Raw genomic sequence first — 144,179 nt, 5'->3', positions numbered from 1 at the left:
TAGGGACGAAAAATGTTCTCCTTTGCGCCAACACCCTCCCTGGCTGCCACCATGTGTTTTGTGAAACCTTACATGTCCTGACAGTCCCATTCCATTACTGGCCATACTTGCATTTTATCTCTAAAGCCCTCGTCGTACTGCAGCCATGCATCGCCCTTATACTGTTGCTGTGCCTCATGCACCTTCTGTTCATATAAGAAGAGTGCTGCCGCGCTTTGTGGGTATTTTTCAATGAACACGCATGCTAGTATTCTAAAAGCCTTCAGCCAGTTCTCTATTGATCTTTCCACCCTAGGTTTTCGGGGGGCCCTTCTGTCATCATCCTTCTTGTCCTGTGCTGTCAGATCTAGCCCTGCTTGGTGCACCTCCAATAATGAAAAGATGTCTATGAACTCTTTTCTCCAAATTCTGTCCTTCACTGTAAGTGGGATGAGGTTGGCCAGCCCTATCATTTTTGTTGTTGTTGGCGGGTTGCTCGGGGAGGGGTGCAGGTACTTGCTGACTGGTTTTCCGTTACTGTCTTGCCCTTCTCCAGCCTTGCTTGTATTCGGGCAAGCCCCCTATGGGCCCCTGTACTTCCTTGCAGGGTTGCCTCAGTTCCTGTTTATCCTTGCTGCACCTGGCTTGCTGCACATGTTTCCTTGCTTGGTGCCCCCCCCTGCATGGCCTCCCTTGTCCGCCCTCGTTTCGGGTGCCGGGCTACTCCCTTGCCCCACTGCATCCCATGTGGTGTTCCCAGAAAATGGAGCCCCCATCCCTGGCCATTGCCACCATAGCATCCAGTATGGTGGCTGCGTTGCCCCCCTGGTTCAGGCTTCTACCTGGAATTTTGGTTGCCCATGGCCGAACCCTGTTTGCCATGGGCTTTGCATGGGCCATGCTCCTTGCCTTGCTACGTTATTTACCCCTAGCTGGGTGCCTATGTTAACATTTTGCCCCAGGCGGCCTCGCGCTCTCTGCACGCTCCCGTGCCCTCACTCACTGCTGAGTGCACCGTGCTTACCATTCTCCCTGCTGCCGCCGTTCTCTGACCTCGCCTGTCTCTCCAGAGGGGCCGCCGTGCTGGCTTCAGACCCCTCCTCCTCACTGCTCTCCTCTGATTCCGAGCTGGTCACCAGCTCGGGGGTTGCAGCACTCTTGCCTCTGGCTAGTGGGGTGCTCTTTCCTTTGCCACCTGCTCCATTGTTGCCTTTCTTAGGGACTGCCGTTTTGGCTGCATCTGCCTTTTTCAAAGCCCCCTTGGGGGGCGGCCGTGTTGGGGATGCCTGCTGCTGCCTCTTCCCCTTTCCCTGAGCACCCTCTTTGATCTGCTGGTCCATCCAGCTCCGTCCTTTGAGGGCAACAAGGGCCCTGGCTTGCTCCAGCATGGCCTGTAAATCATCATCCAGGTGTTGTCCTGCTCGCTCGCTGCGTCTCTTCTGGCCTTTCTTTGGGGCTGCTGGCATCTCTTGGTGCTCCCTGAAACAGGCCGGGGGCTGTGTTTTTCTCCCTGCTGCTCTTTGTTTGCTGGCCATCCTTGCTTTTTCTTTGTTGTGGCAGTAGTCCCCCCCCAAAAGTATTGCACCGGCCTGGTTTTCATTTTCTCTCTCTGCCCTGTGTAGGTCTGTGCCCTTTGTATTGCTTTTCTGAGCCTCTATTGTTCCCAGCTCTCAGTACAGACAAAAACTGCTCCTTCGAAATTACCAAATCATTCCTTTTAGCTTATTCTTTTGTTACAAAACACCAACTGCGCTCCTGTCGGTGTGTGAGATTCCCCAAATGTTCTTTTTTGTCATGATGCAACCAACCCTCTCCTGCCGGTGTGTGGCCCTTTAAACCTCTGCTCCACCTCAGTTGGTGATCGGCTGGGTGGAGTGGAGGCTCGAGTGCCGCGTTGCTCCGGCCACAACAATGCCAGGGGAGCACAGCGGCCTGTAAGCTGCCTGCCGCTCTTTCCGGTGCTCTCCCCAGGTGGCGGGGGTGGAGGCTCTGCCCAGCACTGCTCCCGCTGATCCCGGTAGAAGAAAAACAAGGGAGGGGGGCCCGAACAACAGTTCGACAGTGACCTACCGCTCCACCCTCTGCTCTCTGTCTTTTCCGGCAGTGGTGGAGGCTCCGCAACACGCTGCTCCCACCGGCCGCACTGTGGATCAACCGGGCTGGGAAAGGGGGGGGCACGCCAAGCCCAACCACTAACTGCACTCTACCTCGTTGGTTTTTCGGTGCTGGTTGCCTCAGCATGGGGGGGGGGCTCGCTCCCGCTGCTCCCGCCGCCAAGACTGGAATGCTGCCGCCCTCCCATTCAGCGTGGTCCGATGATCTGCTCCGGTTCACCAAGGAGGGGGTGGAGGCTCGGCTCCCGCTGCTCCCGCCACCGTACAAAGGTGAATTTTGGCACGAAACCAGCCTGGATGCACTCCGTTGCCACTTGAAAACTTTTGAAAAGGGGGCAGTCCTTCGGCGAGCAGTCATCCAACGGGTGTCCAGCAGCAGGTAAGTCTTCCTTTCTTCTTCCTGCACTGGGAATGTGGGGATGGAATGTGCTTGTTTCGGGCCGTTTGCTCCTTCTTATCCCCCCTCACGCTACCTTACTTGCCCCCTGATTGGGAGGGGGCTCTCTTTGTTGACTAGGCCAATCCTGGCCCCGCCGGTATGGCCGGCATGCTAATAGGGTGTGGGTGGAGTGCTCCCGCCTCCGGAGGGCGATCTTCCCGGGCTCCCATCTGGTCCGGCTTCACCTTCCTGGCCCGGGTCCTGACTACGTGTTTGCTAAGAGCTCATCCAGCTTGTCTTGGACGATGTGGGGTTGAACGGTTTTGTACCCTTTTGTCATTGCCAGGATGACTGGTGTTTTGTCAGTGGACATTGCTCTGAATTAATGTGGTGTTGGATACTCCTCACACTGCTAGAAGGACAACCACTGTGTGTGCATGGAATTGCTACATTGTAGTTGTAGTTACATTGTAGTTAGTGAGTAAGTCATATCCTAAAGGAAATCCTGTAGACTTAGGTCCAGATCTTCATTTGACGCTTGTGCGCAGCCACAGAATGAATTCATTACACTTCCATCTTTCTATTGGCAAAGCTGCTGAATGCATCTAGGAGGTGTTCAATGTGCAGTGCAGTGATGCTGCACATTGACGCCGCGTGCATCTGAACGCCGGACGCTGAAATGCGCTGTCATCTCGCTCTGTTGCTGGTTGCTAGAGTAAGTTGCTGGAAGAGAACATGTATCCCGGGCCCTGGCTCTCAGCTCTGCAGCCACCGATCCCTGGTCGGACCGAGGCCTTTTGTTTTGCAGCTCGACTGGACCAGCAGAGCAGAGCATTGAGCGGAGCGACAGAGCAGTGCAGCACAAAGCAGTGTGCCATCCAGCTTGTGGGGACCGCAGTGGCCACACCCAGGGCTTTAAGTGGGATGAAAAAACTGGAGGGTCTCTCAAAGGGGCGTGGCCAATGTGATTAAGGGCATGGCTTAAAAACACATACGCTAAAAATCTGTGTATTGCATAGTGTGCCACCCAACTTGTATTTTGCTGTTTCTGTCATTGCATCCATATATATGACACAACAAGTAACATCATACCTATAATAAGTCAGGACTATTGGCTTTGTCAGTGGTTGTTAGATGCATAAGAGAAATAAGCAGCAACTATGGCTTGTATATAATATTGAAAAAGCTTCCACTTAAAGCCCTGGTGACATCACAACGATTTTGCTGCTTCTAAGTTTCAAAAAGAGAAGGTAAATCCAGAGAGAAAATGGCTCTCTTTAAAGGATTTCCCTTCTCCTACAAAGCCCACCTGGCTTGACGTCATGCTGTAACTTCTCCACTGGTGAGAAGTGAGCAGTGTGAGCAGGCGCACATCGATATGCCTGCTGTCTCGAAACGAGTCTCTATCGGGCTCTGTTTTGGGCCCTGGCACTTTTTTTACAGACTGCAGAAACAGCAGACTGCTGTCACTGCAGTCCAGAAAAAAAGGACACAAAACAGAGCCCGATAGAGATCCGTTTCGAGGCCCCATTTAAAAAAACTGCTGGTGCTCAGACCCAGTGAGACCCAGCTCACTCAAAGCCCTGGCCACACCACAACACCAGTCTGTTTTTAAACACGCTCAGTAACAGGCAACCAGAACATAAGCAGCCTTCTTTTCTTGAAACGCTATGCCAGGCAGTCCACAGTAAGCAGTAGCCGTAAGTGAGCCCATAGCTCTCATGCTTGAACTCACTTCCAAACCATCTACATTCACCTGACAAGATATTTCAACCCACCAAGATAGTGTACTCGTGTCCCTCCCCGGCACCCAGTTGAAGACTATGACTCATGGGAGGTTAGGTGACGCTAATAGATGTGCACCTATCCCTGGAGGAGCCCTCCTGTGTCCAGACAGGAAACCATGAGGTCGGGAAGGATGAGGCAGGAGCCCCTAACTGCCCCAAGGTGCAGGAAGAACAAATCAGGCTGCGTGGGGATCCTCCTGCAAATGGGGAGCTTATCCCTTCAGTCCTGGAGCCCAGTCAACAGCGCTCTCTACCCCTCACGCCTCCCCTGGCTTCAGCATTGGACCCCGCTCCAATGAACCTCTCATATCCTGAATCAGTGACGGTGTCTGATCACATTCCAATTGTTTCATCTGACTCCAGCTGAAGGGTTGGCCCCTCTGGCCCATGAGCAAAAACTCTCTTGTATTTCATTATGCCATTGTAGATAGTTCTGGTGCCCCTACAGGAAGCAGGAGAGAGCCTTCCACCCACACTAGTTCAGGGTAGATGAGGAACGGGCCCAGTCGGAGCCAACACTGGAGGCAAGCGGAGACTGCCCCTTCAGCTCACCAGTGGCCCAATAGACCCTGGCACCAGCTGGCAACATGATACTACTCTCAGCTACGAAACCACGCTATTCGAATGGCTGAGAAAACTCATATCATAGACCTGGCAGTATGGAATGAAATGATATATCCCCCTGGAACTGCTGTTTTTCTTCACAGAAGCCACCCGCAGCCCTGGCCCGCAAGATAAACCCGCTTCAGATACGGCCACTGCTCTCCCCAGTACAATCTGGCCACAACTTCTTCGGACACTTTAAACCATTGTTTCTGCCCTTAATTACCACTTTCATAAACTGGACCTTAAAGTTGACCTCCTGAGTTCACTAGCTGTCTTCAGGGTAGGGACTGACAGCAAGCACGACAAGTTAAACAAAATTAGTCTCTTAGCATAATCCACTGCTAACCTTGTGCAGCCTGTCTGCTGCTACTCCCCCATCATAGTCAGCCTTTCCCCACTTCCATCCTTTCCTCAAAACTGTCCTGTCTGCAATCAAGGGGCTCACTGGTGGTCCCGGATAAGGCCAACAAACTGCAAGTGCAACCCCTCTACAAGCCCTTGAATCCCACAACATCCAAACATAAGATGCACATATTGTGTCCATCAGCTCCAGCCCAGAACTTGTAGGCTGTCGGCTGGTGACCAGTCCTTCAGTAACCACTAAAGTTACTGGCATCTGGGCCTGTGAAGGCCTTGACTGCCCTCTAATGAATGTACACACTCAGCCAACAAGCTCAAGCCCTGGGCAGGCAGGTGTACTTTCTCTGCCTCCCTTGGAAGTGACCTCCAACACAGCGATCAGTCAGCCTCTGGAAACACTGCATCAGATGGACTCCAGCCATCACTTTCCCTTAGCAAAAGGGAAAGGAAGCAACTGCAGAAGCAGCAAAACAAGATGAGTAGTAACTTCACCTCTTCTACGTGCAACCTGTTCCCGCAGTTCTTAAGTAAGAGAATAAGGCCCACTCTGTCCAATGGCAAAGAAAGAGGCTCTCATCACACATTGCATGTCTCATTTCCGATCCAAACTAAAATTCTAGCACCCACTGATTCCAACTTGCTACCAGGTCCACCTGGCAATGTCAAACCACCTCAACAATCCGGTGCATGTTTAGAAGCTGCAACGCCAAGGACCCCCGATGTGGCCAGAGTGTACACAAGTTCATGACAAATCAAGGTTGCCCTGTTGACCAACCCGGGCTTCTTCCAATTCCGGTCAACAGTGATCCAAACAAGGTCAGTAAAGACACTCTTCGAGTGACAATCACAAGGACTCTGAGGCCCTCGAGCCATCAGTTGGAGTTAACACATACTATTGAGCCATGTCTGCCCAGCCTGCAGGAGGTGAACCTCCGGGGAACCTCATTGGTGCAGTCCCTCGCCCTGGCAGCCCAGGACCAACCCAGGACACAAGGGGCTCCAAAGCAAGTAACCTTACAACTTTTTAATGCTAAACTGCTAATTATTCCGAAATAGCACTCACAAGGCCCCCATGACATTCCAAATAGGGGAAACATTCTAAGGTTACTGAAGTCCGTCCCCGAGCTGAGTGGCCTGGTGACACACAATTTTACATCAATTGAATTCTTCCCCCCCAGGGGTTTCTAAACCTCATCAGTCACACTGGCAACTTTTGCTTCGCCAGCTTTTGCAAATTCAATCCTATCCAGGACTGATGAATTTAATGCATGGGGCATTAAGATCAGTCCCTTTTAAAGTAACCAGCTATTTAGTGGTCCTGACGAAACCCTAGGCTCCTTCAGAGACACCCACGAAGGAGTCTTATTCAATTTATAAACATCAACAGCCTCTCGCAGAAATTACAGTCCCTCCAATTAAGGCTTCGACATCATAGCCTTGCATGAAACATGGGCTGAGCTACTCTGTCAGATAACAGGCTTCATTGAGCACAGGAAGCCAGCCCTCAGAGAGCACAGGTACAGCAGATCAAAGGATGACCTGTCCTCGTATACCTCAGTAAAATGCAAGGGAACATTGACCCAATAACATTTCAAGAGAGCTGGCTGCGAGGAATAAAAATCAGCAATTGGAGATTGCAATGCTCACTCTTGTTGATTAACATCTATGTCAACCAGAGTGCAAGGGAGAAAAGTCATAACTCAACAGTTTAATATTGGTCCTATGCGACCTAGCTAGGGATCATTCCCTAGCAGACTGTATGATAACAGGGGACTTCAATATGAACCTCTTCCAAGATCATCATGAGGATTCCAACAAGATTCCCCTAGGGAGGCCCCAGACCATCGCTGAACAATCCAGGCTGAGGGGCTGCCCATGAAATCTTTTATGAGGACTCCTGGTCTGGCAACTCAACAGTGTGAGCCTCAAAGTAGTGAACAACCAGCTTTCTCAAGACATACCACCAAACTGGTCAAGAACCAATGGAAAAACCTGCTCCTACCCTAACTACACCATATACAAAGCCCAGCGGCCTCCCCAGGTCCTTTTTAAACAAGACATTCCTTTCTGGGCAGGAAGGCTTTCTTCACTCTTTGACAACTGCCTGAGGAGAGCGACAATACCCAGACCATGGCGATGGGTCATAATTCACCCCATCGACAAAGGCAGCTCTAGATCAGACCAGAGTAATTATAGATTAATTGGGCTTCTTCATAATGAATGTCAGAATAAGAGGGAGAAGGAGGTTCAGGATAGGTTTGTCCTCCTATATTATTAAAGTACACTCAATTGATCCATAGATAATGGATCATGAGAAACTAGCCTAAGTCAACAGACAGTGGGTACACCAAATTGGAGAGCCTCAACAATTTAGAAAAGAAAAATGCTTTTCTAGAGTCCCCTCACTCACCCAGGGTTGCCCCTGGGTGACATGCTTCATCATTGGGGCCATGCCAAACATCTACTTCTTGGGGCGTGCTACGACTTGCGAGATTTATGTAGGAGCACTTTTTTGTGTGAAACTATGTGTTGTGCAGTGTTGGGGGAGTGGTGTTTGTGTTAGTTAAAAATACCTAACTAGTGAGTTAACAATTTATTCCTACTCCTAGCTGGTAAGATAAAAAGGGGTTAATAACAGGAAAAATATAACAGTTATGTGGTTATATTGCCTATTATTTTGTCAACATGTTTCGGGGTATCCCCTAACCTCTTCTTCAGGACAGCATGGGATCCAGCCCCACGTGTACCACTCCATGCAGAAACCTAAATTAAGGTGAAAAAATAGACTAATAACATGCACCTATTGAGCGCACTTGGTTATATACATACGGTTATTGATGAACACGTAGTATCTGTATTAGAATAAAAGAAATTCAGGTTAGAAAAATACATCCTGCCTCAATGGGCAGGTGCTGGTATTCGTGTTTTAGCACACTCATCTTGTCAGTGCCTTTCAAAATAAAATAAGAAAGTGATCTAATGTTATTAAAAAGGAACAGTTAGTAGTGCTTGTTTTCGTGTTGTTATCACACAAATCTCCAGTCTAGAGAAAACGGAACTGGTTACAAAACACCACCTTTTAAAAACCACCACCTTTTAAAAAACACTCATCTTCCTGGACAAGCTTCGTGACAGTAAACACACACTCAACATGTAACGTTGTACAAACATATAGACATATCAACATACTTATATGGTAGCACTAATATGCCCTATGGTCTGTCTGGGTGGAGGGGCCTGTAGGACCCTAAAAATGGGGAGAGAAAAGTGGAAGAGACACCAATCACGTTAGGATTAGAGTATTTTCTCTCTGCTGGATCTGTTTTAAATAACCACCAAATCGGGTTCCTGTTAGGAGAGAAAACGAGGTAAATCTTACTGTTCTCGGCATCCGTCTTTTCTAAATTGTTGAGGCTCACCAATTTGGTGAACCCACTTTCTGTTGACTTAGGCTAGTTTCTCATGATCCATTATCTCTGGATCAAATGAGTGTACTTCTTCATAATGAAGCCAGATTCTACGCTAACCTGCTCTTGGAGGACCTACAGCTGTGTGTGGAGTTGAAGGGGCATATTACAAAAAAGAAACAAACAGGCTTTATGGCAAAATCCAGGACACTATCAAACCTAGCAATATCAATTCCGGTGAATAAAGTCACTTCCTCGCACTTCCTGCTGCACTGCTGTTTTGTTGACTTCAAAGCGGAGTTGGAACGTATACCAAGGGGAGCACTCTGGTTCAAACTAACGAAACAGAGAATCCCCCCAAAGCTTCTGGAACCCACAGTTCAGCAGCACTCCAACACCTGGATCCGCATCAAACTAGGTGAGGCTACCTGCATGTCTAGAAAAATCTCCACCATGCTGGGTGTAAAGGAGGGGTGAGTGTTAGCCCCCTACTCTTTAATTTGTTTATTACCAATCTGCCACAATCCCTCGACTCCATCAACAGTCAATCCCCAAGATAAGTGGTGAATGGATCAGTAACCTGTTAAATGCCAACAACCTTGCTTTATTTGGTTTCACGTGAGCAGGGCTGCAGCGTTAGCTAAACTAGCTGAACTCCTACACAATCACCAATAACCTGGAGGTCAATTTGAAGAAAACCAAAGTAGTAACATTCAGCAGGAAATGTAACAGGGAGGTGGCTGGTTTTATAATGCAACAGGATCATGATAGACCATTCATAGAAGTACTTGTGGGTACACATTAATGCAAGAGGCTCTTTTGTAAGGCAACGGAAGGAAGTTGAAGCAAAGGCCCTTGTCCTCCAGGTGACTTTATCCAAATGAGCAAATTCACTGCTAGGGCCAAGCCTTTCCCCCTCCTGGAAGTCTAGAGGGCTAAAATATCACCTTCTTTGTCCTACAGCTGTGAAATATTATTGGGCAAAGACAGTAGTTTACTGAACAAACTCATATTACTAAGGTATAGAAATGGTTTCTCCGCTTGCCATGGTCTTCATCTGCTGCACAGATCAGGCTGGAATTGGGCATCCCTGCCAAGCGGGCAGTCAATGCTGGTGCCTATCTCAACCTGAGCCACAAACTATAGTTAGGCAGGGGTGGTTGCTTAGAGACGCTGATATGGACCGAAATCAAAACAGGTGGCCCAAGTCAATTGCATTATCAGTTCCTTGAGGACTGTCAGCGCTCCCTGGATGTGAATGGTCTTTGGGCTACCAACCTGAGCCAACCTGCCCTTAAACTGATTATCAAAAAATGTGCATGCCTCTGGTCATACCACTCCTACAGGGTCACACTAGCCAAGCGTAAGCTAGCCTGAGCAGTGTTCAATACTTACCAGCCAGCATCCTCCTCTCCTAATTTCGCCTGCACCTACCCCAGCCATCTGAAGGCAAGATTTATGACCCTTAGACTCGGAGAGTGGTCGTTCTTGAAACCCCTTGCCATCTGGTGTCGACTCATAGAAGGAACAACCTGCAGTGACTGTGGCCAGTGTGAGGAATCACTTGAACACATTATTTACCTCTGCTCAGCTCTATTGGATGAGCATAAAACTAGACTAAGGCGAGAGTGGAACAATCTGGGAGTCTGTTCATGTCTGCAGGCTATCATTGCTGCCCTTAACCCAGTAACACCTCCTTAAACATCTTGCTGACCACATTTTTCCCCTCGACAATCAACAGGCTCAGGCACCCAAGAGTGCCACTAGGGGGTTCTGCTTCCCCCTCTGGCATTCCCTCATCAGGCTTGGCCCAGCCAGGAGGGCCCCCTGGAACGTAAAGCCACTTGTACGCACTTTCTTGTTTGGAGCTAGCGTGTCCAAAAACATGAACCCTGCTCCCTTTCCCAGTGGTCGCTGTAAGACTGCATCTCTCGCCAGATGAGCACTAATCATTTTAGTTTGCGAGACAGTTTATCTTACTTGATGATCAGTTCCTATTTACTGATCTCTGAGCGCTCTCAAAATGTGTCAAATTAACCTTGTGTTTTGGAAAACTTGCTTGATTGCACTTTTTATCCAACAAATTGATCCCTGAACTTTTTGCCTTCCTCCTGTATTGTTTCTGACCTGTTTTTGTTGGTTTTAGGTCTCTGGGCACTATACTCCTGCTGATCAGTGCTAAAGTGCATATGCTCTCTGTGTAAATTGTTATTTTAATTGGTTGTCCATGATTGGTATATTTGTCCTACTAGTAAAGTCCCGAGTAAAGTGCACTATGTGTGCCAGGGCTAGCAATGCAAATGCTACTAGTGGGCCTGCAGCTCTAATTGTGCCACCCACATAAGTAGCCCTAAAAAAAGATCTCAGGCCTGCCACTGCAGTGCCTGCGTGCAGTTTATCTGCCTTGTTGTCCTGACATGTGCACCCACTTGCCAGGCCTTACCCTTCCCTTTTTGTATGCACATCAGACACCCCTATTGTCGGCCCAAGGTACCCCCCTGTGCAGGGTGCAGTGTACGTGAAAGGTAGTACATGTACTGAGGTGTGTACCATGTCCTGACAGTGAAATTCTGCCAATTTCATTTTTTACTGTTGCAAGGCCATCTTGCCCATAGGACAGAATGGGGAATGCTGTGTAACATGTTTTCAGCATATCTTCCCATCAGCATAAGATAGAGAGATGGAGTTTAGAGTGCCTGGACTCATAATGTACCAACACATCTTTTTGTGAAGCTGCTTTTTAAATTGTGTGTTTAGAAACCACACTTTTAGAAGTGGCTGGTTTCTTGTCCTAACCATCCTGTGTGCCTCTGCCTGGTTGTGTATTGACTGTCTGGGTTTGGATGTGACAGGGTCTGGGGAGTTGTCCTAACACCAGGGAGGAGTAGGTAAGACAGCAACAGGCTGGCCTGTATTTGGTGTGGTGGGAGGAGTAGCCCCCATAATGTGAAGAGGGCTGCGCTGTCTGCCACAAAAGGATGGCTCCACCTCCTGCAGAGCGTCTGAGGCCCAGACCATCACTATCAAAGGAAGAGGGTGTGCACTGGCAAGAAGATACCCAGAACTGATTTGGACCGGGCTCAGAGCCCCCTGAACACAAAGACTTCAAAGGCATTTAGGGGTATAAATGTGAGAGCTGAAACCCCTGATCTCAAGACTGAACTCAAGAATGAAAAAGGATTAAAACTACTTTGTGATCAAGAGGAACCTCTGCCAAAGAAGAACAGCTGAAGAGACTGAAGAGAAGGACTGCCCTTGCTGTGTGTTCTGGGGCTGGCCTGCAGTTTGCTGATTTGACTAAGGAGAGGACAAGGGACTTTCTTGTGTGCTGTGTCCCCCTGCTTGAAAGGACTTTGCTGTGTGCTGTGTCCTGAATTAACTTGTCTCCAAGGGCCCTAGGAGAGCTGGTCCTCTGTTATGGAATATCAAAGTTTCCAACCGTGTCTCAGCGAAGCTTGGTGCGTGTACTTTTGCATGCCTGAGACTGCCGTGTGCTCTGTGGTGCTATTTTACGAGGTGCCCCGTGACCGCATTGCCCTCGCAGCGTGAAACATCGTCCACGCTGCTGCATTGCTGTTTGTGGCCCGAGCAGTCATTGTAACTGAGGCTGTGAGTAAGGATCGCCAGCCCGATCCGCAAGGTGCTAAAGGATTTCTTGAAGCTATGGAAGCTGTAAGGCATAGGTCTTCAAACTTTTTGATGCCGAGACCCACTTGCCAAACCTTTTTAGGTGTAAGGACCCCCTTCTGACAAACTTTTCTAGAAACTGATACTCCTCATCATCAACAGCTATCGACAACCATAAATGCCCATTAGACATGGCATCTTTTGGCATGTTTGCCCTGTTTTGTTCCTTTCTGAGCTCCTAGTTTTTTTTCTGGTTTAGAGTCTCTGCGCACTAACTCACTGCTGTTCAGTGTTAAAGTGCAAGTGCTCCTAATGTAAATAGTATTATGGGTTGGTGTTTCCATAATTGGCATGTTTGACTTACTAGTAAGTCCCTAGTAAAGTGCACTGAGGGTGCCAGTGCCTGTAAATCAAATGCTGCTGGCGGGCCTCCAGTACTGAATGTGCAAATCACCCAAGCAGCCCTGAAAAGGGTTATCAGACCTGCCACTGCAGTGTCTGTGTGCAGTTTTTAACTGCCATGTCAACCTGGCAAGTGCACCCACTTGCCAGGCCCTAATCCTTTCTTACATGTAAGTCACCTCTAAGGTAGGCCCAAGGTACCCCTGTGGGCAGGACATGTCCTCGTTGTGAATTACAGTGTGTTTAATTTTTCACTATGGAAAGGCTATTTGTCCCATAGGATAGCATGGAAGTTGACTTATAACTTCCTTTAAGTATATCTTCCCATTGGGACAAGATAGAGAAATGTGGTTTAGTATGCCTGAACTCAGAATATAAAAATGCATCTTTTCGTAGAAATGATTTTTATGGTCTGTGTTTGAAAATACCACTTTTAGAAAGTGGGATATTTTCCTGCTTAGCCATCCTGTGTGCCTCTGCTGGTTTTGTGGATTGACTGTCTGACTTTGGAGTGACAGGGGCTGGGGATGTGTATTCTCATCGGACAGCCTCTGGGGGGTCGAGGTGTGCCCTGCCTTTCCTGGATGAGTCAGGAATGAGCTGAATAGACCTGGGCTGCATTTAGAGTAGTGGGAGAAGATTTCCTTGCGCCTGAATCGACTGGACAATGCTGTCTCCATCTCCTGCCAGGAAGCTGGGCCAGAGAGGATGGAACTGGTTTGGGCTGGGTACAGGCACTCTCTGCCCAAAACACAAAGAGAAACTGAGTCTAAATATTGGGGCCCAAACCCCAGAACATTAGAACTTGGTGGAATCAAGGAACCTGCAAGGAAGAAGAGCTGGAAGAACTGCCAAGAGGAGTGCTGCCCCTTTGCTGTGTTGTTGCTTTGTTGGGTTGGCCTGCAGTTGCTGCTTCTGCCTTGGGCAGTGAAAGGACTAGACTGAACTTTCGTTACTTGTGCTGAGTATCTTCAAGGGCTTGAAGTAGAGCTTGCCTCATGTTCTGAAGTCTCAGGGACCGCAAAGACGTCACCTACATCTGGTACCGCCTCTGGAACCGTGGTTTCAGTTGCCACAGAGGGGAGAAAGCAACCAACTACGACTGAGTCGCTGGCTCCCTGTCCTGAAGGCACCGCAGAGGGCATCGCTGCATCTCCCACTGCAACCCTGGTCTCACTGACGACTACCGCCGCCGCCGCCGAGCTGCTGCTTGCACCGTGACCTGTGGGCACCGCACTCCACACCGCCTCGCTTCACCTCCCCACCCTGGTCTCACCGACACCGTAGCTGACTCCGACAACGTGACCGCACCATGGCTTGGGGGCACTGCTCGTAAGTCTTGCGACACACTGCCCCGTCCCACACCGCAGTCCGGACTGACCGATGCCAGATCCCCGCAACCGGCACTGTCACCTGCACCGTGATCAGTCAGCACCGCAAAGAGCATTGCCTTCACTCCGCACCGCAGCCCTGGTCTCACCGATGCTGGATGACCATCACTGAGGGCACTGCACGCCGCAACGCTCCGCTTCACACCACAACCTTGACGGTGGCCACGAATGGCTCAAACCAACGTAATCGACCGCAACAAAAAGGTACTGTTTACAAGTCAGTTGACACCCCGACCGACGCGGTCAGGCGGAACTGTTGGATTCTGTTGTTCTCAGCATCACAGTAGCACCGCAAGGAGCTACCAACTTCAAGAAACTGCATTCTTAACTTCATTCTTGCATAATGCATATTTTTAAGTACTGTATGTTGGATTTTTATCGTCGTGGTCTTGTTTTGAATAGATAAAGTGTTGGATATTTTTCTAAACTGATGTGGTGTCCTTTTGTAGTGTTTTCAATGTATTACTGTTGGTTATGTGCAAATCCTTTACACACTGCCTCTGAAATAAGCCTGACTGCTCGTGCCAAGCTCTCAAAGGGGTGAGCAGGGGATATTTCAGTAGTGTATCCCTCTTACCCTCACTAGAAGGAAGGGTCCCTACTTGGACAAAGGTGCAAACCATTGCCAACTAGAGACCTCCATTTCTAACAGCTCTCAATTACCACAGCAAATAATTTTTATGGTGGGCAAATGATATTAAACAGTGTTTAGCAAACCAAAGGTCATTGAGCGTAGAGGTGTAGCCAAAGATGTAGCTAAAAGCTAAGGGCCTCATTTATGAGGAATTGGCATAGGGCAGCGCCGCAAGTCTTCTGCAAGGGCAGGAATGCACTGTATTTATGAAATATGGTGCATTCCAGTCCTTTTCCCTTGCGTTGGCACACAAATTGCTGCCTGGCACCAACATAGGCAGGATTGTTTTGTACGGGAAGATACACCTTCCTCCACTAACATGGAAAGAGGAAAAAACGAGGAGAAATGAAAACATTTCTCCCCCGTTACACCTCCACTGGGGAGGCATCCGTTTTTGGAGCTGCCCCAGGTTTACGTGATTTTGTAAATATGAGGCAGCATCAAAATCCATGGGCTTTGCATGGGAACCCCACGCAAAGCCCATGGAACACTTCCTTGACGCAGAGTAAGGCAGAGCAGGGACTTGGGCTGCTATGTCTTACTCCATATCTATGAGGCCATGCAAAGCCATGCAGGGTGATTTTGCGTCACCTCATAGTATGGTTGAGACGCTTGCACAGCCGGAGCATCAAAAAAATGTGATGCTCTGGTAGCGCAAAAAGAAATATTGATGGACAGAATGCAGAACAATGTCATACATTCACCCCAGTACAGAGATCTGGGCCTAAATCCATAATTTTTTTGCTCACCATGCCATTCCAGTTTGGACCCAGCCACATGCTAATCAGTCTTGACCCTGCGCCCAATGGGAACAGTCCAGCCCGAACTGCCAGGCCAGGTCCTCCCTGGACTGCAAATAAGAATCCTAGGACCGGTTTCGGGGTTTCACCCCTGTTCAGCCAGGATAGCTTGATTACAGTGGCATGGAGAGCACCGGACTCACGTCTGAGCATACGTGAGCCCAGGCTGCTCACTGTGCCACTGGAATCAAGCTATCCTGTCTGAAGAGGGGTGAAACCCCGAAACCGGTCCTAGGATGCTTGCTTCCGGTCCAGGGAGGACCTGGCTTGGCAGTTCGGGCTGGACTGTTCCGAAGAGGCACAGGGTCAAGACTAATTTGCATATGGCCAGGTCTAAACTGGGGTGGCATGGTGAGCAAAAGAATGATGGATTTAACCCAGATCTCTTGACTGGGGGTGAATGTTTTGATTTGTTCTGCATTCCGTCCATCAATTGTGTGTCTTTTGCTCTGGCGGCGCAAGCCCAAAATGTTCTATACGTTTTTAGGTCTTTCACCATCAGGTATCTACATATAAAATAATGGGCAGCGTAAATGAAAAATAAATTTAAAAAGTTATTGCTCAGTGACAAATACACTGTAGTACATTATGAAACCTCTATTAGTTAATGCACTGCAGAGGTCTATGTGTAACCAGACAAACATAGAATTAAATCTTGATTGGTGCAGTGTTGAATAGTGATGTGTATTTTTAGTGCTACGAAGTCACAGACTGTGACAGAAAGCACTGCGAATATGTAAGTCAATTTTTTATACTTGCATTACACACAGGGTAAAATAGAATGCTGCAAAATGTGCAAATAGTTTTACCATAAAATGGTGCTTTAAAAATATTCATTTGAATAATACCAGAGCGTATGTAATGCTATTTCTTTTTACATAACTGTCCCTTCAACACCTCTTTAGGGGCACAAAGGGCTGTGGAAATATCGTTAAAATTAAAAGCAAGAACTTTCCAGCCCAGTTGTTAACTCTTTGCACTTCCACTCAAAAAAACAAATCTTTGTCATAACAAAGAGCCAGAACTGCTCCCACGCATTTTTTACACATGCAGATTAACTGAAAGGCACATTTGCCTTTCATTCAGGCAAGCAGCTGATAACGATCTAAATTAGCTGTCCCAGGACGGCTGTCTTTTTGCATGGACAAGTGAAGCTGGGGAATCTGTGACCCCCTTCCCAGGACTCCACGACCCCCCTGGGGGTCGTGCCCCACAGATTGAAGACCTCTGCTGTAAGGTGAAAGGGATTGTGATCGTTGTTCGCCAAGAGGAATCTGCCCAAGATCGTCAACAAAGGAGAAGGCAGCGCCGTAACCCGTCCGGCTACAGCGTCACCTAGCAATGGAGCTAAAACGTCATCGGGACTGCCCAGCAGGACGTCTGACGAGCGGGGAGAGAGAGAGAGCGAGGCAGCGCACCCCCCAGGTAAGACTTGGACTCCGGTCGGGAGCCACAAGCATGTGTGGCCTGGGGAGGCGTGCAGGAGGAGTACAGGAGTGCTCCGATCTCTCTCCCGCTGCACCGCATTAGACGTGCTGAGTCCAAAGCGGACCGTACCTGCCCAGCAGTACCGGGGCCGCCCCTTTAAGTTTACGACCGTTGTCTCTGTTGTTGGGGCCTAGTGGTGCCTGAGCTGACCGCGCAGATTGGCATATAGCATTATTTCTCGCATTACAAACTGCCTTGTGCTTGCATTAAGAACTGCCTTATTCTTGCATTACGAACTGCATTATTCCTGCATTACGAACTGCATTAGTACTTGCGTTAAGGACTGTCTCATTTCTACATTACGAACTGCATAGCATTGCATTAGGACTGCATTAGATCATCGTGAACTGCTCATTAATACCGCAAGAACCTACAAGTGATTGTTGGCCTAATAACCGGCAAAGTGGAATATTATGAATACGCATATGTTGGATTTCTATCGTTTGGTTTCATCATATTTCTTTTGATAAAGATACCGCTATTTTTATAAAATCAGTGTGGTGTCCATTTGTGGTGTTATCACTGTGTTACTGGGAGTGTGTTTGCAAATACTTTACACATTGCCTTGGAGATAAGCCTGGCTGCTCGTGCCAAGCTACTGGAGGGTGAGCAGGGGTTATCTAAAAGTGTGTCCCTCCTTTTCCTGACTAGAAGCAAGGGTCCCTATTTGGGCTAAGGAACCTACCTCAGCCAACTAGAGACACCCGGTTGTAACAGATGCCCTTCCTGATCTTGCACTAGCACACCAAGTTGTCTTCTTGTCATTGTCATCCCCCAATCAGGAGGTCATCCTATTTGCCTAGTACCTTCATCTGAACAGCTCTGTTTGATTGTGACATTGCTGCTCATTTGGTACTTGCACTAACACTTTGATCCATCACTTTAACTTGACATGGTACCAACACGGTTGCCGGTGCTTATTGTGACGCTGCAATCTGTGTGTGTTTTTCTCTAGGACTAGAGACACTTTTTATCTTGTATGTGTTTTCCAAATAATTATAATGGTTTTAATTAACTACATACAATAAATATTATTATATATGCATCCAGGAGACCACGGTTCTAAGCTCAGCTTTTTAACTTGACCACCAGGGCCGGACTGGCCGTAGCGGGCACAGGGCGTTTTCCCGGTGGGACGCTAGGGTGGGGGCCGGTTTTCGGCCCCTGTCGGGCCGTTTTTGTTACTGGAGGTCGGCAATATCGGCCCACTGTAACAAACTCAGCAAAAACCGGCCTTGGAAAATGGTTCGGCCGCTCCCCCCTTCCCTCCAGGGGGGACGGCCGAGCAGTTCGCCAGGACCGGTTTGGGTACCAACTGGGTAAATTGCTTCATCTTCCTTTGTGCCTCTGTTCGCATGTCTGTCATAATGAGGAATGATTACCGATTGGCCAATGCAGCACAAAAAAGTACTAAACCTCTGCAGGAGGCCTCACCTTTTTATAATCACACTGCACTGATTTCCATAAATGAGACTGACTGGCGGCTCACACATACTCTTTTTCTATCGAAGTCCATTAGGGCACATCTGGCAAAGAATTAGGCTTGTGCCATTCGAGGAAGATCCAGTCAGATGCGGTACCTGGGCAGTGCCATACTTCCTGCTGCCATTAATAATGCAATTGGGCAGGTGAAGTTGATGATATGAAAAGTTTGTGTCTATAAACCTTGTGTATGTGGTGACAGTTTGATGGACTGCACATTCGTCTGGAATGCAGGTGCCTTTTGATTTAGAATGATAGAAAATTATTAATGGCTGATCGGTCTGTGAAATGTGAATGACTCATCCTGGGCTCCGCCTGAGTATATTTCCAAACGAAATAAGATGAACAGAGAGAAAATGATGAATACAATTTGAGGCGCTAAGCGTCTATTATTTTATGATTGATGAATCACCTTGTACATGATAGCAGAGAGAATTTTTATTCTAAGCATGGGACTTAGTTTTATAAATGTTAAATTCCCAGCCCAGTGCTTATTCAGAAGCTTCTGTATTTTCTACTCACTTTAAATGTCACACATTGCGGTGCAGCTCGCTACGCCCACTCCTGTGCTCTATGGTCAAGTGGGAATCAATGCAAGCAACCCAAGTCATTAGGACGTGTCAAAATGCACTGCGGTTGATTAAGTATGTCTTGTGAATAATGTTGTGCTGGTATGTAGGCTCCATATAGGTTAGAGATGACTCTTATAAACCTTTCCAAGAGAAATGGAATGTTAGAGCAGGGAAGCAGAAGAGAAGCAGAAGGGGTGGAATACAACCTTTGTTCTAATAACAACACCTGTACTCCCACTGCTACTGCCACTGCAGCTGATAACAACAGCAACCACCACCACCATCATCATCACCATCACTTCCTACGGTCTAGACTAGACATATGGAAACGTTTTAAATAAGTAAAGCTAGAAGACTCCTCCTATCCACATATGAATCACACCATTCAGATTCAAGAGACAAATATGCGCCCTGCTTTGGTGGATGTACTGAGGATGTCTTTGAACTTGCAGGAGTGAAAGTATGTTAGACAATCGTTTACTGGTTGAATGTGAAATGATTATTGGGATGGCTGCTTCAGCTGGCACATTTGTTAGGAAATCCTAGGGTCCTAGCCAGCCCTGGTGCCGCCACAGCACTAGCTGTGTGCTCTAATGTATGGTGATTTTATAATGATAATTGACCTGCCAAGCAAGCAGCATTCTTTGGGTTGGTTTGCAGGGATGGATTCTGACTGTGAGTTTCTATCCAATTAGGTTTTGAAAGCTGTGCTTTATTCACTTGTCTGGAATAATTGGGACTTGGCACATTCCTTCACTTAGCTATTGCGTACTAAATGAATATGTAAGTTTTACTGAGAAAGGTCAGTTGAAGGGTCTCTCATGTTGCTGCAATAAAGTTTACACTCATGGAGGTGTTCTTGGAGACCAGGTCAGGCTCCTCCTCACCCTCACCAGCCTTGCTTAGAAGGGCTAAATATGGCCTGTCAAAGGAGAGAGCAGTAAGGAAAAGCTGTGGGGCATAAGTACAAGAAACTGGCGGAGCATGGTGTTACACTAAAATTAGTAACGCTGTGCTCCATCAGTTTCAAAACGCATGGATGAGCCGTATTTACAAAAATATGGTGCTCCCCTGCGTTTCCCCTAGTGTTGGCGCTACAAAAGCTGCCTAGCACCAGTGCAGGCAGCCTAGCGCCATGTTGCAAGGGTGCCTGCGCTGCAAGGGCAATTGTTTATGTGCAGGAAGGAACACCTTCCTGCACGTAATCAATCTTTACAGGCGATTTCCTGTTTCTATGTGTGCTGCATAATGCAGCACATGTGGAAAGAGAAAAATAAGAGGAGAAATAAAATAATTCTCCTCGTATCGCCTGCTTAAGACCAGGTATTCCCTGGCGGTATTTTTGCCACTGCCCCATACCTTGTAAATATAGGGCAGCGTCAAAAAGCAATGGGTGTTGCGGTGGAATAACCACTGCAACACCCAATGCACACCCCTTTCACGCTAAATGCTGCATGAATAGGGGTATTGTTTACAAGGCAGCAGTCAGCCACATCAAGTGGCTTAACGCCGCCTTATAAATGAGGCGAATGAGTAACTCCACCTGAACGTTGAAAAAAGTGACGTTCTGGTGGCGTTAACGTAGATATGCCCCTCTGTAAATGGCGCTCCTCTTCACTACAGAAAACAAAAATAGCAAGGGATACTTGGGTTAACACTGTTTAATTCCCAGATAATAATCAACCCCGGATTCATTTGTCATCATTCAGCCGCACCAGTGAATCTAACTTCAGCGCTTAAGCAGAGCAATAGTGTAGTGCACACCAACTTCACTCTGGAGGACTTCACAGAGAAGAAAGATTGCAATGGGAATGCTTTAGTTTGCACTTCAGATTACTGGGGGTATTTACATGTGAAAGACTGAATAATACTTTCTCGCATTTATCAGTTCTCGACATTCTGGAAGAAATTATGGTCATAAAGGCGGAATTCATTTGCATCATGACCTATGGTTGATACCTTGTTAGGCTACCTCTCAAAGGTTTTCCAGTGCTAGAAACTGGCCCATCCCTGTGGTCTACTTCCCTCAACCTCCTCTCTGTACGCATGACCAGATAGAAATACGTAGGAAAGTAAGCACACCATATGCGGGGTTCAGTCCTCTAGAAAGCCCTCTCACAGTACTGAACACGTACATCAGAGAATTCCAAAAGAAGCAAACATGTGACAGGTCCACGCTGCCTTTGATTCAGCACAGACTAATCCCCAAACCCAGTGAACATTCTTCCCTGATAAGGATCACCTCAAAATTGATCACAACCACGTTAGATGCCAATGACCTGCCCTTACTGTCAGTCCTTTAAATGGAAAGACATTTATAATGGAATAGTACTGGTACTCTCCTGTTTTGTCGTGTGCACCCCACCCATGCATGTGAATAAACTGGGATAAACGTTTATTTCTTTTGATGAAAGTTTTAACACTATATTGTTGACTAATTAGTCAACAATATATTGGTACCGTATTCATGCTGCAGTTAGCCGCAGACATTAAAAGCACAAGCTTTCAGAGTCCCCCAGCAGACCACCTGCCAATACCTCTGTGGGTAGCAAGATGTAGTAAACTTATACTGCTCTTAACATGGCCACCTTTGGTCATTAGACCTTCCTCTATGTTCACACCTCTTAACCTTCCCAGTATACCTATGTGCATTCTACTTGGTACCTGTGTGTTCCATACTTGTCAGTTGATGGTCTGGTCAGCTGGAGAGGTGTGCGCTCAGCTGTGTCTTGAATAAACCTACATGTAACTTAACTAGAAGTATCCTGTCATTTACTTACAACATTTTGGCGACGATCTAGCTGACCAGACCAGGGAAGAAGCCCAAGAAGAACAGCACAGCTTTGAGCAACACCTCGCACAAAGAACCTAAGATTGCGTATCTCCCAACTGCAGTTAAAAACAAGAAGAACAGGATTTTGAAACCAAAAGAAATCAGCCGCAAGTACCACAACGGTGAATCAATCTAGGGGCTAAATCACCGTTTCTTAGTGAGTATCGATCAATCTGCTGCCACTAACCGGAACAAAAGAAGTGTTTGATCTCAGAAACGAGCAAGATCAAAGCAAACTACCTTTAATGTCACTCGCCTCATTTGCTGCTCAAAACAAGAGAATTACAAGCAAAAAGGAGAAAGAAATAGAAGAAACCAATTGTTAGGGAAACCAATCTGAAAAGAAATCTGCCACAAGTATAAAAAAAATAACTTTAACCCAAAGAACGTCTGCCTCCCAACTGTAGCACAAAGCAAGAGGAAAACAAACCTGGAACTCGAAAACTTGCCTTCCGATGCCATTAGACGTCTCCGCACAGTCCAAGGTGAGAAACTTTTTACTCCTCTGCTTATTTTCCCCTGAACTGACTCACTCGGTTTCTCTTACCGTTTTGAGCTGAGTGGTCCTCTTGGGGCGCTGTCATCCTTGCAATGATGACGTCATGGAGTTTTCTGGTGTCCTAGGGTAGGACCAGCGTGTCCTCAGTGCTACGTCACTCGCACCATAGCATTCAACCTCTGACCTGAGAAGGACTTTTAGCACGTCATTGCGCAACGTCGCGCAACGTCAGGCAACCATCTTGTTTTTACGTTCCCATGGTTACCAGAATGAGGATCTGAAGATATCTGCCCCGTGTTTTTCCTCACACGCCTTTGTGTTTGTTTCCGGAATTGATGCTGGTAAGTGAGCGCATGTTTTTAAATAAGCCTCACTGAATAGTTGTCATCCAAATCCAAGAGAGAAAGAAGCGCAAGCACTGCCGGTATGATGCGTGTGTATTTTTGTAAATAAGTCTGACATTGTACATTGGCAGCACTGTCCAGTTCGCAATCACGCTGGTATGAAGTTGTGATTAAACTTTACATCATCAATTGTGCACATAAAGGAAAAAGAGAGCATCTTTCACCAGTTGTTTCCTCATGAGTGCAAGGGATTTGACTTCTTAAAGTATCATTTCGGGTAAATCAAATAGCTCTATCCTTGGAGCTTGAACCGCACTCATAAGTGTATTTAAAGTCACTAACTGAAAATACTGCCATCTTGTGGAGTTTTACAGTATGTGTGATGTGACCTCATATTTTCCATGCAGCTTCTTCGAATTTTAAATTATTAGAAGAGTCTGTTACCAACAAAGAAAATTTAATTTGCAGCTGAACTAATTCATATTGACGGTGCTTATCAGCACATATGTTAGCACAGTATTGTCTTTTTGCTAATTCAATCTGTTATTACTGCAAGGAAAATGGACAATGTTCTAAAAAATTTAAAAAACATACAAAGCGTAATGGAAAATAAATCGGAAAAGCCTTTTAGGCACCCACTATCATCTTCAGGAGAGAGGGTTTTATCTGATTCCAGCGTTTGACAGAGAATAGCTTGGAGGCAAGTGTGGCAGACGAAAGGAAAAATCAAACTTAAAGTTATAAAAAGAGATGCCACCATGCAAAGGTATAGAAAGACTGTGTATCTCTGGAGAGGAAATGCAACTTGAAAATTGGAAAGTGGCAATTGGTATTTCAATATTGATCTGGAGAAAATATTGCAAGCAAAAGGTGCACCTAATTTGAAAAAAAAAGAACTGGGACTCAAACTCCAAATCAAATTCAAAATGAAGGACTGAGGGTGTGAGTCCAGAACCAAGCCGGGAGAGGACAAAGGTAGTCCCAGGACCGGCAGAACTAGAAGGGAGCAAGGATGTCCCAAAACCAGGACCGGGAGAGGACAAAGGAAGTCCCAGGACCGGCAGAACTAGAAGGGGACAAGGGATGTCCCAGAACCAGGACCGGGAGAGGACAAAAGAAGTCCCAGGACCGGTAGAACCAGGACCGGGAGAGGGCGAAGGAGGTCCCAGGACCGGAAGGGGTCGGAGTGCCCTAGAATCAGAACCGGGAGAGGACAAAGGAGATCCCAGGACCGGGAGACAGAGCGGCTCTTAGTAGAGCCAGGACGGAAGTTCCAGTACCACGACACATATTGTGACGCAGCGGTTCCCAGAACCGGGATTAAAGTTCCGCGACTAGAACCGGGCCTTATAGCCCACAGTACTGAGACAGATAGTCCACAGAAAAGCAAAGGGAAAAAATAAATGAAATTTAGAGGCCTGAACCTCAGCAAGAGGCCCATAACCGAGAAAGAGAACCAGAACTGAGACACCTGGTCCAGAACTTTAACTTGGACTGTGAGAGAACTTGCTCCACTCTTTCGTCGGAAGCATCCTTCCAGAACTTTTTTTTGAGCATGGAACCACCTGTTGAACTGTTCATCTTCAGCTCGTAGCGAGAAGCCACGGCGGACAAGGTCTGATCGGAGAAAGTAACCTGTCTCTTTCCGTTTTTGCTAGCCACAATGACGGATTGTAGAGAGTTAACTTTCTTTTCCTGTTTTTGACAATCGAAGGGGAGTAGGTGGTTATCATGATCCTCATCATGATCCTGTTCCTCTCTTCACCCTTGACCTGAAACAAAAACGCTTCTTAGTCTTCACCATCTGGAAGTCTCTGTGGTCGCCGGTCTCCGTTTTGTATTGTTGTCAATTGTTGTTGTCTCTCATACTTTATGCTTTCTTCTTGTGTTTTTATTGTCCATTTTCTTTTCCATGTAAAGAAGGAAGATGTGTAGTAAACTTATACTGCTCTTAACATGGCCACCTTTGGTCTTTAGACCTTCCTCCATGTTCACACCTCTTAACCTTCCCAGTATACCTATGTGCAACCTACATGTTACTTAACTAGAAGTATCCTGTTATTTACTTACAACACAAGACTACTAAACTAGATGCCAACTGGCAACCGTTTACACCAAGATAAGGGCATCTCTGTGCTATATTACAGGAGAGGAAGGGCCCGGCCTTCACTAGTGAGTGCCACGACATGTGGAAACATCATTATTGCAATGGTCTACGCTATGTCAGTGGTACATGAGAGCAAAAAAAACTTCCATAAACTATTGAATGGTGTGCACCAAAGAATGGAGCTACAGTTGGAGTCAGCCATTGACCAACATATTTTGTGTCTTTTGGGGCAGATGTGCTGGACATTATGTTAATGGAAAGCATGGCAGGTGTTAGGACCAGTAACCAGGTGTGATCACCCAACTCGTGCTAATCCTCCTAATGCATTAGGACTTTACTACTACATATATGCTTCACAGCGATAAACAACAGCTTACTGCAATAGATTGGAATTTCAAAAACAACATGTCAAAATATAATGGGCACGTGAGACATACAGAGAATGATAGAGACACATGCTGATCCACTTAATATTCTTTCCAACATCATACATAGCTGGCAGTAAGAATACCAGAATGCATGATTAGCATGGACTTCCCGGCAACCCAAGACGTTGGTTTATACACATCCAGCTCCCTTAATAGCACATATCTTACAATCTTACTCTAGCCAAATGCTTATCATCAAGGACATGAACACATCAACCATTACACATACATGTTTGCTTTTTTACTTTGTAGACCCCTCACTAACTACTGTGCCACTGAGCCTTTATGTCTCCTCCAGTCAAAATATCATCACATATGACAATCAACAGAAGCCTCCTGCTACAATGGTCATTAATCAGGAGAGCTGGCACTCCTGTCCTAAGTTGCACAAAGCAAGCCTGTGGATATTTTACATTTTATTTGACCTCAGCACAAAATATACTAATGTGTGCATCACAAGGGTTCACTGTGATATGGAATGTGATTCAGAGCTTGGTTTTGTGGTCGGAAAGGGGCTCACCGGGTGTACCCACCTTTATTGAGTGTGACTACCATCAACAAACTGGGGTGTGGAGGACTGACAGTGTTGGCAGGAGCTGATTTGCCTCACCCAAATGGTCCCTGAACCCATGCACAAAGCCGGACATACACTCGCCACCATCTTCACCTCCAGTGACAGAATCAAATTCATCCACATCACAGAACTCACCTGGACCGACCACACCATTGTCCACTTCACCATGTCCGACACCCAGCACATCATTACCATGCACCGCAGTGACTACCAACCACAGCTGGAGCAAGGTAACTGCCACAAATGGACACAGGCTTGCAGCACCACACAACTCCAAACTTCAGCAAACCTTGACCAGGCCATCCAGAACTTCTCAGCCGGGATCACCAACTGCGCCGACACAATTGCCCCGCTGAAACCAGCAAAGGCCCAAAAAACCTAAAAACAAGTCAGTTGGTACACCCCAGAGCTCAGAACCACCAAGCGCAGCTGGCACCGATGGAAGAAGATATGGCACACCACAAAGAACCCCTCTGACTGGGCTGTTCGCAAAGCAGCCCTTAGCAACCACCACTGATGCCTCAAGGAAGGCAAGAGAGCAGCCATCACTGCCCACATTGACACCGCGGGCAACCACACGAAGCAGCTCTTCAGAATAATCAAGGAATTTTCCAACCCGAAGCATCTGAGAACATGTCCACCCCTCCCAATAACTCTGCGACACACTATCGGACTACTTCCACAGCAAAATCACCACCATCTACAACAACTTCGACCCCCAACCCACCTCATATGGCCTTGACAACCTCAACCTCCCAGCGAACACCAGCCAAACAATCGCCACCTGGTCTTCTCCCACCACTGAGACCACCACAGCCATCATGTCGTCCATCCACTCTGGGGCACCCACCAAACCCTGCCCCCCACCATTTTATCATCCTCAGAGCCTACCCAATCAGCATGGAAATCATAAGCATCCTCAATCCCTCCATCGCCACAGCACCCTTCCTGGAAAGATGGAAAAACACAGAGGTCAGACCCCTCCTAAAGAAACCCTCGGCTGTCCCCAGCTGCCTCAAAAACTACTGACCAGACTCCATGCTCCCCTACCCAGCAAAGCTACTCACAAAGCCATCAACAACCAACTCACTGAATACCCGGAACACAACCACCTCCTTGATGCCTCTCAATCAGGATTGCTCTCCAACCACAGCCCTGCGACGGCACTGATTGCTGCCACAGATGACATCAGAACTCTCCTCGACCATGGAGAAACTGTGTCCTCTCCTCGACCATGGAGAAACTTTGTCCATGATCCTCCTTGACCTCTCTGCTGCATTAGACACCATCTCCCATGACACCCACATCGATAGACTCAACAGCAGCATACAACAAAATGCCCTCAAATGGATCACATCCTTCCTCACAGGACACACGCAGAGTACCCGACCGCCCCTTACACCTCCCCACCCAAGGACATCATATGTGGTACACTGCAAGGATCATCCATCAGACCCACCCTATTCAACATCTACATGACCCCCTCAAAGATGTCATCAGCACCCATGGACTCAACATTATCTCCTATGCAGACAACACCCCACTAATTCTCTCGGTCGCAGAGGACCCATCCAACGCCAAAACCAACTTCTGCAACGCCATGACCGACATAACGAAACGGATGAGAGACAACTGCCTCAACCTCAACTTTGACAAAACAGAAGTTCTGATCTTCTGGAAGAAAACCTCCACCTGGGACCACGCCTAGCGGCCAGCAGAACTCGGACCCACACCGACCGACCATCCATGTAACCTCGGCATCATCCTCGAAAGTCAACCGAATATGAAATAAAAAGTCAATGCAGTAGCATCCTCTTGCTTCCACACCCTTTGCATGCTCCGCAAAATCTTCAGATTGCGTCCCAACCAACACCAGAAAGACCATCACACAGGTCCTCATCACCAGCCACCTTGACTATGGGAACACTCTTCATGCCGGAATCTCTAGCTCCTCGGAAGACTCCTGGTGATACAGAATGCTTCAGCCAGACTCATCCTAGACCTCACCAAATGGACCCACATTGCGCAACACCTCAGAAACCTTCACTGGCTCCCCATCCAGAAGAGATGCCAGCTCAAGATCCTCAAACATGCCTACAAAGCACTTCACAACCAAGGACCATCCTACATCAACCACCAACTGATCAGCCAAAAGGGAACCTGCACTTTGCCTCACTCACCCTCACCTCCCCATCTGACACAGCCAAGGCTGCTCCTTCTCCTACATTGCCACCAAGATCTGGAACACCCTGCCCCTCCACCTCCGAACATCACCCTCCCTGGCGGACTTTACAAAGAAGCTCAAAACCTGGCTTTTCGACTGAGACACAGCACCCTCAGCACCCAGATACCCTTAGGGGTGATAGCGATGCATTTTTCAAACACTGATTGATTGATTGACCTATTTTATATGCAGGACAAGGTTTTCTGACTATTGCCTGCACAGTAAGAGTTGCATACTGGCCTCTCCTATTTGAATTATGTGTCTTTGCCCTGTAATCAGTCCTTTGGGCATGGAAGGTGAATATATGTTTGTTCTGTGTATGTGAAATGGGTTGAGCATTGAGCTTATGCACTGTGCTTCAATGTTGCAGCCACAGAATCCATTAGGAATCCCCAGTGTGTGAGTGCTATATAAGATGGGGTTTGGAGAAAGGTTGCCAGACAGCTCCATCAAAGCATTTTTGAGCGCATCTGTAGCGTACTAGATTTGAGGGTGTGGAAAGTACAAAAGAGATGGTTCCTGAGCACTGTAGGAACAGGGTCAAGACTGATTTGCATATGGCCAGGTATAAACTGGGGTGGCATGATGGGCAAAAGAATGATGGATTTAACCCAGATCTCTTGACTGGGGTGAATTTTTTGATCTATTCTGCATTCCGTCAATCAATTGTGTGTCTTTTGGACCAGTCCTTTTCTCCTTCGTGTTCCATTCTACCCCAAAACTATATCTGGGTAGGAACACTTCCCTCTATTTTGTGCCTTTTACATTGGTTTTCCCTGGGGAATTTACAAAAGAAACTGCCTGAAACCATTCAAGGAGATGGACTTGTCTGCACAATCTCTGTCTGCAAACCAGGCGTAAATATGGAGCAGAAATTCCCAGTCATTGTGGTAGGATTTCTCATTGACCAGTTCTGGAGTCCCACACTGGTGCAGACAGAGAAAGACATATGTGCTTAATGGTTGGGATTGCTGACTGCCAACTCCCCTTTACCAGTTCCAAGAATGCTAACATGGAAGCACTGTATCCTGCCAATAAAAGCTGCCATGAGATTACGTTGAAGGAGTGGGCTGACTAATGAAGGGTGCGGGACATAATCAAGTAAGAAGAACAGACAGGTTGGAGAAGGAAAGCTGTGAGGAGCTGTGCAGGGAGAAATGAGGTTGGCCTGCTGTAGCCCAGGGAAGGATTTGTATCACAAGGCCATGTGGTGAGGCTTGTGACCCAGAGGAAGAATGTCTTGCTCCTCAAATTGTAGGAGGCAGCTGGGCATTAGGAGTTCCTCATTTGCAGGAAGTGACTGGAGATGGCAGAAGTGCCTCTAAAAGACAGAATTGCTGAGAAATCTTGTGATAAATTAGCATTATGAAGATTTGGTAATGCAATGAGCAGTTTATGCCCAAACCAAAGAAATCACTCCTGTGATGATGTGGTGCTACAATGATTCACAATAGCAGTCTGTGGTTCGTCACAACAACACGATCGCCTCTACAACCCAAAATGTTTGGGTGGTGGGCTTCAGCGTTGGACCCCAGGAAGATCCCAATAAGATTCCCCTTCTTCAGCAGGCACAGTGAGTATAGCTGTTTGTTATCTGTGGAGCATCCTGTTGTATATGCCTGCCTGTTACCCCACTGCCACGGCGTGATGCAGGAGATTGTCTGGCAGGGTGGGAAGCACGTGTCATGTGGACAGGGCATGAGCAACGCACCACTGACAGCATCTGCTGCCAGAATCATGGGAAGCGCCTGTAGAGCTCACAGACCTAACATCAGTACCTTGTGCAATCAATAACTTTGGAGTAAATAGGAACTCTTGTAGACACCAGGGTAGCTGCGATCTAAATTCAAAGTGACTAGATTGTGAGCACTGTCCAGGGAATAGCTGCTGAAGGGTGGGAATGAGAGGAAGATATTACCCCGGAACAGCAGGCATTATCATGTACATTTGAACCTTAATTTTGATGAAGATATTTCCACATAATATCCGCACCATAGTAAGTCCCAAAATATCAGGGTGCACATTATTTTTCCAGCTGCGTTTCATGTGTTGTGTTAGCTCTGTGCTGTGATAAAAGCACTTTTTTCTTCTTAGTTAAAAATGCTGGCTGGATGATGAACTATTGATTGCTATTTCACGTTTCACTGAGTCCTGAGTTTCTACTCCATGCCACCTCCCTGAACAATCATTGCATTACTAGACTGAACGACAAGTGCTAAAGTGATGCACGATGTGCTTAGCTTTTGGGTGTACAGTAAGGTAAAACCCAGGAACGCCAGTGACAACATGGGCAATGCTCAAGAAGATAAGGCAGAATTTTCTGAACATTTGAGTACATTACTCATGTAGCGGACAGTTTGGAAACTTGAGGAATGTGACTCAAAAATAAATTCCAAGTTTCGCTCTGTGGTGACTGGGTCCTTGGTCTTAGGGTGACCACGTACCAGAAGATCGAGTTGATGACTCACTGCCTAAATAAGAATTGCACGCTTGACAAAATTTAACTCCAGACAGTTTTTAATTCATCCTTCCAGCTATGGAGGATGAGCAATCCTGAAACAGCTTTCTATGATGGTGGGGTCTTTATCCCGATAGAGCTGATTATCACAAGCATAACTCTGGAATGAAACTCTGAAAGAACTGAACCGTGGAGTGAGGGGGTAAAATAAAGGGTAAACAGAGTGATATTCCTGGATGTTGAGTGAATTGACAATAAGATGACGGATTGGGGGGGCAGTCATCTAAACAAGAGGTAAACCAGAGGAGAGCGTTGTCCCTGAAACTGATGCCAGGCAGTCTGCCTCAATGCACCACATGATAAATGGTTTCCAAGGCCGGGGATAAATTCAACAGGATAAGGGCATTCGAGCCCTCTCCTCAAAAAGCATTTTTATTTGAACAAGCAGGGAGACCATGGCCACTATGGTGCCATGAAAGACCTTAAATACTGTCCGAGTTGGGTTTAAAATAGAATTACAGCTGATGACGCTGTTAACACAGAGGTAACTGCACCTTACTCTACGCTTACCACGAAAGGCAGCAGAGAGACAGGCCAATGGAAGAGGAACCACTCCAAGAAATTTCTAGAATTGAGGGGCTCTGACCCATTCGAAGGATACATTTATAGCTATAGAAAAAAGAAGGGAAATGGCTTGAGAAGCAAGGTACATAGAAAGGGTAGGGAAAAGGTCGACTGGTGTTGCTGAGTTAACTGAAAGACATTGAGGGCCAGATGTAGGTGGCTAAATACCGGTCGGTAATGCCGAAATTCGGTACATTTCAGCGTTACCGACCGGTATTTAGCCATGTGCGATGTAGGTATTACCGAACGCCATCGGTAATAAGGAATCGGTAAAAATAAGGGAAACCAGTTACCGATTCCTTATTTACCGATCGGCAGACACCGAAACACTAAAATACCGAATCGGTAAATAAGAAATCGGTAATAAATCGCAAATGCGATGTACCAAAAATCGGTACTATCGAATTTGCTAAAAATCGGTATTTAAGAATCGGTAATTACCACTGACTCAAAGCAGGTGGTAATCAGGTACACTGCATAAAAACAGCCCCAAAATGCAACAGTGTGAACACAATGCCGGCCCTCTACGTTATAGCAAGGCGGCTACGTTTGCGAGGACTGAGGGTTTGGAGATGGGAAGAGCGTGTGTACAGACTGCGTGTCACACTGTTCCAAATGACTGAGGCAGAAATACATGAGAGGTACAGGCTACACCCACAAACCATCATAGACCTGATACGGGACCTGCACCCATTCCTGGAGCATCAGACACCAAGGGCACACGCCATACCAACACATGTGCAGGTGCTCTGTAGCCTGCACCTACTTGCATCAGGAAGTTACCAGGGTGTGATAGCTGTAGCAGGTGGTGTGTCACAGAGTTGCCTGTCCCATTTCTTCAACTCCTTCTTGGATGCCATGATGAAGAGAATGCATCACTACATACGCTTCCCCAGCACACAGGTGGAACTGCAGAAGACAAAGCTGGATTTCTACCAAAAGGCACAGTTCCCACATGTAATAGGGTGCATTGATGGGACCCACATACCAATCTGCCTACCTGTTGCTACAGAATCCATATACCACAACCACAAATCCACGCATTCCATCAATGTGCAGGTGATATGTGATGAAGACAACATCATCACTGACATCGTGGCCAAATTTCCAGGGAGTACCCATGACTCCAACATATTCAGGAACAGTGGGATCTACAAACGTCTGGCTGGTGGTGAATTCGGAGAAGGATACCTACTAGGTAAATCAATGTGACACACCCTGATGTATACCTTGGATGAATGTATTGGTGACTCCAATTAATGGCACTTTCTTTCCCATTTAGGGGAGAGCGCATATGCCGTGCGGTCATTTATCCTAACTCCATACCTCAACCCTTCCACCCCAAGTGAGAGGAGATACAATGTGGCACATAAAAGCACGCGCAATGTTGTGGAGTGCACCTTTGGACTACTAAGAAGCAGGTTCCGTTGCCTCCACAAAAGTGGAGGTGCACGTCAGTACCGCCCCAACATCTGCTGCAAAATAATAGCAACATGTGCAATGCTGCATAACCTTGCCACAAAGAAAGGAACAGCAGTAGAACTAACTGACTCTGAGGACGAGGGTGAGGACTGTCCAGAGCACAGTGCAGCAGGTGTGGCAGCAGCACCGGATGGGAGACACAGATGGGCTGAGATAACACGCAACTATTTCTGAGTTATTAAGGAGACATAGCCAGTTTCTGTATGTGAGTGTTTAATGATCATAGCACACAACCACAACTTGAAGTGCGTCACATGTTAGGCCTAAATCAAATGCAGTGTCCACACAAAAAATGGGTTACATCACCCATTTGAGTAAAGCCATGATATGGCTGGCTCTACTTCCTGCGCATATGCGCTGCACTGCCACGTTCCTTCACCCCACTGTCCACACTGCCAGTATGTCCAGTTGCAGTGCTGTGGCATTCGCTGCACCTCCTGGACTCTGTGGGAGGGGGCATGATGCTACTGCGGCTAGTAGCCTCTTCACTTTCACCGCTATCACCTGTAGTGACCACCTTGTCAGTTTGTAGCACTTCAAGTGCACTGGTCACTGTGACCATCCCCCTTGCCACATCACGGCTGCAGTTTGCCATCTCCTCCTGCATGGACACCGAGCGCTTGCACAGCAGAGAGGTGGCAGTGGAGAGGCGGTTCACCGCCTTGGTGTAATTATCAAGTCTCTGCCTCTCCCTGCGCCTTGACAGACGGTCCTCATCTAATTTGCTGCACAGCAGCCTCACAGCATCGGACACGTCTCTCATGCCCTCAGCCATAGTAGTGTTCATGGAACAGATGCCCTTCTCTACACGGTGCATGTGGGCATTCATGTGTGCCAGCTCCCGCTGCACTGACCTAATTGCTATTCCTTGCAGGCGCTGGACCTTCAACATGTTCTCTTCAAGCCCAGTGAACACTCTCTCATCTTCGCCCTGAGAATGAGGACTGGCTGCCCTTGCCCTGCAGCGTCTGGAACGTGTGTGGGCGCGCTCTGTGGGTGACTGTGACCCTGCCCCGTTGGCATCCTCAGCCACCTGGGACTGTTGTCCTCCTGTGCTTCCCTCCTCGGACCCCTCCATCTGCTGGAGGGTGGCCACTGAATGCCTCCTGCCGCTCGGTGCTGGTGGCGTTGATGGTGGCGGTGGTGATGGTGATGGTGATGGTGGTGGTGGTGATGGTGGCGGTGGTGGTGGTGGGGTGGTGTGCCCTGCAGGCAACTGGACCTCCTCCTCTTGTTTCCTCTCTGCCCTGGGTGCCTTTACTTTGCTCCCCTCTGCTGCCCTGTGAGATGGCTCGCCTGTGAAGACAGAATCTACATATGCTCACTTATCTGGCAGCATTTGCATTGTAATAAATTTCATGCCTGCCTGTCACTGCCACACAGACTGTCCCCTGCTTGCTAATTGCTGATTGGTGTCACATGCCTTTGGGTTCAGTGGACTGACTGTTCTGACATGTGTTACTTCTGACTACATCTCCAATAATGCATTGCAGGTTTAAGTAAAACATGTACTGGAGTGGGAGTCCCTATGCCTCTTTGGGGATTGGGGGTAGGGAGTGGGGGGCACAGCATGCTGTGAATGCATCTTACCTTGTTTGTTGGCAGCTCTGGCTGAGCTGTCAGCATCGCCAATCCCACTCACACTCTCCGGCTGGAGGGTGGACTCAACCAGGAGATCCAGAGCAGTTGGTGCAGGTGCTGTGTTCCTCCCTCCACCTGTACGGTCGGCCTGCTTCCACCTCTCTGCCAGCCTCGCCTTAGCAGACCTCCTCAGATCATACCACTTTTTTTTTAGGTCCTCAATGGAGCGCTGGGTGACTCCGATGGCATTTATTTTTTCATGAATTGCAAGCCTGATCTTCCTTTTCTGTGACTCTAGCACGTGCAGGGACTGTTTCCCAAATAATTTTTCATAGTCCTTGGTCACATCCTCAATGAGGACCTCCAGCTCTCTCTCACTGAATTTGTGCTTCCTTTTTCTTTCAGATGCCTCCTTCTCCCTCTCCTGGTTGGCCATTTTGCTAAGTATTGGTAGCAAATTTCAGTTGAGTTGCTCCTGGCTTCTCTGCTCTGCTCCTTGCCTCACAGTCAGCTCCAGGTTCAGTGCAGCTGCATGGGTGTGGCCACTTCCTGTTTGGGAGGTAATGAGTATCCACAGGATTGGCTGATTCCACAATTACTGATTTTTTAAATAACCGAATCGGTATTTACCGATTCGGTATTGAGGATTCGGTAATAACGAATCGGTAATGGGGATTCGATATTTATTTTTTACCAATTCATTCCGAATCGCTATTTTTTAGCGATTTTTACCGATTCGGTAATTTTCACCGATTCATTACGTACATCTGGAAAACCGAGTTCTTAATAACAAACCAGTAAAATTCGGTATTAAGGACTCGGTATTTCAGGTTTACCTACATCTGGCCCATAGTTGTTCTAGCTTCAGTAGTTTAAGGAACCAAAGAGCCTTGATGTTCATGGGGTGTGTCGTGGTTGTAATAATTAAGCTAGAATCCACCAATATCTCACATTTTGCTATCTGAAAGTAGGAAACAAATTATATTTTAAAATGACTGAAGCCCTGGGTGGTAGTCTGTGTTCACATGGTAGAGGCAGCAACAGATGTCACAGTAATTCAGATTTATTAGTAAGTAGCGAAGCCGGTGGAGCCATTTGCTTGCATGCCCATAGGACTGATTGGTAATGATTGGAGATGCACTAATCCAGGGTGTAAAAATAAAAATGAAAGGCCTCATTTCCCCAAAAAAATGATGCAGCACAGTGCCGCGAGTCATTTTGCTGCGCTGAGCTGCGTCATTTTAAAAGCACAGGGTTGTAGTACAGGGATGCATTGTACTAAAATAAATATGATACATCCGTGTGCGTTCCCCTGCGCTGGTGCGCAATTGGCTGCCATGCGCCATTGCAGGCACCCTTACGTCATGTCGTAAGGGTGCCTGTGTTGTGGGGATGATTGGTTTTTTTCAGGAAGGGACATGCAGCCCCGCTCCCGCACCTACAAGCTCATAATCAGGCCCTTAGACTGGAGTGGGAATAGTATTGTGACCCCTTTAGCGGACAGCTCATTCCTCAAAGTGGGTTTGATTGAAGTGGAAATAGTAAATGTGACCCCCTTCAGTGTCCAACAAGAACCCCCTTAGGGCAGCCCCTCCAGTGACGCTGCAGCTGCTCTCCTCGTACGGTGGCATACCCGATGACTGTCTTCTGGGTGCTGCCTCCCTACTTGGACTAGGGCAAGAGGTCGTAGGCTGTTTGCCCCAACCCCATCCGCCCATGCAAGGAGCAATGGGGTGTGGGGTAGTGTGGGTGCCCTGTGTCTCTTACAGCTGCACCGCGTGCGTGCCGGCAACTGCCTGTTTAGTAAGTCTTACAATGGAGATCTGCCATGTGGGGAGGGATTTGTTCATTAGCTGCATTTCGGTACGAGCCCTTAACAGTGCCCCGAGATTATAAACCTGTTGTATTTAAGGGAAAAAATACCTGAAAGTGCCTTAGTCAATCTAATATGAGCAGGGGTGCGCTGTGCCCTATAGTTTCCTCATGATGCACATGTTTGTCCCTAATTCACAAAGTAGGCGGGCTGGAACGCTGCACTCTCGGCTTATGATGTTATTGAAGGACCCATGTTCTTATGTACCTATGGTGATCTATGTGTTTTCTCCGTGACCTAACTGCTGCATATCATGTTCTGATATTGTGATTTATGTTGATTTATACCTGGCAATGATAGGATAACGAGCATCATTTCAGGACCTGCATAGTATGTATGGTGATGGTGTTTTCATGGCATGTGCCCCGTACCCCACACCCAGGCCTGCACTGGACCCTCGGTCCGTAAGTATTCACGTTATTGCAGTAACTGTGATGTTATGACAATTGCCTAGTTGGCAAAGTGATTTATGTGATTGTGGGTGGTCAATGTGTTATGTGCAATATATGAGACATTTTTATATAATCCTGTGTGGAGTCTCTTTTGTGGTGTATCTATTGTGTCATTGGTGTGTGTGTTGCGTGACCACTTTACTCATTGCCTCTGGGATAAGCCTGACTGCTGTACCAAGCAGGTAAGCAGGGGTTATCTTGGGTGTGTAACTCCCTTACCCTGACTAGAGTGGGGGTTCTGCCAGGCTTAAGTGCATACCCTAGCCATCCGGACACCCCATTTCTAACAAAGGGTCACTGTCTAATAGACTTATTGACCAATGCAGTCTGGCCTTAAGAACAGTAAACTCCCCTTCCCCTGACTATGCTTATTTGGATAATACAATGAACATGCAAATGTGAAGCAAGCTAGAGCTAGATCAGGACTTGTGTGTCATTGTGCATTGCTAAATTAGGCTCAGTGTTACGTGAGCACCATGCTATTTGTGTTTTCTAATTGCATGCCAATATTGTTGGTTGATTCTGTTCTCTTCTTACCCCATACATTGTCTGATTCTAGTTGTCAGTGCTACATAGCTATAGTCATTGGTTCTATGACGTGTTGTATGATGTCTTTATGCACATTTGCTCAAATCTTCTGTTATTGTTACAGGGGTATCTGCTAATTTTAATCTGCTCTTGTTCTTGTGTTACTTTTCCTTAGGAGAGGGTCTGTGCCAGATTTTCCATTGTATTTAGGCTAGAAAGAAGGTCCATGACAATGTCTTTAAGTTTCTTATTCCTGCTGAAAAATGCTTGTAGCCCATAAACAATAATAAACAATGTTGATACTGATTGTTATTTTCCTAACAAAGTTGCGGCATAAAATACATTAGAAAACACAAAGGTGCTCATTTAAAGCCCGGTGGGTGGCCAGCACATTCTATAGTCATCCATCTGCTGACAGACAACCACCTGCCATTTTTAGAGACCCTGCCAGACAAGTGAGGGTCTCTAAATCAGTTCAAGTGACATGGGTTGCATTAAAAAAAAAAAAAAACCTTTAGTTTATTGAACAGCAAACACAGACATAGTGGTCTGCTCAGCAGCAGGCCACCATCCCTGTCATGGCCATCAATCAGAATGAGTTGCAATTTGCGACCTAACTCATTAAAATTAATGGGATACGTAGCTTGCGACCCACTCCGGATCGGGATTTAGCAAACTGGCCTATTATCACATAGGTCGGTTCATTAAATTCTTTCCTGGTTGCAAAAAATGGTCACAAAGTGCAACCGGACTTTTGCAACCAATAATTAGTTTCACTCCTTCATCTTAAGTGAAACCCGCTCTGCATGAAAACCATGCGTTGTAGTGGACTATTAAATATATCAGCCACATCACAACTATTTATTAATGATAAAAAAAATACTCTGATGCTGCAGGACGCAATGTCCTCAATGTGACTCGTGTTGGGCATAGCTTGACTACTGCCAGGGAAAATAGCAAAATGGCAGCTGCGTTGAAAATGTACACACTTAAAATGCATTGAGTCACCTGCTATAAACAGATGTTTCTACACATTGTAGTTATCGGCAGTTCTGTTGTTTCACTTATTCGTGGTGCTTTATATGGCATTTCCCTGTAGCCCATCGTCCTCCCCAGAGTACTTCACAGCGCTAGAGATTGATGGAGACTTGAGAAGAGGGACGTGTTAGAAATACACAGGAGAGTGGCAAGGTAGGATTTCAAAGCACAGTCAGAACATGCTTGGAAGTTCAGAAAATGCTAAATAACTGACTTTGCCTCCAGCACCTGACTATTCCATCTATTGCCACACCCTCTTCTTTCCTTCTATGGCCCTGCTAATCTACTTCTTTCTTTTTCTCTCTTTGTCCGCGTATTCACTTTCTCTCTGCTTTCTGTTCATCTGCTGCAGAAGAGCCTGCTGGTGCACAGGTAATTGCAGCTTTGTTCTTCCCTGAGGTGATTACTCATTCACAGTATGTCGTTTGTTTGATCTATTGTACGAAATCCAATCTCCCATTTGGGCAGTTTCCAATAAAATATTGCTATGCAGAATAATGTACACCAGGCTAAATATCATCTGGTGGTAAAATATAATTAACAGTCTAGTAACAAGACCACAGGTTCATGGGTTGAATGATTTTGGTCCTCATAATCTAGAGAAGGCAATTTATATCCTTGTTATGTAACTGTTTTGTCAGAGAAGAAGAGGAAAGGGGCAACTTGAACAAAAGAGAGGCGGTAAGGGAAATAAAAAGGAAAGGATATATAACATTTATGGCTGATTGCCATATAAAGGAGAAAACATTTCTAACTGCTGATGCTGTTAATGTAATCATTAATAATGCTAAAACAAAGTGTGATGCATTTACTAAAGACAGCGGGGTGATAACCTTCAGCTTCCTAGTGTAATATTCCTTTAACAGAGCACATTTAGTCATGATCAATATAATACCTTCAAATTGTTAAAATATTAGCAATTCGGGTAATTAGGTGCTAAACTTCTACAGAAGCATGGGCGTGCCTTTTTGAAGTGCTTACTCTAGAGACAAGTGATTATACTAAGGAAGATATTACCTTTCAATCTGATCAATTTCCTGACTAAAAGGTGATCACAAACAGGAGAAGTGGTAAAGTTCCGCCATCTTTGAGAATGTCTCATTTCCATGTAAACAAGGAATTATTTGAACAAGCAAGTAAGGAGCAGATTGCAGGTATTGTTAATTAACCCAAAGCATACCATGTAGGGTCCTTTCAGGCCATTGCTCTAGGCAAAACTAGACAGAATGGATGTTCTTACCAATCATTTGTCCACATCCGTCATCATCTTTACTCAGAAGAACGCTGCAAGTGTGAATTGACATGCAAAACATCCTTGTCTTAAAGGCCGGCATCCCTACTATTCATACCCCATTTTAGTCGAGGGAGGGGCCAAGCAAAACCCTCTTTTCATCTTCTTTGTGGGAGACCATCTCGAAAAAGGCCTTAGACAGTCAGTGAGTCACCTCCAATTTCGGTTGTGTCTTGGTTTACTAAGAATTCCAGTTAACGTGACAGAGTCAATAGATTGTCTTTGGACTGAGGTTTTTAGTGCCCTAGAGCTAAATATGGACGTTTTATGCACACGTTTCCTGTAGCTCCTTGAACTGGTTGAGTTTCGACCTACTTTGACCCTCAGAAATATTTTGTGAGCTGTTCTGATATGGATGTTCAGGGTATGAAACATTTTGTTTTCATAAAGCAAGTATTATTGGAGTTGTCTCAGGAAAATATATAGATCTTTCAGAACTAGAATTAATTTAAACTTGTATTTTTTTCGTTAAAACTAGCATTAAAGGATGTATTGCCAATGACAATCTACACAGTGGCGGCTCCACCATTAGGGCGTTGGGGCGTTGCCCCACTGCTTTCTCGCGGTGCGAGAAAGGCAGAAACATACATGGTAAAAAAACGACCATTTATGTTTCTGCCTTCTCGCATTGCGAGAAACCAGAAGTGCCTCTGTGCTTGGTTGGGGGCGGGAGGGTGGGCGGGTCCTGCTCGAGGGCAGGGGGGAGTGGCTTACCCACTGTTGTAGGTACTGACTGTTTGGCCGTCGGCCCTGAGCCTACCAAACAGTCAATACCCACAACAGTGGGTAAGCCACTCCCCCCCCTGCCCTCTAGCACGACCGCCCACTCTCCTTTTTCCCTATGCGGGAGAAAATGGCGCGGCTGGGGCGCTCTCCCCAGCGCCTCACCAGCATTGAGATTGGTGGAGGGAGGGAGGGAGGCGGCCTTTCCAGTTGACGAGGAGCGAGGCGGCCTTTTCAGTTGACGAGGAGCTGCAGGAATTAGCGCAGGACCAGACGGCAGGAGTCGGAAGTCGTCGGACCCATCCAGAAGCTCAGTAAGTTAAAAGTTTTATTTATATTTTGAAGTAAGTTAATAATTATTAAACCCCTCCCGCCTCCCCCCATACCCCACCTGACGACCCCATTTCCACCCCCCCGCCCATAATGCTGGCCGCGACTGTGCAGTACCACCCTTTGAGGAGTCCAATGTCAAAGTGGGTGCCGACCAAACTCGCAGTTCCAAAACCCGATAGATTTCGTTTCACACACCCGCCCCCTCTTCTTCTCAGTTCATACATAGTGCGTCACGAAGGTAGTTAGGAGTCTTGGTGCCTCTAGTACTTTGAGCCTGAAGGGTTTGCAGTGGCAAAGTCAGTGATTAGGGGGACCGAATGCTTCGTGATTGCAACCCCCTTGGGTACGTCAGCTCCGAGGACTTGGGAACGGAGCGGGTGCCCTAAGAATGACAGTCCAGAGCCGTGTGTGCGTGGGTACATTGTATGTGTGGCGTGCGTGGATGCATGGTTCTGCCTGTTGTGCATGTGTGCCTGTGAGGGGTGTGTCTATAAATGTGGCAACAGAGAAAGGTGGAGAAAGAGTGGGTTAGAGACAGACAGTGTCCGCTAGTTAATTAGATAGATAGAGGAGAAATGAGTCAGGTGCTGGGGGCTCGAGAGAGACCGGCTGAGTCAGACCGAACGAAAGACAACGTGAGGGTGAAATTAAATGATAAATCAATCGATTCGTTTGGTAGGTGAGGTGAACGGACACGCACTTGATCCGTTATCAGACTAACCCCTTTCAATCGATCCCTCTCGTGGTTTATATGGCTCTCTTGTTCTCCTAAAGTTTGTTATTATACACACTTGCTGTCGCCGATGTCTTAAATATTCTGTTGTTGCTGTAATGTTGTTTGTAACCTGCCATTACGATTAGTAACTAAGCAATTTTAATTGTAAATATGGAGTATTTTTAATAGTTCAATATTCCAAATCTACACTGTCACAATTGCTTCATAAACCATCTTGCTTCATCAAATGTACTTTCAAATGCACTATTTTCCCACTTATTTTCAAAATTCTCGCAACACGACACTCATCAACAACTTTTATGCCCTACCACTTCCAAATGTCACCAGCCGCCACTGCCAGTGGTGGCTCCACCATTAGGGCGTTGGGGCGTTGCCCCACTGCTTTCTCGCGGTGCGAGAAAGGCAGAAACATACATGGTAAAAAAACGACCATTTATGTTTCTGCCTTCTCGCATTGCGAGAAACCAGAAGTGCCTCTGTGCTTGGTTGGGGGCGGGAGGGTGGGCGGGTCCTGCTCGAGGGCAGGGGGGAGTGGCTTACCCACTGTTGTAGGTACTGACTGTTTGGCCGTCGGCCCTGAGCCTACCAAACAGTCAATACCCACAACAGTGGGTAAGCCACTCCCCCCCTGCCCTCTAGCACGACCGCCCACTCTCCTTTTTCCCTATGCGGGAGAAAATGGCGCGGCTGGGGCGCTCTCCCCAGCGCCTCACCAGCATTGAGATTGGTGGAGGGAGGGAGGGAGGCGGCCTTTCCAGTTGACGAGGAGCGAGGCGGCCTTTTCAGTTAACGAGGAGCTGCAGGAATTAGCGCAGGACCGGACGGCGGGAGTCGGAAGTCGTCGGACCCATCCAGAAGCTCAGTAAGTTAAAAGTTTTATTTATATTTTGAAGTAAGTTAATAATTATTAAACCCCTCTCGCCTCCCCCCATACCCCACCTGACGACCCCATTTCCACCCCCCCGCCCATAATGCTGGCCGCGACTGTGCAGTACCACCCTTTGAGGAGTCCAATGTCAAAGTGGGTGCCGACCAAACTCGCAGTTCCAGAACCCAATAGATTTCGTTTCACACACCCGCCCCCTCTTCTTCTCAGTTCATACATAGTGCGTCACGAAGGTAGTTAGGAGTCTTGGTGCCTCTAGTACTTTGAGCCTGAAGGGTTTGCAGTGGCAAAGTCAGTGATTAGGGGGACCGAATGCTTCGTGATTGCAACCCCCTTGGGTACGTCAGCTCCGAGGACTTGGGAACGGAGCGGGTGCCCTAAGAATGACAGTCCAGAGCCGTGTGTGCGTGGGTACATTGTATGTGTGGCGTGCGTGGATGCATGGTTCTGCCTGTTGTGCATGTGTGCCTGTGAGGGGTGTGTCTATAAATGTGGCAACAGAGAAAGGTGGAGAAAGAGTGGGTTAGAGACAGACAGTGTCCGCTAGTTAATTAGATAGATAGAGGAGAAATGAGTCAGGTGCTGGGGGCTCGAGAGAGACCGGCTGAGTCAGACCGAACGAAAGACAAAGTGAGGGTGAAATTAAATGATAAATCAATCGATTCGTTCGGTAGGTGAGGTGAACGGACACGCACTTGATCCGTTATCAGACTAACCCCTTTCAATCGATCCCTCTCGTGGTTTATATGGCTCTCTTGTTCTCCTAAAGTTTGTTATTATACACACTTGCTGTCGCCGATGTCTTAAATATTCTGTTGTTGCTGTAATGTTGTTTGTAACCTGCCATTACGATCAGTAACTAAGCAATTTTAATTGTAAATATGGAGTATTTTTAATAGTTCAATATTCCAAATCTACACTGTCACAATTGCTTCATAAACCATCTTGCTTCATCAAATGTACTTTCAAATGCACTATTTTCCCACTTATTTTCAAAATTCTCGCAACACGACACTCATCAACAACTTTTACACCCTACCACTTCCAAATGTCACCAGCCGCCACTGAATCTACATAACTCTACCCGTCTTCTTTAACGTATTTCAGCTCACCGCAACGTTGTAGGTAGGAGCGGTGGATATGTAAATATGTACTTGCAAATACTTTAGCTGTCGACAAAAGTGGAATGCTATCATACAGCAAGTGCATGGATGCTATAAATGTAACTTGATCAGCAAAAGAAAAGCATCTCACAAAGATGTTCTTGAATACAAAAGAGATAACGAATGACAAATAAAAAGCATCATATAGTTGTACTGAGATTTAAACCTTCACAGTGGTTGTGCTAAAGAAAAGAACACAGGGGCTGATTACAGGCTGTCGATGGCGGTCTTCCCGCCATCGTAAGCAAGTTTACCGCCTGCCATATTATGATGGGAGGTGGACGTGTGGCGGTCAATAAGAACGACCTCCACGCATCTGACGGGCTCCTTGAACTTGCCGGTGCGGCAGAGGGGCTCGTAGTTCCTGCAATGCTGGTGGTGCCTACCAGGCAACGCCGTAGAGATTATGATGTCCCTTTCCGCCAGCCATTTCATGGCAGATTACCCGTATTAAAAAGGCTGGCGGAAAGGGACATGGGGGGCCTGCAGCAGGCCCCCCTCCCTCCTGGCCCTTGTAGTGGGTGTTGGGGGGCACCGATGGTGTCCCCTGTCATATCCCTGTACCATGTGGCAGGCACCGCATGAAGTCTTCTACGTAGTGCAGGGATATGTGACATGTCCTGTTTTTATATTGCAACACCCCCGCAATGTAAAATATAGGCATTGACGGTCGCATTGTAATGCCTACTATGGGAAAGCCGACAGCATGTGGGGCAGTCCCAATACCTGATACGATGACAGACGGACTGGAATCTGTCCGTCATAGTAATCAGCCCCACAATAACGTCTACCAGCAATTTCTTATTACCATTTGAATAAAGGCATTTCAGTGAAAGGTATTGTAACCAAACTGTACTAATAGATGTTGAACTGATTTACCCATAAATTAACCACTCTGAATAGGGTATAGATTTTTGACATTCTGGATTTTACTAAACTATCCCAGGTTACACCTGGAAAGCTACTTTAGTCAATACATTCCAGGTGTACTTTAGGGACAGTTCTGTGTAGTGCTTAATTTGAGCCAGTTGCCGGCAGGGGGCATCAGCAATCATTTTTGGGGACTGTCACTTATTTTTTCTCATCAGATATTTACAGAGCAAATGAAGAAAAAACATATAAAAGGGATAGAAGGGGAAAGAGAATGACAGAAAAGCCTTCACAAAGGGAGAAAGCAGGTACCTGCAAAAGTGAGATAAAGGAGAAGAGAGAATCTGATAGTGGATTAAAGAGACATGAAGTGGATTCAACATCACTCAACCTTGGTATTTGGCGCGCAGTCATTCAAGTGCAGATTTACAAAGACCTTGCATTGTTACTTCATCACGCAAGGTGGTGCACGGCAACGCAAGGGCTTCAGTGAGATTTGCTAAGACACAAAAGAAACTTGCGTGGCTCTCCATAGCATAGTTAATCTGGAGTAATGCAAGGCAGTGCAAGCTGTTACTCTGTGTGGGGAAGGCATTCCATTGGTGGAGCATGGGTGTTCTGACACATCCACCTATGGTTTCTGGTGCATTCCCAGATTTACTAAGGCTAGTAATCATAGGAATGCATCAAAATACTATGCCTTCCGAGGTGAGGAGTAACAAGAGAAATATATTTATGTCTTCTCGTTATTATCTCTTTCTACATGTTTCTGCAGCACACGCAGAAAGGGGAACATGTTTTTGCACAGAAAAGTGTCCTTTCCTGCACAAAAACAATTCTGGTAGTAAAGCAGGCACCCATGGCGCTTGGCAGCCACAAATGCGCCAGCACAGAGAGAGAGCAGCAATATGCCATATGTTAGTAATTATTCCCCATTCCTGCTCTCTCCATTTGATGCAGCGCAGCAAGTTGTCTTGCTGCAAAGTGCTGCATCAAATGTTAATAAATCTGGGCCATACTAATACCAACGACGAGCTTCTGAACAGAGCTTTGGACATTGGCACCCATTCTTTTTTATTTTTTTAATTTTATTTATGTTAGAATAAAAGGCACAGGTATTATTTCTTTACATGTTTCAATATAACAAATACAGTCCATACAGCATATACTCTTTGTCACCTTCTAGGTATATTACAAGAATATGTATACCTGATCTATTGCATATACAGCGTTACAGCATTTAGTGTCATTTGGTTATTCCGATTCCTGAGTATTCAGAGGCAGTTCGCAGATATCTTCTCTATATGTGTTCCAGCCTCCCCATTTTTTGGGACATCTCCTGTGAATATATACAGTCTTTTCCTCCACCATGGCTGTGTCCATATCCCTGCACCATTCCCCGAGTGTGGGAGCGGTTGCCCCACCCCAGTGCCTGGTAATATTTCTCTTGGCTAGCATAATACCCAGGGTAGCCCAGGTCTGTAATGTTGAATTCAGGTCTGTCGCATCCCAGATATTGAGTAAACAGCATTTGGGCTCTGTAGGGACTACGTTTCCACTCACTCTCGTGATAAGGGACATAACTGATTCCCAGTATGACGCCACTACAGGGCATGTCCATATAGTATGAATAAATGTACCACCCTCCCCACATTGTCGCAGGCAGAGTGGGGTGTCCACTTTCCCGATCTTACAGAGAGTGGTTCTGGTGTAGGAGATTCTATGGAAGATCTTGAGTTGTAAAAGACGTAATTTAGATGCGATCACCACCTCTCTAGGGGATGCCAGTGCCTCCTGCCAATCCATATCATCTAACTCTCCCAGGTCTGCCTGCCATTTGTCTTTAAGCTTCTGCACTGGATCTGGCATGTTATTAATAATTTTCCGATAGGTCATAGAAATTGCTTTTTTGTCCATGTGGTCCGTCCGTAGCCTATCTTCTAGTGGGGAGGCCTCAGGTAGCGTGGTGTCAGGGGGAATTGCCGCTTCGAGGGCGTGCTTGATCTGTCGGTAATAGAAGTGCTCCATTGACGCCATTTTGTATAGCGTTTGGAGAGGTGTAAATGTGATCATTTTCCCCGTACCCAGAGGTCGCCCACCTTGGATATTCCAATAAGGTCCCAGTGGTTAAAACCTTTACTTTTTTCCAATCTTCCCAGCCTGTCCGTGACCCAGAGGGGTGTTGCTTGCATAAATATATTATGCCACTCTAACTTTCTTTGCACTATATTCCAGACCTTGAGTGTGTGGTTTGTGGGGCCCATTAGGGTCCAGGTCCTGTTATAAAGCACCCAGTAAGGACCCGTCTCATCCAACTGCAACCTGTCAAGGGTATAGGCTGGGTCCGTGTGGGGGACATGAATCCAGTGGTTAATCAGTATCAGCTGAGAGGACTAGTAATATGTCTGTATGTTCAGGAGTGCGATGCCCCCATTGTACCAGGTGCGGTACAGTTTGACCATAGCTATGCGGGCCGGCTTATTGTCCCAGAGGAGTTTAGTAACTTCTGCCGCAATGGCGCGGGAGTAGGACTGGGGGACTAAGAAGGGTGCGTTTTGGAGGGCGTAAAGAAACCTGGGGAGCGCCATCATTTTGAAAAGCGCCGCCTTTCCTAGGAGTGACAAAGGCAGCGACTGCCAGTGCTTGGTATCCCTTTGTAACCGTTTCAAAGGGGCTTGAAGATTTAGGGTCATAAATACTTCCGGGTCATGGGTGATGTTGAATCCCTAAGTATTTTAAAGTGTCCTCTACTATTGTTACAGCGCAGCCAGCCGGCAGGAGTGGTGGGGGACCCCTCAAGACATAAAGCACCGACTTTGCCCAGTTGATCGTATACCCTGAATAAAGTCCATAGGAGCTACAAACAACTAACAGACAGGAGAGGGAGCATCTAGGAGAGGCCAAAGTCAAAACAAGCTTTATTCGGTATATAAAAGAATATCCATAAAAGCATTCTACATAATAAAAACAAATTGTCAGGAATTCTATAACAATCAAAGGTTATTTCATCGAAATGCATTCTCCTGTCGCCTAATTTCCCCCCTGATCAATCAATTAATTTTTCATAGAGCACATAAAAACTACAGAAAACATAATATATTAAAAAGAGCTAGAAATTTGATAAACTATTCAGTTTCATAGACAAATAATTCCAGATATAAGAGCTCCTTCCTTCGTTTAATGGCAAGTCGAGTGAAGGCAATAACCGCATTGCAAACTGAAACATGTTCTAGGTTACAAATGAAGTAAAAAGCGGTTTTATAGGAGTATAATGTATGGGAAAGGAAGAGTGGACGTAAAATTGATTTCCTTAAGTCCCTATAAAAATTACAAAATAGTACAAAGTGCAATGTGCTTTGGGCAGATTTACCCTCACACGGGCACATTGGAAGGTTTGCGCTCCATTTAACCATCTTTGGGAATGCTATCTGATAATGCAGTGTTCTCAGCCTTAATCTAGTCAAATAAAATCTATGTTGCGTATTTCTGATAAAAATAAGATAAGGCTGGGTGCCCAGTGATAAAGGGCCTTCACGATATAGTCTAACATTTGATTTAGTACGCAGCCCGGCTTCCCTTATTGTTTCCCTAGATCTAAAGAGTCTCATTTTCAGCTCCCCCTTACTAAAAGTCTCGATACTCATTGAGTCTCTAAAATCAGGCTTCACATCACACTCAGTAAGGAGATCGTGGATATGTTTTAACCATGGTATTTTCTTCGAGTGATTAAGAATTAAGCAGTCACGTATTATTTCCTTAGTAAAATGGGTTTCTTCCTTTGTCCAAATTCGTTGCCATAAACTTATAGCAGATATGCTAATCAGATCACTTAGAAAAGGAACATCTGTTTCTCGATGGACAATATAGGTAGCCGTTCAATTAGGGACTGATAGCACATTACGTAAGAATTTATTTTCCAATGTTTGTAATATGGAGGTGTCTGCCATCCCCCATAATGCTCCACCGTAACATACCCCTGATATACATTTACTCCCGTATAATTTTAAAATCTCTCGCACTGGCTTGTTACCTATTTTTTGTGAAACTCTAAAAATAGCCTCACTTGTCCTTAAAAATTTCAATTTACTTGATATGAGCATTCCAGGTACCTTTACAGTTAAAAAGTAACCCTAAATAAGAAAAGGTTGAAGTCCTTTTAATAGGCACACCATCAATAAAATGGGTTCTGCTTTTAGTTTTACTTTTCCCACATGTCATAATCAGGGTCTTGGACAAATTGATCGCTAGGTCTTTATCAGTCATGAACTTAGTAAAATTGTCAATCAGGAGTTGAAGTCTGCTAGCAGTCCTGGAGATCAGGACTGCATCGTCAGCATATAATAAAACAGGTGTTACACGTTTACCAACAGTAGGGACGTCAGCCTTTAAACCCTGCAGTAAAAAATCAACTCCATTAATGTATAAGGAAAATAAAAGTGGAGCAAGAACACAACCTTGTCTGATCCCGCGGGTAACTCTAAAGTGCACTGTGCATTCCCCATTTTGTCCGTATTGTATCTTTGATGTTAAATGGACATAAATTTGGGACAAGCGACTAATGATGTTATGTGGGGCACGCATCCCTTCCAGCGTTTGCCATAACATGGTATGGTTCACTAGTCAAATGAGTTGGAGAGGTCAACAAAGCAAAGGTGGAGTGAACCCACCTTTGCACGGGTATACTTCCCTATAAGCAAGTCCAAATTAATACACTGTTCAACCATGCCAATTCCCCTTCTGAAGCCATATTGTGCTTCAGTTAGGATATTTCCATCCTTGACCCAAGATTCCAATCTGGCTAGCAGAATTCTGCCCACAAGTTTAAATGTGGAGTCGAGGAGGGAAATCGGACGGTAACATTTGGCACTAGCTCTGTTACCCTTTTTGAAGATCGGGACGATCACACTTTCGACCCAGGTTGCGGGCAACACCCCATCAGTAACAGCATTTAAAAAATTACCTAAAATGGGCGACCAGAAATCAGTAATACATTTAAAAATGTTTATCGGGACCCCGTCCGGGCCAGCAGCCTTCCCACTTGCACTATTTTGTAAGGCAATTCCAATCTCATCAGCAGTAATGATATCGATTTTGCTAATTTTTAATAAGATAATGTTGCCATCATTATCCTTTTTATTGCAACATTTAGCGGGATTAAAAATATCCCCAAAGTGCAGTAGCCAATCTTCTGGTGTTACTACAGTGTCAACCCCTGCCGAGGAGGCATCCTTAAACAGTGCTTGATCTATAGTTTTCCAGAAAAGAGTGGGGTTCTTATTCTCGGCTGCCTGGACCAAGTTGTACCAAGCGATCTCTCTAATTTCTATTTTCCTTACTTTTAAAGCTTGTTTATAGCATTTTCTAAGATTTCTAATTTTTTCCCCATTTCTGGGTTTAACTTTCAACGCATCCTTCAAATCTCTATTCATTTTCGAGCATTCTTGATTAAACCAACAAGGGCAATAATCCCTTTTATTTTTATGGTCCTTATTTTTTACTCTCAGATCCTTATCTATATCTATAGATATATTATTAAAAGCAGTAACAACCTCAATATTATCGGAGGATCCATCTAAATAGGTTTCTTATATCTTGATTATTGCTTACAATTAAATTTTCCATAAAGTTAACTGGATTAACACCAGACCATTTGATTGAAATCCCATTTTCTCCTTGGGTTCTTATGTCAGCTGAGGAAACCAATGTTTTTTCAATGGAATATAGGCTGGAATTTAATGTTAACAAAAGTGGGTGGTGATCACTAAGTAAGCTATGCAATATGATATAGTCATCCACAAAATGCCTACTATTCCTTGACATCAGGATGTGGTCAATCCATGCTCAACTTCATTACTTCTAGGCCATATTTATACATGACGCAATTAAGAGATTCACCATAGGGATTATGTAAAAAGTGAGTAATATGATACCCTAATTCGTCTATATGGCCACATTGATCCGTTGTCGTTAGCTTACACAGTTCAATATTAAAATCACCACCCCATATCACTATATACTCATCCCTCAGCCTCTTCAGAAAAGTATCAAGTTCCTCCTCCAACGTAGTGATTATTTCTGATCTTGTGTTATTAAAAATATTATTATAATAATTAATCAGTATAATATTTTGCTTTCCCTTAGCACTAAGTAGTAAGAACTGAAAGTGCTGTGAGTTAGTAAAAGGGTCAGCGGGGAATTTACCGAGAGAAATACAGCCAGACCTCCACTCGCTCTCCCAGCCTTAGATGGAGTTGCTTTAGTAAAAATGGTTTTAAAACCGTTTACATGAAAAGGTTGTACAAGCCAGGTTTCCTGCATTAATATCAAATTTCGGTTCTGTATGCAGTTAAGCCATGATGGGTCGGACAGTTTATTTTTAACCCCTGCAACATTCCACGAAAGAAATTGCAGTGATCCGACCGGTTGACTACTTACTAAATCAATGCCGGGGGAGTTGCTAGAAGGAATAGGGTCATTATTGGTGCAAAACAGTATGTCTTCTACTACTGGCACAACTTCAAAGCTAATAGAGGGAGGGGGAGAGTTACATTCTGCTGACACAATTTTAGCACCATTGGGGCGAAGGAAGTTTCCTTCGTCCAAATAAGGTATATCTGAACTGGTTATTTCTATAGGGCTACTCAAAGGTCTTCTAATAGGCTGAGAATCATCCATTAGTGTTGTTTTTATGTTCAGTCAATCCACCTCGCTGCAGCTTCTCAAAGGGTCAAACCTGTTTAGCATAGGTGAGATTATTTAATCAGTAGTACTATATTGTACTCTACTGGATTTATTATGTTGCACCATTTCGAATCTATAAAAGTACCCAAGGGGTACTGAGGTAATGACAACATAATCATGCTCTCTTAACCATCCTTGTTTTGTTTGGACCACGTCTAATAGACAAGCCACCAGATCTAGATGTCGAAAATTTACAACAATACAGTCCCCCTCACAGCTTTTATCCATGCTACCCACCCAGCTCACTCTCCTTAGCATTATTATTTCATCAGTCAGGAGCCCAGTGTTGCAATGCGTGTTAACAGCAAACCAATGAACCACACGATTTTTTAGTGATGCCCATGTTTCTATGCGGTTTTCAAGCAATTTGGGAACATTTTTTAAAACAATGACATAGGGGGTGGCCTGTGGGGGCAAATTTAAAAAGACACCCTGATGCTTCTTAGGATGTCGATAGGTTCCAAAACCAGACTCAACAATAGAGCGTTTTTGTAAGCTTCCATTTATCCCTTTGTCCCATGACCCCACCACATGGTTCACAGAGTGTTTATCAGGGGCCACCTTGCCTATTTCAATGTCAATTGCTTTACTTTTATCAGGTATGGTTCGCTTAGCAGAGTCTCTCTTTGGCAGGGTTTCTGTACATGATCTGGGGATATTTTGTTGTCTGAAGTCTGTAATCAGTTCTGTTAATTGGCAGATATCCTTTTGCACAGATTTTATTTCAGTCATGATACGCCTTTCAATGGTGTCGATTTTTCCATGTAGTTTCTTAAAAAGGATATCAATACCCGGCATATTTAACAGTAAATCCCCATCATGATTTGTGCTTCTCCCTTTATTATATTTAGTTCTCTTAACCTGCGCAGTGTGTTGTTTGCTCCTTTTGGCCGGAGGTGAGGCCTGATCAATTACATCAGATGTTGTTGAAACTTCCAATGGGGAGTGTGATACACATGGGCCCGACATTTTTGGTAAGTTTGAGATAGAGGTATCGGGACCATTACTCTGATTACTACTATTCCTCTGATAATTGTCCTGTGTCCCGCCCCACGGACCACCGAGATCTCTGGGCCAGGGATATCATCACGGACATAATCCTCAATTGTTTCTTTGGCCTCTCTTTGTGCAACATTTAGTGCTGTTTTAGTAGCTGTCAATTGCTCTTCAACTTGGACAATCTCGTCATTTATGATCCCCATGGCACTTTTTAGATATTTAGTAATGGGTGCTGTCTTCCCCGCAGGCTTTGCTTTATTTGAGGCTAATTTTCTTTTCCCCATCTCAATTATAGCACTCCTGTCAGACGATTAATGCATTCAAACAAGTCCTTACCAGAAGAGTTGACTTCAGGATCACAGGGCCAAAAGGTGCTGCCCGGCCCGGCGCTGGGGGAGCCCTGATGCCCTTTTGAACGCCTTCTGGCGCTCTCCGCTGGCGTGGGCGGCGTGCACGCCGCAAGTGCTGCTGGGGCGAGTAGTTCCCTGTCAGCTCCCTGGACCGGGAATCGGGAATCAGTAAATGGCCGCAAATAACTCTGGCGGCGGTACCAATAAAACAGGTAGGATTTACAAGCTCCCGCGCTGCGGGAGCCCTGTTGCCCTTTTGGACGCCTCCTGGCGCTCTACGCTGCCGTGGGCGGCGTGCTTGCCGCAAGTGCTGCTAGGGCGAGTAGTTCCCTGTTAGCTCCCTGAACCGGGAATCAGTAAATGGCCGCAAAGGACTCTGGCGGCGGTGGCGGCACCGATAAAACAGGTAGGATTTACAAGCTCCCGCGCTGCGGGAGCCCTGTTGCCCTTTTGAACGCCTCCTGGCGCTCTCCGCTGGCGTGGGCGGCGTGCACGCTGCAAGTGCTGCTGGGGTGAGTAGTTCCTTGTCAGCTCCCTGGACCGGGAATTGGGAATCAGTAAATGGCCGCAAATGACTCTGGCGGCGGTGGCGGCACCGATAAAACAGGTAGGATTTACAAGCTCCCGCGCTGCGGGAGCCCTGTTGCCCTTTTGAACGCCTCCTGTCGCTCTCCGTGGCGTGGGCGGCGTGCGTGCCGCAAGTGCTGCTGGGGCGAGTTTTTCCCTGTCAGCTCCCTGGATCGGGAATCAGTAAATGGCCGCAAATGACTCTGGCGGTGGTGGTGGCACCGATAAAACAGGTAGGATTTACAAGAGTCCATATATAGAAGGATATCGTCTGCATAGAGGGATATTCGATCCTCATACCCCTCAGTCCATCTAAGCCTTCGGATGATCGGATGACCGGGTCCTGTCATACCCAGGCCACCAGAGGCTCCAGCACCAGGGCGAAGAGAAGTGGTGACGGCGGGCTGCCCTGTCTTGTGCCCCAGTGCAATGGACACTCACCCGACCTTTGACCCTGTCACCAGGCAGTTCGCTCCCCCCATCCGCCACGCAGCCCCTTGTGGGTTGATCCTCCGTTGCCACTTTTGCCACCTGACTGTTCGCTCCCTTGTTTCACTTCTGTACCCCTGCGCTTGGCACTCTGTGCCACTTTGTTGTTTCATTCTGTGCCCCAGTGTTTTTGCTTTCTGTACCCCTGTGCTCTGTTGTCCCCCTCCCGCCATCCTTTTCCCGCTGTTTTTTCCGGGTTTTTCCCCCGCCGCTGAGCCCCTGCGGCCCCGCCCCCTTCACCCCATTGGCTGCCCCGCTCCCACCTCCCAGCTGCTCCTCCCTCCCTCTGCCCCCATATGGAGGCCACGATGTGGCCGCGCAGCGGTCGCGTGCAGCGGGCGTGCCGCTGGCGCGCCGAAGGCGCGCATACGGCAAGCCCGTCTGCGCCCGTCCGTGCCTGGACCGCACCCAGCGCCAGAACCCCTGGACCCCGCACCCCCCGCAACGCCAGACTGCACTACGACGCAAGCACCCTCCACGCACTCAACACCAGACGAGATCACCCCTGCTACCGGGCTACCCCGAAATGCACCCAGGGGCCTTTCACCTGCCGGAACTGCAGATTCACCAGCATCCAACCCTCCACACCACCAGCCAGAGAACCCAACCACCTCCGCTGCATCCTCCTCAACACCCGCTCCGCTCGCAAGCACACCATCGAACTCTGGGACCTCCTAGACTCCACCGCCCCCAACGTCGCCTTCCTGACAGAGACCTGGCTGAACGCCACCTCAGCACCAGACATCGCCATAGCCATCCCACAGGGCTACAAGATCTCCCGCAGAGACCGCACCAACGGAGTGGGAGGAGGAATCGCCATCATCCACAAAGACTCCATCAAAATCTCAACGAATACCGACGACACCCTCACCACCGCCGAGCACATGCACTTCCAGATCCACACCGACCCCAACACCACCCTCAGAGGAACTCTCATCTACAGACCTCCCGGACCCCGCCCACAGTTCAGTGACACCATCGCCGACCTCATCAGCACCCACGCCCTCACTTCCACGGACTACATCCTCCTCGGGGACCTGAACTTCCACCTTGAATACAACAACGACGCCAACTCCACCACCCTGATCGACAACCTCGGACTCAAACTGCTCGTAACGACACCTACTCACGCCGCTGAACACACGCTCGACCCCATCTTCTCCGCAAGCGCCCACGTCTCCTTCAACCACACCACGAACCACACTGGACCGACCACAGATGCGTCCATTTTACCTTCAGAAGACCCACCACACACCACCGCACCCAACAGCTACCGCACCGCTGCTGGGGCAAGGTCAGCGAGGACCAACTGACTACCGCCCTCGCCCTGAGACCACCCACCGACCCAGACACCGCTGCGACCAACCTCACACAGTGGATCAACGACTGCGCCAACGCCCTCGCCCCTCTCAAGACCTCTACAACCAACCACACCAACAATAAAGCCGCCTGGTTCACCGAGGACCTCTGGATCTCCAAGCACACCTGTCGGAAGCTGGAGAACAAATGGCTCCACGACCGAACACCAGACAACCACACAGCCCTCAAGAGCGCCACCCGCAGACACCACCAACTCATCAGGACCGCCAAGAAGACTGCCTTCAAGGACCGCCTAGACAACAACGCACACAACACCAAAGAGCTCTTCAGCATCGTGAAAGAGCTCTCCAGCCCCAGCTCCAACACCAATGACATCCCGCCATCTCAAGACCTATGCAACTCCCTGGCCACCTTCTTCCACCGCAATATCACTGACATCCACGACAGCTTCAACTCTGAGCCCCCCGCACCCACCACCGAGTCCGCCATCCCCGCGACCACCACTCGCACCAGTCGCCTGACCGTCTGGTCCAGTGTCAGCGACGAAGACACCATCAAAACCATGAACTCCATCCACTCCGGATCCCCGTCAGACCCCTGCCCTCACCACGTCTTCAACAAAGCCAGCACAACCATCGCGCCCCACCTCCGGAAAACAATCAACTGTTCCTTCGAGACAGCAACCTTCCCAGAAAGCTGGAAGCATGCCGAGATCAACGCCCTTCTGAAGAAGCCCAAGGCGGACCCCAAGGACCTCAAGAACTTCTGGCCCATTACCCTGCTCCCTTTCCCGGCAAAAGTGACTGAGAAGATTGTCAACAAACAGCTGACCCGCTACCTCGAAGTTAACAACATCCTGGACCCTTCCCAATCCGGTTTCCGCAGCAACCACAGCACCGAAACCGCCCTCATCGCTGCCACTGACGACATCCGGACCCTGATGGACAAAGGAGAAACAGCCGCCCTCATCCTCCTGGACCTATCAGCAGCCTTTGACACGGTCTGCCACTGCACCCTATCAGCACGCCTCCATGACGCCGGCATCCAAGAGAAGGCCCTGGCCTGGACCACATCCTTCCTCTCCGGCAGAACCCAGAGCGTCCGCCTCCCCCCCTTCCGCTCCAAAACCACCAAGATCATCTGCGGCGTCTCACAGGGATCCTCCCTCAGCCCGACGCTGTTCAATATCTACATGGCCCATGTCGCACGACAACACAACCTCAACATCATCTCCTACGCCGACGACACCCAACTGATCATATCCCTCACCGAAGATCCCCACACCGCTAAAGCTAACCTCCACAGAGGAATGAAGGCCGTAGCCGACTGGATGAAGGACAGCAGACTGAAGCTGAACTCAGACAAGACGGAGGTCCTCATTCTCGGACCCACCCCATCAGCCGGGGATGACTCTTGGTGGCCCACGTCACTAGGCACAGCCACGGAACCCACGGACCACGCATGCAACCTGGGGGTCATCCTCGACTCCACTCTCTCTGTGGAAATTTAGTTTGCAACTGAACAATTTCTGCGCCATCTTGTCTCTCCCCAGCGCGACACACAGGAAAGCACACAGCAGCCATTTTTAGGCACCCTGGTCTCTCCCTGCTCATTGCCGATCGCCAGCGCGTCCCCCTGGCGCTGCGAGCATTCCCCCGCGCGCCGGCCACCCCCGCTCTCTCATACATGGGCCATAGACCCTCTCCTTCTGCGCGACCCTGCCATGGAACCTCATCCCACGCCTGACCGACATCCCATACATGGTCATGCATCTCTTTGATAACCTCCTTCCTCTGCGCCCCATTGTCCGAACCGATCCCAGGCCATCACCTAGCCCTGCGGATGCAGTTTATTGCCCCTACTGTAAGGGAAACACCCCACATCAAAGGGATTACAGTAGATCAAGGCCCCCCACCCCCTGAGACCCGACCGGTCACACACACCCCCGGGAATTGTCGGAATGTCCAGCTGTGCGATAGCCATCTCCTACTGTGGGTGGGGTGGGGACTTCCACTGTAGATATGTGTGGGAACGAGCTCGAAGTGGGGATTCCGAGGATGTTCTTTCATGTATCAAAACAATCTCAAGAATGTGCCATGTATGATAAACCTGCAATAAAGTCATAAACCTGTATAAGAGGCCAGGCCTCAGAGATGCAGTTAGAGCACCTCGTGACGATACTTCGCTGTCTGATCTGATGTGTTCCACTCCGACGGAATAAAACTTTGTTTCCTGCCTTCCAGTCTCCGGCGCCTGCCTCTTTATTGGTTTAGCATCGAATGGTATAAGAGGCGATTACCGCCGGGCAATATTTGAAAGGTTATCGACTACGACTGCCGCTACCATTTAACAATTGGCGTCCCAAGCGTGGGGCCCATCAGCGACACGTGGATCCAGTGGGAGAGGTCCCAACGACAGAGTGAACGACTGCAACGATCGGGAGAGCTCCTGCCCGATAGACCCTCGTCTGGCAGCCGATCATCCGAACTTCACTGGTTCCGAGCAGACCTCTCTCGAGTGATCTACGGTCCTGACTGGGAACCATCAGGAGTGCCGCGGCAAATACGGAGAGTAGAGGACGATCGGGCGCTGGAGGCGGAAGACGAGAAACTGTCCACGCGGTCCGGGTAAGGTCGTGAAACACGACAAATTGCGAAACGATTGATTGTTGATTGAAATACTAGTATTTGCTTATTGATTGTTCTCTTTGAGATATTCGCTGTCTACAAACGGGGAGGAGTAGAAATACTCTCTCTTCCTTTGCAGATAGTGAAGGGTAGGTAACGCAGACTTTTGTCCCCATTGTAACCCGTCGTGCCTATCTTTATCTCCCCACTGATTGATTGTCCGAACATTGATTGTTTTGAAGGATAGTGCTCTTTGAGATATTCTCTGTTTGCAAATAACGTAGAATAGAAATATTCTGTCTAGTCTTTGCAAATAGTGAAGGGTAGGTAACGCAGACTTTTGTCCCCATTGTAACCCGTCGTGCCTATTTTTATCTCCCCATTGATTGATTGATTGTCCGAACACTAGTTGTTCGATATTGGTTCTTTGGAGGTATTCTCTGCTTACAAATAACAAGGAATAGAGATATTCTGTCTAGTCTTTGCAAGCAGTGAAAAGATAGGTAGTGCTGACTTTTGTCCCCGTTGTAACCCGTCATGCCTATCTTCTCCCCACTGATTGGTAGTTGGTTCTGCCCGGACCGCTTATTAGAGGTGGACCATCCGGCTCCACTGGAAGGCACCCCTAATAAGGACATGTTCACTAAATATGGACTAGTCGCCGTCGCTTATAGCAAGCTATGGCATAAATATACAAAGGGGGACCCCGAGAGTCAGTGGCCACTGGTGGGATCCTTTTTGACCCTACAAAACTAAAGAAACACTAGGAAATAGCCCTTTGTGGGATATATGAAACTAGGGGAAGGAGCCAAGCTCACGGTCAAGACGGCCACGAGGTAACTCGGCTCCGTCGCTCTCGCTGCCTAAACATGTCAGCCCTACCACCCACCCCGCCCAGTAAACACGACAAAATCCTGCACAACCGGAAGCCTGCTGATACCCACCATCGACGTCACCGAACTGGACTAGAATCACGCACAATTGGACTATGCCATTTTCCGATTACACAGTAACATCCTTGTGCTCGTTGCTAGATTGCAAATATGTACAACACCCCAACAAAGTAGTATGATTAAAACATTTTAAAACTTATAGGTATAACAACATTCCGACAGGGTGAACAAGTTAAAACACGTTTTAAACAACTATTTACATGACAGTCTGCTGCAACCTCCATCCCAAAGCATTTACGTCCGCGTGACACCGTCCTCGCCTCTCCTTCCTCGAAGTTGCAACATTGGCCTGTTTTGGGCGGTCCGTTTAGTCGGCTTTGGGCTATAAAAGCCATGTAAAAATCCATCGACATCAGTGGCGGACGATTGTGCGAATAGGCCGGAGGCTACACGCAGCGCCGAGGCCCTGGCGGCGCCAAGGTGGAGTCCACCATGTTGTATTGGTCTTCCCATTCTCTGCTTCGACCGGCAGCGAAGGGTGCCCTGGCAGGGGGGAAGCGACGCGGACGGGCCTCCCCCGCCTCCCCAGGTGGAGGCTCGCCAGCAGAAGAGGGCACCCCAGCCATTTTACTCGCCGGCCAGCTGAGTTGCACCCAGCCATTTTACTCGCCGGCCAGCTGAGTTGCACCCTGCCGTTTCACTCGCCGGCCAGCTGAAATGCACCCAGCCATTTCACTCGCCGTCCAGATGAGTAGGCGCCCCTGCACTCACCGACCAGCTGCGGCAAGACAGCCATTCAAGTCTTGCCTGCCGGGTAGCCACTCAGGCGCGGATCCACTAAGATTGCCATTAGCGTTTCACTCGAGAAATGGGCCCCCGCAGCCGAGGGATCGAGGGACCCACCCCGGTGGCTGTAACGAAGAGCTGCTGCTGCTGCTGCCTCTGGACTCTGGCGGCCGGTTCTTCGAATCCAGGCCTGGTCCACCGAAAGACGGCCCTGGACTCGGAAGCTTGTCTGCTCGGGCGTGGGCCCCCACCCTTGAAAAACACCCTCTCAGCTTTGCAGATTCTGCGGGAGTCATTGACACTCGACTCCCGTGGACCTCCGGTGGGGGCAATCGCCGCTATTTGCTTGATTATTCCACATTAACTTGTCCTTGCCCCGGGCGGCAGCCATCTTGCCTCCGTTTGGTGCCATAAAAGAAAGACTGATTCAGGGCGACAGCGGAAGAACCCGCCTGCTGTCCCGCCCCAAGGACGGACCACGGCATCGCTACAAGACCGCGGTGACGCCATGCTGACGCAAGCTGACGCTGACGAAAAATTCTCGAACTACCGAAGGGGATTCTGGTCCGGCAGCTAGTTAGTGGAAAGACTTAGACTGTGCACTGGACCCACCCGACCTCGCCCCAAAATGGCGCCGAGACGCCTCTCACACCGTGGCCGGCCTGAACGGTTGTAGGCCCGTATTTGTATACTGACATTGTTTTAAATAAAGGGCTTCTTAAAGGAATTACGGAATCAGTGTCATGACAAATCATCTAGGTTGGTAAAGGTTTTTTTTTTAATAAATGATTGTTACTCCCAAGCAATAGAAAACAGATAATGCAGACCCCATTTGCCTGAATCTTTTTGATTAACGGAATTTGTACCCGTCACACCTGTCTTTTTCCAAGAGTTGTCAGAAAATGGTCGACTATAGCTCAAGGTATATGCCGAATGCAAGGTATGGTATCTTGCACCATAATATACGACCGATTGAGAAATACATGTACGACCAGGGAACCCGAATTTAGGAGATGAATGAAATAGAGCATCTTTGTTTCGGAAGAAAAGAATAATAGGTCTGTGGTATTACCCACTCCTGCGGCTAGCCTGGTAAGTGGTAAGTAGAACTTTTCGTGTCTACGCGCGCTAATGTACTTTGAATACTGCACATCCCCCCCCTCTTTTCCCTCTCTATAGGTCACGACGAAGTTCCGACTGAAGAATGGAGTGGACATGGACCGCACCGTGTTCAATATAGGGAAAAACATAGACAAACGTTGTGGGATAGTGCGCAAAGTACAGACCACCATTGGGAACATGAAAAACTGTATGGTATGATTGTGCGTGTGTGCTACGATTATACGGTATGAATGTGTATACATTTCATGCTTGGGTCGCTTGAAGAGAGCGTCATCGTATGATTGAAGTGCTTGTCTATCAATCAAAGGGAGGGGAGTAAAAGGTCCGACACCCCCCCCCAAGATAAACTACAAAAATACTGAAAATACGCAGCATGCACAGGAAAGAGGACAGGAAAGGAGAGGTCCCCATACTCAACATAGCCCTGTATCTCCGTCTTAAGTTTCTGCGCTTGATGTATGTACCGTCACGCCCTATCCGGTATTTGTGTGTACGTGATCACCGAATTTATGTCTTTCCCCCGCTTGTATTTTCTTACATAGAACTGACCCATGCTACTCCAATGTTGTGTGTGCACCAAGTAGCCTATTATCGTACACATGTCACTCTCTCTCTCTCATTTTGTGTCGTACGTATGCCAAAGAGCCTACTTGATGCGCACGTCTCTCTCTCTCTCTCTCTCTCTCTCTCTCTCTCACTCACTCTCTCTCTCTCTCTCTCTCTCACTCACTCTCTCTCTCTCTCTCTCTCTCTCTCTCTCTCTCTCTCTCTCTTACTCTCTCTCCCTCCCTCGCTGAAGGCTTTCTTGCCCTCTTTCTTTTTGAACAAATTAACGACACATACCTCCTCAGTATGTGTATAATTGGCCTCAAACACGGCGGTGTTCGAACAAATTGACAGAAACAAAAACGACCGTACTTTACCACGTTACTACCTCTCCTTTCTGCAAAAAGTTGAATTTAATTGGCTGAGAAGGAAAGGACAGGTAAGACGACTGATGTCTCCCAATCTGGCCCTCATCACGGGGACTATATGTCAGTGGTTTTCGTTTTTAGAGCTTTAACGACACCATCTCCACCGCCCAGATCTGCCCCCGCCCAATTGTTCTGAACTAGAATGTCCAAGCACCCGTCCTCCCAGAATCACCCAGCTCTGTACTAGCCGTCCCAGAGTATTTCGAGCAAAACAACTGATGACTTTGTTCTCTAAAGGTACATTGCCTAAGCTGATGGGGGTTACCTATTGTCTCCAGCAAGAAAAATGTTTAGCTTATGTCCCTCCCCGAAATAGATACCTGTGAACCCATGACAGTAGCACCTCGCACTTTTTTCATAAACTTAGCAGTCCACGGAGGAAAATGTGTATTAACAGAACTTGTGTTAAGATGAACGAGTCTCTACCGGAGAAGCCGGTTCGAATTTTTGATAGACCAGAAAGTTGACAGATGTCAGGCTTCCTGCAACGATTATAGGGCACAGGAATCGACACCTAGCAGGCCAGACGATGAAATTTTGCAGGAACACCCACAGAAACCTGCACCACAGCAATGATTAATAAATTAGTAACACACGCCGACATAAGAGTTAATAGACATCAATCATACAGCGACCGATAAAAGCATTTCCCCAACTACTCGGTGGTTGAGAGAGAGGATGAAGTGTGTAAATGTCTTCCCTGCCAACTCTCTAAGATTTTGTTTCTTGTACTCATTCCAAGATAACCTGCGGCCATCGGAAGAGAGGGGTCGGACGTGACGCACATCCTGGCTACGGACCATGGAACATCTATGGCATCGACCAAGGGGGAGCCACAAAGCAAAGGGATGCAGGACGAGGCACCATCCACGGCATTGAAAGCAATAGAACGAAAGGCTATCCCGAAGCCCCCTGCTCGCTGACCAACGTGCCTGAAGTCCCAACCCCGTCGGGCCCGATTGATGGGCCCAGTGCTGAAAGATTCTGCTCTCCTTGGTCTGCTTTTTGGTCCAATCCCACTCCACCCCCTCTTCCCCCGGCCTCCCAAAGCACCCCTATTTTTGACATTGACCTTACAAAAGAACAATGAGAAGCGGGTACCCCGTCTCAAGGTACCTACGATAAGGCCAGTCAAGGGACAGGACAGAACAGGACTGTGATCCAAGAGCAAAGGATGATCACACCCTGCAACGCGAAAAATCTGGGTTTGAGCTGGACCTTAGCTCCACCGCCGGTGCTCAACAGTGCCAACATAAGAAGAAGAGAGAGCTTACCAGTGATGGCTCACTGCAATAAGACACTGGAAAGAAGAAACCCCCCCCCTGACTGTAACTCATGTTGAGTTGTATTCCTCTCCCAACCACTTTTTGATTTGACTACCTCCCAATCAAGTTTCCAAGATCTTTTTATCGGTCGCTTCCAGCTACACACTAAATAAATGAGGAAACATTAGCTTGTTATAAATGACAATTGTATAGCATTAACCGTACACATGACTATGCTGTTTAGCTTGATCGACGCGAAGTCTAGGCCTTAAGTAAATGAGTATAGTTATCCCTTGTTTTACCGAACCGTTTTCAAGTATCAAGTTTGTGTTCAAGCAAGTTTCCCTCCACCTATCTCCGTGTCTGATATATGATGCAGCTAATGAAATTCTGTATACGCTACCTCCTCGACTGTCACGATAACCACCTGTAACTATGTACAATTGTGTCAGATTGCTCCCGCCTGTCCTAAGACTCTGTACTTTTAAAAACAGGAACGCATGAAAACATTTACGATATTATGGCTAAAAGGTTAACGACGGTGAATGTCGGTCAGACAAGCTGGCGAGATATGTTAAAAGGGAGGACTGTGGAAATTTAGTTTGCAACTGAACATTATCTGCGCCATCTTGTCTCTCCCCAGCGCGACACACAGGAAAGCACACGGCAGCCATTTTTAGGCACCCTGGTCTCTCCCTGCTCATTGCCGATCGCCAGCGCGTCCCCCTGGCGCTGCGAGCATTCCCCCGCGCGCCGGCCACCCCCGCTCTCTCATACACGGGCCATAAACCCTCTCCTTCTGCGCGACCCTGCCATGGAACCTCATCCCACGCCTGACCGACATCCCATACATGGTCATGCATCTCTTTGATAACCTCCTTCCTCTGCGCCCCATTGTCCGAACCGATCCCAGGCCATCACCTAGCCCTGCGGATGCAGTTTATTGCCCCTACTGTAAGGGAAACACCCCACATCAAAGGGATTACAGTAGATCAAGGCCCCCCACCCCCTGAGCCTCGACCGGTCACACACACCCCCGGGAATTGGCGGAATGTCCAGCTGTGCGATAGCCATCTCCTACTGTGGGTGGGGTGGGGACTTCCACTGTAGATATGTGTGGGAACGAGCTCGAAGTGGGGATTCCGAGGATGTTCTTTCATGTATCAAAACAATCTCAAGAATGTGCCATGTATGATAAACCTGCAATAAAGTCATAAACCTGTGTATAAGAGGCCAGGCCTCAGAGATGCAGTTAGAGCACCTCGTGACGATACTTCGCTGTCTGATCTGATGTGTTCCACTCCGACAGAATAAAACTTTGTTTCCTGCCTTCCAGTCTCCCGCGCCTGCCTCTTTATTGGTTTAGCATCGAATGGTATAAGAGGCGATTACCGCCGGGCAATATTTGAAAGGTTATCGACTACGACTGCCGCTACCATTTAACACTCTCCATGACCAGGCAAGTCAATGCCGTCTCCGCGTCCTGCTTCAACACCCTCGGTATGCTCCACAGGATCTTCAAATGGCTCCCTCTCGACACGAGAAAAACCGTCACCCAGGCCCTCATCACCAACAGACTTGACTACGGCAACGCACTCTACTCAGGGACTACAAACAAGCTCCTGAGACGACTCCAACGCATCCAGAACGCCTCAGCCCGACTCATCCTCAACGTCCCCCGCCGCAGCCACATCGCACCCCACCTGAGAGGCCTTCACTGGCTCCCCGTCAACAAAAGGATCACCTTCAAACTCCTCATCCACACACAAAGCACTGCACAACACCGGACCCATCTACCTCAACAACCGACTCAGCTTCCGCACCACCACCCGAAGCCTCCGCTCAGCCAACCTCGCCCTCGCCACAGTCCCCCGCATCCAAAAATCCACCGGGGCGGCAGATCCTTCTCCTACCTCGCCGCCAAGACCTGGAACAGTCTCCCCCTCATCCTACAACAGACCCAGGACCAGCTGGCCTTCAGAAGACTCCTCAAGGCCTGGCTCTTCGACCAGTAGCCCCCCCCCCCCCCCAGCGCCTTGAGACCCTCTCGGGTATGTAGCGCGCTTTACAAATGCAGTGATTGATTGATTGATTGATCTATGCCCATTGGCCAGGGGAGCAGTGTATAGTAGCCTAACCCAGGAGCAAAACTTCAGTTCGAACCCCAATTTTCAGAGAACAGCGAAGGGAAAGGGCCACTTGACTGTGTCGAAGGCCATGTGCGCGTCTTAGTACAGCACAACGGCTTCTTCCTGAATGGTATGTCTACGGCCCAACACGTTGTAGAGGCACCTAAGGTTTAAGGCTGTATTTCACCTCAGCATAAACCCGGATTGATCCGGATGTATCAGCGTTGCTAGGTGTGGTGTAAGTCTGTTGGCTAGGGTCTTGGCCAATATCTTGGCCTCAGCATTGATCAAAGATATGGGCCTGTAGGAGGAACACTCCTGCGTGGGTTTGCCGGGTTTGTGAATGGCCACTATTGTTGCCGTTCTTTGGTCTTGTGGTAGTTCCCCCCTGTCTAAGCTGGCCTCATACATAGCTACCAAATATGGTGTGCGTGTTGTTGCGTTACGTTTGTACCACTCTATGGTGATACCGTTTGGGCCCAGTGCTTTTCCTGAATGTAGTTTACCAATTGCCGTCGCAATTTCTTCAGCGGAGAGATGTGCCTCTAACAATTGAGACTCTGTCTCCGCTAATCTAGGAAGTTTAATATCGCGGAGGAACTCCTGTGCGTCTGTTTGTGTAATTGTGAGTGTGGAAGTGTAGATCTGTTCGTAGTGATGTGCAAGTAGGTCTACTATGCATTGAGGATTCCGAGTGGTGTCACCCGTGGGAAGTTGGAGTTCTGCGATCCATCTATCTGCCTTTTCCCTTCTGTCAAGCCAGGCCAATAGCTTGCCGGCTTTGTCTCTGCTTTCATATATAGTATGTTGGGTATTGGAGAGTCGCGTTTTCGCTGCCTCCCACAAATGCTCTTTATACTCCTGCTTCTTAAGTTGCAATAAATGAGTGTTCGTGTCAGAGGGGTCCTGACTGTAGGCTCTCTCCAGGACATCCCCCTCCTGTTCAAGTGTCTCCACAGTTCTAACTTTCTCTCTTTTATGATGGGTTATGAGTGAGACCGCCTTCCTACGAAGCACTGTCTTGTGCGCCTCCCAGAGGACAAGTGGAGAAGAGACGGAAGGTGCATTTTTGCTAAAATAGTATTTGGTGGTGTCAGTCAGTCCCTTCCCAATCTCAGGGGCCCTGAGGTATCCAGGGTATATGGGGAATATGTGACTCTGCGATGTGGAATACCAAGTGTAAAGAGTGCTGACCGGGGAGTAATCGGAAATGCCCCTTGGCAAATGTGCTACATAAAAAGTTTCCACGTTCGGCTGCTGGCGCCAGCATGTAGTCTATTCTGGAGTCTATTCTGGAGAGGCTGTTGTGTGCACCCGAGTGATATGTATATTGTTGTGTCCATGGAAAGCGGGAGCGCCAATTGTCTACCGTGCCTATGGCATTTAGGAAGTCCATAAGGACAGAGTGTGTCCGGTGTTGTTGTCGAGGGGGTGTGCGATCCAGAGTGTCATCTCGTGTGGCGTTGAAATTGCCTCCCACTATTAAATAGCCTTGTGGGAGCTGGAGAAGGAATTTGTAGTGCGCCTGAAATGCTGAAGAGTTGAGCGCGGGCAGGATGTAAACAGACACTATTTTAACGATGCGCCCTTCCCACTGACACGACAGCCAACGGAACGGCCCTGGTCATCTGTGTATGTGTGTTTGACGACAATCGGGTACTGTGTCTTAAGAAGGATTCCCACTCCCCGCGAACCAGATGTAAACTCCGAGTGTACCGCAAGCTTAAAACACCACCTATCGAGGGCTTTACAAACTGTCCTCATTAAGTGCAATAGAGTCACTGCTGGTGCCTTACTCTTTAAGTATTATAGAACTAGTTCTCTTTAAAGCTTATCTTGAAGACCATAAACATTCCAGGATATAATTGGTAGGTGCTGTGTGTGGGGTGTCATAGGTGTTCTGGGATAATGTGCCATCGGCAAGGGGGATGTGTGTAGCCTTGCTCTATATGATCTAGACTGATTTGTAGTAACACGCGAGTAGTGTGAATGGACCTATAGTGTGCCAGATAACATACACAAACAAACAAATTCAATAAATCAGAACTTCCCCTCCAAAAAAACATACCACCCCTCCCTGCAAGACGATTTCAAAGCTTCCTGCCACCCCAACTTTTCAGAGTGCCTAATTCCCATTACCCGGTACCTTTGGGGGGGGAGAGAGCTCTCGTGTTGTCCCCTCGGGGGCCGTCTAGAGGACAGGGATACCCTCCCAGCTTCCCTTAAATGAATTTAGTGAGATGTCAGGAAACCCTTGCCCACACAAAGTCTCTCAGAGGACCGCTAATCGATCGAACCTTGATAGGTTCCTGTCTCATCGGGTCAGTGGAGTGGCTAGTAACCCCCTTCCCGTATGTGTCAGGGCCTCAGCGTCGTGCGTCTTTGTTTGCCGTCGCCATCCGGATTACAGAACAGGTTCCTGTGCGCTAGTGTCTTCTTCAGAGAGCGTCCAGTGTGTCCTATTCAGTCCTCCTTGGACCGAGTCCCTGATTCTGGCGAGCTAGCCATCTGGCCCAGGAATTGTGATTTTGTTGTGTCACGAGCGGCATTTCGCCCAGTGTTTCCATGGTGGTGGACCTGGCGCCACCCCTCCAGCCAGTCCTGTGCTTCCTTCAGTGTGGTGAAGAACCATGCCTTCCCATCTGCCTCCAATCTCCATTTTGCGGGAAATAGCATAGAGTATTTGAGTTCACGGTTCCTAAGTTCCTGCTTCACCGCTATGTAATTCCGCCGCTGTTTAGCCATAGCCGCGGTGTAGTCTGGGAAGAAAGATATCACGCTTTGTTAGTAGCGGATCTGGGGGACCGCTCTCGCCGTCTGGAGGATGAGTTCTCGGTCACGGAAATTAAAAATACGGGCTAAATTAGGCCGCAGGGGTGACCCCGGCCGGGTCTGCCCCCGGGGACCCGGTGGGCCCACTCAACCAAAAACTAATTGGAGAGTCCCCTGGGCTGCAGGTGGTTCTTGATCAAGTCCTCCACAAAGAGCTCCATGGCAGGGCTCCCCGTTTCCTCCGGCACTCCCACGATGCGCACATTATTACGGCAGGAGTGACCTTTGTAGTCGTCAAGCTTCGCTGCCATGGTTCTGTTGTCTATTTCCAGCTGTTTCACATGCTTCTTCAGGAAGGCTGTGTCTGTATTTAAGGTGGCTGTTGCTGATTCTACCTCCGTCACCCAGGAACTAAGGTTCCTGAGGCCAGCATGGATAAGTGAGAGTTCAGTGGTCACAGTGTCTATGCGGGACTCCAGAGAAGTGTGTACATTATTGAGGGTGGTCCTGATGTCCTGTAACGTGATCTCTTTCCCTGGTGTAGTCTCTTTAGTTGATGCTGCTTCAGCCTCAGTGCGGTTGTGAGTATCTTTGTCCGTTTTGGAGAAAGCATACTTCTCCAGTTTATTTTGATGGGTCACTCGTTGGCCCCAGTCCCCCATCTTGCCCCACTCTGCGGCTACAACCTGTGGTCGCTGGCCCCATAAGGGCAGTACTCACCGCCGCCTGCCTGTGCTGCCTCATGGCACACGTGGCCTGTCGGGTTTCCTGCCAAGCAGTGTGTTCCACTGTAGGATTTGTTATGGGGCTATTGCGTGGGGTTTAAATTAGGTCAGGCACAGAGCGTGGAGAGCTGCGCCCTCAGGATGAGCTGTGGTCCCCGCACACCGGAGCCTTGGAGCGGGTCTGTTCATGGGCCACGATAGGCGAGGACGGGGTCACCCCTGCCTCAGAGTGGTCGGTTGTATGGGTCTCCACAGATGCATGGCACCAGTGCTGGCGCACGGTCCGTTTCAGCAGGTCTGGTTGTATTTCAGGGGCCCCGTTGTAAGCTAGTGCAGAGCTGGCCCTCGTTGAGTCCTGGCATTGAGGAGGGACGCGCCGCCACGTGGTGGTCAGTCACGGCGGCGGTCCAGTGCATGAAGGGCATTCCTCAGCGTGTTATGGCATACAGGTCAGCGATGCGCCGAGGCGTTTATTGTGCAGGAAGCCCCTTCGTCCGTGCACCAGCCCCCAATATTAAGCCAGCACCTTGGCGTAGATGTTGATACTGGCTGCTTCTCCCTGGCCATTGGTGTACAGGGCCGGCGGGACACCCTGCGTGTAACTCCTCGGGGGTCCCGTCACTCGCCGGAGTTGCTGACGGAAGCCCGGGGGCCTCAGAAGGTGGGTCGCTATACTGGGGAAGCAGCCCAGGGTGCACCTTGCCACTCAGCGTCATCGAGCTTGTGCTGCCGGATGTCTTCGCCAGGCACAGCACTCACGCCAGTCCCCGGTCGTGACGCGCCTCAAGCCCGCGGCTCGGACCTCCCCGCAGATACGCATGGAGGTGGCTGTTCCGAGCGAGGCGAGCAGCTCGATGGGTGCAGGAGGAATTCCGGCGCTCACGCAGGCGATTTTTGCTGGGTGGGGTTGAGGATAAACGTTTGAGTTTATGCCCTCGGAGGTCCGGAGCTCTACGAGGCGGCGGCCATCTTCATCGGCTGCCGGCCATGCACCCCCAAAAAGTCATTGGCATCCATTCTTAAAAAAATGAAAGGCTGGTTCCGTGAATTCCTATCTACACTTGTGTATTGGTATTTCCGCCAGCATATTTCAACATTGTGTTCAATTACACTTGATGAAATACCAGCGCCAATGCGCAGTGGGTTATTATTTTTTCAATTTTTTTCTCCAAATGAAAAACATTTTTCCCTATGAAAAATTTCCCTTTGTTGGGCACCACAATGATGTTTAGGAGTGTTCCTTTCTCTTTCCATTCTGAAAAGGTACTAACTTCAGCAGTTGATAAGGGTAATTCTCTGGCCATTTGTTGGGTTGGAAGGGCTTGGAAGAACTTACAAACTCACAAACGTTTGAGACAAACCACGCATTGAAACTCTCAGCCCCCATACTTTATATGGGATTTAGTCCCATGTAATATTGCATCGTAATGGTGTTTAGTATTATATTTTTAAGTAAAAGGATTTCTGAATGTAAGCTTACCTTTTGCGCATGTAAGTCAGACTGATTGAATGGCTTAACGAACTGGGCCCATAGTGCCTTATACCAAAATGCCATCAAATGGGGCTTATTTACATGCCCTTCGTGCTGCTGGAGTGTCACTTTAATTGATGCACCAGCGGCGCAGTGTGCCTGCCCATATTTACAAGGCCACTTAAAGCAACTGTGCGTGGCTTTTCATGGCCTTGTAAATACAGCCCCCTTTCACGCATTACTCTGCGTGAAAGGAGCTTTCCATGGGTGTTGCTGTGGGTGTTCCGACACAACATCCATGGAACCTGATGCATTCCCTGATTTACAATATTTTGTAAACCTGGGAATGCGTCAGATTCCTACGCCTTCCCAGGGAGGCATGAGGGAGGAGCAACGAGGAGAAATACCTTTTTTTCTCCTCGTTTTTCCTTTTTCTATATGGGCTGCATTGTGCAGCACACATAAAAGAGGAAAACACCTCTCGTGATTATTTTTGTGCAGGAAGGTTTCCCTTCCTAAACAATCACCCCTACAATGCAGACTCCCTAGCACCATGGCACAAGGGTGCCTGCGCTGGTGCATGGCAGCCCATTCCTGTTCTTTTCCCCTGTGCTACCGCACAATGGGCTGCCCAGCACCAGCGCAGGCACCCTTGTGCCATAGTGCATGTGACACTCCAGCGATGTAGATACGGCGCATTCCTGCCCTTTTCTTTAGACATACGGCAGCGCAGCGTCAAAATATTGTAAATGAGACCCAATATTTTTGGTTAGCATAACTTCTATTTTTATCATACTAATCAATGGGCCATCCTCATAGGTCAAACAAATGAGTGAATTCATTAAAAATGTAATTGCATTTAATTTATTTACTACCATTCAAACAGAGAGACAGCGAAGTGGCACATTTTCAAAATGGTCTGCTGAAAAAATGTCTTTTATAAAAGTTTAATAATAGGTTGGCTTCAGCATCTACGTAGAGGCAGAGCAGGGGAATTCATCCTGTTTCCATAATATGTAATTTCATGGACCAGGATGAGGTTTCCAGCAGGGTGCTCTAAAACCTAAGTGCATGAGATGACAATAGCCGGAGGCAATTTTCTAATTCCATAACATTAACTGAAAGTGAAAATGCAAGGTCCAATGTAAAAACATTACGTGCATGACTTCGTGATGGCACCTCGGGGGCCTTAATGCCACGGTTTTCATAAAACTCCAAATAAAAGCTGGATCCGGGCCCAGTTTATGATTTGACGTCCCCTAAAGACTCAGCCAAAACTGCTTGCATTACCAGGTCTTAAGAAGGTCACTCCGGATGTGCTCAAACCTAGAAACGATGGTTTAATTATTTTGTGCTTGGAAAATGATTTTGTAATGTGCCTCTGAGAGGTAGAAGGAATCGTACAGGCAGCATGTCACTTCACCCAGCTCCGACTGAAGCTCTCTTGCAGTTACCCTTTTTTACTGTGTTTATGTCACCGAATTAAAGTGTACAGTATAAAATATATGCAACGCCGTCTCAGGCTAACCTCTTCTAAGGGATGGATCCAATATCCGCTCTTATACCTAAGTAAAACGGGCTGCCAACACATCATTTTCATGTCATATCAATTCTGCGTTTCACGAATTAATAGTGAATTTTACAAGATTTGACTTTACTGAAGTCTCTTATTCATGGCTCTACCTCCAGTTGTTTCTCTTTGTATTCGCTGGCCAATTGCCGCTGACATCTCAGATATAGAAACCGAGCCTCAAGAGGTCAAAGGTAAAAAGAATGATTTGAGCAGCGCCGGAGCCATCTGTGATCTCACCCGGCACGGATTAGCGCTCGGTAAAACAGGGCCTGGAAGTTCCCCACCCGTGGTTACGTTTGTCATGACTATTTCAAAATGTTGTGAGTTCAGTGGTCCCTTGACACGGCGCGGGCAGTCGGTTGTTCATTTGGGACAGTGTATCCCTAGACAGTGCATTTCCTTTACTGTCCGAGGCACACTAATACCTCCAGGTCGAGTTAAAATACACAATGCGCCAGAAGTTATGGCATGGTCTAGCCTCCTCTAAGTGTAAGGTAGGAGGGTTCACGGATCGTTTTACTAGCAGGTATTCTCCCGTTTGTGCGAGGTGGATGTGAGTTTGGGAAACTGTCAGTTACACTCCTGCAGTAGTGGGGAATGGAGAGCGAGCATGGTGCATCGCAATCGTGCTGCTCTGAACCTGGCGCTCACACAGGGGATGCATTGCCATGGCGGAAGGGGACCCCCTTCTCACATGAGTCCCTTTGCAGTGTGCAGGGGAAAACTTCCTCTTTTACTCTCTCTTCCTACACACCCCGGTTGGCAATGTCTCCCGTCTGTATGCTCGTGTTATTGTTCGGAGGGCGTCCTTCTTGGTTGGGGGCCTGGTTGGTATTAAGTTGTGGCACCGTGTTGCGAAGGAGCTGAGTTGGAACACCGTCTTTGGTCGGATGTATGTCGTTACAACGCACACTTTTACAACGCATGCACTTACAACGCATTTTTTACAACGCACAATCCATTACAACGCATGACATTACAACGCAGGACACTACAACGCATTTTTAAAAACTACCTTTACAACGCATTTCCATTACAACGCATACTACCTTTACAACGCATACCATTACAACGCATAATATTAAATTGCATTTAAGGTAAGTATTAGATAGTATAGGGGTAAAAATTACTATTCTAACTCCAGGGGGTGCAACAGTAGAGTAAGTGTTGGATAGTATAGGGGTAAAAATTACTATTCTAACTCCAGGGGGTGCAACAGTAGAGTAAGTGTTGGATAGTATAGGGGTAAAAATTACTATTCTAACTCCAGGGGGTGCAACAGTAGAGTAAGTGTTGGATAGTATAGGGGTAAAAATTACTATTCTAACTCCAGGGGGTGCAACAGTAGAGTAAGTGTTGGATAGTATAGGGGTAAAAATTACTATTCTAACTCCAGGGGGTGCAACAGTAGGGTAAGTGTTGGATAGTATAGGGGTAAAAATTACTATTCTAACTCCAGGGGGTGCAACAGTAGAGTAAGTGTTGGATAGTATAGGGGTAAAAATTACTATTCTAACTCCAGGGAGTGCAACAGTAGGGTAAGTGTTGGATAGTATAGGGGTAAAAATTACTATATTATGCGTTGTAATGGTATGCGTTGTAATGGTAGTATGCGTTGTAATGGAGTGCGTTGTAAAGGTAGTTTTTAAAAATGCGTTGTAGTGTCCTGCGTTGTAATGTCATGCGTTGTAATGGATTGTGCGTTGTAAAAAATGCGTTGTAAGTGTAGTGCGTTGTAAAAGTTGCGTTGTAAAGGTTGTTCCCCTCTTTGGTCGGGCCATCGGAACATCATTCTCATTTCGGCTCCCACCTATTCTCTGAGCACACCCCCCGCAGATTGGCAGATCAAGTTTGTTAACGTTATGGTCACAGGATCGATGCTGCTCAAACTTTCAGACTACGGGCCTATGCATCGAGTACTTATAGTTGTGTTGCCCGTTTTCCTACTGAGCATGGCGCAATAGCTTGTCTGGTGCTGGGGGACAAGGAGCGGGACATTCGGTTTATGTGTTTTAATTGCGGAGCAGCGCCAACTTTCCCTGAAGGTATCAGAGCGCTTTGCTGGCAGACCAGTCATATTGCATAAAGACCGCAGAGTACACAAGTTTTCTAAAAAAACTTTTAGTGGTTATGGCTCTAATTTCACATAAGAAGGGTAGTGAATACTTAAGTCTACCACGGATACCAGTGGTTAGAGTGACATATCCAGAGGTTGCAAGGCACGATGGGGTCTAACCGAGGCGCGTTAATTGTGTATTGTAAATTGACAACTGCCCATGCAGCACCATCCACTGGCTAAGAGGGAGAGGGGGCATGCATTGCTTTCTCTCTGGAACGGAGGATCAGTTGGGCGGCACAAGGGTGGCTCGCGGCCCCTGAGGGAATGCTGCCTGTTTTGTAGGGGTGTCCTACGGCCAAAGTTGTTGGCTGTTCAGCTGGGAGGCTGGGTCTGGGTAATGGTGACAGCCTGTGCGTGGTGCAGGGAGTGAGGCGCCAGGCTGTGCTTTCACACGACAATTAGCATCGAGGAGCATGTGTGGGCACATGCTATTCATGGGTGCTACTCCTACTGTGTAGGGCCAACCGAGCAGAGTCGGCGCTGGCCACCCCCCTTTTGGGGCTGTCGGTGGCCCAGGTGGCTCTTGGTTTGTGCCTTTGCCCCCCGCACATGATGAAAAGCTTAGTGGTAATGATCTCATTGATGGTGAACTTGTTTTTCACTTTGAAGCTAGACATTCAATTGAATGTTTTAGACTTTAAGGCGACCGGTCTCAGCATCTCAGAATAGAAGCAATTTTCATTGTGCTTTGTACGAAGCCACAATTGTGGCTTATTGATCTTATACAACTAATAGGCATTGAATGCCTATAGTACTGGCTTGTTGTGGGTGTTGTGTTGCTTTGTATGACATCATTTGAACACTATTATCGCAGTGCGAGGGTTGTTCAGTGTTCAGTCCTATGATGACATTTAGACAAAGTTGATAATTATGAAGTTTAAAGAAACAATGGCCTACGAGTTCTCTTCTTAACCCCTTCGCTGCTAGGCCTTTTCCCCTCCTGTGCCACGCCCATTTTGTTGCTATTTGGGGTAGTGCGCGCTGAGGCCCCTGTAACTTTTTGACCACATAAGGTATCCACACCAAATTTGCATCCTTTTCTTCCAACATCATGGGGATTCTAAAGGTACTCAGGGTTTGTGGATTCTCCTAGAGGGGTCACAGAAATGAGCCAAAATACAGCAACATTTTGGTTTTTTTCGGAAAAATTGGAAAAACGGGCTGCAAATGAAAGCATCTGGGTTTTTCCCTGCAAATGTTATTTTTAGAAATGGCGATTTCTGGTTGGCTAGGGCTTGCGCCAAAGCCAGACAGAAACCACCACTCTAGTCAGGGCTGGGGAGTTACACGCCAAAGATAACCCCTGCTCACCCCCTTGATAGCTTGGCACGAGCAGACAGGCTTATCCCTGAGGCGATGTGTAAAGCGTTTGCGCGCGCACCCAGCAACAACACCCAAGGCCCACCACAAAGGAAACTCCACACAAAGTATTCTATAAAAATAGCCTTTGTATTATACACAACACATCAGATAAAAACACACACTTTACAATGTGCCAACAGGCATGGGCAGAATTTACAAGGGATTATATGTACAGGGGACAGGGCCACATGGACCACTGTCCGAAATTAGCACTTTTAGAAATTGGCACTTAGAACATAGAATTACTATTGCACAAAATAACATATATAGCACACAACCAGTAACCCCTGGTATCAGGTAAGTACCACCTACGCAACCCTAACCACCTTAGGAAAATATTGCGCAGGGAATCAGGACCTCCCTAGCACCACCTGTACTAGGAGAGAAACAACCACCTAAGTATCACAATACCTGTAGGGGTAAACGCACATTACACATGATGCATCACATTCAGAGGTGTAGAACAAGGGAAACACATGATGCATAAAATACATTCAGCGGTGTAAAGCAAAGCACATGACGCATAAACACATTCAGAGGTGCAGGAAAGGAACAATAACGCCAAACTCACATTTAGCCACCACTGTGGCAGTCCCTAGGCCAACTGGCCGTGAAGGGGCAAGGACGCCCTGTGTCTAAATGTTAGGGCAAGGCTGCGCAAGCTGCGCCAGCCAAAGTGTACCAGGGCACAACCTAAACGTGGCAGCTGCCCACTAAGTGCTGGGCAGCTGTATGGACTGAGGCCTGGGCACCTCTGGGCCCTCAGAACAGTATGGCCCCTGAGCCTCGCAGGCTCTAAACAAATATGGTTGGCCCCGTTCGTTGGAGCGCACGAGCACTCTACAACAACGATGGAGTCCCGCTCGGGGGACTCGTGAGCGTCACAGGCTCTGACAAGCAATGTGCCCCCGTGTTGGAGCTACACGGAGCTCTTTGACCAACAATGTGCCCCCGTGTTGGAGTGCTACTCGCACTCGAGAACATTCATGCCCAAGTTGGAGCGCCTCGCGCTCTAAACATTCATGCCCCCACGTTGGAGTCCCGCTCGGGGGACTCTAAGCAGATAATGCCAGCGGGGTTGCGCACGCAGCCGGACAGATCTCCACCGTGCCTTCCCTGGCGCACCCCAGGCAGGAAATGCCCCCCTCAGCCCCACGGGGACTCTATACTCAAGGGCGCCTCACCTGGGCTCCAGGGTGCTCCCGCGGTGGCGTCGGGCTTCAGGGCAGCGGCAGGCACGGGACGGACACGGAGCCTGCACTGCTCCGTATTCGCTCAGTTCTCGTGGTATCTCCTGACGCCGGGACTTCCTGCCCGCTCTGCGTTCTAGTGACGTAGCGGTAGGATTCCCAGTTGCCAGGCAACCCTCCGGCTTCTCGCGGCGCCGGCGGCAGCGGCGAAGAACTTTTCTCCTTAACGAAGCGCGGGGTGGGCTCCCGCCTTCGGTCTAAATAACAAGGCAACGATGGCTCTGTTGAGGCACACAAAGCGGGGTGGGCACCCGCGAAGGCTGGCAATACGGGGTGGGCACCCGCTTTCGTTTCTAAGGCCAAAGGTAGGCAAATAAGCGGGGTAGGCACCCGCTATGGCGATAACAATGCGGGGTGGGCACCCACTCGTAATCGGAGCATACCGCGGGGTAGGCACCCGCAGTTTCAAGCGATCCCAATGGAGGGGGGGTCCCTACACGGTGCAGCTTCGCGCTGTAGGCCCCTAGCAGTCCCCCTGGGGCACACACACAGCGCTCCCAGCTGCCGCAGGCAAAAGGTCCAGGAAAGGTTCTAGGTAGGCAGGTAGGCGGGGGGGGGGGGGCCAGGTTGGGCCAGGGGCAAGCTCACGGGGCCCTCCAGGCAGGAAGGCAGTCCCAAGTGGCAGTTCCTCCTGGCCTCCAGCAGCAGCAGCCCCCCTCTGTCAGGATCCAAGGGAGAACCATTTCTGTGGGGACACAGCCCCATTTTTATACACTAAAACCCTTTGTTCTTGTTTCAGGGTGAGGGGGAAAACCAGTCGCAGCTGGTTGGGGAGCACCCTTGATGTGCTCAGCCCCTCACTCTATTCACTGGCAGGGCTAGGGTCGTCAGTCGCACCACAGGGGGCGGAGCCAGCATTGTGTGGGGAAAGCCCTGCCCTATTCAGATCCAAGGTGCACTCCCCCCCAGCCATTAGCATGCTAATCTCACACTCACCACTGGGGCAGACCCAACCAGACTCCTGGAGCCAGGCTCACCAGCCAGCTCCAACCAATCACACACCAGACACACTGCACACAGAAGTGCCCACTTCTAGAAGTGGCACTTCCGCACATGACACAATCACGCATCATACATCATTGCGAAGCATTCGATCCCACGAGTCCGCACATACCAAACTCGAGCCTGCACACCCCACGCATCAGGAACTACCAGTGACACATACATTCCCCATGCATTCCTATGGGAGGGCAGGCCTATCTCACCACCTGCACTCAGAGTGCGCACGCACTTTACCCTGGGACACAGGGAAAGTGCGCAGGACCCGAAAACCACTACCTCCAAGTCACCAATAAAAAGCAAAAAGTTCAGGGGTGAACCTGCCAGAAGGGCCAAGTCCAACAGTTATCAAAAAAGGGTTTGTGGGGTTGAAATCACCATTTTCCCAGCTTTTCGGGGATACCAGACTTTTGTCAGAAACCCAACATTTTTTACACAGTTTTGGCATTTTTCTGGGACGTAGCCTAATTTTGCTATTTTTTGTGCTTTTGACCTCCTTCCAGTTAATGGCAGAAATGGGTACAAAAGCAATCATGGATCCTGGAAAGCTATATATTTTCGAGAAGAAGACAAAATTCTGAATTCAGCAAGGGGTCATTTGTGTAGATCCATCAAGGTTTTTTTATAGAAACTAACAGTTAAATATAGGATAAATTGAAAATTAGTTGAAAAAAAAAGCCTTTCATGTCAACGTTTTCACCTGTAACTTCTTCTAATTATGACAGCTCTTTGAAAGCAATATACCATTACATCCGCTGGACATTACTGGTTGTGGGGATATATAGGACTTGTAGGTTCACCAAGAACCCGACGAACCCAGAGCCAAAAACTGAGCAGCAACTTGCAATGGTTTTTTATTATGTACCGGGTATATAGTAATTATTCTGTAAAAATATGTACATGGAAAAATCGGTATGAAAGACACCTATGCATTTCTGAAATGGGAACAAAATATAGAGTTTAGAAACAGTAGATATTTGCACATTTCTGAAATTGGGAATACTCATACTAGCATGAGAATTATCAGTCATTTTTTAGAATGACTTCTTGTTAACACAATATCTTTCATTTGGAAGGCAGAAATGCATCGAAACTCAATAGATAATAACAGTTCCTTTACAAAACTGAATTACCCTAAGTCTCCCGATAAAAATGGTACCTCACTTGTGTGGGTAGGCATAGTGCCCGCGACAGGAAACGGCGCAAAACGCAACGTGGTCACAACTCAATATCGCAGTGAAAATTTACCCTTTTTTGGCAAAGTGCCTAGCTCTAGTTTTTGAACCCTAGCTCTGCGGGCACCTTGGGAAACCTAGCAAACCTATACATTTTTGAAAACTAGACACCCAGGGGAATCCAGGATGGGGTGACTTGACTGCCTCCCACCAGGGTCTGTTACCCAGAATCCCTTGCAAACCTAAAAAATTGTCAAAAAAAACAAATTTTCCACACATTTCTGTGGTGGAAAGTTCCGGAATCTGCGTGGATCCACAAATTTCCACCCACCCCGCGTTCCCCAAAGTCTTACCAGAAAAACGGTACCTCACTTGTGTGGGTCGGCCTAGTGCCCGCGACAGGAAACGGCGCAAAACGCAAGGTGGTCACACCTCAATTTCACAGTGAAAAATGACCCTTTTTTAGCAAAATGTCTAGCTGTAGTTTTTGAACCCTAGCTCTGCGGACACCTCGGGAAACCTAGCAAACCTATACATTTTTGAAAACTAGACACCCGTGTGCTTCCAGGGAAGTATGGCTTGCGTGGATCCCCCAATGTTTCCTTACCAAGAATCCCCTGCAAACCTCAATTTTAGCTGAAAAAATCACATTTTTCACACATTTTTGTGTGGGAAAGTTGAGGCATCACCGGCCTAACACAAATTTCCTACCACCCACCGTTCCCTCGGGTCTCCCGATAAATACGGTGCCTCACTCGTGTGGGAGGCCCAAGTACCCGCGACTGGCAAGGCCCCAAAACGTATTGAGGCGACATGAAAATTGCCTACCTCAAAACGACCTGGTTTCGCAAGGGGGGTCACCTGGGTTTTTGGCCCCGTGCTCGGCGGCCACCTAGGGGAACCTACCAAACCCACACATTTCTGAAAACTAGACATCCGGGGGATTCCAGGGAGGTATGGTTTGCGTGGATCCCCCAACGTTTCCTTACCCAGAATGCCCTGCAAACCTCAAATTTAGCAGAAAAAATCACCTTTTTCACACATTTTTGTGTGGGAAAGTTGTGGCATCACCGGGCTGACACAAATTTCCTACCACCCAGCGTTCACCCGGGTCTCCCGATAAAAACGGTGCCTCACTCGTGTGGGAGGCCCAAGTACCCGCGACAGGCAAGGCCCCAAAACGTATTGAGGCGACATGAAAATTGCCTACCTCAAAACGAACTGGTTTTGCAAGGGGGGTCACCTGGGTTTTTGGCCCGGTGCTCGGCGGCCACCTAGGGGAACCTACCAAACCCACACATTTCTGAAAACTAGACACCCGGGGGATTCCAGGGAGGTATAGCTTGCGTGGATCCCCCAAAGTTTCCTTACCCAGAATGCCCTGCAAATCTCAAATTTAGCTGAAAAAACCACCTTTTTTCACACATTTTTGTGTGGGAAAGTTGAGGCATCACCGGGCTGACACAAATTTCCTACCACCCAGCGTTCCCCCGAGTCTCCCGATAAAAACAGTGCCTCACTCGTGTGGGAGGCCCAAGTACCCGCGACAGGCAAGGGCCCAAAACGTATTGAGGCGACATGAAAATTGCCTACCTCAAAACGACCTGGTTTTGCAAGGGGGTCACCTGGGTTTTTGGCCCGGTGCTCAGCGGCCACCTAGGGGAACCTACCAACCCACACATTTCTGAAAACTAGACACCCGGGGGATTCCAGGGAGGTATGGCTTGCGTGGATCCCCCAACGTTTCCTTACCCAGAATGCCCTGCAAACCTCAAATTTAGCTGAAAAAATCACCCTTTTCACACATTTTTGTGTGGGAAAGTTGAGGCATCACCGGGCTGACACAAATTTCCTACCACCCAGCATTCCCCCGGGTCTCCCGATAAAAACGGTGCCTCACTCGTGTGGGAGGCCCAAGTACCCGCGACAGGCAAGGGCCCAAAACGTATTGAGGCGACATGAAAATTGCCTACCTCAACACGACCTGGTTTTGCAAGGGGGGTCACTTGGGTTTTTGGCCCGGTGCTCAGCGGCCACCTAGGGGAACCTACCAAACCCACACATTTCTGAAATCTAGAAACCCGGGGGATTCCAGGGAGGTATGGCTTGCGTGCATCCCCCAACGTTTCCTTACCCAGAATGCCCTGCAAACCTCAAATTTAGCTGAAAACATCACCTTTTTCACACAGTTTTGTGTGGGAAAGTTGAGGCATCACCGGGCTGACACAAATTTCCTACCACCCAGCATTCCCCGGGTCTCCCGATAAAAACGGTGCCTCCCTCGTGTGGGAGGCCCAAGTACCCGCGACAGGCAAGGCCCCAAAACGTATTGAGGCGACATGAAAATTGCCTACCTCAAAACTACCTGGTTTTGCAAGGGGGGTCACCTGGGTTTTTGGCCCGGTGCTCGGCGGCCACCTAGGGGAACCTACCAAACCCACACATTTCTGAAAACTAGACACCCAGGGGATTCCAGGGAGGTATGGCTTGCGTGGATCCCCCAACGTTTCCTTACCCAGATCGCCCTGCAAACCTCAAATTTAGCTGAAAAAATCACCCTTTTCACACATTTTTGTGTGGGAAAGTTGAGGCATCACCGGGCTGACACAAATTTCCTACCACCCAGCGTTCCCCCGGGTCTCCCGATAAAAACGGTGCCTCACTCGTGTGGGAGGCCCAAGTACCCATGACAGGCAAGGGCCCAAAACGTATTGAGGTGACATGAAAATTGCCTACCTCAAAACGACCTGGTTTTGCAAGGGGGGCCACCTGGGTTTTTGGCCCGGTGCTCAGCGGCCACCTAGGGGAACCTACCAAACCCACACATTTCTGAAAACTAGACACCCGGGGGATTCCAGGGAGGTATGGCTTGCGTGGATCCCCCAACTTTTCCTTACCCAGAATGCCCTGCAAATCTCAAATTTAGCTGAAAACATCACCTTTTTCACACATTTGTGTGTTGGAAAGTTGAGGCATCACCGGGCAGACACAAATTTCCTACCATCCAGCTTTCCCCCGGGTCTCCCAATAAAAACGGTGCCTCACTCGTGTGGGAGGCCCAAGTACACGCGACAGGCAAGGGCCCAAAACGTATTGAGGCGACATGAAAATTGCCTACCTCAAAACGACCTGGTTTTGCAAGGGGGGTCACCTGGGTTTTTGGCCCTGTGCTCAGCGGCCACCTAGGGGAACCTACCAAACCCACACATTTCTGAAAACTAGACACCCGGGGGATTCCAGGGAGGTATGGCTTGCGTGGATCCCCCAACGTTTCCTTACCCAGAATGCCCTGCAAATCTCAAATTTAGCTGAAAAAACCACCTTTTTTCACACATTTTTGTGTGGGAAAGTTGAGGCATCACCGGGCTGACACAAATTTCCTACCACCCAGCGTTCCCCCGGGTCTCCCAATAAAAACGGTGCCTCACTCGTGTGGGAGGCCCAAGTACCCGTGACAGGCAAGGGCCCAAAACGTATTGAGGCGACATGAAAATTGCCTACCTCAAAACGACCTGGTTTTGCAAGGGGGGTCACCTGTTTTTTTGGCCCGGTGCTCAGCGGCCACCTAGGGGAACTTACCAAACCCACACATTTCTGAAAACCAGACCCCCGGGGGACTCCAGGGAGGTATGGCTTGTGTGGATCCCCCAACGTTTCCTTACCCAGAATGCCCTGCAAACCTCAAATTTAGCTGAAAACATCAACTTTTTCACACATTTTTTGTGTGGGAAAGTTGAGGCATCACCGGGCTGACACAAATTTCCTACCACCCAGCGTTCCCCCGGGTCTCCCGATAAAAACGGTGCCTCACTCGTGTGGGAGGCCCAAGTACCCGCGACAGGCAAGGCCCCAAAACATATTGAGGCGACATGAAAATTGCCTACCTCAAAACGACCTGGTTTTGCAAGGGGGGTCACCTGGGTTTTTGGCCCGGTGCTCAGCGGCCACCTAGGGGAACCTACCAAACCCACACATTTCTGAAAACTAGACACCCGGGGGATTCCAGGGAGGTATGGCTTGCGTGGATCCCCCAATGTTTCCTTACCCAGAATGCCCTGCAAACCTCAAATTTAGCTGAAAACATCACCTTTTTCACACATTTTTGTGTGGGAAAGTTGAGGCATCACCGGGCTGACACAAATTTCCTACCACCCAGTGTTCCCCCGGGTCTCCCGATAAAAACGGTGCCTCACTCGTGTGGGAGGCCCAAGTACTCGCGACAGGCAAGGTATGCACATTGTAAAAAAAAAATCGGAGCCCAGTGGGCTTTCTGCCGCCCTGGGGGGGTACGGGGAAGGGAATGCATCCTGATATGCCCCTAAAGGGGCAGAAAGACTGTTGTTTTTTTTTGTGGGGGTGGGGCATTGGTATGACCATTTTGGGCAGCCCCCACCCCCACACATAAAAAAAGCCTGCATACTCGCTGGCGCCTACTGGGCTTTCTGCCCCCCCAGGGGGCAGATCAGGGGCCACTGCCACCATCTGCCCTCCCGGGGGGGGCAGAAAGACTGGAATTTCTCTGGGGGTGGGGTGGGGTATTGTCATGCCCATTTTGGGGAGCCCCTACCCCTACACTAATAAAACAAAAAAATCCATGGTTTCTAGTGGGCATTCTGCGCCCCCAGGGGGGGCCAGATTGAGGGCTACAGCTCCCATCTGCCTCCTGGGGGGCAGAAAGACTGACATTTTTGTGGGGGGGAGAGTGGGGGCATTGGCGTGCCCGTTTCGGGCAGCCCACACCCTAAAAACAATTGCGTAAACAAAATCACTGGTGTTTAGTGGGCTTTCTGCCCCCCCCCGAAGGGGAAGATTTGGGGCCAATGCCCCATCTGCCCCCCGGGTGGGGGGCAGAAAGACTGTAACAATTGGGGGGTATTTTTTTGTTTTAACAATTCCCTGGTGTCTAGTGGGCTTTTTGCCCCCCCGAGGGGGCAGATTGGGGGCCGATGCCCCATCTGCCCCCCAGGGGGGGCAGAAAGGCTGTAATGGTGGTGGGTGGGTGGGGGCATTGGCGTGCCCGTTGCGGGCAGCCCTCACCCTAAAAATAAAACTAAAAACGAATCCCTGGTGTTTAGTGGGCTTTCTGCCCCCCGAAGGGGCAGATTAGGCGCCAATGCCCCATCTGCCCCCCAGGGGGGGGCAGAAAGACTGTAGTAATTGGGGGGGGGGGGTGGGGGCATGGGCCTGCCCGTTTTGGGCAGCCCCCACCCCTATTATTTTTTTTTTTACAATTCCCTGGTGTCTAGTGGGCTCTTTGCCCCCCCGGGGGGGCAGATTGGGGGCCGATGCCCCATCTGCCCCCCAGAGGGGGCAGAAAGGCTGAAATGGTGGTGGGTGGGGGCATTGGCATGCCCGTTGCGGGCAGCCCCCACCCTAAAAATAAAACTAAAAACTAATCCCTGGTGTTTAGTGGGCTTTCTGCCCCCCCGGAGGTGCAGATTAGGGGCCATTGCCCCATCTGCCCCCCGGGGGGGGCAGACAGACTGTAGTAATTGGGGGTGGGTGGGGGCACGGGCCTGCCCGTTTTGGGCAGCCCCACCCCTATTTTTTTTTTTACACAACTTCCCTGGTGTCTAGTGGGCTTTTTACCCCCCCGGGGGGGGGCAGATTGGGGGCTAATGCCCCCATCTGCCCCCCAGGGGGGCAAAAAGACTAAAATTCCCAAAAATACACATGGGGGAGCAAAGGCCCTTGCCCACGGGGCCGCTCCCCCCTCCCTGGTGTCTAGTGGGTGGATCCCTGCTTGGGGATCGCCCTCCTGTGGCAATCCCCAAGCAGGGATCCACTGGGGAGGGGTACCAATGGAAAGGGGAGATTCTCCCCTTTCCAACGATACCTCTCCCGTCTCTCTACGTGCTCAGGGGGCTATCTTGGCTCATTTCAGTTTCACTTTCACTGTAATGACGATCGGCGCGACAGGGCGCACCGATCGTCATTACAGTGAAAGGGGGGGGGCCTCGGGTGCTGAGGAAGCTCCTCCCCAGCTCCCGAGGCTATTTTTGCAGAAAGGGAATCCCTCTGGTGCCCGCACCAGAGGGATTCCCTAGGGTATGCCTCATGACGAGCTGGACTCGTCATGGGCACAGCGCAACTGTGCTCCATGACGAGTCCAGCTCGTCATGGGCATACAAGGGGTTAAGATGGTTCCCGCAAAACGAGTATTACACAGCACAGTGTGCACGGGATGCTTGGCCTGCTCACAGGGGCATGTGAGTTCTTCGCAGACTTAGTCTTGCAAGTTACCCTGCATTTGTTTTACTGATGAGGGTGATGCAAGGGAATGGTTGTAGGCATGCACCAAGAGATGGGAAAGTGGAGCTGAACTTTTCTGGTTGTGGGTCAATTCTGTTAAATTCACGGGGGTATTACGAGGCGTGTCTCTGGGGGTTTGTTGTGTCTTTCTGGTTGTTGATCGAGTAGAGACATTCCAGGCATTTCTCTGCCTGGGTATTGTGTCCTTCAGCGGCCCTACCTCAGAGTCTCTTAGTGGTATGTCCTTGGATAATTTTGTTCTTATTATGGTTCATGATCAAAGCGGATTGTTGTATCTTTTCAGGTGGAAGAGGTACAAGTTAGGTACCTATGGCACATAGTTTAGCCATCGCACACCTTGGGGGTTGGTCACTATCACAGAACAGGCTATTGGGTCTGCCTGGTCATCCCAATGACTCATTCTTATATGAACTGGAGCCTGATAAAGTATATGCTGAAAACACTGACTTTGGCACTTTTGGCCTCGAATCCCCTTCACCAGCTGCAGTGCTTCCTGTTGGGCTAGGTGCCCTCACGTGCCTGGCAGGTGCATTAGGGGAGCTGCTTTAATGACGAGTTCACTTGCAGTGAGCCTAAAAGTCCCAGCGGACCCATATAAGGGGGCTGCATCCGAGCTTGAAACTGGGAATCTTAGATCCCATCTTGGTCACTGGAATATAGTATACACGTCTGCCTGGCTACGCTGGGAAAAATGTTCTAACCTGAACTACAAATTTCCTGATGGTAAGTCGTATCTGGTTTGAATTTGGTGGAGGGCAGTCAATTCCGGGGTAAACCAAGTGAACCAGATCTAGTGCTCTAGCATCAGGGGTCACGGCTGGTTAGCACGCTGTGTGCATCTGAGTATGGACTAGGCACACTCAGCAGCGAAGAAAGCATAGGAGCTGCATATTGCCACAATCCTGAGTGTGACAGAAGCAATAATTCAATCCTAGCCAAAGCAAATCAAGTTAGTTACTGTCAGATGCACAACTTACAAACGTCACACCAGTTTCACTGCTCCAGTCTTGACACAAGCATGTGTTCGCTATAGTTTAGTCTGGTCTCCTAGCAGAAATTGTGACCCGGTAAATCAGCATGTGTGAGGGATGATTCAGTTAAGCCAATGTTCACTTGCCTTGTTGCCCATGCAGCCAGTCTGGTTGCGTACGTTTGCTACTTTACATGGATGTGGTTTCAAGCTGATTAACACTGGTATAGAGCACATAGGGTCACAGCTATCAAAACATATTAAGCACTCCCTTTCCAAGAAAGGGCAGGAATCTTTACATAGTGTTCCCTGCCTAGCTACTATCCCATAAGCTTTTCCTTTCGGTTTGCATTACGGTAATCCTTCAACAGAAGCATGCAATTGGACGACTTGCGCCAGGGTGTGTATATTTAGCGGGCAACGCAGCAGATAAAGACTTCTATCAGACGAGGTTGCTTGCAGGCAATAAGGCCATGCAATGTAGCAGAACCTAACAGTTCAGACCCCTTCCTTATGAGGTTAGGGCGGTGGGATTTGCAATGTTACAGCTTGTTAGAAATGGGATCTCTGGTTGGCTAAGGCTTGTGCCAAAGCCAGACAGAGACCACTGCTCTAGTCAGGGCAAGGGAATTAAACGCCAAAGATAACCCCCGCTCACCCCCTTGGGAGCTTGGCACGAGCAGTTAGGCTGATCCCGGAGGCAATGTGTAAAGCGTTTGCGTGACACTCACACTGCAACAAAATACTAGGCACACCACAAAATGAACTCCACACAAGATTATATCAAAATAGCCTTTGTATTATCATAAAACATATTAGAATAGTAATTACACAATATACACTGTGCCACCTGGCACTGGGCAATATTTACAGTGGATTATATGCACATGACAGGGTCACTTGGGCCACTGTCAGAACCATCACTTAGTAAAGATAGTAAATGTAGAAATATCATAAACGTAGAACATAACCAGTAATTACTGGCAAAACCTCGTACTCAGCATCATCCTGCAATCATAAATCATATTATGCAGTCATCACATTAGGCGTGATCTATGCTCTGAGCCAACCTCCTGAGCCTAAACACATTAGACCCTAACCTCCTAAGCATAAATCACATTAGGCAGAAAACTACATTATGCACCAACCTCATAAACCTAAATCACATTTGGTAATAAGCCTCACCCGTATAAACACATTGGGCCTCACATTAGGACCTTGCACCCTACCAATACTCAACTGACCCCCCTGGCCAACTCGCCTTCCAATGGGGCTCAAATGCCCTTTTGTCTATAAATGTCATTGCGTAATCATAGGACCTTTTCCAGGGCCCTTGGGCTGCCTTAGCAGCAAAAGCAATGGGCACAAAGCACTGTGCACGTGGGAGTCCCGTTCTGGGACTCTGAAAATAAACTATGCAACAAACGTTGCAGCCGCTTGCGTTCTTGTAGGGCGGCTGGGAAATTAGAACTGGCACGTGTGGTGCCTCTGGAGCCTCACTCCGGGATTCCTATTATCAAAAATGGCCCCCTCGGTGCAGCTGCCCGCACCTGAAACTGACTTGGGCACCACTGTGCCTCAGGGAACAATGATCACTGCGCAATGAAGGGGGGGGGGGCAAGCACCGATAATGCGCCTCGACCAACTCCCTGACAACAGGACTACAGCCTCACTCCTCCAGACTCTGCAGACACACACAGGGCTCTCTTCGTGGTTACGGGAGCCCTGCCACCAGTCAGGCTGCTTTTCCCGCCTCGGCGCCACTCACTCGAGCTCTGTAGGACTCCTCCGGACTCTGACGTGGATGCGCAGGACTCTGTCTCCTGGGACCTCTCGGGGCCCATACTAATGTCGCTTCTGGCCCCCAGAAAGCTATGTGGAGACCATGAGGCTCCGGACTCGGCAGCCACATGCGGGGCTCTCACCGGCACAGGAGCCCCGCCTCAAGACAGTCTGCTTTCTGACTCCGGCTGCGCTGCTCTTCTTCCTTCCGGCTGGCCTTGGCTTCTGTCTTGCGGCCTCGCCCACAGTCAGGCGGCCTGCCTTGCTTCCCGCTTTCTCTCAGCAGCCAAAAAAGTGCAGGGCGGGCACCCGCCGTTCAGAAACCACCACAGCGGGGTAGGCACCCACTTTTTAAGTAGGCCTGAAGCAGGGTGGGCTCCTGTTAAAACGATCCTCAATTGCGGGGTGGGCACCCTCTTCAAACAAAGATCCGATGCAGGGTGGGCACCCGCCGTCTCCGGTCACCACCGTGCGGGCTGGGCTCCCACCGGATTTGCACCCGCTCTTAAAATATGTATAAAGCGGGGTAGGCTCCTGCTCGGTGTGGCAGAATGCGGGGTGTGCTCCCGCTGGAGAAAACAGCGCAGGGGGAATCCCACATGCCGGGATTCCCTCGGGGCACGTCACAGCCCCGCGCTGCCAGGCCACACGCTCCTTTCCAGTTCTCCTGGTAAATAAAATACAGCGCTTAGTCTGTATCCCACCTGACACATACAGGGAGCAGGCAGCCCTCCTTTTCCAGAAATGTGCAGCCAGGCAGGTCAGCAGGCAGGGACCCCCAGGAGACAGAAGCTGGGTCCCACGACGGTTCCTCCTGGCAGAGGGTCACCTCCAAGTAAGTAGAAGCACAGACTTCTTCATGGGGTCACAGCCCCTTCATTTATAGGACATTTACCTTTGTCTGTAAGCACAGGGCTTGGGGAAACCAGTCCCAACTGGTCCTGGAGCACTCTGTTTACCAGGCTCCTCTTTCCTATTCTTAGGTGGGGTCTCGTCATCAGACACACTACAGGGGGGCGGAGCCAGCATTCACTAGGGCAGGCACAATCCTATTCAGGGACCAGGGACTTCCCCTCCCACTATTCAGAATGCAGATGTCCCTATTCAGCCTAGCGCTGACTCACCCTGCCCCTCCTGGAGCCACTCACACATCCAGCTCCTGTCACTCACAAGCCAGACATGGAACTCACATCAGGCAGGCAGACACATAGCACACAGAAATGCCAACTTCTAAAAGTGGCATTTCTCAAATACCCATAATAAATCCACGCACACCATTGCACAGCATTTATTCTCACAATTTCATACATACCAGACTTGACCTCACTGCTCCTCTCATAACAGGAATTACCACTGACACACATTCATCAGGGAATCCCCCATGCACTCCTATGGGAGGGCAGGCCAATCTCACTAAATGTAACACAGAGCGCACCCACTTTACACTGGACAGCAGTGTGAAAGTGCCTGGAGGCCTAAAACCACCAACACTACACAGGGAAAAGGCTAGGAGACAGGCAAAAAGTTTAGTGGTGAACCTGCCAAAAGGGCCAAGTCCAACACAGATGTTATATTCACCCATACAGGGGCAGAAGGGTACATTGCTGGAATTGGTATAAATAGAGTGGTGGCCAGACCTAGGGAAGATGTGCACCGGTAAACATGAGAGCATGGGGATTATATCAGAATCCCGCAGCGGCCATTCAGTCAGGTCGGTTGCGTCAGTTGGTTATGCCAGAAAGTGTACCGTGGCTTCAAGGGGGGAAAAATATATATATATGGGTTTGGAGCACAATTGCTGACATTTTCCAAGCACACACTGTAATCTAAGTAGGTGAAGGTAAATATGGTCAGATATTTTCCCCATGCCTTCACAATCCAAAAGCATGGGCATCTTTTGGGGCACCTGTGATACCTGCAACGAAAGCTGGCGAGGGGCCATATACGCTGGGTGTGGGTCACTAGCATGGTGACACAGTATCTGTAGATCGCAGTCAGACTATGGGTGGTACAGGCAAGACGGACATGAGATGTAGCAGACTCTTTGGAGTCCCCTTATGGCACCTCAGGACCCACCCCTCTGTGATTAGATCCACTTTGTCTTGTTAGGTGGGGAGGTCCACCTGGCATTCTAAGAAGGCATGACAATCCTTGCTGGGGCAGCAGTTGGTTATCAGTTTGACCCTTAAGTTGGGACTCGTCAAGTAGGGGGTGGGGAGAAATTTAACTTAATCAACCCTCCAAAGGTAAATATTTATCCTTGCACACTGGGCTCATCTGATTATAGCACTCAGGACTGTGGTTTCAAAGTAGAGCAGTAGTTGGTGGGGCGCTCTGGAGGCGACAGTGGCCACATCCAAAGCTTTGGCTTGGGACCCTGGGAGGAGTCCCACAGCTAGACGCATGAGCAGCGTAATATCTGGTGCACTGAGGGAAGATATTTATACCTGCCCCTGCCTTTTGGGCGCCCTCTTTGCTGCCGGCACGCCGTTTCGCACCCCACCACATACCCGGCATGTGGGCTGGGGATCACGGTTAGGTAGGACTATTTAAGGTTTTTGTTTGTGTTGCAGGTGGAGTTACAGGGCAACCTGGAGAGGAAGGGTACAAAAGGGCACCTCTTCAAGAGCACAATAGGGGTGCCTGTGCCAAACCCCAGAAGTCTTTATGGCTGGACCCTTGAGAATGAATTGTTGGTGCCCCGCTAGTCCTTCGGGCAGTTGGAAGCCTGAGCAACTGGGGCTTGCCTTGCAACACTCCGCTCTAAAAGGGTTGAGTAAAGTGGTGGATCCCCTCATAACTGGTAGCACCAATTGGATTGGCCACGGTGCAATTTGGCTCTTCAGGCGGGCAGGTGAGCGTAGGTCAGTCACTGGTGCCTGCCCTTGCATCGCCCCTAAGTAAACCCACCATATTGCATTCTTTTGTATGGAATAAACCTGCAGCAATCTTTTCCCAGCAAAGAATTGTGTTGTGTATTCATTGTGCATGCTAACTTTGCAAAGGGTGGGGAGTGTTGCCTACATAGACACAAAGGTGACTCCACGGACCATACACAGCTCAATTGGTGGTATAGCCATATCCAACCTCTTCAATGGCAATGGTCAATAGGCTGGCCTATGAGAGCTATACCACATGTAAGCCCTTGTTGAGAGCCGAGTTAATGTCTAATTAATTTAAAGACGATCGGTTAGCTTTTTTTTAAGAGAAACATTCTGTCTTCAATTAAACACAATTAAACACAAAAGGATCCTAACATTACAAATGTACTTTCTGTCCAATTCCTAATTTGTATAAAACATTAGTGCAGTTGTCCAAAATTTTACTTAGGAGCTTTCTCCCATTCCAGCGGCGGCTCCGCCGATATGGCGGACAAGCGTCACCCCTCCTTCCAGCAGCATAAGAAAATAAAAATAAAACAATGATAAACCATGGTATATTATTGTTTTATTTTGTGTCCTGGAGTATTGGGGGAGGGTCCAGGGCAATAACAGTCACCCACGGGAAGTGGTATAAACTGTTATTAGTGTGCGTAACAGATTGGCCGGTCGTCTCATGCTGGCAAAACTGCCATGCACACTTTGCATGTTCTCCACGCAGGCTGTATTACAACTTGGGTGGAGAACATGCCCTGGCTCCTAGTCCCTGTCAGAGTACTGAACCACGGCTTTCAGACCAATCAAAGCACTCTCCTGCCACATTGTGATTGGCTTAAGGGAGCCTGGATGCTTCCGGCCCAAGCAGAGCGACGGCAAGAAGGGACGACGAGCAGATGAGAGCCAGTAGCGCCAAGAAGATAAGTTTGATTTTTTAATTTTTACTACCCCACCAGGCCCCCTGCCTCCCACCTCCGATCCGTGCCTGTGTCACGTGGTAAATGAGGCCATTGTAGTTTTCCCTATGTTAGCATGAGCCTGCGTCAGCCTCTCTTCTGCTTTGTGCATATTACTATACAAATGTTTTTTGTTTTGCGGCACACTGTAACTTTCCCACAGAAAATGCTGTTGTTTCTGCGTTCTGTTCTTTCCTGGGATTTAGTCTGAACACTGCAGACAAGGTCAAGCAACAATACCCCTTGTTATTCTGTTCTGGTCAGGCCTTGGCGTCTAGACAAAACAAACAGATGCAGCTGTTGTTTGGGAACTTGTATTTTGGTCATATAGGTATACACAGGTGGGCAATAGTTAGTTGGACAGACATCTTTCCAGAGAAGGTAGCGTGACAGCACCTGTGATGTAGATCTTCCATCTCTAGACTGAGGTATGGGGTCTGCTGCTAATACCCACATATCTTCTGATACATAATCATTTTGCTTCTATAGAAGGGGACAGAGGTTAGACTACCTTGTCGTATATAATGACGGCACCTTTTATAATTTACTGACTACTTGCTATGCTAACTGTATTTTTGTTAGTCATTTTCTTACTTATTGTGGAACGTATACTACATACTAGAGCACGGTAGTTAAAATAAAAATGTTAAATTTTTCTTGTGTCTCTGTCAAATTTTATTGTGGACTGGTACGAGAGTGAGAATGAAAGAGTGTCCTGCAACTGTGATTCCTGAGAGGGTCTGGAGTGTTGTGTTCTGGGGTGTCTAATCACTTATTTCTCTGTGAGTGAGTAGGAGGGCAAGTGAGACACTATAGCTAGTCGGTCTCCAGGCTCATGGACACTCAGGTGGTAGGAAGACTCAGACCCCGCCTACTAAGGTTCCATGATCCTAAGCATAGTCCTGTGACCCCTCAGAATCCCTGCAACGTGGTGCCGCCAACATTTGGCTTGGTACTGATCAACGGCATCCCTGAGTAGTGCTTGTGTAGTCCCCAAAACCCTCACACCAATTCCCGGAGTTGTCCGTGGTGGGAGGGCTTTCCCTCTTCAGTTCATAGGGTACACCTATTGCTGTAGTTTTCTCAAGCTTCAATTTTTAAGGTTCTTGCCCCGACATATGTTACAAAATGGGGTCCCCAGTGCTGGGTCTCCTGATGTTTTTGTGGTTGAAGCAGATCCAGAATACCGCCGCAAAGTTTTTTATTCATGGGATACATTTCCTGCTGTGGATGCAAATGACCATTCCTTTCATGCTTATACGGTTGTTGCAGTTCCAGTGGCATATCGTCCTTATGCAAAGGTTGAAGTTCCTCTTACGACCTGTGAGCACCAGATTTGGTTTAATGGTGCCCTCTTCCACACTCTTTCTTTTATTAGAATGGGCCCCTTAAGTATTGATGGGGCCACATGGCCTCTGTTGGCCGGTTTTACTCCGCATTCCAACTAAGTTAATGCTAATTTGGCGGAAGTTCATTTACTATATGGATAGGTATGTCTTCTGTATAGACGCCCGATTCAGTTTATTTCACGTGCCTTTTTGGTGGCTCCACCTGGGGCTGCACCTCTGGTGCAGGGGAATGGTGGAGGACTTGTTATTGGTCCTGTTCTTATGAATTCGGTAATGGGCAAACGTCCTCAGGCTCGTGTGGACCTTCCTTTCTGGGTAGATCAGAAGATTGAACAGCTTGATGCTGTCTTCCCTCACACTGGTCCAATGGAAAAACACAGGATCCTTAATATATGTTTGCCAAGTTGTTTAATTCCTCCCCTGGCAGAATGCAACACCTGGGCGGCGGTGTTTGCCTCAGTGTATTCATTTTATTTTGGCACCCCCTCCATGAGCGTTCTTCCCAGCATTCTGAAACAAGTACAGAATGAACACGGGGCAGGTCCTGCCCTGGATTTCGGGATGAAATTGGTGGGTATTTTACCCGTTGTCTCCGAAATGATTCTCTCTAATATTTAAGGTGAAGCAGTTTGCTTACAGGTTCGCCAATGCCTTTCAGCGGTGGCTGACATTTATCCGGAACGTGAGTTGCCGATTATTAGTGCCGATGTTTATACATCCTTGGGTTGCAATAATTTGGGAGTCAGACCTTCTACTCAGTCTCAGAATAAACAACCTCCTGATAACGAGGGCCATCCAGTCGTTCCTAAAAAGACATGGGACAAAAATAAACAGCAACAGAGGCCTAGGTCTCATGCTGGTTTGCCAGCACATGATGCTTCTGAACGTAGATATGATTTATGTGCTCGCTCTAAAATTAAAACTACGCGGAGGTTTCAGGTTCCTGATCCTCGTTCTCTTTATTCCTTTCAGGAATCATCAGATCAACAATTTGGAGGAGGAGGATGACAGGATCGCAGACAAGGTGTGTCCATACAGCCTAAGCAGGACCCGCAATGCCAGTTTGACATGAAAGTCAAACGAGAGGAACTACCTCAGTACCGTGCCCCTTTTCAGAAGATAAACGTTGCCACTTTGACAGCGAAGTATGCCACAGAAGGTGAGAACCCTCCTCCTGGACAGGAGTTAGACGGCAAACCCAACACCAGTTTCTGGAGGCAAAATACCTAACACATTTGTAATTGTTGAAACCGTGGACACTCAAATGGCTCCCCGATACACTTTATGATGTAGACCTTCAGTTTGAAAGCAATATTAAGCGCACCATAAATGCTATTTTTTGGGAAAACTTGATGTCTTCTGATGACATTTAACTAGCGGAGGTGGATTGGCCTCCCACATTAATTCTTGCTTGTCCTCCTGGAGAGGAGGTGATTATTCCTTATTTTTCGCAATATGTCCCAGATAAGACTAAGCATGCATATGCTTCGGAGTGGGCTCTTGCCTTAGCTCCTGCCTTATACCGCAACCAGGCTGGTTGTAATAAGGATTCACCTTTACATGTTGTGCCTGTTTGCTCTACTCCTCAGCCGCAACCTCAATATCCAATTAAATGGGATGCAAAAGGATCCGTTAAAAAAATTCTCACTCAATTGAAATATCATGGAGTAATTGAACCCTGTGTTTCTGAGTTGAATAATCCTCTTTTACCGATTTTAAAATCTGATGGTTCATATTGCACTGTTTTGGATTATAGACCTTTGAATAGTCATACCCCTACCTTTGCAGTACAGAACATGGTACAGCACTCATCAATAATAGTGTGCGTAAAAAGTTTAAAACTACTTTACATATTTCAAATGGATTTTTCAGTCACAATTTGGCTCCAGAGAGCCATGACTTATCCACATTTAGCACCCTCGGCTCTCAGAGGTGCTATATGAGATTTCCTATAGTGTATGAGAATAGCCCTGGGGATTTTGCAGAATGAATTGTGTCCCTTTTGAATGAAATTGATCCGGGTGCTTTTTCATATGTCGGAATTAAATCCTCATCTTGCGTGAGTGGATCGCATCATCACTCGTTTCGCAGCCTTAGGGTACAAATTTACCTTTCCAAACTCGCATACAGCCTTTTTGGCCATTCTTTTTCTTCGTAGAGCTAACAAATGAGGGTAGGGGTTTAGCACCCCACTTTCTGGAGAAGTGTCCTCAATTGCAACCTCCATCTACCCTTAAGGAATTGCAGTCTCTCCTGGGATTTTAACATTTTGGCAGATCATACATTCCTGACTATGCTCAGCATATTAAGCCACTCATTAATACACTTTTCCCTTTCAGCTTCCTCTTGACTTCGGGGACACACCTCAGTGTTGTGCACGTTACAATCAGACTTGCCTGCAACACAATATTTACTAACTAGATTGGTCATACGGATGTTACTTGGAGCTATTGGTTTCACGTAAGTGACTTTTAATTAGGATGACACGTTCCTATAGCTTACAAATCCCATCTGTATACTTCTGCAGAGTTGCATTTTTCTTCTCCTGAGAAGATTCTTACTGCTGTGCAGATGGATATTCTGAAAGAGCACCCTCTTGCACAAGTTACACACATTTTTGCTGTTTTTCTTGTGCCTGCCTTAGAGGCGGTCACTTAAGCTAGTGTTCCTAACTCTAAAGCTCTCCATCCTCTCCCTTCGTTGGTTCTTCCTCTTTATCAATACAAATATGTCATTTACACTGAAGGTTTGTAGTAAAGTACGGCATACAGCCGAACAGAGTTAAGTAACGAAATAAATAAATAAAACAAATTACATTGCGCATGCTGCATTGCCAAATGCGATGCAGCGCGCACAACTAAATTCAACGTTTGGGGTCGAGCGGGACTGGGTTCTCGCTAACCTCTGTGATGGTATCCATCACTGCCGTCCAGTATAGTATAATCAGCTGACACTCCCATAGAGTGTGATAAAATATGACTAATTTGTCAAATTGGCGCATACAGCGCGGGTCGGTGGCTCTACCTATCTTATACATTGAAACCCTTGTGTAGTAGGTCCTATGCAGTATGTTTTGCTGTATCAGACGCAGCCTAGAGGAGACCGCTACCTCTCTAGGCGATGCAATCACATCCTGCCAGTCGGTGTCATCTAAATCCCCAACCTCTGCCCGCCAGACTGCCCGGAGTCATACCAGGGGCTCCGTTTGATTATTAACAATTTTTCAAGTCAGAGAAATTGCTTTCTTGTCTAAGTGGTCTGTCAACAGCTGGTCCTCTAAGGGGGACGATTCAGGGAGTACCTCCGCAGTTGGAATAGCTGCTTCCAGTGCATGTTTATCCTGCATATCGAAAGCTTTCACCAGGAGCCATTTCGTAGTGTTCCTGCAGGTAAGCAAAGGTGACGACCTTTCCCTCTTTCCAGAGATCCCCCACCCGGGAGATCCCTATCAAGTCCCCCTTTTGAAACCCTTTGCTCTTTCCCAGGGTACCCGACTTACCGGTGTCCCATATTGGGGTGTATTGCGTAAGTTTGTCAGCCCATCCTAGGTGCCTTGTCACTGTGTGCCAAACATGAACCGTGTGCCCTATTGGTCCCAGGAGGCCTAATGTTTTCTGTTTGTTGACTCCCCCAGTCCCCAGAGCTACTCTGTCTAAGCGGTACGCAGGGTCAGTGTGTGGAAATGTGGATTTTCCTGATCAGTTATGTCCCCTATCTTGGACCCCAACGATTCTATGTGCATGTCACAAGTACATGTATGTTCCCTCCAGTTCCAGTTTCCAAGACGCAAACATATGTGTGTCTACCGTCGACATGTTCTCTGTCAGATCCGCCATCAATGGGCTGGATATTCAATTCCTAAGTATGAAAAGCCACCGACTTTATATGGCTAAGGTACTCCATTTTTACAGTTCAGGCAAGTAGGCCCGATTCTTTCCTCAAAGCCTTTCCCTGCTCTCTGTCTCTGACAGTTTCAGCTTGAGCTCGCATCTGTATCCATGAACTTTGTCCTACTCCCTGTGCAGCTAACGGTGCCTGCCTCGGCCAGTTTTCGCCTGCCTGCCAAGAAGCTGTATTTCACCTTCGAATTATCTAGTTTGCTCTTCAGCCGATGCATTCCTGTCTAGTGATTTAGGTAAACATTTCCTTTAGCTCACAAGCAAAGGACTCAGCCTTTCCGTCCTCCTGCAAGTGATTCATAGCCCTGTTGCCATGGAAAGTTTTCTGCCCCTCGCTTCTCATATAGACATTTAGACGCTTGTACACGCACATACAGTTAGTATAGAATAGATTCTGTCCGAGAGTCCTTCCTTGTGGATAACATAGTTCTCTAAACATAGGATGTTAGATATGATTTGGGATTAGGTTGACATGACCCCCTAGACTTCTCGTCTCCACATGTAGAGCTAAATGTCAAGTCCCCTTCACCCCCTAGTTGCACGTCAATCACACGTCATGCTGCTGCGCACGCATCCATGTTAAGTATTATCGTATAGATCCACCTATGTAAGATAATGAGAGCCAATCATGTTTCTTTTTGCTCCTTATTACGCCTAGTTTCAATTACGTATCACTATGTTAATTTATCTTATCAATTGTTACGCCTTTCTGCACTTGTTTCATTGTAAATGTATGACCTATAAAAGTTACTTCTTGTCAATAAAGTATTGTACTTCACTTCCTGAACCCTCGTGGTGACGGAACCTGAAGGCCGCGACTCGAGTCGGCCATTTTGGATGGAATAAAGCCCATTTAGAAAACCTCTTATACCACGGATTCTGCCTCTTGTTATTCTGAGCTATTTTACTTTATTTTAAAGATTCCGTATGAAATTCAGTTTCGGTAAAAAGAATATTTACCACAAGTGTCAGGTGCATGAATCCATTGCTTGATTACTGTCAGTTGTGAGACACAGTAGTATATCAAACAAATGGAGGGAAAAGAGGGCTTAAAGTAATAACAATCAATTTTATTGTTATCCCAGGTCCAGCATACATGCCCATGAACATGTGAAAACAAAAGGTATGCAGTTCCTAAAGTGAATGCAAGGTGTGACAGAATAACTAAGGGGTACCAAGGTGGTAACAGGGAACTGAAGTGAAAAACAGGAGTAAAAGTAACTCCTTATTTGGAAAAGAAGACCCTCACACACCCAACAAGCGGGTGTCTTGCTTCATCACCGGGTCTTTGCTCCTTATCGGGCCGGCAGGTGCAATGCCCGATCAGGCACCTAATAGGGCCTTCCTAGCGGAGATCTTTATTCCAACGCCGATGAGTGAGGTGCGTGTGGGGGGGGGAAATTTTGTGACATAAGTGAGTGTAGGTGCATATGAGGTAAAAGTGAGTAGATTAAAACAGGGGTAGGTGATCCACTAAATAATTTTAATACAGTGTGGTCACCATCCTGGTTAAAACAGAAAGGTATAATCCGCACATTTAACACCGTTAGTTATGTGAGTGTATGTGCTGAGGTGATCAATAGGTCAACATGTTTCTTGCCTTTGCATATAATAAATGGCAATTCATCAGGACCGGGGAAATTATTGCGGCTACCTACACCTCTTTGGTGGTGCCCAACGTCTATAAGAGATTAAATGATGGGCACGCATACAGCACCCTAAAAAAGTGTGGTACCGTAGCTAAAAAGCACACCCTCCTGGGCTGTGCTGCATACAAGGCCGGGGGGAGTAAACACTAAATTTTAGTGTCGGTTCCGTGATTAAGGAGACGCCGTCCACCTAGTATCTCGCCAGCCGCTGTAGACAGTAGTATGCCCGGACATCGGGTAGAGCAATATCCCTGTCGTACTAGCTTCTAATCAGTTTACTTGCGGACACTCTTGCCGGCTTGCTATCCCAAAGGAGACTATTGACTTCCAAGTTTATTGCTCTAAAATACGAATCAGGGACTTGGCAGGGCGTGTTGTGTAGGGCATAGAGAAATCTGGGTAAAGCCATCATTTTAAAAAGTGCCGCTCTGTCCAGTAGGGTGAGCGTCAACGCTCTCCAATGTTTAATATCTCGCCTCAGCCTCTGTAACGGTGCTTGGAGATTGAGCGCCTCTAAATCATCTGGGTCGGACTTTACATGTATCCCAAGGTACTTAAAGCTATCTGTTACTACCTTGACAATACAGCCCGTAGGCAGCCTGGGAGGTGGTCCATGCAGAATATACAGTACAGACTTCTCCCAATTAATCGTGGACCCTGATACCATCACAAAAACCTCACAGATGTTTAGCAGTGCATGAAGGGACCGTGTGGGGGAAGCTATATACACCAGGACGTCATCGGCATAGAGGGAGATACGATCCTCCCATCCCTCCTTCCACTTTAGACCCCGGATTACTAGGTCCCACCTAATCCAGGCAGCCAACGGCTCCAGGATCAGTGCGAACAGAAGTGGCGACAGCGGACAACCTTTTCCGCATCCCAGAGAAAATTCCTGTGAGATGTGTCCATTAGCCACACGTGTGCAATAGGGTTAGCATACAATAGGTGAACCCAGGAACAGAATTAAGACCCAAACCCCAAATGTTGGAGGACAGCGAAAAGAAATGCCCTTTCCACAGAGTCAAAGGCCATTTTCGCGTCAACAGACAGGACTGCTGCGTCCTCCCGTATTGTATGCTTTCGTCCCAGGACGCTATGTAGGCGCCAAAGGTTCAGAGCTGTATTCCTTCCCGGCATGAATCCTGATTGGTCCTGGTGGACCAATTTAGTGAGGTGGGGGTCAATCTGAGTGCCAACGTTTTGGCCAAAATCTTGGACTCTGCGTTGATCAATGATATCGCCGATATGATGCGCACTCCGCAACGGGTTTGCCAGGTTTATGAATGGCCACTATGGTAGCTACACGCTGATCTCTAGGAAGCTCACCTTGGGTCTGGCTTGCTTCATACATTTTCAACAGGTAGGGGGCCACCTTATCAGACGTGCATTTATATAGTTCTATTGGGATGCCGTTGGGGCCGCTGGCCTTGCCCGACTGTAGCTTGTGAATGACCACCTTGAGCTCATCTACTGTGATGTCTACATCAAGCCCTTCAGCCTCCTCTGACGTGAGCACCGGCATGCGTATGTCCTGAATGAAGTCGAGCGCTTCATGAACTGTGGTTGTGTTCGCGGATGTGTACACCCGTTCAATGTGAGCGGCCAGTTCAGTCATTATCTCTTGCGGGTCTGATTCCCCGTTCTCCGATCTGAGCTCCGCCACCCATCTAGTCGCCCGATCCCTCTTATCTAACTAAGCAAGAAGTTTACCGGCTTTGTCCCCTGATTCGTAGACCCTATGTTGAACTGCAGTTATGCGGGTTTTGGCATCTGCCCATAGGTATTCTTTATATTCCTGTTGTTTCGCGCGCAACCTATGTGTGTTGGCATCTGAGGGGTCCTCGGCATGTTGGGACTCCAAAGGGTGCACCTCCTGTTCTAAGGCTTCTATCTCTTTTTTCTTGAATTTTTATGACCTTCAATGAGCGAGATGGCCTACCCCCGTAGGACTGGTTTGTATGCCTCCCATAAAATTAGCGGAGAGAAGACCGAAGCTTCATTTTCTTTGAAGTAATGCCTTGTTGTAGATATCAAACCTTTCTTAATCTTAGGATTGTGTAGGAATCCCGGATATATGGGGTACACATGATGCTGGGTGGGGGCATGTAATCTAAACTCTGCCATCACTGGGGAGTGATCAGAGATTCCCCTGGGCAGATGCGAGACCTCCCCAAACCTTCCCATATTGTCCGTTGCTGTAATAATGTAATCTAAGTGGGAGAGGCTATTGTGCACCCCTGAGTGGAAAGTATATTGTCTCATGTTTGGATTTTGAAACTGTCAAGTGTCCTGCAAGCCATGTGCCTCTAGGAAATCATCCAAGCTTGATCTAAGACGGTGTTGAGGTCGGGCGGTGTATGGTCCACTGCGTCATCTAACGTCATGTTGAAGTCACCCCCCAGTATCAAGTCACCCTCTGGCAGTGTAAGCAAGAACGTGCCCAAGGCCTGGAAGGCTGTTGAGTGCAAGACGGGTGGGATATACACAGTCACTAGGTTAATTAGAGGGCCTTCCCATTGGACTGAGGTCGCAGCAAACCGACCTTGATCATCTTTGAAGGTGTGGTGAACAATAAGAGGGAATTGCTTTCTAACCAGGATTCCCACCCCTCGGGACCCTGAGATAAATTCCGAATGCACTATGAGCTTAAACCCCCATCGGTCCAGTGCTTTACACATGGACCCCACTAAAAGTGTTTGCTGTAGCAGTGTAACTGCTGGGACCCTGCGTTTTAGATATTGCAGCACCAGCCCCTTCTTTTCCTTGTCTCTTAGATCATTAGCATTCCAAGAGATAAGCAATAGCGTAGGTGTTATGGTGTGTTGCGTCATTGAGTTTGGTGAGGTCTTAAATGGCGCGGGTCCCTATCACGAACCGGATATTTGAGGTTACGTGTACATAAGTTCTCACAGAGACTGTGTCTTATTGTTTGCAGGTCTTCAACCATTACAACAATACCAACAAAAGAAACTACATTCCCAAAACTGTTAGTACCCCTTAGAAAATGTCCCTCGCCCCTCCCTGCACGATGGACTTGAAACTACCTACCTCCCCAACTTTGCAGAGCGCTAACGTCCCATTCCCAGTTACCTTAGTGGGGTTCGGACCCTCCTTCCAACCCGCCCTCATCTCATCACGAAGCAATGATTGATTTAATCCTTAATTCAACATCACAAGACAAGTGAGCGTGTGGTAATAGTAGTGTTCAGTGATATGCCCATGCTACGGCTTCATCCACCTCTCCTGGGTACTAGCAGGTGAATTTCGTAAGCCTTTGGGTGGAGAAACCGCAATTTTGTTCCAGCCACGGTACAATCTTAGGTTTGGTCCCTGTCCTGTCAGTGCCGCTCAGGTAAATCACCCTCCGTTATTAAAGTAGCATTAGATTCAGGCTGTGCACTCTTTGCCAATGTTTGGCGTGATCTGCTGTGTTGTTTCCCTGATGCTGCCACTGGGTGCCACCCCTCCAGCCAGTCCCGGGCCTCCTCCGGCGTGTTGAAGAACCACACCTTGCCCTCCACCTCCACCCTCAGACGCGCTGGGAACAGCATGGAGTATTTCAGCTTCCTCTTCCTAAGTTCTTTCTTAACGTCCAGGAACGTGCGGTTGTTTGGTGACTGCTGCCGTGTAGTTGGGAAAGGAGGTAATAATTTTGTCCTCAAAGCAGACTGGCGGAGCAATCCGTGCAGTTTGTAAAATTTTGTCTCGGTCCTGAAATTAAAAATGTGGGCCAGGATCGGTCTAGAGGGTGCCCCTGGTCACGGTCTACCTCCAGGGACACGGTGTGCTCTTTCCACCGAGAAATAGTTCAAGAGTCCTTTGGGTTGTAGGCGTTGCTGAATGGGTTCCCCTACAAATAAGTTAGCTGCTCGTCCCTCTGCACCCTCCGGCACCCCAATAATGCGAACATTGTTGCGCCGAGACCAGGCTTTGTAATCATCGAGTTTGTCTGTAAGTACCTTGGTTTCTGTCTCTAATAGGCGCACTTGTCGTTGGAGTTCTTTGGTCTCGGTACACAAGTTCTAGGTGGTTGTCTCTACCTCCTTGATTCTGGTGCTCGTGTTCTTGAAATCAGCTCTGAGCAGGGATAGTTCAGATGATACTGCACCGATTTTCCCATCTAATGCTGTATGCACTTTGTTCAGAGTGGTAAGTATGCCCTGTAGCATGACCTCTGGCCCGCCTCCCACGGGTGCCTCCAATGAATGTCCTGTTCTACCAGGTCTTGCTGATCTTTAGTGTAGGCAAACTTCTCTAATTTGGATTGCTGAGTATTGCATTGTCCGCGGCCCCCCATCTTCACTCCTGGCGTTGTGTTGCACTGTTGGGGTACAATCGGGCAGTAGTACTCACCGCTGCCAACCAAGGAGACTATTCGTACCCTGCGGCCTTTCGGGTTTCCTACCCACAATTGGAGAATCTGCAGCCGTCCCTTTCATCGCAACACCAGGCTCTGCCCCGCACTGTCGCTTGTGCAGGTTATTTATTGCCAGCAGGTCCCCCTGCGTGCGTCCTGGGGCCAGCAGTAATGCACCCTCCTGCAGTTGAGGCTCTTCACCATGGATTGGGTTTTATAACACCATCGGGTATGCCAATCGGTTCCAACTCCCCCACCGGGTGCTCGATGCGCCAGCGGCCCTCTGCTGCAGTGAGTCAGCGACCGATATTGTGCAAGGGTTGGGGGGGGCCCTAGCAGTTCTTAATTGCCCTTTGTACCTTCTGGCGCAGCATCTGCGCCTATCGTGTGCTGGTGTCTGCTGTACTGGGGCTCAGCGCCTCGGTCTTTGCCCCGCCGTGGGCCGTGGCAGTGTTTCCAGCCATCGGAGGGGGGGGGGCCCGAAAGAAGGAGCCCGCAGATGCCCAGCAGTGTCAGGAATGTAAGTCCAGGCCATCGCTGCACCGGCCAGTGCTCCCGATGGCCTGAAGCCAACTACAGAGGGCCGCTCGCGGGACCCCACCGAGTCCGACGCACTTGACACGGGTGCTCTGTGCGCTCTACGCTCCGTCTTCTCACCCTTGTGCAGGCCGCAGTTCTTCCACACGATGCTGCGTCGGCGCTAATTACTTCCATCCTATATGCTTACTGAAACTAAGTTTATCTATTCTTCTCCTTTTATTGAAAACGTGGCCCTAAAGGGATACAACTATTGGAGGGATAACATTGATTTAAAATCAGTATGAGGCACTAAGCCTTGGCAAGTGCAAGGCACTGAGTCCTTCACCCGTGCATTTCTAATACCGACCCAATCATTTTTCTTAATGACACAGTCCAACAAACTACTTGTTTGGGATTGGCTAAAATTAAAGACTTGAATACTAAGGTCTACTTTGCCTGTATCCACCTCTTGTGCGGTGAGTGCAAACATCTGTCTTGTATCCTCTATCCAGATATAGTTCAGATATTTGCCGCAGCACTGTGGTTTGAAACTTATATTTTGTGTGCTGTTGCAAAGTTGTAAGTGTGTCAGTTTAATTATTTAGAATCGGGGCAAACAAATATCAAAGCTTATTTGCGGTGGGTATCCTGTATAGGATTTTTTAATGACTTAATACCTCTAAGATGACTCTGGGCATCTGGTTTCCAGTCCTGGCTTGTATTTAACTAACCGTCAGAATTGAAGGCGAAGTTCTGTTTCACCTCAGTTGAACTGCATGCATGCCAACATGTTGGAAAAAATAAGGAAAATTGGAAAGAAACATTGAGGGAACTTAATTTACCATTAACTTGTTTGGACGTAGATGAACATTAGAGTAAATGACATTTCAGTTTGGAAATTTTGGAGTCTTCTACCTAAATCCGTAGTGTTGGCATGCATGGTAACTAACCCCAAAACGAACACTTGTAAAAGCAGGCATCAGTACTGTAAAATACCTAGGGGCATATTATCAAGCATGGTGTTAAAATTATCGCTGTTTTAGCGGCAGAAAACTGCAGCTAAAGCGGCGATAATGGGCTTGATAATATGCCGCAGAGAATTCCAATAGCAGCCCATGTTGACACCAGAACATGGGCTGCTCTTGGAATTCTCTGTGGCATATTATCAAGCCCATTATCGCCGCTTTAGAGGCAGTTTTCTGCTGCTAAAGCGGCGATAATTTTAACGCCGTTTTTTGATAATATGCCCCATGGTCTGGTGATATTAGTTTAGACCTTTTTGCAATCCCACTAACGATGGAGCCTACATGCAACACAACCGAGTCCCCCCTTTTCAATCAAGGTGTGTACATTTTACAGTTTTTAACCCCTTCCCCACTCATGACGGAACCACTCCGTCATGAGCCACGGTCGCCGTGTGCTCATGACGGAGTGGTTCCGTCATGCTGCGGCCGTTGGCGGCCGCGCCGCCCACGCGGCGCTAATTCCCCGCCTGTGCGGGCGATTAGCGCAGTGGGCGGAGTCATGACGGAACCACTCCGTCATGAGCACAGCTCAACCGCGGCTCATGACGGAGTGGTTCCGTCATGAGCACTGCGCCACCGCGCTGCCCCCAAACCCCCCCCAGCGCTGCGGCGGGAAAGGGTTAAGAGGAAGAATAATGTTTTCGTGAAGAAGGAAGCAGTATGATTGCTCTGCAAATGCTTTTGTTGGTGCCAAATGTGTCTTAAAGCTTTCATCAGATGTCAGCCATCGGCTGCTGGAAAGTAATTCAGGGAGCAACCAGGCAACAGTATGGCCAGGTACCCACTGCTTGAAATGGAAGCATAGAAGTGCAGGGACCATGCATCAGAGTACCTGCTTGTTTCTGAGAAGTGCAGTACTCTCCAATTAAAAGTATTACCTCACTCTTGAGAATCGCAGATACTCCCCCTCTCAAAATAGAAAAGTGCCTGTACTCAGTACCGGACGGTACCAGCCCATTTAAAGCACTGGCCCGGCCCCCACAGTGATTTTGGCAGTGTAAGGAGAATGGCTTCCCTGCAAGAAGTCTATTGGCTGGAGGCATGCAGGTCTATAGGTCTATATGGTCTTCGTTTGGGTCCTTTTAGCTATTCTGATGCTTATGTTAAACGTTTTTTTGACTAGTGTCCCAAGCGCCAGCTTCAAGCTGACAACTAGTGCTTGAAGCTGGCAACTAGTTCGCCGTTCAGCTCTTTGTGCCTTAGTAATTGAGAGCTAATGAACTGCTAGCGGGCTAAGGGGGCCATAGACATCTGTCTGGGTAAATGGCAAGGTCCTATTGCGACAAGAATTTACACGGCGATCAGAGACTAACGAAAGACGCACTTTTTGAGCATGTATTGTTTGTATTTTTTGGGAGGCTCTTGGAGGCCTGTCACCTTGCGTTGTCGGGTGGCCCGATCGTGAGGCAGCATGTCAAGATGTACACGCGCCTCAGCTTCTTATTTATTTTCAGAGGGTGTAATGCTTTGGATTGTTGCAGAGACATATTGTAGCGCTATTGACAGTCGAGGAGCTAATTTTGTGAAGCCCTTACCCCTTATTCAGCAGTGAGGTGACACTAGAGGTTACTCAAGTGTGACATTTGCGCACTGATGTTTCATACGGGAGCAGAAGCCCTGGTAGCTTGTAAATGAATGACGTGTGTTTATTTATCACAACGAGTCTGGGAATATTCCCGAGGTGAGCACACACTGGGCTTCGCTGCTGCATGCCAAACCTATCTCCATGCTTTTTATCATTGAATTTTTCTTTAATTGTGAAGTTTGCCTTGCTTGAGCTCCAGGTTACGGATGGGTGTGAAGCATGGAAATTAGTCCTGTGAATATTTGTGGCAAAGACCCTTCCGTACTTGGAGTGTGGTACTGGAAGTTTGAAAGTTTGAATTTGAAATAAGCTTCTATTTTAGCACTTCTGTTGGATGTTGTGCCTGCATGATGTAGTGCTGTGGTTACTCACTCGTGCCTCCGCTGTGTGTGGTCCAAACAGCTCATTAACGCTGCAAATTTATTCAGGTTGGTCAAAGAAGGAAGTAGAACGCTTCAAAAGCAATACATTACTTCTGCACTCACATTGCACTTGGCCCCATTATAAGTATACAAACGATAGAATGATATTTTACACGTGCACATGCCATTCTCCACTGCCTTAACGAAGAAATGTGTATTTCAAATAGGAATCATGAATGTTATATATTTAATACATACATTTCTTAACAAAAACACCTTCAGACTAATGTACTGAAAGATGGGAAATGTGCTTCTCGATTCGTTCTGTAAATAAACATAGAGAGGGAACAGTTGAATGACGAGGTTGGCATCGCCAAGCTGGATGGCTGATTAATACTGCAATGCAAGAAGTTGCAGAGGAGTAGACATTTTCATGATGCTGCTGTCTTTATCGTTACAAACACTGTTAAAGTGTTGAGATGACTCGAGATTCATCTGACTCCCAAAAAATGTTTGTGCTTGGAGTTCAATTACTTTCATGATTTATACGCTACATTGCAAGTGGTCAAGTGAACGCAACATTTTTTCTTATTCATAGTGGTTCAAATTTAAAGGGAGTGTTGCGCAAATCGCAAACAAGTTTGGGCGCAGAAATAAAGATAGTCACACACATTTTAAGGGATACCCGAATGCACGTTTATTGGTGCAAATCATTTTGCATTCATGGAAGTGCAGGCAATTAAAGTGGGCAGCTTGAAAAACGTAATAAAATATCCAGTTTTGGGATAAGATCACATTTTAATTAAACGTGTAACCTTATGTTGTGCAGACAATGGTGAGTAAGAATGCTATAGAAATAGTATTGGAGCAAAGGAGCCTTGGTTACTCGACAGCCATAATTGGGTGGGCCACTCACCCTTCCCAAAACCCGGTGTTCGGGTGCCACTGTTCTTGCTGCACAACTAATAGCTAAGGCCCTGTTTAGGTCGAGCCTGGGCAGCGCATGTGCTGATCTGCGAGCCATGCTGTATTGGAGTATGAAATAGAAGCCTGCCCACTCTCTGCCCATATTTGTCATTGGCTTGTGTCATTGTCCTTTGTAAATGCTGGCTTCTGATTTGTGAATAGGCTTGTAATTCTCTCCTTAGTACCGTCTTGTCTTCATTCTTAACCTCTCATGAGGACTGGCCCTTTTACTTCGGTTGGTACACGGTGAGTCTCTTTTAGTCTGTAAGCACTATTTTCTTTAAATAGTTTCTCCTACTGCAGGCACAACATGTTTTCCTGCAACATTTTTTTTTTTAACACTTCATTTTTCGATAATTTAAATATCGTTTACATGTCATCGCACACAAAAGTTATTCAAATACAGAATCGCACACCTTATAGTTCAATAGAAATCGAAATTTTGGCAGCATTAATAACACAGTTTCCTACTACACTTATCCCAAAATATAGAATTTGCGCTCGACCCATCTCCACGTCCCCCGATGCGTAGCTCTTATCACCACATCTCGCCCAGTAATACAGCCCAATCCCCACGTGAGTACTTCGGACCGAACACTGAACTACTCCAGCTACGATATATAGCATACACCCGTTCACCCCACTCCCTCCGGTACCATGCCGTTCTCAACCTGTGTGCCCGAGGCCAGCTTATTAGCTGCCACATAGTCTCTAAATACACCCCAAATGTCTCTGGGGCGAGATGTCGATGGCATCAAGCTGGCACAGGATTCGGCATTAACAGTGCAATATGCGAGACTCTGTAACCAATCCTGCAATTTGGGAGAAGTTTTCCGACCCGAATGTATGGCAACCTCTCTTTTGGCCAGAAGTAGCCCCAAGGAGGCCAATCTCCTAACTTTTTTGGGGATCTGTACTGTATATCCTAACAGCACGATCTCTGGGATGGGATTTAGAGGGAGGCTGATCATTTTCCCCATGGTAGTGTGGATGCCCCTCCAGTAGGCCTGTAATCGGAGGCAAGACCAAGCTAAGTGTATGAAATCGGCGTGTGGTGCGGCGCATTTTAAACATGTGTGAGACCTAGTGACATCTATCCTATGTGCCATGGCAGGAGTAAAGTAGGCGCGGCGCAGGAACTTAAAGTGAAGCAGTTTGTGCCCACTGTAGAGGGAGATTTATTTAGTGGACACGCAGCACTTTGCCCATTGGTCATCCGTTATGGGGCCACCTATATCTACCTCCCAGGCTTGTCGAAGTTTGGTGTCGCATATTGGTTTCATGGTAGCTCTGGCTTTGTACATTTTGGAAATTAGTCGTGCCCCCCTGGGTTTCTCTATCACTAATATAAGTGGGGAAATGAGTCACTTCGATAGGAAATGTGGGGAATGTGGCCCGCAGTGCCGATCTGACACGGGTCATGATGAAGCGTGTCATGAAACTACCACTTGCCAGCCTGTCGTCCTCGTCTAGGGAGAAAACATGCCCCTCAGGGAAGAAATCACCTATTTTATTAATGTCCAGTGAAGTCAGGGTGCGCTGTACCAGTCCCTCTCCTGTGATTGGGAACCATCTAGTGTTTGGCAGTGGAAGGGAGGATGAATATAGGTGCGCTGCGCTGGTGAGTTTCCTCAATTTACCCCACGCCCAGGAAGTAGTGGAAACTGTCTGAATGTCACTTCTGTCTCAAGGGAACCCTCCGGGAAGCACCGCAGATAGTTTGTCCGGGAGTACAAGGTCCGCTTCTGGTCGGAGAAATGGTATACGTGCATCTGGGTGATACCAGGCGTGTGCATATTGACATTGTGCCACCAAATAATACAGTTGAAAGTCCGGGACATTATACCCCCCTCTGTCGTAAGGTAGCGTTAGGATCGACCAGCGAATGCGCGGTTGTCTCCCTCCCCAGACCAACCGGACCAAGTGGGAACGGAGTGTGCGGGGAATTGGAATATTATTAAAGAAATATAAAAATTTGGGAAGGACTACCATTTTCAGTATTGCCACCGGACCCGCCAATGACAATGGTAACCTCAGCCGTGTACCGATCTGTTCCTCTAGCTTGTGAACGACCTGGCCGTAATTTAAGTGAATAATATGAGTGGTCTTGCGGTGGATATGAATCCCGAAGTATTTCACAGAGTCATGGCACCATTCAAGAGGGAATTCACAGTCCCATTGTGTTGTACCTGCAGTTAATGGAAATATGATGGACCTATGCCAGTTTATACCCAGCCCTGAGAAACTACCGAAGCGGATGATTTCCTTTATAAGGGGTGCCAGATTAATCTGGGGCTCTCGGACATATAGGATGGTGTTATCAGCATAAAGAGAAACCAGGAGTGGGCCAGTATTGAGCTGTAACCCTCGATGCAAGTGACGCTCCTGAAAATGCCTAATCAGTGGGTCCATTGCTAAAATAAAAAGGAGTGGGGATAAGGGACAACCCCGTCGAGTCCCTCGGAATAGCTGGAAGGGCCTGGAAAGGGTGCCATTCAAACGTAGTCTCGCCACATGTTTTCCTGCAACATTCCGCGTGTCATGCGTGCCTTCACTTACTAAGCAGCCCAGGACAATGGCGGCCGCTTCTTTGAATAGGTCTCGCATTTACAAGAGTTTTAGCTATTGGTATTGTATATACATTGCCTTTTATTTATGTGTTAATTATCAAAACATAAACAAGAAAGGCATTGTCATTTACAATACCAATAGGTTAAACTCTCGCAAATGCGAGACCTATTGCATTGCAAATGCGTGTTCTACTTGTGGCACATATACTGCATACTAGAGCATGGTAGTTAAAATAAACATTTTAGGGGTATCTTCACAAAAACGTGTGATAACTACAGCAAGAGTAGCGTAATGCAACTTTCAATATCGCAGCCCATCGCTGGAAAATAATCCTGTGTCATCGTGGAATTCACAACAAGGCGGTACCATGTGATAGATACCAGATAACGCGTCAAATGACAGCGACAAAATCAATACCACGCAGCAAAAATGCGATACGCGATCGCGGAAATTGATACAATGAGGCCAATCGCGGCACAAAAAGAAGCGAAAACCAGCCACAGGCCTGCAAATCCCCTGCGTCTGGTGGGAAAATGCACCATAAAAACCACAGAAACAACACACCAGAAACAAGCCTTAGCAGGGAGCAACGTGGATGCACCCTGAGCCAGCACAGAGGACAACGTGAACCCCACAACCCCCACAAACTACTACCAGCAAGGAACAATGGGCACGGGAAGGCCATGGAGAAAAGGGAGAGGAAGACGGGGTGTAGACCGCAGGAAAACAAAACCAGTGTCATGGAGGTGACAGAACACTACCAGCAACTGACCCACAAGCAGACTACCATGAATGCAGCCGGAGTGTCGCGGAGGCCAATGGAGGAGGCCATGAGGCGCCAGCAGGACATGACAACCTAAACCAGGTACAAACCTCTTGCCAACAGGAAGGCAGCAACGGCGACAGGAGGTGGCAGTCCAGTGCCACAGGAGGAGCTGGAGGAAACCCAGGCGGCCACAGTCAACAGTGTGGAGATGGTGCAAGGAGTAGGGAGTATGTGGACAGCTCGAGAGGACCTGACAACATCAACAGGGAAAGTAACAGACAGGGACTGGGTGGCCGGGGGGAGATGGGCACAATGACACACATGCACAACGAGGCGTAGCACACTGCACACCCACAATTACCCAGGATCATGTCCCACATCCCCTTGGCACACTGCAGCACACACACATAGCAAGAACAGCACACCCACATCCACGACAACGTGGTACAATGCGCATAGCCGACACTGCAGAACAGAGGACACAACTGGCTCCGCACATGCACAGAAACATGCCTACCACATCTGACAGAGCAGGAAACTGTGAAAAGGAAATGTACGTATACAACCTCACATCCGTCATGTAGTCCAAATCCACACTGTCCCGCAGAAGAATCCAGCACCTCACAACCAGTCACAATGTACATTGCCAAACAGTCTGCATGTAAACCAGAACAATGCGCCAACATAAATGTCAACACAATGTCAACCGGCATCTCCCCTTCACATTGCAGAGGGGCACACAACTCCTCCAGCAGAGCACAGAAGACAACCCATCTGTGATGCCGGAGAGGTCCACCACACTGTCGACACTGACGCTCTACAAAAGCCCATGGATATCCCGTGCAAACCACCACCAGGACCAAGGCAGACAAGCTACTCAGAGGAGAACACAGCCCCTGCAACAGACCACACAGCAGGAAGCACACGCAAGCACAGCTGGCCCATGACACTTCACCCACCCACACATGGCACCCCAATGCCATGTGACAGCACGCCAAAAGTAGGTGGCCAAACAGTTGTGGGTGGGGTCCCAACCCAAGGAAGGCGAACTAGATCACATACGTTGGTGTCTATTACCCTTCAGGGACCACCTACACCCCACAAAGGAGACCCACACTGCCATTGAGACACATGCAAATGCACATTCACAGTACACAACCATGCCAAGGGGCATGCACATATCAGTCACACACCCACATTGGCGTACGACGGCCTTGGCAACTCCCCTTACGAATTGAGTGGGTGACAACATAGCTACATGTCCAAGCTCCAACCTGCTGCCTGCGGTGACATGTCTGCATCCGATGTACACAGCATACTGTAATGTCCTAGGGCCCAGGGCCCTCATGCATGCAACAAGACCACAGGGACACACGTAGATATCATGTCGAACTGGCTATGGGCAAGTGCGCCCGGCCCCTTTATTGGCAGGGCCACATGTACAGTGACGCCTGCGCTGTATGTGTGTGAGGTGAGTGTAAGCCAGTCCGCACGGAATGCTTGGTGCAGGCAACAACTTGAACATTGGACACCAGTGCAACGGAAACAGAAAACACATGCATAACAGAGTCAACTGCACAGCAACATGGTGGGAGCCGTAGTAAGGACAGAGGTCCCCCAATATTCAGTCAGGAGGTTCCGTGAGTTTCAGTGCACTGAGGTAGGGGCAGTAGAGAGCTCATGTGAAGGAATTGCTAGGATTGTGTCCCTTCAGGTTAGTCCTGATGCAGATGCAGTGGGGTGTGTTACACCTTTATCAACTTCCTCATGAATGTCCCAGGTCTCTCACACTGCCTGAGGTGACAGTTGCGTCTGCAGTCCACAGCGCAATACCCAGTAATGGGTCCGGGTGTTTGGCTTGACTACCACCTCCAGTCTGCATTCCTGCCTTGGGGATGTTGCCTCCTGCCCTCCCATTGTCTGTGCCATCTCCCATACGCACACTTGACACATCTTCCCCATCATATTCCCAGGTCTTCCACACTGCATGAGGTGACATAGCTACGCAACATCTCCATAGCACAAAACTCAATCACTAACAGACAATGGCTTGCGGTGCACTGAGTCACTGGCACCTGCAGTGCTGAGCAGGCTATCAGGCCGGTGATGGTATCCACAATAGGTCTGAGCAACTCCGTAGGTCTGTCAGGACCACCGTATCAACTCTAGCAGATGGTGGTTGGAGGTGGTCCCTGTGGTGGTCGCGTGTGCCTCCTGCGGTGATGCGACGTCCAGGCCAGTCAGGACCCGAATCTATGTGTGGGCCCTGGTGGCCCGCAGTTGAGTCCGGAGGCTGCAGACAGCGCAAGGCCACAGACACATGGCATTGATGACCCCAAGGCCAACGCTTCATGGGCCATCCATTATCTCAGAAGAAGGGGTCCCGGACTTGACAAGTACAGAGTTAGTGGCACCGGATGCACAGAGGCCGGCACAGGCACCCAGCCACGGGACGGTGACTTGCGGTGCAGTCAGATGGGCCATGCTACCTGAGCGGGTCACCATCAATGTCCGAGGTGTATGTTGCGGAGGGTTTCGGGGGACAGTGGAAGGTGTCCTCCAGGGCATGACGCCAAAAGGTTTGATTTTATCCGGAAGCAGCAAATGGAAGAGTGGAATATGACAGCCTCGTTGCCACCAGCAATTTGGTATCAGCTACATGAGGAATAGAACTGCCCCCTAGTCCATAGACTCAGACGCCACCAAAGTTCGACCAGAGAGTGTCCATGATTGTCCGGGAACAGACTTAGTGGCACCGGGGCTGAGAGGGGATGCTGTCTGCGATGATGCCGGTACGCTGATATGAACTCGGCCATTGCAAAATGAAGAGTCTGTGACCTACTGGACCGCAGTGTAGGCCGGAGGCAGCGGTCAGCAGTGGCCCATAGCCCATAGTTGTCGGTAGTGTTCGATCACCTCCGTAACGATGATCTTGTTCCCTCCGAACTGAAACGCCTCTCCGTGCGTGCGATGACATGTATTCTGCCTTTTGAATAACCGATGTTCAGTTCCAAATCTGTGACCCACTCGTGCGCAGCGTAGACAGAGGGCAGTAGTCCACGTAGGGCCACAGACATGTGTGGTTGTGATGCCATGCACTGACGTGTTTAGTATTAGAACAGTGGTCCTTAAATGCAACAGTTGAGTAAATAGGATAATTATTGACTTGACTCAGTACTATAATGCGAGTGTCCAGCCGGACAATCAATTTAATAAATCAAAAATCTCAAAGAACAAAAATACAAACGTAGCAATTATTTGGGATACAATCCTCATCCTACATGAACACATGACAAATACATTTAGAACAAAAACATATCAGGCAAGACGGGGTAGCTTGTGGAATATTGTGCACAATTTCAAGCTTAGAGAAACAGTAAGTGCACTTTTTTTTATCATGTGCGATTAACGTGCAAACTGTTTAAATTAGTCAACGACGTTTCGATCCTTTAAAAACAATAATAGGATCATCATCAGGACAGTTAAGGTGCAAGCCTGAATCAATGAAAATAGCCTGGATAGTGCTTGCGGGAAAAGGATAGCCGTACGCGGACTCAGGAGGGGCTGGAGGTGCAGTAATGATGGTTCTGTGGTTAAGGTGATGAAGATATTCGGGCATTTTTCAGCAATACGTGATAGTATATTCAATAAATTAGCATGTGGCGATGCACAGAATGATGTGAGATCCGATGCTCAATAGCTAGGAAATGTATTGAATATACTATCACGTATTGCTGAAAAACGCCCACTCTGCATCTCATTAGCGATAGTTGCGGGGGGCCTCTGTGGCGATGTTTTTTGCAGCTGCTATCGCGGGTAAACTGGTGCTGTGGGCTGTTAACATCAGCTTGTGAATGGGGCAATAGATTTATCGCAACTTTGGCTGCGTGCGATAAAGTGCCATTGACTCTGCAATAGTTCCTTGTGAATATGCCCATTAAACTTTTCTCCTGTCTCTGTCAAATTTTATTGTGGACTGTTATGAGAGTGAGAGGGAAAGGGTGTGTCCTGCAACCACAACTCCTGAGGTGGTCGGGAGTGTTGTGTTCTGGGGTGTCTAATCACTTGGTCTTCTGTGAGTGAGTAGGGGGGCAAGTGAGACACTATAGCTAGTCGATCCAGACACTGACTGAAGGATGATCCATGATCCAAAGCATAGTTCTGTGACTCAGCAGAATCCCTGTAACACCAGCAACCACGGTCCATTTCTACTTAAGTTCTGGCACAGCCCACTTCCACCTCTGGTGTGGCCGAGTCAGGCATACTTTTATCACTAGTGTGGTCCTCTTCCACCAATGGTGCCACCCACTCCCTACATCAACACTTTTTAAAGACTTCTCTCAACATCCTTTTGGCAAGTTGCACAGTTGGGAGCAGGGTGGAACCAAGGTGTAGGCTAGAGGCTTGAATGTTGTACTGCTGAGATACACAAGAGATAAACCCATTAGATAGTAGATATAAATTAACCATAAAGATGCACAAGTAGGTCATGCTCAATCAATGACAAGCTGGCAATGTTTGAAAGGAGTGGTGGGTACTTGCACTGGGGTGCAAGGGTGCCTGTGTTGGCTCTAGGGAGCACACAGTGCACCAGTTCAAGGCTAGAGCAGAAATGCTCCCTATCTTTGTAAATATGAAGCATTTCTGCTCTCTACCTTCCATGCAATGTGGCACAGCAAGTTCCATTGCTTCAGCACAATGAGTGAAAAAAGGAAAATACGCCCCTTGTTGCCTATTTTTTCAGGGCTGTTGCCGATAGGAGAAACGAAAGTGTCTTGGTAGGAAGATATACATGCTAGTGGTGCCCATCATTAACAGACTTGTTTGTTTAAACACTGCTATTTTTTCCAGTGATTAAAGAGCTTAGGCTGGATTTCTCAAGGTTTAGACTACTTCTTTCACCAGTGAAGCCTTGAGTTGTTAATTCTCTCTTCTTATGAATTTCTTGTAGGGTTTACGGCACTAGGACAGCAAGCCTTTCTAAAATAATGTGCTTGTGCCCATAGCTATATGTGCACATAGGGTCTGCTTCACAAACGTAAGCCTACACATTTGAGTAAGTTTACAGTCTTTTTAGTATTCCAAAACTACAAGTATAATTTTACTAACAGTAATTTTATTACTGCTGAGACTTTACACTTGTGGTGGGGTCTCCGCACAAAAAAATATAGGCCTGTCATATCTTCTTATAGGTGGAGCTGTGGATAGCATATGACAGACTGTTCCACAAATTCTCTTAGTAAAATCAGTTGAGGGAAGGTGGCTTTTAGTTGGGAGATGGGAGGAGTCAAGCAGAGTCAAACCAAGGTTGGTCTGTGCATGGAGAATGTTGGCCAGGATCAGAGGTTGCTTTTGCATTGTCTATGAACCTATTAGCATTTTACTACTAGGAACAGGTAAATGGCAGTCAATTTCAGCCTCATGTCAGGTAAACATCTTGCAGGCGGATAGGGTATGCAGAGTCACATGTTTTTGGCAATCCCACTGCTACTCTTACACATTTTCTGAGACCGTTGCAGATTTACATGCCTTCCATCTTCAGTGGCCTCTTTCATCTGCCAAGCCCATCCATATTTTTTCAATCTGTGCCTTACTGCTCATGCCTTCCTGCGTCTGGATCGGATAGTACTGTTATTAGTGTACTTTTAACGTTCTAAAAAAACAACATTCTACACATAAGAAAGTTCACTTACAGAAATATTTTGTTTTCAGTACATCTCTTCCCAGATGCTGGAAGTTGGATTTCCAGGATGGGAATGTCTTGAACGTTTGTGCACATCCATAAATTCTCTTACTTTTTCTTTTTACACTTGTATTTGTTTATGGTGTGTTATTGGTCTTTGCATTAACAATACAAAACCATTCTTTGTTGTATGCATTGTGCCACCAAATAATACAGTTGAAAGTCCGGGACATTATACCCCCCTCTGTCGTAAGGTAGCGTTAGGATCGACCAGCGAATGCGCAGTTATCTTTTTTCTTTTTACACTTGTATTTGTTTATGGTGTGTAATTGATCTTTGCATTACCAATACAAAACAATTCTTCCTTGTATGCATAAGAAAAATCTGGAAGAGTAAGTGACATTGAAGGAGGTGTCTAGAGAAAAATGCAAGAAGGGGAAAGGAATTAAGTGTCACTTTAAGTACTTGTTTTCCGGATTAATTCCTAGTCTAGATCTGAATCAGTAGTGTTCCAGGTCTGTTAAGATCCTTACATTATTTCACTTACTGTTAGTTATCATGGGTGCTTGTGAACTTTATGGGGAATAACAAACTACAAATTGTGTTTTTTGTGTCCTGATTATCGTACTGTTTCGTCGTGGAGATTCACGCAGAGATTGTGGCTGAGGAAAATGAAAAATGTATACCCGGCCATTTATATTCTGAACCATAATGTATGTGTGAAGTCACAATATCACTTAATTTAAAATCATGAGCAAACCTATCAATCGAACACCACACTGTGATCCACAGCCTAGGTAGATTTCCTGACAGGTACATGAATCAAATGGAATTTCTGTATGATAGAGAGGAATGGATGAGCCAGAGCTGGTTGTATGCCAATCCTGCCTGAATTGAGTGGAAGGCAGACATTAACAGCCCCAAATAGCAGGTGATGGTGAATGAAATCATGATATGTTCCTAACCCCTGACCATTTCCAACACTGCCAATGGCAAGCTATTTTCATCACCCAGCTCATGTTTATTTTATTTTTGTGATTTTAAGTAGCGCAGACATGGCCCATAAGCATCAGAGCGCTGTACAATAAAGCAGAACATATCAATAATAAATAGAAAATATACTTGCAACATTAAAGGTGGAGAGAACACAAGGTTAGCCTCTCCAAGAGGTAAAGAGGTTCACACATATTCACTGTAAACATTGCAGTGACTGGCAGGTGGTACAGTATCATGAGATGGACAACAATTGTTCATGTTGGTTGAGGTTAGTCTGCACTTTAGCAGGCACGTGAGGGGGTAGGAGCAAGTTAGGCCACATGTTGTTAGAAGAGAAGAGCTTTGAGGTCTTTTTTGAAGGTGACGTGACATGACATGTGGTCAGGCGGAGGCTTGGCAGGAAAGAGTTCTATATTCTTGTGTCACTTCTGGAGAAGGATTGGCTCATCTATCACCCATGCTTGAAGTTGAGGGGTGAGAGGAAGTGCAATTTAGTGTTTTGTGAGTCTTGGCAGGCACTTGAGATTTCCATTTTCTCTCAGAGGTATGAGGGTAAAGAGGAGTGCAGAGCTTTATGAGTGATACATGCAGTTTTACATTTAGTTATCGCTCCTATGGGAAGCTACTGAAGAGAGTGTAGAATGGGAGCTATGTGGTTAAATTTCGTGAGTCCTGTAACAAAGTGTGCTGACCCAGGTACGGCTGCTCGGAGAGAACCTAGGTGGCTTTGGCAATGCCAGAAAGGAGTTACATTCCCTAGTCAAGGTCTAGAGAGCAGATGTGCCTGGACAACAGATTTAAGGTTGTGTGCAGGGATGAGGTTCCTGATTTTGACATTCTGAATCATTGAAAGGCATCCGCTCATGGGAATAGATCCATCCAGTCTTGGAGAGAGAATTGGACCTTGTGGGACCCCTTGTTGCAAGCTTATTGGATCTGAGACGGCATTCCCAATTTTTACCGATAGGGAGCAGTTAGTTAAATAAGAGGTATACCATTTAAGGACGACCTCATTCATACCTATACACATTGTTTATATTTTACCAAAATTCATGAATTATTTTGTCTGTCTTCTCAGGTGCTATATTTATAACTTTAGAGGAGCTTAATACATCATGTGAGGCCTTGCATTGTTCACCGTGCGCCTCGTAATAGATTTAGCCTAAACTGCTATGTACTTATAGACAGCATAAAACAGGCTGGATGGATAGATCCAGCGAACCATCAGAAATGAAGGACATAGCTTGTCATTGTGAAATTCATATAATGTTTGTTTACGCACATGCATTGGGATGCTTTACAATGTCACATTAACATTCATTACCTTAATTGCCTCGATGGGAAGAAATGGAATGGAGAACTTCTCACCCAATAGAGACAGTGGGTTCTGCATCGCTTTCTCCCTGAAACTAACCCTTTGTACAGAATTTCAAACGGACGAATACATCAAAACTGAATGTAAATCATTGAAAGAATAGAAGAATATGCACTGAAGCTGCACTGTATCCAAAGCCTAATGACAATTTTGTTGAATTTAAAAAGCTTTATTGATTATACATGTACTGATTGACCTTGAAAACACCTAATGTATTTCTTGTGGCTCTGTCAGCCATCAATCACAGTTTCACTGCTATTCTTCAAATAAATGAGAACTCTGAATTGTAATCTATTCTTTTTTAACTCTCAAATATTTATGCATCTGATATAATCAGACACGGCAGGGTTCGCATGTATACGACGTAAAAAAACTAATTTAGTCTGAATTTTCCCAAGAAAGTGGGCATAGCATGTGGATATTGGGGCTTACCACGATAAAATCCAAATGTTCCAATATTTTGCAGATCTTTTTCCCCCTGGTAAATTTTAGCAGGTGTATCAAGGGTGTTCAGACTATGGAACATAGTAGTTAAAATGTGCAGTAAACTTTGCAAAACTAGTAATTGCGCGTCAAAATCCAGGGAACTCGTAATTGAGCCAAACCTTTTTACTTGCCAGTAATACAATGTGCAGCAAAATTCTTGCGTCTGTTTCCTCGTATATAACACTTTGAACCAATAAGCACTCATTTGTCACATATACAGAAAACCATGCATCACAAACACATATATTTTGAGTGTCATGATAATGAAACGTTATGTTGTAGTCTATTTCACTAAGGCCTTCATTGCAGGCTCTGCAGGAACATCCCACTGGCAGCCCAGCCCGTGGGGAAGACATTGTGCTGTAACTATAAACTGAGAAGGGCAATTAAGAAGCTGCATCAGTCCCTTGAAAATGCAGCGTGGACCATCGCCTGCCCACTGCTGTCTGCAAGGAAGACCCGCACAGCCAGTAGTCTCATGAGTGCAGGCAGGAGAGTAGCAGTTCCATCAGGTATAATCAGACAAAGGTTCCATCAGGTATAATCAGGCAAAGGTTCCATCAGGTATAATCAGACAAAGGGAAAGCACTCAAAAAACAAATCCAATTCTTAATTTACCAATCACATATTCAAATAAGCAAAATTCCCAAACTCCATGCTGCTGAGGACCTGTTATCAATTCTATGCTATCCAATAAGGAGACTCAGATGCTGCTGGTTATAAAAGACACAATCAAACTTTATTCTTTATTTCTTCTTGATAAAACAGCAAATTGCAGACCAGATAAGGCTTTTTGTCCCCACAAGGGACTTCATTAGGAATCATATATTGCACATGTTCATTCATAATGATTCATGGAAGTGGAAGCGGAAGTGATGTAAATTTTTGTGGGCATGAGTTTTCCACTACACCGTAAACTCTAATCACAACTGCACAATTCACAGTAACTCAGAGTTTGGCCCATAGAAACTCTACAATAAAACATAGCCATAAGGTCCTCCAATAGAACTTTGTGTGAGCAAATAGGGACTCATATAACTAGAGATGGAAAAACCACTCCTTCATAAAGACCTGCAATAAAGAAGTGCTAAACTAATAACAATATTCATACAATATCAATAAATCATCAATAAGTAAGGACAAACATATGGAATAGTTATCAAAATACCGTTATAAAACTTCAAGCTGAATGATTAAAGCCCAAAAGCACATTAGAATAATTTTGTAACTGTTATCCATTTGTATACAAGGTGAAAATCACAAAACATTGCAGTTCAGGGGTTGGTCTGCTCAACTTCACCAGCCGGTAAAGTGCAGAAGAAAATCAGGAGAGTTCAGTACAGGGAAATCAGAGTTCAGACTGACAGCATGTCAGACCCAGGATTTGCAAGGAAAATAGCCACACCCGTCCTTTTCCCCTGTCTCTGAACTGTCTCTGAGCAAATAAATATTGGCTATCCAAATGCAAGGGTATCGAGAAAAATGTTTAACACAAGTCAATCACTGAAAACCATTCTGCTTCACATGGAATTTGGTACAGATTTACAGCTGGGTTTGACACTATTGGACAACAAGGTATCACAATCTCATTGATTTTTCGAAGGTCCTGAACTAGTCTATATTTTCCATTAGGTTTGCGAATTCCCATGATCGGTGAATTGCATGGACTCCCTAAAATCTCTTTCAGAATATCTTGTTCAATCAACATCTCGATCACAGGAGTTACTCCTGCCATTGTCTCGGGACTCATTTAGTACGCTGGTGTTCTCTGGAATTCTGCATTTAGTTTCACAGTAATCCAAATTGGAGCTACTCCTTTCTTCAGACCAATATCTTTTCCTGAAAAATCCCACAAATCATTCAACACTGTATCTTTCAATTCAACTGGCAAATCATACGCGGTAAATAAAGGTTATAGACTATTCACTTCCATTTACTGCCATGCCATTTTAAACACTAAATCCTCATCTTTCATATGAAATGCTATTCCATCTGGTGTGCAATAAATAGAACAATTCATTTTGCACAATAGGTCTCTAAGTAGCAGGTTAACTGGACTGGTGTCACACACCACACATTTGTGTAAATCTTCAAAACCTCCAATTTGTACATTTAAAGGTTTGGTCACTGGGGTTCTGATCAATTTGTTCAAAACTCCTACAACTTGTATACTGTCTCTCAAGAGGGGTAGGTTAGAAATGTCCACAGTTCTCACAGTGGAAAAGGTAGCACCAGTGTCTACGAGGAATGTAATAAACTTTCCATCAACATCGCCTTCCACATAGGGACCACTCTGGTCTACCACCAAGGCACCTCAGGCACCGTCATTGAGATGTATCTGAATCGCTCCTATCCAACTGCATCAAGTACTGTGAAGAAAACCTGCATATTTGAATTCAATTGATTAATAGTATGGAAACCCATATTAGTATTGTACCTTTGCACTTGACCATTCACAGTTTGCATAGGAGCTTCGGGCATTCTCTGACCCTGCCCTCTGTCGACCGTCATCTGCTGATTCTGATTCTGTTGATTCATTATCTCATTATTCATCTGCATCTTTCTCATCCCATCTATTCCAGTGTCTATCATCTGTACACCACCTGTATTTGACTGAATATTTCTACACTCGCTTTTCCAATGCCCGAATTCGCCACACCCATGAAATGGAAACTTCTTCTTTATTTCTGACAGATTATCAACTTGACCACTCCCTTATGGTATCACATTCGGCACAGTATTTGTCACTACACCTTTCATTCCAGTAGGAGTCTGACAATTTCCCAGATAAGCTCCTGTATAATATGTAATCATAATAATGAATTCTCCTTTCTTTGCTACTTTCATCTGAGTCAACATCAATTTCTCTTTTAATTTTTTGTGACGTGAATCAATTTCATCTCCACAATATTTCACATAATGAAGAATTTCGTTAATCGCCTAAATTGCCAACAAATCAGATGCTGTTGAATCATGGCATTTATTTCTGGCCTCAAACTGTACACAAACTGATACAAAATGTCCCATAGCTTTCTCAGAGACATTCTCAATACCACAATACTGTTACTGGCAGTAAGAGCCTTTTCTAATACTCACGGACTGACTCCTTCAACTCCTGAGTAGTCCTGCCTATTTTCACACAATCTGTTTCTTTTGGCAACATTTTTCCCTTCAAATAAGTAATATAATCTGATTATATTTTTTTTGTGACTTCTGATGGAGCTCCTGTTTTGGATCGCTCGGATATTCTTCTTATGTCCAGTCTATAGCGATTTTGCATTCAACCCACAAATCAGTTGGAACTACAATATCGAACAATGCATCTTAATCTTTCCACAAGACTTTAGAAACCTTAACAAACCTCTCCACTTGTTTGTACCACTCTCCTGGCTTCTCTCTCAACATAGGGAAATCTTTTGGAAATGATAATATATTCTGCCTGGACCAAGCTATATGAACAAACCTACCTCTTGGTACCTCTCTCATAGGAAACACTGTTGCATTCATTTTTCTAGTTTGTTCCTCCCTCACAGGATACAGAGGTAAAGTTACTGCCATGTCTTCTTTTCTTTTTGCCCATAGGTCTTCCCATCAATCCACTTCACCACAGCACTTTAGAGTGTTATTCAACTCCTTTATCTGCAAACACTTACCTTAAACATTCGAACTCTCTAAATCCTTGTCACTAAAATCCAATCAATATGTTTTTTGTAATGCTTTGGACTTCTCTATGTCAACTCCATACTTTTGTGGAATATTAGTAAATCTCTCATGTGTGTTTCTCGCTTTCCGCGTAATTTCCTTACACATAAAAAGTAATACTTTATCACGATAATTAGCTAACCTCTCTGGACTAATTATTCCCAGTATCATTTCTTCTATTTCCACCTTTAATTTGCTCACATCTATGCTCAACTTTTGGGAAGCACAATTATTCTGTATGTTGCAACCGGGTGCCATCTCTTTTATCCACTCATCTAACTCTTCTGGGGAAGGTCCTAAAGATCTACCTTGTCCTGACCTCAGAATTTCTTCACTAACTCCACCAGTCTTTGACCCTCCTGATGACGATGTCATTCACCTCTCCATCTGCAACATCCTTCTCAAATCTATCTGTAAACCTCTTTTCAGGGTTTCAACTATTTTATCTGAAATATAAATCAATTACTCTAGCCCTTCTCCCGTAATAGCATTTCCCCTATTATTCTCATTTGGCTCTTTCCTGTTTGTCATTCCCTTATTCCTGACACCTGTTGTTTCCATGGCGGTGTGAACTTCAGTCATATTTCTATTGGGAACTGTTAAAGTACGTACTTGAGAATCTCCTTGTTCATTATTATATAATGGAACAATAGGAACTATAGTTACTCGGACCGATAAAGCATCTTGGATAATTGATGTCATTATTTTTGGCAACTCTTCTCTAACTGGAGTCTGATTCTGTACTAGTAATGTCTTCTCATATGGTGTATCTGCATACACTATTGGGGCATTTGGTCGTAACCCAAGGGATCTTGACTCCCCATGGTTCTGCTCTTCATGATAAGGTGGAGGCTTGTTCAATAATAATTCATTCAAGAAATCAACATCTATATGTTCAGCTTCCTCAACAATTAAATCAGTGTTTTTAGACTTCAACTCCTCAACATGCTTCTGTTTTTCTTTATATTTCTCCCTTTCAATGGTCACAGCTACCATGACCGGAAACATTTGTTACCCCTCAGTTATATCCCTCCTCCACATTTTCTTCTGTGCATCCCACTTTACCTCAGCATATCGACTCACAGTATTTCTGTACCTACTCCAATGATTTTCTCTTTTATATGCTTCATGTTCCCACTCTTCAACAGCATCATACAGCATAGGTCTAGGATTTGGTCTCAAGGTATTCATATGATTCCTTACATTTTGAAAAATTCTGGTATTAAAAGTCACATTCTCTGGAAATGCTAAACTACCATCTTGCTCAGTATATTTCATCCAGTTCATCAACAACGTACAAGTCTTATAGCACTTGTCCAATGGCATAAATGAAGCAGGGGTTCCTCCGGAGCCACACCTCAACTCCTCCTCTAATTGGTATCGGCTCATCTTTACTAAATAGGGTTTTTATCAATTTGAACAACTTCCTTATTCTTCTGCGTTAAAAGTCAAACCTGTACAGAAAATCTTCAAGAATTCCGTTTCCGTGTTATGATTTTCTGCCACCAATCAAAACTGATCGCGCTTTCCAATCCCAGCGCGGCTCCTGATGATGATCTATTACCGACCAACCAATACCAGCGCAGCACCTGGTGACGTCGGTTTAACACCTGCTACTGACCCTCCCTTTACAAAGTCATTGTTGTCTTTACAAAGTCTTTAACAAAACAAACAACATAAACTAACTTGTCTGCTTAGCTAAAAGGAAAATGATGGAGCTACACAATCTGAGAAATTATTTTGCTTCCAGCAAAATCTTGACCAGCGTGATTTCACCCTCACTTAATAGAGAATTTTCAAGATTTCTCCAAATGCGCTCTTTTAAAGAAACCTCAAGAATCTTCACTTGTCACACTTCAAGTTCCATATGCTAGCACCGGAAAGGCCTATGCACAGCACTACTTCCACATCAGACAAAACACGCTTAGTGTATGACACACTAAGACCGCCCTTAGGCTTTATCCCAGGATCTTAGGTCAATGTCAGACCCGTTCACTTTCCATTAAGGTCAACGACGGACCATAACATTAAACACAAAAGAACACATTTTCTATAGTCTGTCAATGTCTCTTAACTCTGTCTCTTCAATACCCAGTATTTTAGTCAAAATATCCATGCGATTACGCTATTAGGAAACTGATCTAGCGGAAACGGTGTAAAGGTTTGTGGTCTCCGACATGAGTTTCCCACTGCACAGTAAACTCTATTTACAACTACACAATTCACAATAACACAGAATCTGGCCCATAGAAATTATATAATAAAACATACCCATAAGGTCCTTCGATAGATCTTTGTATGAGTTAATAGTGACTCAGATAACTAGAGATGGAAAGCCATTCCTACATGAGGACCTGTAATAAAGAATTGCTACACTTATAAAAATATGTATACAATATAAATAAATCATCGATAAGCTGACAAACACATAGAATAGTTATCAAGATACTTTTATAAAACTTCAAGATGAATGCCCAAATCCAAAAGCACATTAGAATCATTTAATAATGGTTATTCATTTGTATACCGGTAAAAATCATGAAACATTGCAGTTCAGAGCAAGTACATCACAAATTGAGTACCTGGCAAAAGGTGAGAGGGAGAGAGAAAAACACATTGCAATTACAGTATGCAGTTGAGAATCATACGAACCAAAGATTCAGTTGTAAATTTTTCAGGACCAGGACACTAGAATGGACCCAGTAGAATGCTTGAACACAGCGTGTAAAGTTTAAGTCATTAACTCTCCAGCCAAAATGGTTTGGTCTGCTTGACTTCACCAGCCGGAAAAGTGCAGAAGAAAATCAGGAAAGTTCAGTTCAGGGAAATCAGAGTTCAGACTGACAGCATGTCAGACCCAGGATTTGCAAGGAAAATAGCCGCACCCGTCCTTTTCCCACGGGCTAATTATACTTACAAACGTTCACAGTTTCTGCCCACAAAGTAACTTTTGTGCTGTTGCATGATTTGTATTGGTCATGTCAGACCCAGGATTTGCAAGGAAAATAGCCGCACCCGTCCTTTTCCCACAGGCTAATTATACTTACAAACGTTCACAGTTTCTGCCCACAAAGTAACTTTTGTGCTGTTGCATGATTTGTATTGGTCAAAAATCCATGGTGTGATTGTGGTATGATCGTTCTCTGCCCCAAATCATCCGCAACCCACACGTAATACCTTTGTTTAGTGTTCACTGTTTTCTAGGAATGCACAATATCACTTTCCTTTGGAAATATGAAAATACACTTGTAACTTAACATGTCCGCTCCACACGCTTTTCCCTGAGTTTGCAACAAGGTTGATACAGTTTTTAGTTACAGAGAAGATGTCCATTATTCAAACTGTAGGACAGAAACATTAGCGTTAAAACTCGCAATTATAATACAATCAGCTCAGCATTTTCTAGTCTATTCGAAAGAAATAATGAAGGTAAAATACATTTATTGGGGCCTACAATGGAAAGTCACTAAGTCACTGTTTTCTAATAAATAAACATGCTAATATTGAAAACATTGTTATAGAAATAAAGATGCATAAGAAATAATATAAGAACACCATTTCATTATAATTATAATCTTAATCTGATTATGAATTATTATTAAACAAGCAAGCACTTTCTCTTAGATTTACATGTTGGAGAAAATATAAGCAGAAATCATTTTACTTAAGCATTTTCATAATCATATCTGCTAAAAAAACAACAAACTGCGTTATTACTCTTCATATTATTGTCATAGCACATTAGTAGGTTTCTCTCTCTGTCATGCATGACTTAACCTCAAACCAGTTTGTGACACTTCTGTATGCTTTTACGATGCAGTTTAAACTTTCAAGTATTTCACGGGACACTCTGCTAGTCATATTTCTTAAGTAGGTATTAGTATCACACCCAATGAGGAGGAATTGATCAAGCAAAACATTCTTAAATATTCAAGCTCCATCAATAAAAAATGTCATCAACTGGTTTCTTCTCGTTTTTAAATATGACAAAACAGAATTTGATCAGTTAAATTGGGTCCTTTTGGATATCCTTAGCAGTCAGCAAGTGTTTGATTCTTCCTATTTTCAATCAATAGGTTATCAGGAGATTGAACATTTCAAGAGTGTTCATAGTCATCTCATGATGAGACTGAGACTTCTCCTGGGGAATGGTAATGACTCTTGGTGTTGGGCTTCTTTCCCTTTGTTCTACACCTGTAGGAGTAGGTGGACATGACTATGTTTTGCATTCAACATGAAGAAATGGTTGATGTGTACTTTCTCCTTGTTGGTGCTTGTTGCTAGTGTGTATGATGCGATGTCTGAAAAGCATTTGTATAGTCTTAATTGGCACCTATTGTGCATTTGATGGATCCCTGTTGCTCATTGAAAGCCCATGTACTGTTAAGGCATAGGGCATAGCATCCAAGAGGAGTAGTTTTTTTGGTTTCCAGTTTTTTCCTGCAAGCATAATTGTGTTTTCAGTGATTTGTGCACATTTGGGTGCCGATTACGATCCTGGAAAAACCGGGTACGAACCGTCGGTTGGAGCGTTTTCTCCGTCCGACTCGTACCCGGTTGTAAAACTGTACAAACATGGAAGTACGATTCGCACGGAAACACCATTTCCGTACGAATCGTAAAAAACACCGTCCGACGAAAATATACATACAAATGTGATCCGGGAATGCTCCGACGTGACGTCGGGACGCTGTCAGGCAGTGTTTCACGACCCAGGAAGTACGTTTCGAACCGACAGCAGTCCGGACGGCAATATTTTCACAGCACCCAAAAAGTGCCGGAAAAGCGAAGTACGCTGCGAAACGACCAGAATAGGGGGCCCGGTATGCGCCGTACCCCCCCCAGCCCCCGTGAGTACGCGCCGTACCCCCCCCAGCCCCCGTGAGTACGTGTCGAACCCCCCCCGTGTATGTACGCCCGTGTACGTGTCGAACCCCCGTGTATGTACACCCGGGTACGTGTCGAACCCCCCTGTGTATGTACACCCATGTACGTTCGAGTCGTACCCCCCGTGTCTGTACACCCGTGTACGTTCGAGTCGTACCCCCACCCGTGTATGTATGGTGCGTACCCCCAGCGCTACGTGCTGGGGGTACGCACCGTACATACACGGGTGGGGGTACGACTCGAACGTACACGGGTGTACGTACACGGGGGGTTCGACACGTACATGGGCGTACATACACGGGGGGGTTCGACACGTACACGGGCGTACATACACGGGGGTTCGACACATACACGGGTGTACATACACGGGGGGGTTCGACACGTACTCACGGGGGCTGGGGGGGGTATGGCGCGTGCACACGGGGGCTGGAGGGGTACGGCGCGTACTCACGGGGGCTGGGGGGGGTTAGGCGCGTACATACGGGGGCTGGGGGGGGTTCGGCACGTATGTGGGCACATGTCTCCATGGTTGCAATGGGAGTTCGGTGCGAACGGTGTTTTTTCCATACGGTTGTGACATCGGACGCACGGGATGGATCGTACTTGCGCGGTCGGACTTCAATTTGCACGTTTGTACGGTAAATCGTCCGGGGACGTGTCGGACACATTTTACGACCCGAGGACGTGTGGGGAATTATTCCCAATGCGATTCGTACAGACTTTTTCCCATGCGAATCGTACTTGGCAGTTTGGACGGCACTTGTACGATTCGTACGGTAAAAAGACCGGATACGAGTCGTACGGGGATTTTTTTTACAGGATCGTAATCGGCACCTAGGTATTTACATTCTATTTCTGGGTCGATGTTTGTCAATTGCCATGATATTCCTCCTGCTCTGAGCAAGTGACAGGTTGTTCTCTTTTTCAGCAAGTTACATTGATTTCGTTGCAAGTCACACTCATTTTAGCAGATGCAATATAAATTCCAACATGCCAGATTCAGTTAAAAGTATGTCATAATCATTTCAAAGCATACTGTGGAAATAATTCCTCCAATACAACTTGAGGTAAGAAGTTTTTTGGAACGAGATTCTAACAAATCCGACCATTAAAGTGGCTCACACCAACATTCTAATGTAAGCTTCACTTGAACATTCTATGGAATGGGCAAAACAATAATAATAAGAAGAGGTGGGGGACAGATGGAGAGGGAGGATGAGGAATATTCAATTTACCTAGATTACAACACATACCATAATCATTTAAACCTGGGTCATTAGATTGTCTCAACCCTCCCTACTATTGGCAAAGATGCAGGTGGCCATCGGTTGGATAGGGGTGCGGGCTCCACTAACTTGATGCAACGGGGGCTGCGGAGGAGCAACATATGCACCTCGTGCGTACTGACGAGAGGGCACGCAAGGCTATTTTACTGTGGGTGTAAATGCTGGGTATGTTTCAGGAAGATGACAGCCAACCTTTTGAGAATGACCCAGGTGGGGGGCATTGAAGAGAGGTGGGAGCATCTATTCCTTGGCAGCTTCCACGGTAACCGAGTGAGTGATAATATGTGACTGTATGGCTTAAAGCTCTATGACTTATTTTGTTTCTATACTGCTGTGGAATTCCTTCAGATCCATGTGTAATCCATATCTGCAATCTGAATCTGATAGATCTTCACATGTTTTTAATGTCTGTCTTCTGAAAATACCCATCCGGCTATCCCAAATGCACTGTATGTTTGTGGTTACTAGAAAATCAATAAAAATACAGGTTTTAAAAAAAAAAAACTGTGTCATATTTAATTCAACATGTACCCTATTAATTTCACTGCCTTACCCATTTCTATCACTTGATTTTGTAATATTTTCAATGAACGTTATTTTAACAAACATCATACTCATTTTGACATTGAATTGAATTGAAGAAGCTCTTATATAGCGCATGGCTACTCGAAAGCATCCCAGCGCTCAACAAAGGGTAACCCAAGGACAATAGGAATACCATTGACTAGTCCAGAAGCGCGACTCTAAGTCCTCGGAAAGAGCCAAGTTTTCAACTTCTGCCGAAACACAAGCAGACAAGGCTCCAGGCGAAGGACCAGAGGAAGAGAGTTCCAGAGTTTGGATGCATTTAATGAAAAAAGACATAGGACATACTCATTTAAAAAAGTGCCTTATTCTTTTCAATGTATGTTATATTGAATTCAGAGCATGTAATATTAATGTTACACCTTGGCATATTCATTTCAAAATGTGATATATTTATTTTAACCCCTACAATATTCATTTAATTGTGTGATTTATTAACTTCAAGATGTGTCTTATTTATTTAAATGATTGTAAAATTAATTATAGTGTAGGTCAGACTCTGTTAAGGCTTTTAGGTTATTTTTAGAGGAGGGGTCCCCTATTTTCCATGCATGCAAGATTCATTTATTATTATATCATATTCATATCAGCATGGGCTTTGTTCATTTTAATGTATTTCATGGCCCTTTGAGCAGGGGGCATTCTAATTTCACACATTTCATAATCATTTCACTGTCTGTTATATTTATTTCAATGCAGGTCATGTTAATTTTAATGCATGTCTGATTCATTTAAGCATGGATTTCAGCATGTGTCCTATTTATTTTAACGTGTTTCCTATTATTTAAATACCTCTCATATTCATCTCAACACAGGCAGGTTTCTATGTGTGTCATTTTGCTCTCATTGCACCCCATATTTGTTTCAATTGATGTCACAATCATTTCAACTGGTCATACTCATATCAGTGCATTTCATATTCATTTGAATATATGGCATATGTGTTTCAATGTGCATTGTATTCACTCCAGTATCTCTTGTATTATGTCGTATTCATCTCAATATCTGTCCTATTTTTTACTGTAGGTATAATATTCATTTATGGGCATGTCATATTCTGTTCTACATGCGTTATATTCATATTAAAATGCAACATATTAATTTTAACATGTCAGATCCATTGTAGTTAATGTCATAATTATTTTGTATGTATAGCTCAGGGGTGGTCATATTTTTACAGCAGTAATTTCGCCATAAACATTTCTCATGATTGTGGCTATCTTGGAAAGTTGAGTGGATTTTAATATTCAATGAGTCGATAAACTAAGTCCTGCTCTCTCTACGGGAATATCGTCATCTGACATAAACCTCTAGACCAAGTTCTATTCAATTAAATATAAGTTTACATGTTCATGCTTGTGTGTGTGCATGCACCCATGTTATTGCCCAAACCAGAAAAGCTGGTTAATCTGCATCTGACAGCATATAATGCTTTAACATTATATGTCCGTTGGTCTGAGCCGTTTCCAACCGCATCGAAATGGCCCATTCGGATTCCTCTCCGACCGACCAATTTTGATGGGGTAAGTCAGAAAGGAATCCAAACCCGATTTCCGAATAGCCTCCTACAGGCTGCCATTCAGAAATCCTCCATCAATCCCTCGGGCGGCTCTTTCCGACCAAGGGAATACAATGGAAGATTCCCACAGCCTTTCTGTGCTGACCTTTCTGACAAAGAAAGACTATGGGAATCCCGCCTTTGGGGCCCCCAGCAGGGCCCCCATGGGTGCACGGACTCCGGATGGTGGCAAAGGGGCACCTATGGTGCCCTCTGTTTATCCATGCACCCGGTGTCAGGCACCTCGAGGTGCCTGGCACAGGTTGCAGGGATGAACTGCGCCTCTGCTCTTAACAATGAGAGCATGTTCGGAATACGGGCTCCCATTGTTAAGAATAGGATTGCGACCAGACAGGGTTCAGTCGCATCCTACTTGCTGGGCTGGAACCAACAAAAGGAGGCCGTTCGGTTCCAGTTCCCAAACGACGTTGGATGGACTCCTGTCCGTCTGACATGGTAATCAGGCCCTAAATATGAATAGCATGCAGTGTGATATTAATGCACTCAGACTAGTAATCATTTGAAAAAATATTGTTACCTGTAGATAACTCCTATTTTTCTAATTATTAGCCGAGGCAGGATTTAGAGCTCCTCCCTCCATAAAGTAATTAACTCAAACAATAATAATTTTGAAAGTAATTTTGGATTTCTCCTTGAAAAGAATAACCTTCTGCAGCTATTTCTAATCAGCCATAGGTGCGTTTCCACACTCGGCACTTTTTACAGTTCTATTACGTTTTGATGAATGTTAAAAACTGACATGTGGGCTATGGCTAACAGACCAATAGACTGCATTATACTGCTAGAATGATTGTGGTCGATTAAAAAAATACAGAAGTAAATTAAAGATCTAAAACTATGGGTGACATGGTTGATAGGGCCATCTGTACCATATTAAGGGACCGATTAAGATGCATCTCGTAAAGGCTCTGGCCTGCGGTCGGAGCCTTTACAGCTGCATTCTAATTGGCCGTTCAGATTCCTTTCTGATCGCCTCATTACAATGGTGATGATCAGAAAGGGAACCGGCCAGTCATTCCGTCTGGCTTCCGACGAGAGCCCGTCAACCAGTCGGAATGTGGCCTGTAATCTCATGAGCGGCTCTTTCTGCTCTTGAGATTACGATGACGGTTTCCAACATGGTTTCCATGCCGGTCTGTCCGACATGGAAACTATGTTGGAAAGTGTCTTTATATGCCCCCAGGAAAGTCCCCTTGGGTGTACGGCCTTCGGTTGGAGGCTGAGGGAGCACCATAGTTAATCTCTGCACCTTGTGACAGGCACCTTGAGGTGGCTGCCATGGGTGCAGAGATGAACTGCACCTCCCATTTCACTATGGGAGCATGCATTACGGCCGGTTTATGGCCATATTGCATGGTGCCATAGTACAATGTAGGAATGCGACCGAAAAGTGTTTGGTTGCATCCTAATGAGGCGGACAGGACTGCCAACCGGGTATCGGTCGGTCCCATGACCGATGCGGTGTTGGGCAGAAGTGATTTTGCACAACATCGTAATGACCTCCTAAGTGTGATTGTTGAGCATGTTCTCTCATGGTGCTCCTAATTTGCAAATCATGACTATACTGATTAATTTAGAAATGCACACACATATGGCTTTATTTCGATGTTTGTCTAAAAGCCTCCGACCGACATGGAAAGTTTGCATTCTGATCGTCGAATTACAATGCCGGTGGTCGGAGTGTAAACTGGTTGGGGAAACCGCCTCGGTTCCAACAGGTTCAAGGTGCCCGTTGCCATTCCGAAACCACTCATAATCCCTTAAGGACTGCATTTTTGCCATCAGGATTAAAATTACTGGTTTCTGACAGCCTTTCTATGTCAGCCTTTCTGACATGGAGAGGCTGTGGGAAAGCGACTTTGGGGGCACCCAGCAGGACCCCCTTCTCCCAGGCCCTGCAGTTGTGGCCCTGAGAGCTTTGGTTCCAGCCTTCACATCACAGCACCGTGTGGCAAGCACTGCAAGGTGCCTACCACACGGTGCAGGGATATGCAAAAACTTCCATTGTACAATGGGAGCTTGCACTGCAGGCGGTTTTGGACCACTGCACAAGCTCCAATTGTAAAATGGAAGTCCGTCACAGCACCATGTGCAATTGCATCATACTTGCGGTGTCGGGACCGCCAACCGGAGATCGGTCGCTTCCACATCCGCGGTGATGTTGGTCGGAAGCAACTCTGAACGACATTTTAATGAGGCCCATAGTATGTTCTTCTGGTAAAACAGCAAGATCCAGAAAATTGTGTCATTGGCATTATGATCATGAGGTTATTCATTCATGTACCACTTCAGACACAGCCTAAATTCTTGTGGTAACAAAACAGATGAATGACATTAAATGTGGCCTGCTGATGAAATGGTTTGTAACGTCAACAAATGTTGTACAACTCTAACACTGGAACCTGAGATCAGTCATAAAGAAATAAAAGATAAATGTATATGTGTATGTGTGTACATTACCTACTGGCGGTCGCCAGTAGGTAGATATAGTTAGGACCCTGTTTCCATAGGAAATCCGCAACATTCTATTTGGAATAACTTTGGCGCCGGTCGACGAATCCTCGCAAAATTTTCAAAATAGGTGGGGCGCTACGCTCCGCTCCTACCCTGAAAGTCTCGGGGGGATTCGTCAAGCAGGGGCCGAGAAAAAAGGGGGGTCCCAAAACGCGTTTTCCCCATGCATTTTTCCATAGGACCTTTAGACACAGCTACAGCCCGAACGGCTGAACAGAATTACTTGAAATTTGGCAGAGAGGTAGCCATAAGGTCAAGGAAGTGCCTTTTGCAGGTCTGGTGTAAATCTGTTCAGTATTTCCTGAGAAAATAGCATTTAAAAGCATATATATATGTGGGCGGAGCCTAACCACACATCTCATCCTGAGATCTGATTGGCTGTCAGCACTTCATCCAAGAAGTGTTGGCAGCCATCTTGGGACCAATATACATGATAGCACCTCATTAAAAAGCATTGCAGTTAATAGAAGGTTTTAAGACTTTAGTTACATTATAAATCATTTGTTGATGGTACCATACTCATTTTAGGAATTGTGGTATGTTCTAAGGTGATTTCACCATGTGAAAAAGCCTTCTGCTGGGATATCATGATTGAGAGAAAAATATTTTCTCATGCTTTTACCACAGAGGTTTGGAAGGTGATCTATAGGCTAAACTGAGAGCTTATTTTCTGTAAATTCACATTATCTTTCTCAGTCATGTGAGAATGAAGTCTGACATTCTCAGTAAAACATGTACATCCAACAAGGGCAGAGACTGTCAGTTGATTCCTTTGTGTTCTACTGCAGCTTCCCAGAGTGTTCCAAAGAACTACTAGAGCGCTAACAGTCCTACTTATGATAAACGTATGGCACACCTGAAGCCATCTTGCTTGGATTAAAGTGGTAACTCTTAAAACATTTAATTTAAAAAGCAACAAAATGAGGGGGTTCATTTTTCCATAAAAAGTATGATTAGTGCTGCAGAAAGAAAAATTAGGGCACATTTTGAGTGACTTCTCAAATCCTCTTCTATTTCATTAAAAAATTCTGACATGCAGACTGAAACATGCACTTTCAATACCAGCAGCAGTTTTCCCTGGTGAGCAGTAGCTTTACTACAGTGATCTAATGAGCAAAAAGAGTGCTAACATTCTGAATTTATGGCAAATGTGTGACACATCTGAATGCCTTCTTGATGGAATCAAAGTAAAAAACTGAAAGTATTTCCTACTGAGGAGACTGCAGTAAATGAGGAAATTAGGAAACTTCATAACAAATAAGTCTCCCAAGATGGCCACCAGAGACAAAAGAGCCCAAATGTAGCCCAAATATCACCCAGATGTAGCCCAAGTATAGCCCAATGACAGAATGTCCCAGAATGTTCTTAAAAACAACTAGAGCGCTTACTGTCTTCATTATGACAAAAGTAAGGCACACCTGAAGCCATCTTGATTGGAATAAACTGGTAACACTTAAAACATTTAATTTAAAAAGGAACACAATGAGGAGGTTCATTTTGCCATAGAAATTATGATTAATGCTGAAGAAAGAAAATGAGGGCACATTTTGAGTGACTTCTCAAATCCTCTTCTATTTCATTAAAAAATTCTGACATGCAGACTGAAACATGCACTTTTAATACCAGGAGCAGACTTCCATGGTGCAGTAGTTTTACTACAGTGATCTAATGAGCAACTAGAGTGCTAACATTCAGAATTTATGGCAAATGTGTGACATATCTGAATACCTTCATGATGGAATCAAAGTAAAAAACTGAAAGCATTTCCTACTGAGGAGACTGCAGTACATGAGGAAATTAGGAAACTTCATAACAAATAAATCTCCCAAGATGGCCACCGGAGACAAAAGAGCCCAAATGTAGCCCAAAATCACCCAGATGTAGCCCAAATATAGCCCAATGACAGAAGTGTGCAAAACACTTATTATTTTGTGTTTTTGCAGTGTTATATAGTGCAGACTTGTCAGGTATTGGAGTGCTTTACATGAGCATTGGTTACATCACACAAGAACAAATTCATTTTGGTTGTAGACATGGGGAGACTAAGTGATTTGACCAGAATCACAGAATGTCGAGCTGAAGCAGAAACTTCAACCTGGTTCCCCAGTTGCAAAGTCTGCAGTTCTGGAAGTAACACCACATCCTCTCCCCTAAGTGCAACATTTAATCAAGTGGTCAACTGGATAAAAAAACATAAAGATAACAAATAATTTAAAAGTGCTTTGTCGCTATTTGAAAACTCAGAAAATATGTCCTTATTTTAGTCTTTTAGAGCACTAACCATAATTTTGATGCCAATAAGACCCTCTCATATATGTAATTTCTAAAGGAAATGCTCTAGGTATTACAGTTTTGATTACATCAAGATGATGTCAGGCGTTCCACACTTTTGTAATAAATATAGAATGTTAGCAATCTAGTTGTTCATTAGGATACTGTTGAGAGGCAGAGGCCAGGGGCACGGACTCTGAAAATTGAAGGCAGGTAGGAGGGTGCAAAGGCAACAATTTAACCACACTGAGCAGGCAGGAAGGGCCGTGGAAGCACAACAGACTATGGAGGGCAGTGGAAAGGGGGGCAGGGGCAACAAACCAACAATACAGGACTTGCAAGAGAGGCTGTTGGAGGGAAGATCTATTACGGGTCAAGGAAGCTAGGGGCGGTCCCCAGATCCCCGGGAGCCACCACAGAACTGAGCAGGAGAGTGAGTCAGGGACAAAAGGGGCACCTTAATTTGAGCCGGGGTGCCTAGGAACGCTTGCTCCAAAAATGAAGAAAACAGACATATGAGACATGGAATTGGAGGCAGAATACAATGGCAGTTTAATGAGAAGATGCAACTTCAAAGAAACCGCAGAATAGAGACATAAAGTACAAAATACAGAATCCAGATAATCATACAGCTGTCATAATATTCTCTGTATCTCAATTAATGTACTGACAGAGAGAGAGAGAAAACACATCTATAAATGCATCATGAGAAACAAGTTACACCAAGGAAAATGTTACCTAGGAACACTCACGTTTACTCTCAGAGCAAGCATTCCTGCAATTACAATACAAAATCTTTTAAATGCAAAAGTAAAGAGAACAATGGTTAAACATAACATGACATTTCATATAGGTAAAATAGAATAAGATACTTCAAGCAAAGCAGAGCAAGACATTTTAAGCAAAGGAAGACAAGAGCTCCCAGCTCTTGGGGAAAACCTGCACTGCCTGTTAACCTACATACAGACGGCGAGGTAGTCCGTCGATATCTGTGGGTGCTCCCTTTTTATATCATTTTGTGGGCTCCTTTGCACGCTACATCTACCTACGTATGCTACCCAAAAGCTTCGTCTGCAGATTTTACCAGACATTTCGTCATTTACCCACTTAATGCTGACAATGGACTGGGTGAAAAGGTCAGTCTCTCAGGCCAATCGCTTATCGTAAGTTCCATAGAGCAAGCAGAAAATAATGGGTATTGTACGGGAATTCAATATATTCATGTATAAAATCTCCTCAGTTCTCTTAACTTGACGCTCTGCGGTTGCCACTTCCTTAAAAGCGGGAAACCTGCCCAGGAAGCAAGTACCAGTCCAGGATGCAGCCTACTGTATGTCGACAGCTTCAGGGGGATGTTGAACTTTGATACCGAGCACGGAGCACTCGGGTAGGGTGGGGGCTACTAGTTTGGATCAGAAGGCCTCTCAGACCTGCCTTCAGACTGCTATACACTAAAATTGCAGAGCTATGGTCAATTTAACAAAGAGGCCTACATATTGAACAGAAGGGCCTACACAGGGGTTTTATGCTGGCTGAGTGGTAAGGATGTCTCAGGATAATTATATAGCAACACAGGACCCGCTGGTCAATTTAATACGGCCTACAAATGCAGCTGGCAGGGCAAGGACAAGGGTCTCATACTTCAGGTGTGGACAGAACGGGCCAGGGGCCCCCTGTGATACAAAATCTACCCTCCTTCAAGGCTGTGGCAATGTAATAGACCATTGTGGGCAGAAGGAAGAGGCAATGGTAGTACAACCATACATGCCAACAGACCCGATTCAGCCAGGAAACGTCCAATGTTTTTAAGCTCAAATGGGCTTTATTTGATCTGTCTCCTGTCTACAATATCCTCTTTTTCAATGTAACTCAAAGGGGAAAATCAATACCCCAGTTTTTTTTCAAAATCTCCCTCTTACCAAGTTCAAAATGTTCGCAAGTATGGTACATTGGATCATGGAAGGAAATGGGATAGGGACATGGACTTGGATAACAGAGGACAGGAGGGACATGGAGAGGTGCACCAAACTGACCCTGCAGGGCAGGCATCAGGGTTTGCAGCAGCACAATACACCACACAGGGCATGCAGGACGGGAGTGCAGCACAACAATCCATTTAAAGCAAGAGGGAGGGGACAGGACCATGCACATGGACAACAGAGAACAGAGGAGCAAGAGGCAATGGTAGCTAGCTGACCATAATGGACAGACAGGAGAGAAAGCTGCAATATAACAGACCATAAAGGGCAGGAGGGACAGATCAGGGGCATTACAATGGAACAGACAAGCCAGGAGGGAGGGAGTAGGGCTGGGGGCAAGGGGGCAGGGCAGGAGCAGCAAGATAGCCATGGAGGTCAGGCAGGATGGGCACTAGAAGCAAGACACACCATGAAGAGCAACAGTGAGACTGTGATGGCATACACACAGACCATGGAGGGAAGGTGGGAGGGGGTCAGGGGCAGCTAACTGACCACACAGGGAAGGTGGGAGGGGCCATGGCAGCACAGAAGACCATGCATGGCAAGTGGGAGGGTTAGTGGCAGCACAATGGCTATGATGGGCAAGAAGGAGGGTGGAGGGGCATGCACAAAGGACGATGGAGGATAGAAGGAAGGGTCAGGACCTGTGCACAGACAAGAAAGTTCAGGGGAAGGGACCTCACAACAGACCACACGGGGCAGGCAGGAGGAGCAGTTGCAGCACAACAGACCAGGGAGGGCAGAAGGGTGTGGCAGTACAATGGACCATGTAGGACAGGAGGAAGAGGATAGGGGCATGGCATGTGAACAGGCAGGGTGGAGGTGGCAGGGACAGGTTACAGTCATCTGACAATGCTAGGCAGGTGGGAGGGGAGTGGCAGCTCAACAGAACACTCAGAGTAGATAGGAGTGGCAGGTCCATGGGACATGGTGGGCAAAAAGGATGGAGCAGGGGCATGCACAAAGACATCGGAGGGCAGGGGGAAGGAGAATAGGGGCAGCAAGCTAAGCACAGAGTTTAAGCAGGAGGTCAATGATGGGGCATAGAATTGGGCAATGGAGGGCAGGAGGAGTGGACTGGTACATCATACTAAATTGAGGGCAGTGGCAGCACATCAGACCATGCATGGCAGGAGGGAGGAGGCTAGTCCATGGATTCACACAACAGAGGATAGGGAGGAAGGGGATGGGGCAGCAAGCTAACTGTTCAGAGAAGGCGGGTATTAGGAACTTTATTGTTTTTAAAACATTGTGTCTGTGCGAACTACTTAAAATATGAACAAGTATGCAGCATAATCTCACTTTTATTCAGAAAGAAGAGGACGTTTGTGACTGTGACTCCGGGCTCACTTGGCAGAAACACCCCCTGACCCTCCACCCCCTATCGCAAAATGTAATGCCCGTGAAAAGGGTAGGTGAACACAGTGTTATATAGAACATAGTCCTGAGAGCACGATTGAAAATGAAAACTAGATATAGTGTATGGTATAAACTATGCACCAAAAAGTGTGATATAAGATGAACCGGGCGTGAAATATAATATGCAATACATTGTGCGCAATGACAGATTCATGGGAGAGCGCGAGATAGCACAGGCACTAGCGCGTGCTATGCGATATGCGCCTTGGAGTGTAATATGCACAGGGCAGTGTTGTGTAACCTAACTAGTCTCTAAAGTTGTAATATAAAATATGTGCTGGGGAGTGTAACGTTGCATATGCACTGTGACAAAGATATGGATCCCAGATTGTAATATGTATGGCATAGCAGTGTGCGTTATAATATAGGCATCGAGAAAGGCACGTTAGATGGGGCAATATAACCCGTGCGAAGACAAGTGTGGCATGACATATTCACGGGGTGGTGTTACAGTGCACATGGGCTAGAGAGTGTCATAGCATATGCACTAGCTAGTGGAATACAACACAGAGGTGTGTGGCACTCGGCAGGCAATGGTGGGTGTAACACAGCATTGGGCTCTGTCAGGAGCACGCTGTGACTCTCAAGTGATGTTCGTCCCCTTTCCAGAGAGTAAAATAAAAAGTATTACACATCCGGCAGTGGATGTGTGTTTTATTAACCGTGAGGGGGGTTTCTTGCATAGTTTTGGTCGAATTTTTGTCGAATCCCCTTTGAATGGCTTGGTGTGCATGTGTATTAAATGTGCCCGTCAATAGCTACCCATGTTTGTATAAGTAAACGACAAGGGTGTCTACCAGGATTAGGCACGGTAGGGCATCAGACATGTCAGAGCTTCACTAGTGGTGTAAATACATTCCACGTGGATTCATTGCATGCATAGTCGCCTTTTAATGAATATCACGCAAATCGTCATGGTGATAGGTACGTACGGTTTGTCCAGCATGTCCTAGGTGTGTCTATAAATATATATTTTTTAAAAATAATAAAAAACAGTGGCCGGCCCTGGGGATTGGGGTCAAAAAAATATAATTAGGAGACTGGCCCTGGGGGATGGGGTCATCAGGGCCAATAAATTAGAATAAGAAGGGGAACCAAACAGCCCCCCTTCTTAAAAAACTAAAATAAATAAAAGACTGGCATCGTGCCGGAGGCCATGCCCCCTCCGTGCAGCACTCTGCAAACGCGCCCCCAACAGGCATCTCCAGTATGCGCCAGGGAGCTGCGCTGCAGCCAGGTGTTCTGAGGCCGAGCCCCTTTTTACACCTCTCTGCAACGCAGCTCTGTGGCGCTTACTGGAGGTACCTAGTGGTCTAGTTTGACCCTAGGGACCCTTAGGATTCAGGGGGACTTAATCTCTCAACTTAGAACAGCCACAGGGCGCGTTTACACAGTGGTGAAGGGAGGGGACGGGGCCTGAGGTGACGTGTGCAAACACGCACTATGGCACGTTTTAAATTGGGGATATAATTTCCCTTCAATACTGAGGGCCCCTGGGGGCTAACTAGCCCACCAAGTGCTTCCAGTAAGCGCCACTGAGCTGCATTGCAGAGAGGTGGTCCAGGCCGTGCCACTTTTTACACCTCTCTGCAACGCAGCTCTGTGGCACTTACTGGAGGTACCTAGTGGGCTAGTTGGACCCTAGGGACCCTCAGGATTCAAATGAACTTAATCTCCCAACTAAAAATGGACACAGGGCGTGTTTACACAGTGGTGAAGGGAGGGGACGGGGCCTGAGTTAACGTGTGCAAAAACGCCCTGTGGCCTGTTTTAAGAGGTAGTTTTAATCCCCATGCCCTATTATACACTAGGGGCTTACAGAGGAGGTCATGCTAATCACAGGGGGACCCCAACGCATAATGTTCCCTAGTGTATGTAGGTGTTTTCACTGTATTCTAAGTGTCTTTTAACATAGCACTGGCTCTAGGACTGGTTAGTCAGACTCAGTTACCACCAGTATCCGTCTGAAAAAGTTGAGGGTACAGGATGATTTTGCAACAAGGCTTCTTTCTGCTCTTCTTTTTGTTCTTTCTGCACGTTATCCTTCTTTCTGCACTTATCTTCGTGTTTGAGGACTTCTGTTGCTTCTTTCTGCACTTCTTTTGTTTCTTTCTGTGCATTTTTTCTTCTTTCTTCACATGTCCTATCTCTGTAGGCATAGTTAGAAATTAGCATTTAAAAAACCTTTGAAATTCACAGAAAAAACCATAGGTTTCAGGCACGTTATAGTTAGGAATTAGCATTTAAAAAACCTCAGAAATTCACTGAAAAAACCATAGGTTTCAGGGGTGTTATAGTTAGCTGGACTTTTCACTTGTACAAAACCATTGAAATTCCCCCGTTATAGTTAGTTCAGCTAACTATAACTCGCGCGCCCGCAATTCACTGCTGATGACGTCACATATTACATCACTCATGACATGGTCAGTGACATCACTCATGACATCACTGATGACATCTCAAATGACATCACTGATGACATCACTGATGACATCATCCTTGTGATAGAGTGGCAGACCTCCTCTCACCCTAATATAACCTTTGATACACACATTCAAAAATAGAGACTAAAATTTTCAAAACAATGGACATACCAATACCAGTTACAACAACCTCTTCAGTAATTCTAAGATCCACATACACATCCACTCATTCACCAACAGTCCTATACAGTCACTCATACATGTACTCACTCATCATATGTACTCATACACCTATACATCCTGTTACACAATGCCACTCATCCATAGAGTTACTCACACACATAGTCACTCATGCTAATAAAGAATCAAACATACATTTACTTGCATATACAGTTATACACACACCACCATACTTACTTCTACGGAAACTTACACATACTTAGTCTTTTAAACAATCACTTATAGAAACACATACTTATTCATACAGGAACTCTTTCAATCTCTCACTCTCACATATACTCACATATATACACCAATAGTCACATATACTAGTTTAAAACATATGTAGTTACTCATAAAGACACTATTGAGACAGTCATTCACTCACTAACACACCCATACACACACTCATCCACCCATACAGTCCTGCACACATGCTGTGTTCAACACATACAAACAGTGAGTCACTCATTCATGCACCTATGCACTACGTAATACCCCCCACCGAACCATGCAGACACTCAGACTGATACTCAAAAAACCAACTAATAACCTATATAGACACCCATGTAGCTACTCACCAACCCATGCAGCCACTTATACACAAAGTGAGAGACTGATACAGATATTTACATATTTAAACATTACTCACTAAGCCATGTATTCACTATGATACACTTAATCAGTCAGTTACACAATCAATTTTTCAAAAACAAATCATCCATTTAGACACTTATATACCCATTTATTCTTCCATCGACCTTGAGATATACATATATAAAACATATTTAATTTTCAGAAAAACACACATTCACTGGATGATGTCATCAGTGATGTCATCAGTGATGTCATTTGAGATGTCATCAGTGATGTCATGAGTGATGTCACTGACCATGTCATGAGTGATGTAATATGTGACGTCATCAGCAGTGCATTGCGGGCGCGCGAGTTATAGTTAGCTGAACTAACTATAACGGGGGAATTTCAATGGTTTTGCACAAGTGAAAAGTCCAGCTAACTATAACACCCCTGAAACCTATGGTTTTTTCAGTGAATATATATATATATATATATATTCACTGAAAAAACCATAGGTTTCACACATGTTATAGTTAGCTGGACATTTCACTCGTAAAAAACCATTGAAATTCCCCCGTTATAGTTAGTGCAGGCAACTATAACTCACGCGACCGCAATCCTCTGCTGATGCTAATACTGTATTTAGACACTTATTTGCCCATGTCTTCTTCCATTAAATTTTAGCTATACATATATTACAAATATTTTTTTTTCATAAAGACACATATGTCATCAGCAGAGGATTGCGGTCGCGTGAGTTATAGTTGCCTGCACTAACTATAACGGGGGAATTTCAATGGTTTTTTACGAGTGAAATGTCCAGCTAACTATAACATGTGTGAAACCTATGGTTTTTTCAGTGAATATATATATATATATATATATTATCTACTGGCAGTCGCCAGTAGATAGTTATAGTTAGGACCGTGTTTCCATAGGAAATCTGAAAATTCTATTTTGAATAACTTTGGCGCCGGTTGACGGATCCTCGCGAAATTTTTAAAACTAATGGGGCGCTCCGCTCAGCTCCTACCCTGAAAAAAGGGGGGTCCCAAAACGCGTTTTCCCCATGCATTTTCCCATAGGACCTTTAGTCGAAGGTACAGCCCGAACGGCTGAACAGAATTACTTGAAATTTGGCAAAGAGGTAGTCCTCAGGTCAGGGATGTGCCTTTTGCATATATGGAGTCAATCTGTTCGGTAGTTCCTGAGAAAATTGCAGTTAAAGTACATAAATATCTATAGCCGCGCACCGTGCGCGCACCCTAACGTGCGCGAGCGTAATTCTGATTGGTGGTTACATGTCAGTCAACGTTCGAATCGGTCGAAATCAGGAAGTGTCGGCCGCCATTTTGTTTGTTTTGAGTGCGAGTGTGAAAAAGGAAGGTGGCGAACGTGAAAAGGGGGCAGGGTAGAGAGTTCCTGACCCCATAGCCTTTGTCAGGGGGTCCCTGAAGGACCCCGAAGGCAGAAAAAAACATTTAAATTTTTTTAAAAAAATAGCGGGGTGCGCGCACGGTGAAAAACCAAAAAAAAACATTTTTAATACGTAGTTTATTGTAAAATAAATATATACAAAATATAATAATAAATACATAACTTAGCATTTAAAAAAACTTACAAATTCACTGAAAAAAACATAGGTTTCACACACGTTATAGTTAGGAATTAGCATTTAAAAAACCTTGCAAATTCACTTAAAAAACCATAGGTTTCACACATGTTATAGTTAGGTGGACATTTCACTCATAAAAAACCAATGAAATTCCCCCGTTATAGTTAGTTCAGATAACTATAACTCGCGCGACCGCCACTCTATCAAAAGGATGATGTCATCAGTGATGTCATGAGTGATGCCACTGACCATGTCATGAGTGATGTAATATGTGACGTCATCAGCAGTGGATTGCGGCTGCGCGAGTTATAGTTATCTGAACTAACTATAACGGGGGAATTTCATTGGTTTTTTACGAGTGAAATGTCCACCTAACTATAACATGTATATATATATATGTATTCTTCTGACGTACGGCCCGATTACGAGTATGGCGGTCCATCATACCAACGTATTATGAGAATGGTAGTTGGACCATGATGGGACCGCCGCAACCGCCAGGGATCCATCATCCCTGGCGATTGCAGAGCTGTGTGAGGCCACAATATTCTTAGTGGTGCCACTGCTGCAAAGGATCACCCACCAGACCATGAGAAAATGTGTTATCTTGAGGCCGGCGGCAGCCCTGTTTGGTGGTGTGGGAGCCGGGTGGTGGCATGGTGGCTTGCTCCCACACTGCCAAACTTGTAATCAGGCCCTTTGTCTTTCAAATGAAAGTCAAAATCCTCCAGTGGAGCAAGGTGGCAGGCTATATTTTGCAAAGTCCTCTTGAAGTCAGATATCAGATTGTCACTGTACAAGTTCTCGTGAAGCCATTGGTTTTGTCTGGTAAAGCTCTGAGTGTGAAAATTCTAATTGCATGTCTGCCAAAGTCTTCTCTTTAGTCGGAT

The sequence above is a fragment of the Triturus cristatus genome, chromosome 2_1, assembly GCF_964204655.1.
Source record: "Triturus cristatus chromosome 2_1, aTriCri1.1, whole genome shotgun sequence".
Taxonomy (NCBI): domain Eukaryota; kingdom Metazoa; phylum Chordata; class Amphibia; order Caudata; family Salamandridae; genus Triturus; species Triturus cristatus.
Note: the sequence above shows the minus strand (reverse complement) of the source record.